The 121,896-nt window shown below is 40.0% G+C and overlaps 3 protein-coding genes and 1 pseudogene across 10 annotated transcripts; 3 read left to right on the top strand and 1 right to left on the bottom strand.

Moving 5' to 3' along the window:
- Positions 1 to 1,111: 1,111 nt before the first annotated feature.
- On the top strand, positions 1,112 to 13,665 carry LOC148163743 (patched domain-containing protein 3-like). Its single transcript, XM_088025716.1, is given in 6 exon segments — positions 1,112 to 1,283; positions 11,297 to 11,475; positions 11,547 to 11,756; positions 11,982 to 12,326; positions 12,328 to 12,594; positions 13,540 to 13,665. Coding segments are annotated over 6 exon segments (1,299 nt in total).
- On the top strand, positions 13,572 to 74,984 carry LOC114224128 (acyl-CoA-binding domain-containing protein 5-like). Of its 7 annotated transcripts, none has more exons than XM_088026029.1 (14): positions 13,572 to 13,661; positions 37,410 to 37,581; positions 39,448 to 39,568; positions 41,183 to 41,255; positions 44,397 to 44,504; positions 45,509 to 45,635; positions 46,236 to 46,350; positions 50,402 to 50,574; positions 52,414 to 52,617; positions 54,577 to 54,838; positions 58,272 to 58,471; positions 66,201 to 66,245; positions 66,569 to 66,678; positions 72,996 to 74,984. In XM_088026029.1, exons 9-14 carry the CDS (start codon positions 52,570 to 52,572, stop codon positions 73,006 to 73,008), a joined length of 678 nt encoding a protein of 225 aa, XP_087882155.1. In that variant the 5' UTR covers positions 13,572 to 13,661; positions 37,410 to 37,581; positions 39,448 to 39,568; positions 41,183 to 41,255; positions 44,397 to 44,504; positions 45,509 to 45,635; positions 46,236 to 46,350; positions 50,402 to 50,574; positions 52,414 to 52,569; the 3' UTR covers positions 73,009 to 74,984. The 7 variants fall into 7 exon arrangements, with proteins under 7 accessions (XP_087882155.1, XP_087882156.1, XP_087882153.1 ...); XM_088026030.1 differs by lacking the exon at positions 13,572 to 13,661 and adding an exon at positions 32,743 to 32,902 and having other exon boundaries at positions 50,402 to 50,536; XM_088026027.1 differs by lacking the exon at positions 13,572 to 13,661 and adding an exon at positions 32,743 to 32,902.
- Positions 21,345 to 21,998, top strand: LOC148163742 (chromobox protein homolog 3). 2 transcript variants are annotated; one of them, XM_088025585.1, is made up of 2 exons: positions 21,345 to 21,604; positions 21,678 to 21,889. In XM_088025585.1, exons 1-2 carry the CDS (start codon positions 21,439 to 21,441, stop codon positions 21,815 to 21,817), a joined length of 306 nt encoding a protein of 101 aa, XP_087881711.1. In that variant the 5' UTR covers positions 21,345 to 21,438; the 3' UTR covers positions 21,818 to 21,889. The 2 variants fall into 2 exon arrangements, with proteins under 2 accessions (XP_087881711.1, XP_087881710.1); XM_088025584.1 differs by having other exon boundaries at positions 21,351 to 21,998.
- Positions 74,985 to 89,657: 14,673 nt separating the features above from the next.
- LOC114224083 (glutamate dehydrogenase 1, mitochondrial-like) lies at positions 89,658 to 91,076 on the bottom strand (annotated as a pseudogene).
- Positions 91,077 to 121,896: the final 30,820 nt, after the last annotated feature.

Raw genomic sequence — 121,896 nt, 5'->3', positions numbered from 1 at the left:
GTTGAGCATTCATCTGTCCTTTGTTTTGCTGCTACTTTCTTCCTTTTTGATTCTTGAGTGGTAGCAGTAGTGTTTAGCTGAAATCCTTTTGATAATTCATCTTTAAAGGAGGTGAGGTGTTTTTGGACAAGCTCTCTGTAAGAGATTCATGCAGAAGGCTATCGTGGTTCCAGTTCTTGACCAGCTAAACTTTGTCTTGATTCAAGGTTTTATATGAGAATCATTTAGGTTTTTTGTTTGTTTGTTTACTTTTCAACAGCCAATGGAGATAGGCAGGCTTGAGGTTTTCACAATGCAAAGACATCTCTTCCCCTACTGCTAGGAGACAAATGTAAAAATGCCTTGTTTGTATGATTCTTTGTTTGACACCTGATATTCTTTCCTTTGTAACTTTCAGCAAATTTAATGCACGATGTGTGAACTTGGTTGACAGGAAGGGAATAGGGTATTTTTTTTTTAAAAGAGTTTATTTATTTATCTGTCAGAGAGAGAGAGAGAGAGAGAGAGAGCACAAACAGGGGGAGGGGTGGAGGGAGAGGGAGAGGGAGAAGCAGGCTCCCTGCTGAACAAGGAGCCCAACACGGGGCTCGATCCCAGGACCCTGGTATCATGACCTGAGTCAAAGCAGACACTTAACTAACTGAGCCACCCAGGCGTCCCAGGGGAATGTGGTATTGTAAAATTTATATTTTTGGTTTCTTTTTTAATTTCTAGATTATTAATCAAATCATTTATTTTAATTCTAAAATTAGTATTACTATTATTATTTAAGACAAAGGTAGGTTTTTTTTTTCAAAGTTATTGGCAAATTAACTTAAACCCTCCCAAATATTTCATGGCAATATGGTGCAGAGATAAAAGAAATAAAATCGCTTTATTTTATCTCTGCGCCGGAAGAGACAAACACTCTTCCACCTTCCCTCTTACCCCAAATCCCTACAAATGACAGGGAAAGAAAAATTAAAATCTGTAACAGTGCCGGAAAGCAAGAGAAAAGAAAAACTCCTGAGCCATTTCTAACAGACAGAAAGGAGATAGGACTGGCTGAGGAAAGAACTGCTGCGAACTGGATGCTCTGCAAGTGTCCAGACTCAGAGGCGATGCATGCGAGATGGATGCTAGATGCATGGACCACCTTCCTCCTACTGCAAAGACCCTCTTCCCCGTGGTCAAGGAGCAAGTCGCTGAGGCATCTGCTCCAGGCTGGAGAAGTGACTATGGAGAGTTAAGCTGCCCCTTGCAAATGGTGTCACGCCAGCCAAGCAAAGTGGTCCTCGCTGAGGGTATGGATGCCTAGCGTTCTACATCCACTAACCCATCCTGTACCGTCTCCCCATCGTGGGAGACAGACCGTGACAAATACTGTACCCACACCCAAAACTGCCAAATATATGAGGAAAATCAGTGCCCATAAAAGAGAGGTACCAAACTTCATTCACAGAACTAATACTGGAGGGGAAAAATGCTTAATAGAGCAAACAAAAGGAGGCTTTAATAGAAGTGAAATTAATACCTTCAGAAGAACATCATAACTATGAAAAAAGAACAGGTATTATAAAAATGCAACTTTAGATCTTAAAAATAAAAAATGTTTTTATTATTGCAATAAAATTCAATATATCGGCTGAATGATAGAATGGACACAAGGGAAGAGCAAGCTAATAAGCTGAATACCCAGCCCTAAATGCAGCACAACAGAATGACTGGGTGGGAAGTGTGACATAAAGGTTGAGTGTTGAGAGGGGCGCCTGGCTGGCTAGGTCGGTTAAGCGTCTGACTCTTGGTTTCCTCTCAGGTCATGGTCGTGAGATCGAGCCCTTCATCAGGCTCCATGTTCAACACAGAGTCTGCTTAAGATTCCTTTTCTCCCTCTCCCTCTGCCCCTCCCACTGCTCCCTCTCTCTCTCTCTCTCTCAAATAAATAAATCTTTAAAAAACAAAAAAAGAAGTTGAGGCTTGAGAGAAAGTCCCAGAAAAGCTTGAATCCACCAAATAGGAGTTCCAAGGAAAAAGAGAGAGAAAGAGGACTCAAAAAATAATAATAAAAGCAATGACAGGAGAACACCAAAAGAAGTGAGTCTCCAGATTTAAAGGGACTAATAAAAATGAAGCAGGAAGAGAAACAACCATAGATATTAAAGGGGTTCAAAACAAATCTCCCCAAAATGTGTCACTTTGGCATGTGGACTATTTTAAAATGAAAACAGTCAAGACCCAGCAAACTCAGGAAAAACTTTTACTACTCCCTTAACGACCTGAAAGAATTTAGATAGGGGCCTGGCCCAGAAAGAACTATTACCAGAGATAATTTGTTTTATCTGAATGACAGGTCTGTATGGCAGGGCAAACACCTAATTCCCAAACATCCAAATAAGCTTGAAAAGTAGAAGGAAATATTTTTCCACCCCAATAATCTGTTCTTATGAAATATTAAAGGAGAAGAATAATCTTAAAAGCCTTCAAAGAAGAAAAATAATTATCTGCAAAGAAGCAAGAATCCAACTGGTGTTAAATTTTATTATAGCAATGCTGGATACAAGAAGTCAATAAAGCAAATTTCCAAAGCAGCAAATGAAAATAATTTGAATCTAATTTAACTTTGAATCTAAACAACTAAAATATCTACCAGTAACAGGATGATTAGATAAGATAGAGTATATTCATATGACGTGCTATGATTCAGCAGTTAAATATAATGCCATCTCTAAGACATATTGTTAGTGAAAAAGCAAGTTACAGAAATATAAATGTCAGTCATGGTTCAACCAGGGGAAACAGAATCAGTAAGAAATATATAATAGGAGATTTATTGCAAAGACTTGGCTTATGCAATTATCAGGGCTGGCTAGGCAAGTTGGAAAATCACAAGGCGGGCCTTCAGGAAGGGAGTTATCTACAACTGTCAGGCACAAACTGAAACTGCTGCCCCCAGACAGAATTTCCTCTTCAGGGAAGACTAAGCACTGCTCTTAAGAGCTTTCAAATAACTCAATCAGTTCCACCCAGATTATCTAGGACAATCTCCCTTCCTAATAAGTCAACTGGTTATGGACTTTAATCACATCTACAAAACACCTTCAAAGCAACACCTAGATTAGCGTTTGATGTGATAACTGGGAACTATATAGTCTAGCCAAGTTGACACATAAAACTGACCATCACAACCACATGTATATGAAAGTATATACACATTTGTATTATGATACAGATGCACTATGGGACTGTGTGTGTCTATGTTTGTATGGAGACAGAGAGTTGAGGAAGGATGCACACCAAATGGTAACAATGAAACAGTAAAAACTGAAAAGGGGGAGTGGTGTAGGGCAAAGAGGAGATTCATTTCTTATTCTTTATAGTTCTGGTGGGGGATGTTGATAAGGAGGGAGACACACACGTCCAGGGACAGGAGGAAGATGAGAAAGCATTGTACCTTCAGTTTAATTTTTCCGTGAACCTAAAATGACTCTAAAAAGTAAATTCTATTCTTTTTTTTAAGATTTTATTTTATTTTTTATTTTTATTTTCATTTTTACTCATTTGACTTTTTTTAGAAAAAGACAGCATGCATGAGCAGGGATGGGGAGAGGCAAAGGGAGAGGGAGAGAGAGAATTTTTTTTTAAGATTTTATTTATTTGTGAGAGAGAGAGAGCACAAGCAGGGGGAGGGGCAGGCAGGGGGAGAGGGAGAAGCAGGCTCCCCGCGGAGCAGAGAGCCCGATGCGAGACTCGATCCCAGGACCCTGGGATCATGACCTGAGCCAAAGGCAATGCTTAACTGACTGAGCCACCCAAGCGTCCGAGAGAGAGAGAATCTTAAACAGGCTGCACGTCCAGCATGGAGCCCAACATGGGGCTTGATCTCACAACCCCAAGATCATGACCTAAGCCAGAATAAGGAGTCAGATGCTTAACTGACTGAGCCACCCAGGCACCCCTAAGATTTTATTTTTAAGTAATCTCTACACCCAACGTGGGGCTTAAATTCACAACCCCGAGATCAGGAGTCCCATGCTCCCCCGACTGAGCCAACTAGGCGCCCTGCTGTTCTTTTTTTTTAATGACAGACTACTTACCAAAAAACCCCCCAAACAACAATCAGGTTGGTAGCAGAGCTCTAATCAGCAAAAATAAATGCCAAAAGGTAGCAGGAAAATATCTTTTACATACTAAAGAACTCAGAACCTAGAATTCTATATATAATAAATTATTCAAGAAGGAAGATAATTCAATATATATTCAAGTATGAAAAAATAAGAGTTTACTCCTCACTGACATTTGTGAAGAAACTGCTGAAGAATATGTATGCATCAGCCATAAAACTGATTCAAAGAATGAAGGAGGAAATTCAATGGTGAGCAAATTCATTTGAAAAACACAGCTAAACTAAATGAAGTATTGAGTGCGAAAAAAATAACCACAGTATGGGGTGCCTGGGTGGCTCAGTTGGTTAAGCGTCCAACACTTGATTTTGGCTCAGGTCATGATCTCAGGGGTCCTGGGATCGGGCTCCACGTTCAGCAGGGAGCCTGCTTAAGGATTTTCTCTCTTCCTCTCCCTCTGCCTCTCCCCATCCCATTCTCTCTCTCTCTCTAAAATAAAAATGAATAAATCTTTTTTTTTAAAGATTTCATCCATTTGACAGAGAGAGACACGGTGAGAGAGGGAACACAAGCAGGGGGAGTGGGAGAGGGAGAAGCAGGCTTCCCACAGAGCAGGGAGCCCAATGTGGGGCTCGATCCCAGGACCCCGGGATCACGACCCAAGCCGAAGGCACATGCCCTACAACTGAGCTACCCTGTCACCCCAAAAATAAATAAATCTTAAAAGGAAAAAAAATAACGACAGTAATTTTCATGGACGTGTGTAAAAATCGGATAATTCTAGATAACAACACTAGGAAAGCTGATAGCAGGGTGTTTCAACTTGAAATAAAAAATTATAAATATTTCCACTGCTTTTGGAAGAAAACAGCTAATAACTAACCTTAGAACTTGTTGGAGAGGGGCACCTGGGTGGCTTAGTTGCTTAGGTGCTCAACTCTTGATTTTGGCTCAGGTCATGATCTCAGGGTCATGAAACTGAGCCCTGGAGTCAGGCTCCCCACCCAGTGAGGAGTCTGCTTCTCTCCCTCTCCCTCCTCTCCTTCTGCCCCTCCCACTGTATATGTGCTCTCTCCCCCTAAAATAAATAAATCAATCTTAAAAAAAGGAAAGAACTTGCTGGAGGAATGTAAAACTAAGATACATGTTAAAAATATAAGAGTAACTTTTAAAGCAAACCATGAGAATTGAGGAAAAAGTGCTACTCCAACAAAAGGAGCAAGAATAAAAGTAGAAAAAGCAAGTAGGGATAAGAGCTTGGTAAAAAGATGACATAAGATAGGATAAATTCTAAGGAAATTAATAAATTTTTGAAAATTTATCTTCAGAACACTACCCATCAAAACCTATAGGGTCATTAATCCAGTACGTAAGTGAAAAGTCATAGTTTTACATGCATTTATTATAAAAATCATGACCTAAGCCAGAATAAAGAGTCAGATGCTTAACTGACTGAGCCACCCAGGCACCCCTAAGATTTTATTTTTAAGTAATCTCTACACCCAACGTGACTTCAGCTGTCAACTTAAGTCAGAAAAAAATTTAAAAAGTTGGAAGGAGGAATTCAAGGCAAAGGTAGAAATTAAAGAAACAATGATCAAACCATTTTAAAATAGAGTTCAACTGCAAAATCAAAACCTGCTTCTCTTAAGAGAGTAGTAAATAAAAAATAGCTTTAAAAGACTTCCTAAGGAAAAAAGAGAATAGACACAGATTAATATTAAGAATGGAAAACGGGTCAGAAGTACAGATAAAGAATAGATTTTTTTTTACTTTAAAAAAAATGTTTGAAATGTTACCGCAATTTAAAAATTAACGTCAAACACATTTTTAGAAAAATTATCAAGTTGGCCGAAGGAGAAATTTAACACCTGATTCACCCGATAATATCAAAGAAATTGAATTGGTTGATAAAAATGTCCATCTCTTAAAGGCACTAGACCCAGAGAAGTCACAGGACAGATTTAGCAATCTTTGAAGAAATAGGTTGTTTCTGGTCCGCTGGGAAGAAGGCAGAGTAGGAGGGCCCTAAGCTTGCCTCCTCCCATGGATACAACTCGATAACACTCACAGCAATGTAAATCACCCAGAAACCGACGCAAGACTTACACAAGAAAGAGAAGAAGTCACATTGAAGAAGGTAGGAAGGGCAAAGACACGGAAGACGCGGTCTAGGAGCTAAACGGACCATGGACGTCCTTGGTGGAGAGGGAGCTGGTGGTGCAGAGAAGGGTACAAAACAGACTTGCACACTGGAGAGCCCACAAACAGGGAGGACAAATCCCCAAAACATCTGCCTTTGAAAGAGAGAGAGGCCGAACTTCATGAGTTCTTATAACTAGTGGGACTTAAAGCCTGGAATCTTAAAAATTGGCAGGCTCACCTCTGGGGAGCCTGGAGGGTGTTAGAAAGCAGAGTCCCCACCCTTAAAGAGACAGCCAACAAACAGCCCATGCAGATGCAGCACCAGAACCAACAGTTTGAAAAACAGATGGGGCACACAGGAGGGAGAGTGATTTCCTCATATCAGAATGTGGCCCACAGAGAGAAGGATCATGGGAAGACCCCTCCAGGGACAAAGGAATCGGCAGGTGCCATTTCCCTCCCCCTACCCCCCAGAAAAAACAATGGCCATCTGTGGGAACAAGCGCTGTGTCAATACTTGCTACCTAACTTGTTTGCACCAAGCCCCCAACCCCTTGCTTGGGTAGATCTGCCCTTCCCAGTGCTGCAGGGTCCCTCCCCGAGAAGACCAGGCCACCTGTCCACCACATCTCCAGACCAGCACATTTTGCGCGACCTCAGTTCCCGCAGCAGCAGGGGCAGGTCTCATTTTCAAGGAGACCACTGTACACCTTGTTAAAATGCACCCCCACCACTGTTGGGGACCAAACACTGCCCACAATAGGCAAGGAGACCCTCTGGAGACAACTGGACGGAAGGAAAAAGAGGCCAAGCCTCAACAGCAGAGCACACACAACACAGAGGAGACACTCCCTGAAGCCCCAGGGAACAGGGGACACTGCACTGCAAGGCACTACAGGACCTCTTCTTCATAAGGCTACTATTGTTAAGAGCAAGAGAAGCAGCTGATTCTCCTAACACACAGAGACAGACACGGTTAGACAAAATGAGGAGACAGAGAAATATCTCCCAAATGAAAGGACAGCGCAAAACCACAGTAAGAGACTTAAGTGAACTGGATATAATTCTGATAGAGGATTTAACGACCATAAAGATATTCACCGGACTTGAGAAAAGAGTGGAGGACATCAGTGAAACCCCTTAACACATAGATAAAAAAGAACCAACCAGAGATCAACAAGACAATAAATGAAATTAAAAATATACTTGGTGGAATAAATAGCAGGCTAGATGAAGCAGAGGAATGAATTAATGACCTGGAAGACAGAGGAGTGGAAAGTAACCAAGGTGAGCAAAAGAGAGAAAGAAAATTATGCAAACCGAGAATAGTCCTAAGGAACTCAGTGACTCCATCAAGCATAGTAACATTTGTATTTTAGGGGTCTCAGAAGAATACAGGAAAGGTGGCAGAAATTCTATTTGAAGAAATAATAGCTGAAAACGTCCCTAATTTGGGGAGGGAAACAGATATCCAGATCCAGGAGGCATAGAGAGTGCCCCAAAAACTCAACCCAAGAGCTTGAGATAAAGAAAATATTTTAAAAGCAGCAAGAGAAAAGAAGACAGTCACTTACTAGGGAAAACTCATAAGGCCATCAGCAGACTTTTCAACAGAAACTTTGCAGGCCAGAGGTAGTGACATGATATATTCAAAGAGCCCAGAGGGAAAAATATGCAGTTAAGAATACTCTGGGGCGCCTGGGTGGCTCAGTTGGTTAAGCGACTGCCTTCGGCTCAGGTCATGATCCTGGAGTCCCGGGATCGAGTCCCACATCGGGCTCCCTGCTCAGCGGGGAGTCTGCTTCTCCCTCTGACCCTCTTCCTTCTCGTGCTTTCTATCTCTCATTCTCTCTCTCAAATAAATAAATAAAATCTTTAAAAAAAAAAAAAGAATACTCTGTCCAGCAAGACTATCATTCAGATAAAGAGTTTCCCAGACAGGTGTGCCTGGCTGCCTTGGTCAGTTAAGCCTCCCACTCTTGATCTCAGCTCAGGTCTTGATCTCAGGGGTGTGAGATGGAGTCCCAAGTCAGGCTCTGCACTGGGCATGGAGCGTACTTGGGAATCTCTCTCCCTCTTCTGCTCCTTCTCTCTCTCATTCTGTCTCTCAAAAAAAAAAAAAAGTTTCTTCCCCATCACTACATTCATGATCAATTCTTTCTGCTGTCCTTTCTTCAGTTTCTTTCTTAATTATTCATATTTCAATTTTAGAACCTCTTCTCAATGGCCAATCGTTTTATTAAATCTTTAGATTTCAATCTAGAAAAGGAAAACCGAGTGACTTCATAACGCTCTGTGACAGATTATTATGCGAGTTAGGAGGAATGGCTATACTGTTTTAATTCCAGAAAGGAAAAGGAAAAAAGCTTAAGATAGGGAAGGTGAAAAGATGCAAAAAAATACCTGCTGTCTCAGTTACAACACAGGCATCTGAGCAGTCCCTTCGGGATCAACAGGATATATTTCAGCCCTTATGTCTGCCGTATTTGAATTATATCATTTCTAGAGCTGTGGAAAGACAAGCAGGACCACCTAAGTTATGACTAACATTAGAGTGTCCTCTGAGTATCAAACACAGGGATGAACAAGATGCAGTCCTTGTGTCTGAGGAGCTCATACTCAAGTGTGGGAAACAGATTATCAAGTAACTAAAATACAGACTTAAAAGAGAAGCATCCTATAAATAAAAATGGCAAAAAAAAATTTAAATAAGAAATAAAAAAATAACGGGCAACTGCCCTTTATTTATGCCAAAGTCAGTTTGGCTAACCTGAGAGAATCGGACTTAGAAAAAGAGAAATAGGGGGAAGAGAAAAAAAATTGGACAGGCTTGAGAAGGGACTGGGGAACAGAAGAAAATGGAATCAACGTGTAAGAGAAAAGAAAAGGTAATGCTTTGCCTGCTTCATTTTATCTAGACTGAAGATGGGTAAGAAGTATACTAGATAAAATTTTAAGTTCTAAACTGTATTCTTGAATTCCCAATACCCACCCCCTTCTCATCCAGAAGGTATTTTATAAAGTATGGAGAATCCTATCCTGACAAAGTAGACACCATTCTCAGATTAAGGCCAGAGGGTTGTCTGAATTGAAAGGAAGAAACTTCAGAGACTTGTCTCTTAGGACATGTGACTTCTAGGCCATGTTATAGCTGCACTTGGATTAGTCTAGGGCTCTGAAACCAATAGAAAGGGTTTCACGACTCAAATAGGGCAGATGAGCTCATTTTAAAAGTGCCAAATTCCTTTTATGGAATAATACAGTAAAACCGGTGGGGAACAACTATTAGTGGTATTTTTATTGACATTTAGAATGTCAATAAACCCACACAAACATTAGTAATCTAGATAACTAGATTAACAAAATTACATAATCTAGAATCAGTGAACTAGAATGAAAAAACTCCATAAAATCAAACCTTGAGGTATATATTTTTCTATAGAATTTAGTACTTTACAGTGGCTGATTTATGAGCAACTGTAGAAATTTTGTTTTCAATGTTGTGTTTTGAGAATAAAAAAAAAAAACCACGCTGATGCTGTGCTAAAGAAATACCATAAAGATGGGCAGTAAGAGGCCCTTTGTTTGGTTTTGCACATTACAGAATACTTGTGAACACCCTCCCTCTAACATTACATCCTAAATGTTTAGGAAACCAGCTGAGCCATTTCTCTCCATGATGTTAATATGGTTTAACAAATGGAATTCCCAGATCAGTTCCTCCATTTAAATGTGGTACAGGTGCCTCTAGATTTATAGCACACCAAGGATAAACTCCAGATGTAGCTATAACTAGGACTTGCAACATGCAGATAAAGGAGAAAAGGAATCCTCGGTCCCATTTACCCTAACTTTTTAAAAAATACAAAACGGGGTGGGTGGCTCAGTCCTTAAGCGTCTGCCTTCGGCTCAGGTCATGATCCCAGGCTCTTGGGATCGAGCCCCATGTCAAGCTCCCTGCTCAGCGGGAAGCCTGCTTCTCCTTCTCCCTCTGCAGCTCCCCCTGCTTGTGTTCCCCCTCTCGCTCTCTCTCTCTGGCAAAAAATAAATAGAAGCTTTAAAGAATAAAAAAATTAAAAAATTTAAAAAATTCAATAGAAACTGTGTGCCATCTTGTGGTTATTAATGTCACTCTTAAGCAATGACTTTCTGTAAGGCCAACTTAACAGTATCTCTTATTACTTTCTCCTTTAAAATACTGTTAAAGGTATCTTCCTTAAACTCTTGGCCTTGGTATTCTTACAATCTGGAGATTTCGGTAAAATGCCGTAACTCCCCACAGAAAAACACAATCACAATTAATGCTAGGTGACTGCCAACTATGGAAAACATGGCAAGCAATTCTCCTAACTCTAGGAACCGCTCACCACCTGCCTTTCAGTTCCTGCATGTTAAAAGGTAGGTGAGGACTTTCATAAAAAAGGTGACATGAACACAGGGGTCCCTCCATCCTGGGAACTGTGGAACAGACCAAAGATAAACACTCACTTCTCATTCTACATATTGACTTCTAACCTTTTACAAGGCGCATGTCTATTTTAGCTTTGTAGTTAATAAAAATAATAAAGTAAGTGTACCAGGTTCACTTTAGCCAATAACTGTGTTACTGGATGATCCCAGAAAGGTTAGGACACTTGTGTGTGTGTGTGTGTGTGTGTGTGGACAAACCAAATTCCCCCAATAAAATGTAAGTCTTGTGGAACAGGCACGCATCTTACTCACCTTTAGGAAGTGTTTCTGTGTTAACTAGACTCCCGAGGGCACAGGCATGCCCCAGACAAATTTGGGGCTAGTGAGGCTATGGGTCAAAACACGTGATCCCTGGGTCGCCTAGGTGGCTCAGTCGTTAAGCATCTGCCTTCGGCTCAGGTCATGATCCCAGTGTCCTGCGATCGAGTCCCACATCGGGCTCCTTGCTCAGTGAGGAGCCTGCTTCTCCCTCTCCCTCTACTGCTCCCCCTGCTTGTGCTCTCTCTCTCTCTCTCTCTCACAAATAAATAAATAAAAATCTTAAAAAAAAAAAAACATGTGATCCCCACCCACGCCTCCAGGCTCCTGGCGTGAACCGCCGGAAGTCAAACAGACTCCGGTAGAATTTCTCCAGGAAGCCGTTACTCCCCCCAGTAGCTGCGGTCCCATCAGCTGTCCAGTTCTAGAGCGTTGCTTTTCCTTGCTGAAAATGAGCCTTAGTCCCTCCACGGTGGTGCCAAAGGCCTGGCCCGAGGCGGAGGCGAGGCGGGAACCGGAGCTGAACTGGGCTTCATGGCAGAGCATGCAGTCCCTTGAGCGTCCCATTCCCAGTCGGTGTCAGTGCGGGGACGCTCAAGTCGGCCGGCTCCCCGGTCAGAAAAACAGTTGTCGGAGAGACCCCGCTGCCACACCAACTGCCTGGAGGCGCCCCTCTCCCACGCCTTCGGAAGGCTGGGGTGGGAGGTGGGCTCGCACCCCTGGATCTTCCTGCTGGCACCCATGCTGCTGACGGCCGCTCTGGGCACTACCTCGATTTACTGCCCCAAGGATTTATTTATTTATTTATTTATTTTTAGATTTTTTTTTTTTAATTTATTTGAGAGAGAGAATGAGAGAGAGAGCACATGAGAGGGGGGAGGGTCAGAGGGAGAAGCAGACTCCCTGCTGAGCAGGGAGCCTGATGTGAGACTCGATCCCGGGACTCCAGGATCATGACCTGAGCCGAAGGCAGTCGCTTAACCAACTGAGCCACCCAGGCGCCCCTGGCCCAAGGATTTAGAAGAAAACCTCGAGGAGAATTACACCCCCATAGGGAGCCCGGCCAAAGCTGAGCGGCACTTTGTGCAGGGACATGTTACCGGCAACGACTCTTACCGCTTCTCCATCTCCAGGAAGAGCACCGAAGTCAATTTCGCTTGTATTCTGGCAGTCTCCAACACGGCCTCACTGCTAGAACAAGAAATCCTAGAGGAAATTGGTAAACTGAAGGACGTGGTACAGGATCTGTATGTGACAGAGGAAAACGGAACCCAGATCCGCTACAGTCAGGTGTGTGCTAAGAACCAGGGCCTCTGCGTGCCCTCCAACCCACTCCTGGCTGCCTGGCAGATGAAACAAGAACCTCGACCTGAGACACATCACCTTCCCAATCTTCAACCAAACAGGTCAGCCCATCTACCTGGCCGGCACCATTGGAGGAACACTTTTAGGCAAGAGGACAGGAAGGAACCAGTTATTCGTGAAGGCCAAAGCCATGCGGCTTCTGTACTACCTGAAGACTGAGGATGGAGAGATCAACGAGCTTAGCAAGATGTGGTTGATCCATTTCCTGAACCAATTTAGCAACATCGAAACGAGTCTGGCCCTGAAGAAGATCCAGGTACCTGGTGGCTGGGCTTGATAGGGAGGCCAGGAGAAGGTGGGAGGAATAAGGACACTTCTTCCAAGGATCATAGCAGTAGCACTCCCTGATTATTTGAGGGAGTCCTTGGCTTGAAACTGGGAGTGCTCTACTCTATTTGGTACTTAATCCAGAGTCCTTAATCTCACACATCAAAGGATGCCACAAATCTTAAATCCTTAGTAATGTTCTGGTGGAAAACACAAATCCTACATCCTCAAGGTAGGTCTGTTCTGTACAGACATTGACCATCAGGTTTCCTAGTCAAATGACTTTGAAATTCCTACTTTTAGTTAAAGTCTCTGCTGTTTGGGGGAGCCCCTTAAAACTTGTTTGGACTTCACTGAAATAAAAAATAAAATTAAAAAAAAAAACCTTTAAGCAGAAGTTCCATGCTGTTTTTGAAAAGAGAACTAGCTTAGCATTTTCTGAGTAAGTGATCGCATAGTGCCAGGCACATGCTAACTATTCAGTAACGTTGGGCCAGCAAGCCTACTAGTACTTGTGAATAAGCCTGGTCAAAGTGAGACAACTACTGGAAAATCCTTTGAATGCTAGATCTTTCTGAAATATCAATGCAATTAAAATAGTAAAAGACAACAACCTAACACAATTTAGAAAAAGTGACACTTTTCTGTGGCTGTTAATGACTTCACGGTCTTATACAGAACTCAGATTTTGTATAGTCAGGAGTTTCAAACTTCGGGTTTTTGCAAGAAACTTTGGAAAGCATGGCAGGGATTTGCGGGAAGAAGCATATCTATGTTGCCTTCTTTATTCTAAAGTCATAGTTCACATATTTTGATTTTTTACTAAATTTTAACCTGTTGTTTCAATGAATAAGCTATAGTGTTTCAGTAGTGTTTGTAACACACACAGATATTGGAGTGGAAAGTTATTTACTTGGGTATATTTTTGTGGCAGGTGGTCTATTTCACGTCACTTTCCAGACAACTAGAATTTGAAGCAACTTCTATGAACGTGATCCCTTTGTTGCACTTGGCATACGTGCTAATCATATTATTTGCAGTCGCATCATGCTACAGGTAAAACAGCTTTACTGGTTGTTTAACTCTTTTTAAAAATTATTTCTGTGCGATGAAATACATATAAAAGATATAAAATATGTCATTTCAATCATTTTTCAGTGGCATTAATCAGATTCACACTGTCAGCCGTTGAATTAGATTCAACGTGCAACCGTCACAACTATCTGTTTCTAAACATTTTCCATCACCCCAAACAGAATTTGTATAAGCATTAGGCAGTAACCCTCCACGGCCCCAGTCCCGGTTAACCTTCATCTACTTTCTATCCCTATGAATTTGCCTGTTCTAGAGATTTCATATAAGTGGAATCATACAATATATGTTCTTTTGTAACTGGCTCATTTCACTTAGCACAATGTTTTCAAGGTTCAGCTATGACGTGGCTTGCATCAAAACTTCATTCCTTTTTATGACTGACTAATATTTCATCGTGTATAAACAGCACTGTTTATCCACTTATCTGTTGATGGGCACTTGGAATGTTTCCACCTTTTGGCTATTGTAAATAATGCTGGTGGACAAATATTTGTTTGAGCTCCTGTTTTCAATTCCTTTCAGTATATACCTAAGAGTTGAATTGGTGAGTTGTATGATAATTCTTTGAAGAACAGCCAAACTGCTTGCCACAGAGGCTACCCCATTTTATATCCTACCAGCAATGTATAAGGGTTCCAATTTCTGCACATCCTCACCAACACTTGTTACTTTTTGTTTTATTGATTATAGCCATCTTAGTAGTGGCAAAGTGTGGCTTGATTTACAATTCCCTAATTACTGATGACGTTCAGTATCTTTTCATGCGTTTATTGGCCATTTGCCTATCTTCCTTGGAGAGATGTTTATGCAAGTCCTTTGCCCATTTTTTAATTGGGTTATTTGTCTTTCGGTTGTTGGTCCTGTTGTTGATGAGTACTTTGTGTATTTTGGATATTAAACCCTTATCAGAGATATGATTTCTAGGGGTGCCTGGGTGGCTCAGTTGGTTGAGCGTCCCAACTCTTGGTTTCAGCTCAGCTCATGATCTCAGGGTTGTGAGATCGAGCCCCTCGTCAGGCTCAGGGCTGGGTGTGGAGCCTCCTTAAGATTTTCTCTCCCCCCACCCGCCCCTCTCCCCTGCTCATGCTCTTGCTATCTCTCTCTTTCTTTCTCAAAAAAAAAAAAAAATACATGACTTGTAAATATTTCCTCCCACTTCCGTGTACTGTCTCTTCACTTTTTTGATAATGTCTTTAATGCACAGGATTTTTTAATTTTGATGAAATCCAATATATCTTTTATCATTTTCTTTTTGCTACTTATGCTTTTGGTGTTACATCTATGAATCCATTGACAAGTCCAAGGTCATGCACATTTTCCCTGTGTTTCCTTCTAAGAGTTTCATGGTTTTAGCTCTTATATTTAAGTTGTGGATCAGCTTTTATTTTTTTTATTTTTTTAAAGATTTATTTATTTATTTGAAAGAGAGAGAGAATGAGAGAGAGAGAGAGCACATGAGAGGGGGAAGGGTCAGAGGGAGAAGCAGACTCCCTGTTGAGCAGGGAGCCGGACGCGGGACTCGATCCTGGGACTGCAGGATCATGACCTGAGCCGAAGGCAGTCGCTTAACCAACTGAGCCACCCAGGCGCCCTTGATCAGCTTTTAGTTCATTTTTGTATATGGTGTGAGTAGAGGTCATTCTACTCACATATGGAATTCATTTTTGCACATATGGAAATCCAGTTGTCCAAGTACTATGTGTTGAAGAGACTGTTCTTTCCAAGTTGGTTGGATTTGGCATCCTTGTCAAAAATCAATTGGCTGTAGACGTATGGGTTTATTTCTGGACTCTCAATTCTATTCCATTAGCCTACAAGTCTGTTGATTTGCTAGTACCACACTGTTTTGATTGCTGTAGCTTTGTTGTGGAAATCAGAGTCCTCCAGTTCTTTTCTTCTTTTTCATGATTAGTTTGGATTATCCAGGGATCCTTGCAATTCTGTAGGAAGTTAAGGGTTGGGTTTTCCATTTCTTAAGAAAAAAGGCCCATTGGAATTTTGTAAGAAAGTTTGTGTTGAATCTATAGGTTGTTTTACGTGTGATTGACATTTTAACAATACTGTCCTCCTCCCCATGAACTAAGGATTTCTTTCCATTAATTTAGGTCTTCTTTAGTTTCTTTACCAAATTTTTGTAATTTTTAGTCTTTCACTTCCTTGTTTAAATTTATTTCTAAATATTTTATTATTTTAGACACTATTTAAATAGAATTGGTTTCTTCATTTCATTTATGGATTGTTGATTGCACACAAATAGAAACAACTGATTTTTGTGTGTTGATCTTGTATCTTGCAGCTTTGCTCAATTTGTTTATTAACTCTATTAGTTTGATTGTGGATTCTTTGGAATTTTCAGATATAGAATCATGTAATCATGTAAAAAGGAATAGTTACCTTCTTCATTTCCAGTTTGAATTCCTTTTATTTCTATTTCTTATCTCATTGCTCTGGCTAGCACTTCTACTTCAGTGTTGAATGCCATTGGTGAAAATGGGCACCTTTATCTTGTTCCCGACTTTAGAGGGAGCTCTTTCAATCTTTCACTATTGACTATAACGTTAGCTCTGCAGTTTTCATAAATGCCCCTATCATTTTGAGGAAGTTCATTTCTATTCCTTGCTTCTTGAGGTTTTTTTTTTTTTTATCATAAATGGGTATCAGATCTTGTCAAATGCCTTTTCTGCATCTATTGAGATGATCATGTGCTTTTTATCCTTTGCTCTATTAGTGTGGTGTATTACATTGATTGATTTTCCCATGTTGAACCACTCTTGCATCGCTGCGATAAATCCCACTTGGTCATGATGTATAATCCTCTTAATGTTCTATTGAATTGGGTTTGCTAGAATTTTATTAAGGATATCTGCATCCATATTCATAAGAGATGTTGATCTGTAGTCTTCTTGTAGTCTTTGTCTTGCATTGTTATTAGTGTAATGTGGCCTCATAGAATGAGTTAGGAAGTGTTCCTTCCTTTTCAATTTTTTGGAAGGATTTGAGAAGGATTGGTGTTAATTCTTCTTTACGTGTTTAGTAAAATTCACCAGTGAAATGATTTGGTCTTGGACTTTTCTTTGTCGGGAGGTTTTTGATTACCGATTCAATCATTTTGCTTGTTACATGTCTGTTGAGATTTTCTATTTCATCTTGAGTCAGTTTAGGTCTTTTGTGAGTTTCTAGAAATTTGTGCATTTCATCTAGGTTATCTAATTTGTTGGTGTAAGTCGTTTATAGTATTTTTTATAATCCTTTCTATTTCTCTAAAATCAGTAGTAATGCCTTCACTTTCATATCTGATTTAGTTATTTGGATCTTCTTTTTTTTTCGTCACTCTAGATAAAAGTTTGTCAATTTGTTGATTTTTTTAAATAACCAACTTTTACTTTTGTTCATTCTCCTTTGTTTTTCTATTCCAGTTTTATTTTTCTCTATTCTAATCTTTTCATTTCCTTCCTTCTGTTAGCTTTGGGTTTTGTTTTGTTTCTATTTCTACAGAATGTCTAGAAATTACCATAAGGTGATTTAAGAACTTTTTTCTTTTTTTAATGTAGTATAAATTTATCTGTGAGCACTGGTGTTGCTACATCCAGTAAATTATGATATGGTATACTGTGTATTTCTTTTCATTTGTTCCTAAGTATTTTCTAATTTCCTGTGTGATTTATTCTTTGGCCCATTAGTTGTTTAATTTCCATATATCTTGAATTATCCAGTTTTCCCTCTATTATTGATTTGGAGCTTCATTCCATTGCTGGTTGAAAAGATACTTTGTGTAATTTCAATATTTTTATATTTTCAGACGTATTTTGTAACCTAACATATGATCTATTCCAGAGGATGTTTCACATGCACTTGAGAATTCTGCTATCATTGGGTTGAGTGTTCTATATATCTCTGTAAGGTCTAACTGATTTATAGTGTCGTCCATTTCTTATGTTTCCTTATAGATTATCTGCCTAGGTGTTTTATTTATTATTGAAAATGGTATACTGGGGCACCCGGGTGGCTCAGTTGGTTGGGTGGCTGCCTTCGGCTCAGGTCGTGATCCTGGAGTTCCGGGATCGAGTCCCGCGTCAGGCTTCCTGCTCGGCGGGGAGTCTGCTTCTCTCTCTGACCCTCCCCTTCTCATGTTCTCTCTCATTCTCTCTCTCAATAAATAAATAAAATCTTTAAAAAAAAAAAGAAAATGGTATACCGAATTCTCCAACTATTACTGTAGAGCAAGCTATTTCTCTCTACAAGTCTGTCAATATTTGCTTCATGTATTCTGGGTCTCTATTGGTGGCACATGTATGTTTGTAGTTTTTCTATCTTCTTGATGAATTGGCCTTTTTATCAATATATAATGTCCTTCTTTGTCTCTTTTAACCATTTTTAAAATAAAATCTCTTTTGTCTCATATTAGTATATCCACCCCTGCTGTCCTTTGGTTACTATTCATATGAAACATCGTTCTCCATCCTTTAACTTTCCATTTGTTTATGTCTTTGGATCTAAAGTGAGTCTCTTGTAGACAGCAGATAGTTGAATCATGTTATTTTATCCATTTTGTCAATCTCTACGTTTTGACTGGAGAGTTTAATACATTTATATTTAAAGTAATTGCTGACAATAAAAGACTTCTGCTATTTGGCTCTTTGCATTCTGTGTATCTTATAGCTTTTTGTCCCTCATTTCATCCATTATGCCTCTTGAATATTTAGTTTCCAGTTTTCTAGTGAGCTGTTTGATTCTTTTGTCATTTCCTTTGGCAATGATTTTGTGAGATTTTCTTACCATGGAGATTCATATAATTCTAAATTTTAAACAATCTACATTAAATTGATACCAGCTTAACTTCAAAAACACACAAATAGGGTGGTGCCTGGGTGGCTCAGTTGGTTAAGTGTCTGACTCTTGTTTTCAGCTCAGGTCATGATCTCATGGGTGGTGAAATTGAGCCCCACAGCGGGCTCTGTGCTCAATGTGGAGTCTGCTTGAAGATTCTCTCCCTCTGCCCTTCCCCCCACTCACTCTCTTGCTCTCTCTCAAATAAATAAATCTTAAATGTAACATTATTTTAATTTATTATTATAAATTCCAACTTTTTTTTTAATTTCCTTATCAGTGCTCTCCTTTAGCTCTGTCAGCATATTTAGAACGGTGTTTATAGTGTTTGTTTAGTTAAGTCCTATCTCTGTCTTTACTCAAGGATTATTTCTGTTGATTTATTTTGTTTCAAACATATTTTGAGCCACTTTCCTCTTTCTTTGTATACCTTGTGATTTTTGCTGTTGTTGTTGTTGTTGAAAACTGGGCATTTGGCTGTCATAACGTAGTAACTGGAAATCAAATTCCCCCTTCCCTAGAGTTTTCTGTTGTTTTTTAATGTGTTTATTTAAGTCTGCAGTAGTCCATTTTCTTAGTGATTTTCTCAAACTATTATTGTAAAGACTGTAATTCTTGTTTCTGTAGTCACTGAAGTTTCTGTACCTTAGCTTGTGTTTAGCTAGTGTCTTTTTTTTAAAATTTATTTATTCATGAGAGACAGAGGGAGAGAGAGAGAGAGAGAGGGAGAGAGAGAGAGAGAGAAGCAGAGGGAGAAGCAGACTCCCAAGGAGCAGGGAGCCCGATGTGGGGCTCGATCCCAGGACCCCGGGATCATGACCTGAGCCGAAGGCAGACGCTTAACCATCTGAGCCACCCGGGCGCCTTAGCTAGTGTCTTGACATAGATTTCCTTGGATGCCAGGAGCTCTCCCACTTTTTGCAAAGTGGTTCTATGCCTGGACCCTCCTTCAGCACTCAGCAAGGCTTACACTGTGCCTAGGGATCAGCCCTAGGTGAAAGCTTAGGGTCTTCTCAGGTTTTTTCTGAGCATACATCTTGCCCTGAGTAACTTTCGAAATTCCCCAGTATACCTGAGTGATTTTTACTGTCCTAAATTCCCAGAGAAATGCTACTCATCTTTAGCCACAGGCGGTCTTTTGTATTTTTGAGCTGTAATCTTTTGCTCTATGCATTTGAGGTTTGTTAACTCAACTTGTGGCATTTCCAATTTTCTCAACCTGAGTTGAGTTAGACAAAACAGAGGAGTGCTTCGCATCAGTCCTTCAGGTAGCCCCCAAACATGTTAGAACAGACATAAAATGTTTTAGGAATACGATCTGCTCTGCTTCCTCCAGAAACAGGGAATTGGTTCCATACTGGTGACATGAGCTGTTACGGCTTTAAGACTGCCACTGCCTTAACGCTGTGGCCACGTTGAGCCTGTGGCCACTTTAACACATCTGCCACTTTATGACTTCTACCACACTGGAGAGGGAGAGGGACAGGGCATGTAAATTCACTATAAAACCTTCCTACTAGTTTGAAGTGCTCCCCCACCTTTTCTTTTAGTCAACACTTGCTTGGTTGTTGTAAGCTTTTGACTATTTTTCAGAGTTCACAGAATTCTGAAAATATATGCTTCTTTTTCTATATTTCTGGGGCTTGGGAGGGGTGATGAGACTTGGGAAATTCCTACTCCAGGTTTTGCTGACGTCCAGCACTAAACTCTTATTATTTAAACTTTTTTCCCGATTAGCCATAGGGTGCAATCAGAGAGAATAGTAAAAAGACATAAAGAAATTGTGGCCAGGGACGCCTAGGTGGCTCAGTCGGTTAAGCGGCTACCTTCAGGTCAGGTCAGGATCTCAGGGTCTTGGGATCGAGCCCCACATCTGGCTCCTTGCTCAGCAGGGAGCCTGCTTCTCCCTCTCCCTCTGCCTGCCACTCCCCCTGCTTGTGCGCTCTCTCTCTGTCAAATAAATACATAAAATCTTCAAAAAAAAAAAAAAGAAAAGAAACGAAAAAAAGAAATTGTGGCCAGTTTTGTTTGATTTGGCGTATGTTTTTTATCTTACATATTGTGCCAATTATGACTAATTATTCCATTTGGAGGCAGATATGCTGATAGAACTAAACAAGTCCTTATTTCTGGTATAAGCTTGAACTAGCACTTCTAAGTATATAAAAAAATTAATCTCTAATTTAACTGACTTAGGTATCTTCATTGTTCTGATGTGGGGTTTACCTTGTTAAGCGCTTAGAAATTGTTATCTAGGCATTAGGGTTGACTTGGGCTCTTGTGATCAGACAGCCAAAATATGAAAAATATCAGCAAAACAAAAGAATTGAGGTGTAGTGTAGAAAGAACCCCACAGATTATATCATTCCAGTGATTCTCAGCAGTCACAGAGAGATCTCTAAACCCACATATTCTGAGGCCCTGCCCTATTGAACGAAGTCTCTGTGGGTTCAGTTAGGAAATCTATATTTCAAAAGCTTCTCTAGTTGATTCCCATGCGTAGGTTGGTTTGCGAACAAATGATATCATTTAACTCTCTAGATTTTAAGGTAGAGAAAAATGAGGCCCCAGGAGGTAAAGGGAGTTAACCACAGTGGGTACTTCTTTGGAGTCAATAAACTATCTCACAACTTTGTTATTCTGGAAAGAAAGACCACATCCCCTAGAAAGCAAACAAACCAAAATACTAAAGAGGAAGGGTAGGAGGGAGGGAGAGAGGGAGGAAGAATGGGGAGGGGAAAAGACAAAATTCAGTCGAGAATAAAATCCTTTCCCTGAGAAGGCTGTGAAAATTGGCGGAATTTGGGATGTGGCTGGAGCTTGAGGTGCGCAGGGCCGGAGACGCCGCAGACCCAGGACCCGGAGCAGCTCGGAGGCGGTGAATAATAGCTCTTCAAGTCTGCAATAAAAAATGGCCTCCAATAAAACTACATTGCAAAAAATGGGAAAGAAACAAAATGGAAAGAGTAAAAAAGTAGAAGAGGCAGAGCCTGAAGAATTTGTGGTGGAAAAAGTACTGGACCGACGTGTAGTGAATGGGAAGGTGGAGTATTTCCTGAAGTGGAAGGGATTTACAGATGCTGACAATACTTGGGAACCTGAAGAAAATTTAGATTGTCCAGAGTTAATTGAAGCATTTCTTAATTCTCAAAAAGCTGGTAAAGAAAAAGATGGTACAAAAAGAAAATCTTTATCTGACAGTGAATCTGATGATAGCAAATCAAAGAAGAAAAGAGATGCTGCTGATAAACCAAGAGGCTTTGCCAGAGGTCTTGATCCTGAACGAATAATTGGTGCCACGGACAGCAGTGGAGAATTAATGTTTCTCATGAAGTGGAAAGATTCAGATGAGGCAGACTTGGTGCTGGCAAAAGAGGCAAATATGAAGTGTCCTCAGATTGTAATTGCTTTTTATGAAGAGAGACTAACTTGGCATTCTTGTCCAGAAGATGAAGCTCAATAATTGTTTGCATTGTTTTATATATATATATATATATATATATATATATATATATATATATATAAAATCCGGGTCTTTGTTTTTTGATTTATTAGTGTGAAGAAATAACATTCTAATGAAAATCAAGTTCGATATGTTTGTTTTGAAGTAGTATTGGGGGAGTTGTTGGGGTTTTTTTTGCATCTATAGCACTGGTTACTTTGAACAAATAAAAGCTTTCTGTAGTTGCTTCCTTTATCAGAAAAAAAGTATTTGAGACCATGGTATATTATCCCCCTGCATTAGAGAACACCTTTTCTAAATGTTGGGGGAAATCTTCATAGTCGTTACTCAGTCAGAATTTGTGTTTAACTCCTATATGCCTAAGGACCATTCTGGATTTTTTGTTTATTTAGGGGGTTTTTGTGTGTATACTTAAAATACATACATAAATGCTTTTTGTTTTTTAACATTCACCAAAACAAAAACAGCATTTATAACCATGGATAAGCCCGTGTTTCCGGAATGCTATCATTTTCAGCAACTTAAGAAATTAATCACTTAAAGTTAAACTGAAGTTTTTCCTGAAGCCTTAACCTTTCAGATTTTTAAATTGGACAATTTAAAAGCAGCCATATCAGAATCCGTATTCATATCTACAGTCATAAATGCAAGTTCACTTGCAAGATCCCTGAAAGGAAAATTTTATCACCACCGACAACCTCCCCACCCAAATGACAAAACTAGACAAGTCCTGGTGTGTTTTAATTAGGTAAGCAAAACTTAGTTAAATGGACATTTAAAGGTTCCTTCTAGTGAACCATTCCTTTTCAAGAAGTTGAAATCTCTGTGCTGTATTGACTAAAAGGTCATGATTCATGGAATGTCTAAGACTTTGTTCATGGAAACCTAATCATAATCAGATGGTTAGAGATGTTGGCAATTTAGCACCTGTTGGAATAAATGGGTGAACAGACTTTTATAACCCAAATTCTTAACCTGCATGTATTTTCTTTACCCCAACTCGTTCCTGACATGGAGGCTCAGTCTTCTCAGTATTTGAGTTACTGGTTCAGCAGAAACCAGGAAAAACAGTAACTTTGTAGTCAGAATGTTATCCAACTGTATATTGTTTACTTTATTGTAAATAAACATATGGTAAACAGTGGTCAATAAATAGTTTTATATTCCTTTAAAAAAAAAGAAAATTGGCAGAATTTGCTTGATTAGGAAATGTCAGTGAATTAGAGATACCAATTCTGATACGGGATTAAAAAGGGCTAGAATATGAAGAAATCCAAATCTTTACTTCCTCTTCTCAGACATAATGCGACTCAGGCTTTACTTTCTAAACTTCCTCCACCCTCAATTTTTTCATTTAAAGTTTAGCACACAGGGCGCCTGGGTGGCTCAGTTGGTTGGGCGACTGCCTTTGGCTCAGGTCATGATCCTGGAGTCCCGGGATCGAGTCCCGCATCGGGCTCCCCGCTCAGCAGGGAGTCTGCTTCTCCCTCTGACCCTCTTCCCTCTCGTGCTGTCTATCTCATTCTCTCTCTCTCAAATAAATCAATAAAATCTTTAAAAAAATAAAATTTAGCAAACATTTATCATTGCCAGCTCTGTACCAAGCAATGTACTACACACTGGGGGTATGAGTTGAAGAATGATACTCCGTACCTGTAAAGATTCACAATTTAAAAATAAATACACATAATTTCAGTGTTATCCCATCCTAATCGCTTTTTCTTTGTCTCTTCTTTGCAAATAACTCCCTACAGTTTTGAAGTTAGGTACGCATTATCTAGGTTGCAAAAAATCATTTGGTTGTCTTTTTTTATCAACCGCTTTATAATAGTGTAAAAGGCCCTATATCTCAAGATTTTCGTTTCAACAAGAACATTAAATGCTTTTGATATAATGAGTTATGAATAGTGGTGTCCAATGGCCAAAAAGCAAACTAACTTAAAAATCATTTAAAAATCCGTATTTCATCTCTCCACTATTTCAAATCACAATAACTATAGGGATAATAACATGACCCAATCACATTTTTAAAAATTGACCCATCAATAGGTATTTATTGAATATTATCTTTACTAGAGGCCATAAAATTTTCAACCTGTAAAAGGAAAACTGTGAGCCTCCCACATGAGAAAACTACCCCTAGCCACCAGATTCCCAGATCCATAAATCAATAAACAGCTTACTCTCCATAATTGTCTGGAATAGACATAATAGTCTTTCTTTAATATTTTCTTTAATCCAAGCATTATTTCATCCAAGTTCTTGAAATGTGATATATTTGGTGCCCAAATGGGGTGTCTTCTCTCGATCAGATGGGGGCCCCCAAATGTGGGGCCACAATTGGGTGGAAGCCACTAGCACCAGCAGTTAAAGAATTCACGTGAAGCAGAATAAAGGAAATAGAAGGTTACTGAATCCACCGCAAGGGGCCAGGGGCAGGACAGCAGAGAGGCTGTCTGCAAGGCGGCAGTGGGTGGGGGCTGTGTTTAAAGGGGGAAGATGAGGAGGTATGGCAACATATGGAATGTTCCCTTTTTTGGGGAACTGTGCCCAGTTGTAAGAAGCCCATTGGTTAGTTAGGGCTATGGATATTTTGAGGTGGGTCCCCTGATGGGCTTGTCTGTATTTCGCCAGGTGGTCGATGTGCCCTTTCTACATTCCATTGCTCAAGCCTGTTTGCCTAAAAACAGCCTTTACATTAAATACTTTTTTTTGAATGTGATATATTCTTAAATTTGGTCTCCACAGGAGCCAGAATTAACTACAGACATCACTAAGCTTGCTTACATCCATATTTGACACCTTTCTTTCTTTTTTAGTTTTGTTTTTGTTTTGTTTTGTTTTTTGTTTTAGTGATCTCTATACCCAATGTGGGGCTCCAGGTCAGGACCCTGAGATCGAGGGTCACATGCTCTTCTGACTGTGCCAGCTGGGTGCCCGCATATATTGATACCTTTCAACAACACTGGGGGGGGGTAAATAAACAGTTGCCCCTGCTTTTCAAAGTATTACAAGATTTCTTTCATGCCCACAACTCTGAGAGATAAATGACCTAAAGATTTGTTTCTATCTTTACCAAATAAGACAGCAAGGAATTTAACTAAGAACATTGAAAATAATAAAGTTCTCTGACTTCTAGATCAGTGCTCTTTCCTACAATTCAGTTAAATCTGTCTGTTCAAATACTTGTGATTCATATAAAATCCATTCAAAGCAGTTATCCCTCATACCTCCAAGTTAACTGAGTTGAATATGCTATCCTTTGTATTTTTACTTAAAAAATAGTTTGATAATTATAATCTGTAAGCAGACAAGGTTTCTTTTTTTTTTAAGATTTTATTTCTTTATTCGAGAGAGAGAGAGTGAGCAAGAGAGAGAGAGAGAGAAAGCACCAGCCAGGGGAGGGGCAGAGAAGGAGACTCCCCGCTGAGCAGGGAGTCTGGGATCATGACCAGTCTGGGATCACGACCTGAGCCGAAGGCAGACACCTAACCGACTGAGCCACCAGGTGCCCCCAGGCAATATTTCTTAGTTTAAAACCAAACGGTGTCAACTACACTTCAACTTAAAAAAGGGGATTTGTGGGGATAAAACTGTAAAACCCAGCACCATACGGTAGCCATGGGCTTTCAACACAACTCAAAATAAGAAATATTCTATACAACATGACCCAGAACATAGATATATATACTTGCTGGTATAAAGGTTTTACAAAACTAAATATGATATACTCTGATATTTCCTGTTCTATTTCATTTCACATAATGCTGATAAGGACCACTGAATTGATTTCATAACCCATGGTTTGAACACCATTTTTCCCCTCTCACTGAATTAAGCAAATATGACTCTATACCATAAGCATATGTTACTATGATAAATTTATGTTGTTATAAACTTAAAAAGTCAGTTATTAACAGACAAACCAGAAAAATATCCATATTCAAAGATTTAATAGAGTAAAATTTAGCTGAAGGATCTAAATTTCTGTACCAAACCAGCTTCCCTTGTACAACCCTATTCAAAATCCTCATAGGTTTGTAAAAATTGACAAGGTGGTTCTAAAACTTGTTTGGAAATGCAAAGACCCTAGTAGAGCCAAAACAATAATAAAGTAGAAGAATGAAGCTAGAGGATACATGCTACCAAATTTCAAGATTTACGATAAAGCTACAGAAATTAAGACAATGTGAACCTGATGTAAGAACAGACACAAATAGGGCACCTGGGTGGCTGAGTCATTAAGTGTCTGTCTTCGGCTCAGGTCACGAGCCCAGGGTCCTGGGATCGAGCCCCGCATCAGGCTCCCTGCTCGGCGGGAAGCCTGCTTCTCCCTCTCCCACTCCCCCCTGCTTGTTGTGTTCCTGCTCTCACTGTGTCTCTCTCCATCAAATAAATAAATAAAATCTTTAAAAAAAGAAAAGAACAGACACAAATATATGCATAAATTGGATTGATGACAAAAGTGCCAGTGCAATTCAAGGAGGGAAAGGATTCTTTTTTCTCAGTAAATGTGCTGGAGCCATTGGACATTTGTTTTTTGTTCTTGTTATTGTTTTTTGTTGTTTTTTTTTTAATGAACATTGAACCTACCTCACAACATACTCCAAAATTTATTCATATTCAGAATATATCACAGGTCCAAATGTAAAAGGTAAAGCAATAAAGCTTCTTTTTTTAATTAAAGATTATTTTTTAAAGATTTTATTTATTTATTTATTTGACAGAGAGACACACAATGAGAGAGGGAACACAAGCAGGGGGAGTGGGAGAGGGAGAGGGAGAAGAGGCTTCCCACTGAGCAGGGAGCCCGATGCGAGGCTTGATCCCAGGACCCTGGGATCATGACCTGAGCCGAAGGCAGACGCTTAACAACTGAGCCACCCAGGTGACCCTTAATTAAAGATTTTATTTATTTATTCATCAGAGAGAGAGAGAGCACAAGCAGGGGGAGCAGCAGGCTCCCCACTGAGCAAGGAGCCCAACTCGGGACTAGATCCCAGGACCCCGGGATCATAACCCAAGCGGAAGGCAGACGCTCAAACCAACTGAGCCACCCAGGCATCCCAGCAATAAAGCTTCTGCAAGGAAATATCAAATAACTTCACAAGTGTGGGGTAGCCAAAGATTTCTTAAACAGGATACAGTAAGCACTGAAAAATAAAGAAAAAATGGAAAAACTGCTTTTTAGTGAAGTGTGAAGGTGAGACATTACATTCATTTCCAAAGCTGCTGTTACAAATTACAACAAATTTAGTGACATAAAGCAACACTAATTTATTATCTTCGCAGCTCTGGAGGTCAGAACAGTCAGCTAAAATTAAGGTGTCGATAGGGCTTTGTTCCTTCTGGAGACTCCAGAGAATATGTTTCCTTGCTTTTCCAGGTTCTAGAAGCTACCTGCATTGTTTGGCTCATGGCTCCTTCTTCCACCTTCAAATCAGCAGCAGAGTGTCTTCAAATCTCTGACTTTCCTTCTATAAACACATTCTTCCTCTCTGACTCTGACCATCATTCTTCCTTATAAGGACCCTGTGACTACATACATCCCAGATGGATAATCCAGGATAATCTCCCCAGCTCAAGATCCTTAACTTGATTATGAGCCAAAGTCCTTTTTACCATATAAGGTAATATACTCATAGTTTCCAGGGATTTCCAGGGATACGGGGCGCCTGGGTGGCTCAGTCCGTTAAGCATCTGCCTTCGGCTCAGGTCATGATCCCAGGGTCCTGCGATCAAGTTCTATATCGGCTCCCTGCTCTGCAGGGAGTCTGCTTCTCCTTCTCCCTCTGCCCTTCCCCCCCACTTGTACTCTCTCTCTCAATCTCAAATAAATAAATAACATCTTAAAAAAATACCAGTAAGAAAGTGAAAAGATAAACCACAACATATACATTGACAGAGGACTCATACCCAGGATATAAACTTTTTTTATTATTATGTTATGTTAATCACCATACATTACATCATTAGTTTTTGATGTAGTGTTCCATGATTCATTGTTTGTGTATAACACCCAGTGCTCCATGCAGAACGTGCCCTCCTTAATACTCATCACCAGGCTAACCCATCCCCCCACCCCCCCAGGATATAATTCTTAAAAATTCCTCCAAGTCAATTAAAAAAAAAAACAATTCAATAAAAAAATGGACAAAAGAAGACAACTACATTTCACAAAAGGCCAATACATATAGGAAAAGGTACTCAACTCATTATTCATCAAGGAAAGGCAAATTAAAGCCACACTGGGGGCGCCTGGGTGGCTCAGTCCATTCGTGTCTGCCTTCTGCTCAGGTCACGGTCTCAGGATCCTGGGATCCAGCCGGTGTGGGGCTCCCTGCTCAGTCGGAAGTCTCCTTCTCCCTCTCCCTCTCCCTCTGCAGTGCCCCCTCCAAACTCATGTGCACACACTCCCTCTCTCTCAAACAAGTAAATAAAATCTTTGAAATAAATAAATAAGGCCATTCTAAGATAACACTGCACTCCACCAAGATGTAGTGTAAATTTTTTTTAATTTTATTTATTTACTTACTTAGAACGCGCTTGCGAGCATGTGCACACGTGTGCCCAAGCTGGAGCTGGGGGAGGGGCAGAGGGAAAGGGAGAAAGAATCCTAAGCAGCTCTGCCCTGAGCCAGGACCCTCACACGGAGCCGGATCTCATGACCCTAAGATCATGACCTGAGCGTAAATCAAAAGCCCCATACTTGGGGCGCCTGGGTGGCTCAGTCGTTAAGGTTCTGCCTTCGGCTCAGGTCATGATCCCAGCGTCCTGGGATCAAGCCCCGCGTCGGGCTCCCTGATCAGCGGAAAGCCTGCTTCTCCCTCTCCTGCTCCCCCTGCTTGTGTTCCCTCTCTCGCTGTGTCTCTCTCTGTCAAGTACATAAACAAAATTAAAAAAAAAAAAAGCCCCATACTTAATGGACGGAGCGGCCCAGGAGCCCTGTAGTGTAAATTTTGTTTTTGTTTTTCTTAAGATTTTATTTATTTGAGAGAGAGAAATAGCCACAGAGATAGCAAGAGAGAGCACGAGCAGGGAGGAGAGGGAGAAGCGGACTACCCGCTGAGCAGGGAGCCCGATGCAGTGCTCAAGGCGGGGCTTCATCCCAGGACCCTGGGATCGTGACCTGGGCGGAAGGCAGACGCTTAACCCACTAAGCCACCCAGGCGCCCTGCAGTGTAAATTTTAAAAGACTGCACTACACACCCATTAGAATAGCTAAAACAAAATATCCTGACAATAGCAGACAATAGAATGAAGAATGATTGGACTCTCATACCTTACTAGCGGCAAACTGCTACAGCCCCTTTGGAAAGCAGTCTTCACAGTTTCTTATAAAGCCAAATATATACCTAATATATAACCTAGCAATCCTGCTTGTAGGTATTTACCCCAGAGAAATGAAAATGTATGTTCACACAAAAGCCACTGTTTGAATGTTTACAGTAGCTATATACACAATCATTAAAAGCTGGGAACAACACAAATGTCCTTCAACCAGCTATGGATAAACAAACAATAGAATACTATTCCGCAATAAAATGTAATAAACTATATATGCATACAAAGTCATGGGTGAATCTCAAATGCAATTTGCTAAGTGAAAGAAGACATACACACACACACCTACGTATTGTATTATTTCATTTATATGAAATTTTAGAAAAGGCAAAACTCCCGTGATAAAAATTAGATCAGACTTTGCCAGAGGCCAAATTCCAAACAGACACAAATAAACTTTTAGAGGTGATGGAAATGTTCTAGATCATGATTGTAGTGAGGGTTACATGACTAAATACACTTCTCAACCTTTATTGAATTGCACACTTACAATCAGTGAGTTTTATTGTAACTAAAGTATATCTAACTGAAGCTGACCCCAAAGAAAATACAAGCAGAAGAAAAATCCCTTGCTTCAAATATTAAAGAACAGGGAAAACATTACATATTTTTGTTAGCTTTGATACAGGATAAAAAATCATCCAACCCAGAAAGATAGGAGACAACTTGTTTTTCCAAGTTATAAAGGTGACTAAATGGTGGAGAGTTAACATTAAAAATTGCAAGCAGACATGATGACACTAAGTTATGAACATCATGAAAACTTTTGGGTCCAGTTTCCCTCCCACAATGTACACTTTTATACTATTTACTGATTTAGCGTATTTCTTATTTTTTAAGAGTTTTGGGGTTCGTTTTGTTTTGTTTTGTTTTGTTTTAAAGATTCTATTCATTGGGACGCCTGGGTGGCTCAGGTGGTTGAGCCTTCGGCTCAGGTCATGACCCTGGAGTCCCGGGATGGAGCCCCACATCAGGGAGTCTGCTTCTGCTTCTCCCTCTGACCCTCCTCCCTCTCAGGCTCTCTGTCTCTCTCTCAAATAAATAAATAAAATCTTTAAAAAAAAGATTCTATTCATTTATTTGTCAGAGAGAGAGTGAGCACAATCGGGGGAGCGGCAGGCAGAGGGAGAAGTAGGCTCCCCGCTGAGCAAGAAGCCCAACTCAGGACTCCATCCCAGGGCCCTGGGATCATGACCTGAGCCAAAGGCAGATGCTTAAACAACTGAGCCACCCAGGCGTCCCTGATTTAGTATTTTTCTGTGGGTTTTGTTTGAATACATTAAAATGAAATGTCTTTCAAAGAAATCCCAACAGAATAAAGAGTTAAGAGTGTTTGTATTAAACCACATGGTGTATACTGAAGGCTCAAGCTGAAAATCAGACCTTATATATTTCATTTCGTGGATGTCTAGTCAAGATAATCAATTTGGTCATGAAAAACAATTTGTAATTGCAAATTCTGCACATATGCATGGGGATAAATGGAAATTTCATACATTCAACTTTGAAATAGCAGATTGCTGATAATCATAAAGACCTTACTTCAGAGGGGTTAAGAGATGTGCCAGGAAAGAATAATTTGGACTCTCTTGGTACAAGATTGCTTCTCGTGTTTTCTGGAATACAAGTGATACTGCCTACTTAGTGAACGTCAGACATCTGCACAGTTAATTCACAATATTGCATCCCAGGATCCTAAATTAGAATTGTGTGGTCAACAAACCAGAATATAGCCTAGAAATGTGGTATAATGGAAGGAAACCAGGAGTCAGGCAACCAGGCTTCTTCCCCCACCATCCCTCCTGTCTCCATCCACGACCACTATGTGACATGATCACATTCTCTACCAAAAAAAGTGTGTGTGTGTGTGTGTGTGTGTGTGCACGCGCACGTGTGTGCGCTAGTCTGCTCAGGCTGCCAAAACAAAATGCCACACATTGAGTGGCTTAAACAACAAATTTTATTTTCTTACACTTCTGCAGGCTAGAAGTCCAAGATCAAAGTGTCAGCAGATTTTGTGTCTCCCAAAGCCCCTCTCCTTGGCTTGCAGATGGTCATCTTCTCATTATGTCCTCATGTGGGACCTTTTCCCTGGTGTCGATGTCCTAATCTTGTCCTTTTTTTTTTTAATATTTATTTGAGAGAGAGAGGGAAAGGGAGCAGGGGGAGAGGAGAGAGAGAATCCCAAGCAGACTCCAGGTTGAGTGTGGAGCCCAGAGCGGGGCTCTATCCCATGACCCATAAGATCACCACGTGAGCCAAGACCGAGTCAGGACACTTAACCAACTGAGCCACCCTGGAACCCCCTAATCTTGTCTCTTGATAAGGACACCAGTCATACTAGATTAGGGTCATAGCCTATGACCTCATTTCATCTTAATTACCTAGTTAAAGGCCCTATCTAGGGGTGCCTGGGTGGCTCAGTCGGGGTTAAGCATCTGCTTTTGGCTCAGGTCATGATCCCAGGGTCCTGGGATCGAGCCCCAAGTCAGGATCCCTGCTCAGTAAGCCTGCTTCTCCCTCTCCCTCTGCCTGCAGCTCCCCCTGCTTGGGCTCGCTCTCTCTCTCTGTCTGTCAAATAAATAAATAAAACCGTAAGAAAAAATAAATAAAGGCCCTATCTCCAAATACATTCACATTTAAGGTACTTGAGGTTAGGATTTCAATATATGGACTTTGCAGGGGACATAATTCAGTTCATTACAGGTCATTCTAGGATTAACTGACATCCCAGGATTCTACAACCCTCCATTATCACCTCTCTTTGCTTCTTTTCAAACTAACAATACCATCCCGGAATCCTCAGAGAAGGAGGGTGAATAGAATGCTCTGTTTAAACAGTTTAGCAAGGCCCACACAAGATAGGAGGATTTTAGGAGATAGAATGAATTGTAAACCCTCCTTCAAATTTTATTATAATTGGTTGTAGAAATTCTTTTATACAGAGTCATCGTATTTGTAGCACGCCAGACCCACAGGCTAGTTTTCGGGCAGGTCTGATTATTCCTTTAACGTGGGGGAAAGTCCTCCCTCAGACACGTTAAGTCAAGCCACTTCACAGTGGCAGTGTCATTTTATTTTATTTTTTTAAAGATTTTATTTATTTATTTGAGAGACAGAGACAGAGAAAGAGAGAGAAAAGCAGACTCCCTACTGAGCGGAGAGCCCGACATGGGGCTCGATCCCAGGACGCTGAGATTATGACCTGAGCCAAAGGCAGACGCTTAACCAACTGAGCCACCCAGGCGCCCCGCCAGTCTTATTATAGAGTGGAACAAGCTGTTATCATGAAATAATTAAAAATTAGCAGTGGCTAAAAACGCAAAGTACCTGGAGTCCTGTGGGGAAAAATATACCCTTTAAGTACAATCTCATGTTGCTTTTTCTTCTTTCCCAGAAGCTGTAATATTTCCAGCATGGCTTAAATGTATTAATCACTTGTTAATTTTGGAAGCCGCTGAATCAACACAACCTCCTCCACCTCTCATTTTCAACTTCAATAAGACGCTGCGGGCCTTGGTGACAACAGAACTGTCCCCAGAACCGTTGACCCTGCCAACAATAACAAGTACCTCACTCTTTCTTTTTTTTTTTTAAAGGTTTATTTATTCATTTGACAGAGAGAGACACAGCGAGAGAGGGAACACAAGCAGGGGGAGTGGGAGAGGGAGAAGCAGGCTTTCTGCTGAGCAGGGAGCCCGATGCGGGGCTCGATCCCAGGACGCTGGGATCATGACCTGAGCCGAAGGCAGATGCCCAACGACCGAGCCACGCAGATGCCCCGAGTATCTCAATCTTTGAACCTAGCTGAGAACTGGATAATCGTGGCCCTTCCCTGAACTTTGTCCTCCAACCCTTCCAGTGGTTTTATAAATCCCTTAGTGCTGGAAATATCTAGAATGATTTCTCTTTTCCCTACAAATGAACAAAATAATATTTAAAAAGCTCTAAAGACAAATGGCAGCCCATGTAAAGTTAGTATATCTTTAGTTGGAAGTTACAGAAAACAAAACCCGAGGTAGCATAAGAAAGAAAAAGACAAAAGGGGAAAAGAGAAAAAGAAAAAATAAGTTCTCACTACGAGAATTGAGGCTCACTCATAGCACTCAAAACTTCCAGTGCAGTCAGTCCTAAGAAAATACTTGTGCAAGTCATTGGGAAGGGCATCAGGAACCCAGGCAAGTATTCTCATTTAGTGCCCTGTATCTTTGCAAAGGTTTTGTTTTGTTTTTGCTACCCTTTGTAAATGGCGGAGATCAAGGCAAATTTGTGTCCCCAGTTTTTCATCTCCACCATTCAAGAAGCCAATCCTCCTCTCAAATCCCTCCGTTCCACATCCACATTCCTCAAAAGAAAATCTGGTAAGAGCATTAGCACTGACAGCAATGCCCTGAGATTGGTGTGGGAAGTTTCCAGAGAGAGTAGATAATCAAAGGAAATAGAGTTTCAGGTGTTCACTGCAAGTGGGGAAACTTTTACAATACATATCTATGTGGCCTGGGTGCTACCTGTGTCATTGTGCAAGTTACTCATACACAAGAACATCTGGTTTCTTCCCAGGAGTTTATGCTGTTCCTGTTTGTTGTTGTCGTTTGTTTGTTTAATGACTTCTCCAAGCTAGTTCTGTAATGTCTGTATTCTTTGTCATTTGTAGCCACTGAGCTCACGGTCTCCTGGGCACGGGCACAACTCTGCATGGATTTGTGGTATTCTGGCTTTCCAAAAATATACGTTGCGGTTTTTCAAAACCCTCTGTGGACATCTCATTCTCCAGATTTTCCTTAAAAATTTTTTTTCAAACTCTGTTTTCCCTATTATGGCCGCCACAGCCACTGCAATGGTAAACAGTTAAAAGTGGTTTTCAACAAATACATAGGATTGTTGGTGCTAAGTGAGTTCTGAGTCAAGTGAAAGCTAAGTCCTGAGAATGGGGCTTTTCCAGGGAGCTGCCAGCAAGGTCAAATAGCAGTAATTCTCTGGGCATCGGACTTTTGGGGGCTTTCCCAACCTGTTCTTCCCCATCCAGAGGCTGCTAGGATGATGCTTTCCAAAGCACTATGATTGTAAGACAGTTTGTTTTCCAGGCGACTGCAGAGCTAGGGAGAGAGGGATGGAAATAAGGCAAGTTCAAACAACACAAAGCTTACTGTTTTTACTGAGATTTAGCTGTTTTTCTTTTTCTTTTAAGATTTATTATTTGGGGCGCCGGGGTAGCTCAGATGGTTGAGCATCTGCCTTCGGATTAGTTCATGATCTCAGAGTCCTGGGATCGAGCCCCAAGTCAGGCTCCCTGCTCAGTGGGGAGTCTGCTTCTCCCTCTCCTTCTGCCACTGCCCCTGCTTGTGCTCTCTCTCTCTCAAATAAATAATAGATTGTATTTATTTATTTGAGAGAGAACACACACAAGAGGGGGGAGGGGCAGGGAGAGAGAGAGAGAGAGAGAGAGAGAGAGAGAGAGAGAGAATCTCAAGCCAACTCCCACTGAGCCCAAGCCAGAAGCCTGACTTGGGGTTCAAGATCATGACCTGAGCCAAAATCAAGAACCTGAGGCTTTACCGACTGAGCCATCCAGGCGCCCCTCAGCTTTTTCCTTGAACCAATGCTCCTTTATTTCCACAGTTAATTTTTTTTAAGATTTTATTTATTTATTTAATTGACAGAGAGAGAGAGAGAGAGAGAGAGACAGCGAGAGAAGGAACACAAACAGGGGGAAGGGGAGAAGCAGGCTTCTGGCCGAGCAGGGAGCCCGATGCAGGGCTCGATCCCAGGACCCTGGGATCATGACTTGAGCCTAAGGCAGTCGCTTAACCAACTGAGCCACCCAGGTGCCCCTCCACAGTTAATTCTTTTTTAAAGATTTTATTTATTTTGGGGTGCCTGGGTGGCTCAATTTGTTAAGCATCTGTCTTTGGCTCAGGTCATGATGCCAGGGTCCTGGGATCGAACCCCCGCATCTAGCTCCCTGCTCAGTGGGGAAGGCTGCTTTTCCCCTCTCCCTCTGCTGCTCCCCCTGCTCCGGCTTTCTCTTGAGCTCTCTCCCACTATCTGTTGAATGGAGAAATAAAATCTTAAGAAAAAAAAAAAAGCAACTGCAAACGCAAGAAAACTAGAAGTGACCACACATGCCCAGGGAAAGGCTCTGAAAGGACTTGAGAAGAATTTTAGTTTTACCTCAGGCTGATCCTCCCACAGACAGCCTACAACAATCAACAAACCATAACAATAAACAAAAGCAATAACAAAAAACAGGAAACCCTGGGGACAGGGGAGAATCTGATATCCAGAGTTACCACATTATTAGATTCAAATGCCCAGTATTCCACAACAACAACCAAAAAATCACATGGCATACAAAAAACAGTAAATATGGACCAATGAAAAAAACAAAACAATAGCAAATATCACTCATAAAGATCTAATTAATGGCACATATACTAGAAAAAGATGTTAAAACAACTGTTTTTAAAGATGCTCAAAGAACTAAAGAAGGATGTGGAGAAAGTTAAGAAAGCATTGTGTGAACAAAATGAAAATATCAGTAAAGAAACAGAAAATCTAAAAAGAAACCAAAAACAACTCATTTGCATTTGCCTACTAGTTAGTGATGTTAAGGATCATTTAATGTACTTATTGTCCATTTTCATATCTTTTTTAGAGAACTCTCTATTCAAGCTCTTTGCCCATATTAAAATCTGATTGTTTTTTTGTTGTTGGGTTGTGGGAACTAGTATTTCAAATCAGGGGGAAAAGATGGATTGTTTAATAATGGAGGGCAACTGGGTAAAATTCTATAAAAAGTTTAAAAATTGTCGGGCGCCTGGGTGGCTCAGATGGTTAAGCGTCTGCCGTCGGCTCAGGTCATGGTCCCGGGGTCCTGGGATCGAGTCCTGCATCGGGCTCCCTGCTCCTTGGGAGTCTGCTTCTCCCTCTGCTTCTCTCTCTCTCTCTCTCTCTCTCCCTCTGTCTCTCATGAATAAAAAAATAAAATCTTAAAAAAAATTTAAAAATTGTCACAACTTTCCATGTTTGTTTCTTAAAGGGAAATAAAATATTTGGATGAAAATGCAGACCTTTTATGCACCGTAACCAGTCCCTCCACCCATCAAGGCAATCACTAGCATAGATTTATTGTTTCTCTTTTTATTGAAAAACAACTTTATATACTAAGTTGGTATAAACAATTTGTAATTCTGTTTTGTGTATTTTATATATTCTAAAAATTTATTTTTTCACGTAACATTATCTTCTCAAGATTCATAGAGTCTAGTGTAGTTTACTCCTTTTCGTTGCTATATAGTATTTCATCGTTCCTGCGTTCCATATTTCATTATGTACTCTCCATTTGAAGGTATTTTGGTTGTTTCAAACCGCTTAATACTACAAACGGCTCTCTGATGAGTATCCTTATATCTGTCCCCATGCACACACGGGTGAAAGTTTCCTAGAATTTATGCTAACAACAGAAATTGCTTCATTAATAGGTATGTGTATTTTCATTTTTGGTAGAAAATACCAAATTGGTCTCCATTAGGTTGTATCAGTTTACACTCTCATCAGGAGTGTATGAGATCTGGGTGTGTGGGTGGCTGAGTCGGTCAAGCGGCTGCGTTCAGCTCAGGTCTTGATCCCTGGGTCCTGGGATCCAACCTGGCGTCGGGCTCCTTGCTCAGCAGGGAGCCTGCTTCTCCCTCTGCCTGCCGCTCCCCCTGCTTGTGCTCTCTCTCTCTCTCTCTCTGTCAAATGAATAAATAAAATCTTACAAAAGAAGTTAAAAAAAGGGAATGTATGAGTGTTCTGTATGTTCATATTCTCATCAGCATTTTATATTGTCAGACATAAGATCATTAGCAGGACTGAGGAATAAAAAGTGGTATATCATTGTTGTTTTAATCTGCATTTCCCTGATTATTATAGAGCTTATCTTCCCATTTGTGTTTTTGGCCATTTGTTATTCCTCTTCTGCTGTGTGCTAGTCTTTTCCCTGACCCATTTTTCTATGGAGTTTTTTGTCCTTTGGTTTTAATTAACTGTAAGAATTCTTCATTCTGTACAAAAGGTTTTTTTGTCTATTACAGATTGCTTCAGTTAGAAATTCCGTTTTGCTTCAAGCAATAAAACCCTACGGAAAGACAAATGTCTATATTTTTCTTGGATCAGATTTTGCACAGACCGTACCAGGCCGGTGCCGTTGTTCATGAAGCTACCAAGGACCGCGGCTCCTCTTCCCTTTCAGTTTTCACCAACTTGGTACATGGCTTTCATCACTGTGGGACAAGGCAGCTGCTATACTTCCATCTATTTCAGCATTTCAAGGATAAGAAGGATGCAAGTAAAAGGCAAAGGCTAAAAAGGGCAAAGGGGTGCTCCAGCTAAATCTTTACGCATTAAACACCTTCACGGAATCTTGCCATTTGCAATGATGTGGATGGAACTAAAGGGTATTATGCTGAGCGAAATAAGTCAATCAGAGAAAGACGTGTATCATATGATCTCACTGATAGGAGGAATTCTTAATCTCAGGAAACAAACAGGGTTGCTGGAGTGGTGGGGGGTGGGAGGGATGGGGAGGCTGGCCGATGGACACTGGGGAGGGTGTGTGCTGTGGTGAGCGCTGTGAATTGTGTAAGACTGATGAATCACAGACCTGTACCCCTGAAACAAATAATACATTATATGTTAAAAGAAAAGTAGATAGTAGGAGGGGAAAAGGGAAGGGGTGGAAATCGGAGGGGGAGACGAACCGTAAGAGACTACGGACTCTGAGAAACAAACTGAGGGTTCTAGAGAGGAGGGGGTGGGTGTTATTAAGTATTGCAACTTATACCACTCATGCATACAATTTGAATTTTTTTTAAAGATTTTATTTATTTATTTGAGAGAGACAGAGAGCACGAGCAGGGGCAAGGGGCAGAGGGAGAGGGAGAAGCAGACTTCCTGCTGAGCAGGAAGCCCGACATGGGACTCGATCCCAGGACCCCGGGACCATGACCCAAGCCGAAGGTTGATGCTTAGCTGGATGAGCCACCCAAGCACCCCACAATTTGAAATTTTTAACATAAAAAAAGTTATATATACACTAGGGACATATATGAAGACTAATTTTCAATGGAATTGATGTGTCCAAAATTACAGAGGTAGGAAGTGAGAAATGTCTTTTTTGTTTTTTAAGATTTTATTTATTTATTTGTCGGAGAGCACAATCGGGGAGCAGCAGGCAGAGGGAGAAGCAGACTCCCTGCTGAGCAGGGAGCCCCACACAGGACTCGGTCCCAAGACCCCGGGATCATGACCTGAGCTGAAGGCAGATGCCTAACCTACTGAGCCACCCAGGTGTCCCGAGAAATCGCTTTTATCTTGGATTAATTCTTTTTCTACCACAGCACACACTGGTTGATTTTAGCCAAACTTCCTTATTCATCAAGAAATTGAAATTTGGCCAAGAAAATTGAGTTTCTTTCTTCTTTTTAAAAATGTTTTATTTATTTATTTATTTGAGAGAAACAGAGATAATGAGAGAGAGCAGGAATGGGAAGAAGGGGGAGAAGCCGACTCCCTGCTGAGCAGGGAGCCCGACTGGGGGCTTGATCCCAGGACTCTGGGATCACGACCTAAGCCGAAGGCAGACGCTCAACCAACTGAGCACCCAGGTGCCCCGAGGAGTTGAATTTCTTAATATGGAAGTTCCGTTAAGCAGAGTGTACATTTAACTTTTTCATTTATGCTAGTCAGTTTGGTTTGTCACAATCTTTGAATAAAAAATACATTATTATAGTTGCATAATGCAGTTATTCTATATTTTCACGTATTGCTTTTTTTAAATGACATTTGCCAGTTATTTTAATAACACCTATGGCCTGTTTGTTCATTTATTCTTTTATTTACTGGACTATGTTAGGCATTGTTATTTAAGTGTAAAAATTTGAGTTCATTTAAATCAAAAGAGTATAGCAACTACCAGAGCCATAACGTTTGTTTCTGTAAGACAAAAATAAAAGGTTATCTGAACTATTGATGAAATATTTAAAAATCACTATTGGTATAGCTCAGCTGATTTCTAGCCTTAGATTATCGATTGTATTCTCCAGTGATCTGTATTTAATATGTTTCCAATAGGTTCATTTCAGCCAACAAATGAAATGATGCTCAAATTCTATGGCTTCTATAAGCAGGCAACTGAAGGACCCTGTAAACTTTCAAGGCCTGGATTCTGGGATCCTATTGGAAGATACAAATGGTAATTTCACATAGAGAGCTATGAAAGGGATTTTATTTTAGTGACATAATTATCATATGACTTATTTATGTGGTTATGTATTAGTCTGAGCAGAAGTGTTCTAACGTACTAGATCCAATTTTTATCTTCCATGTGCTTTTAACACAATTTCATACAAATAGAAAAGTCTTGGGGAAGAGAAGAAGATAAAACCAAAAGGTGCATCAAAGATTAAAAAATATCATTTTCAGTTAGTCTTTCCTTTGATAGAATTTTTTTCATTTATCGTAAGAAGAGCAACTCCCAAAATCAGTTAAACAAACAAACTCTTCTGCCTCTTGTACCTACCAAGAAAAATAATGACTTTACTTGCCAAGTGACACTGTTTGCCTTGAGCCTTTAGATGATAACTAGGCGTATGACTAAGGGACTGCTGTGCTAACTTTTTATCTAGGCTGTGTTCCTCCTGTCCCACTGTACTTGAATAGAAATTTGATTTTTAATATCCTTAAGAAAATCATAAAATAGCCGGAGATACCTCTGTAACATAGACTGTACGTTATGAACAGAGTATGCTAATTGGTGAAGCATGTCTTAAGAGCCACACATTTTGATGGCTTAATATCTTTCTTTTTTTTTAATTCCATTTATGTATTTGAGAGAGAGAGAGAGAGAGCACATGCAGGGTGAGGGGCAGAGACAGAAGCAAGACTCCCTGCTGAGCAGGGAGCCCGATGCAGGGCTTGATCCTAGGTCTCCGGGATCATGACCTGAGCTGAAGGCAGATGCCCAACTGACTGAGCCACACAGGTGCCCAATGGCTAAATTTCTTTACACTGCATTGGAAGTCCTTAAACTCTTTTGAGGATTTCTTAGTACTGTACTTTCCTCTAAGTTCTTTATGAATAGTCATAGATAATAGGTCAAATGTAATAGCAGTATGTTACCTAATCTGTTTTAGGAAAGTTGATTTACTTTATGATTTTTCCTCAGAAATGACCATTGGTTGATTTAAACTGCTTCTGGAAAAAATATGTAAAAAGAAAGGTTTTCATTTTAGGCAAAAATTTCAAAGGACTCTTCTCATCATCTAGGGGTTTAAAAATGTCCTCTGCCTCACATTTTTGGTTTTTTAGAAGTAGGAAACCACTTGTATTTTTTGAGTGTATAAGTTAGACTCCTGTTTAAATTAATGGAAACTTTTAAGCAAAACTTCTGTTCATTTAAAACATGGCTGTGATAGTTCATTTCATGTAGAGTTCTAAAATGTTCATTTATGTCACTGTTCTTTATAATATAAAATTTTTGAAGAGTTCCTAGCAAATATTTTTCAACAGTCTATAGTGTCTGCTCTATACTATATATAATATAGTCTCTGTAATCTATAGTCTATAATCTATAGATGGGCTGTGTATTTACTAGTTTTAAATACTATTCAATTTGACAGTTTATTTACTCTGATCCTTTTCTTTAAGATGGTCCATTTAAAGTGATCCTTTGAGAGCATAATATCTTTGTGTAGGCTTTAAGTAGAGAGCCCAATTTAAATTAATGACCCTATAGCATTGACTACAAATTGTATTCTGAGCCATTGGAAAATGTGTCTTTTTGTTATTTGGATATTCTCATTTCTAGGGATGCTTGGAGTTCATTGGGTGATATAACCAAAGAGGAAGCCATGATTGCATATGTTGAAGAAATAAAAAAGGTAGGGGAAATAATTCACAGCAGAAAATGAAAATATTCACGGGGCACCTGGGTGGCTCAGTTGGTTAAGCATCTGATTCTTGATCTCAGCTCAGATCTTGATCTCAGGATCATGAGTTAAAGAAAAAAGGAAGAAAATGAAAATATTCAGAGCAGCTCTAATTTAATTTGTTATCAAGCAAATTAGCTGCTTTGTTTTAAGGAACAAAGAGATTATAATATATTAGGATTTAACATCTAAGTTATTGAATTTATTAGTGCTTTATCTGTCTCCTCAATGTTCATCTTAAGGTCAATGTTTTTTCCTTAAGATCACATTGTAGTGATGTGATTTTTCTTTTTTTTCCATCTTCTCTCTCTTTCTCCGTTGTCAACTTCTTCAGAAAGTTTGGAAATAGGAATCTTTTGAAGTACTGAAATCCCTTTCTCAGGAATCTGGGAAGTACCTGGGCTGTCTTGAAACCATTTCTGCTTTGGAACTTTTTACTTAGGAGAAATAGTTAACAACCCTGCCCCTCAGTGTTCTCATCAAGTTTGACCCACAAATTGAGATATTCCTATCACAGGACTTCTTAGTAACAAGCCTTTATCTGTGAATGCAGAGATCCTTCAGAAGCAGAATAAGATAAGGATTCTTTTAATGTCTCATAATTAAGAGGGAGAGCATTCCTTACTGTTGTCTGTTCAAGGGATTGTTTTGAGGAGCAAATTTATGAAGAAATCTTGGATTTTAAAGATACTCTTAGTGTCTGTTTATAAAGCACCGTTTCTATTTTGGAACTGGATCAGAAATTGTGAAATTTAGGTCTGTTTGATAATCTTAAATAAATTATCTGTGAACATAAAGAAAATCCGTAAAAAGGAATACTTCTTTTGCCAGATTGTTTGGCAGTGTTAATTTCTAGAAGTCATTTCTATTTGGTTGATTGAGCTTCATTTGTTTTGTTTTATTTTGTTTTCTTCTACACTGCTCAAAGTTGTGCCCTTTGTTAAATTTTCGCAGTTTATTTACTTAGTGGACCTGGTTTATCTATAACAGAAGGCAGAGTTTAGTCCTTTTGGCTGTTAACTATATCAGTAGCAAAATAACAAAGGCGCCTTTCAAAAGCAGAGAGAGCAACTCTGGCTCCCTTTTTGATTTGGTAACTATTCCTTTTCTTTCTTTAAATATCATTCTAATTTTTAGGACACACTTCTATCATGTAAAGTTGAATTGACACATTGGGTCAAATTTACCCATTTTCCCTATACGATTTGTTTAATTAATGATGTACCACAGTTTAAAGTGGGAGGGAGATGGATTTAAACTGTAACTGCTGCCGTTTAGTTGTCTTAAGATACTTCAACTGTGCCTGTAGATTTCCGTAACTGCTTCTCTAATTGAAAGGATACGCCAGCTATTTCCATTCAGACTTTTAAAATTTCATTTTTCACATGGTGAATATAATAAAATTTATAGTAAACTTTTAGAGATAAATCTAGGAATGTTAGGATACCCATCAATTGAAAATTTGATTAGTTTTTGAAAGTATTTTCAGAGAATTGCTTTTGTGGACATCAGCAGATAAAATTGTATGCTTTTAAATAAGGATGTTTCAGGGGGTCAGAGGCACCTGGCTGGCTCAGTTGGTAGGGTATGCAACTCCTGATCTCAGGGTTGTGAGTTCGAGCCCCATGCTGGGTATAGAGATTATTTAAAAATATACATATGTATTAAATAATGGTGTGGGGTAGTACATTGTCCCAAAGATTTGATCACTGAATTTGGGGCTTTTTTAATTTTTTTAAAGATTTTATCTATCTATTTATTTATTTATTTATTTGAGAGAGAGAGGGAGAGGCAGAGGGAGAGGGAGAAGCAGGCTGAGCAGGGAGCCCGATGCTGCGCTAGATCCCAGGAGCCAAAGGCAGACACTTAACCGGTTGAGCCACCTGGGTGCCCCGGGACTTTTCCTAATTGCAATAATTTACTAATTGAACCCGTTTTTATTTTTTTATTTTTATTTTTTATTTATTATTATTATTTTTTAAGGATTTTATTTATTTATTTGACAGAGATAGAGAGAGGGAGAGCACAAGCAGGTGGAGTGGCAGGCAGAGGGAGAGGCAGAAGCAGGCTCCCCGCCGAGGAAGGAGCCTTGACGTGGGGCTCGATTCCAGGACCCTGGGATCGTGACCTGAGCCGAAGGCAGCCGCTCAACCGACTGAGCCACCCAGGCGCCCCTTGAACCAGTTTTTAAATTATATTTGTAAATATGGTCCACTGTGCTATTGCTCTTTAGAATTAATTTTTTAGTATACATTTCATTCTGTGCTTTTGCCTTCAAATGTTTAAGGAACTTATCAATTTAATTTATATCTTTTAATAGGTAATATTTTGTGGAAAATTGCTTTTTGTATTTTATAAACTGTCCAGTGAAATATCACTGAAAAAGTTGCTGGAATCAAAAATTCTTTTAAAATAATTTAATAGGATTTTAGCTTTGAGAGAACAGAATAATGTGGTTTGTGGGAAATAATCCATACTTCTTTAAATAAAGTTAATTTTGATTCATAATCAAAAGGAAATATAAAATTTTATTTTCTGTACGAACTTTACAGGCTATCTTTTTTTGTTTTTGTTTTAAAGATTTTTATTTTTAAGGACCTCTACACCCAGTGTGGGGCTCGAAATTACAACCCCAAAATCAAGAGTCGCATGTTCTACCGACTGAGCCAGCCAGCCGCCCCCCAACTTTATAGGCTTTCTTAATGAGGATTTCTGGAGAATTCAGCCAGACCTTGAAAAATATGCAGTATGTCTGTTGGATTTAAAGAGAGATCGGTATACTCAACTCTGGCTGCCCATTGAAATCACTAGGCTGATTTTGTTTAAAAAAAAAAAAAAATGCCCCCGCATAACCCCAGACTAATTATTTCAGGATTTCTAAGAGGATGGGATAATCGCTATACTAAAGGGAGGATTAGAACAGACTCTCACAAAAGATGGAACCTGAAAGCTACCATGGGTGAGGGTCTGGTCGGTAGGTCTACAAGTCCAGAACATTGGCTTTCTCTTTTTAAGGCTTGACTGATAATAACCATCTTTTGGAGATTTAGAGAAAAACCAGAATGCTAATTTCTTTTTTTTTTTCTTCCCCAGAACGCTAATTCCTTAAGTTACAGTGGGTGTTATACTCTTCTACTGCACAACAGGCTCAGGATTGAGATATAAGACACTCCTCGAAATGCCAGAGGCACTTGAGAAACTGTAAGATTGTCTACTGAACAGAGCATAGAACACTGGAGATTTGGATGACATTAAAAGATGTGTTCATCTGACCAAAAAAACAAAAAACAAAAAACAAAAAAACTGAGGAATTTCATCTTTGCTTGCTTTACAATACAGCACATCTGTACCTTTGATAGGATATTTTCATCATACAGAATTGATGTTTCGTACCAAGGAAATGTGCTAGAGAAACCTAGAAAAATTATTGTGCTTTGGATGCTGTTTTTCGAGTCCCTGCGGTTCACCAAATAGTCTTCATTTGGATAGGTTACAATCCAATTGACTTGATTTAGTTCACCTATACTGTAAATAAAATCTTCTCTGGGGTTAAGGAGTAGTTACCTAGACTGAGATTTGGCTGGCATAGTTCATTCTGTATAATCTCTCAACACACCCCCGCCTTGTGTATTAAATTCCATGTATGTGCTAGATGCTGGGAATACAGGAGTGATGAAAAACAGATGAAGGCCTTGTTCCACTGAGCTTACATTGTATTGCGAAAGATAGGCAGTAAGCAAACAATAAAGCAGGGAGAGTGACGGAGGAGTCTGAGGTTGTTCTTAATTTTAAAGATACAAGTGGCCACTTTAAAACTGTGTGTAAGCTGAAAAATATGCAAAAGTGATAGAGGATTTTGGTTCCTTTAAGTAATAAATGTGTTCATCTTAGTAATAAAAGTAATATATGTAAATGAAAAAATCCAAACATCAAAAAAAAGTATAAAATGAAAAGTGAGTCTTCCCTATTCCTCCGTTTTAATTGTTTAAGTGATAATTACTTTTAAATCTGTTTTGTAGATTGATTCAGAAAACACATATATGTATCTATATCTTCTTATTTAAAAGAGAAAAAAACTAATGATGGTATCATACTACTACTGTTCACTAACTACCTTTGGCCTGTAAAAAAAAAATCCAGATGTTTTCCCAGCAGCGTGCACGAAGCTAACCTTAGTCTTTTTTTTAATTCTTATTTTTTTAAAGGTTTTATTTATTTATTCATGAGAGACAGAATGAGAGAGAGGCAGAGGGAGAAGCAGGCTCCCCACGGAGCAGGGAGCCCGATGTGGGATTCGATCCCAGGACCCTGGGATCACGAGCTGAGCTGAAGGTAGACGCTTAACCAACTGAGCCACCCAGGCGCCCTAACCTTATTCTTTTTAAATATCTACAAAATATGTCCTATATGGAAATATTTTCTTTTATCAGTTACCAGTTGATGGCTATTTATTTGAATGCCTTTTCAGTTAGTTTACCTTGCTCTTTAAATTTGATGATTCTAAGTTGGCCCATAGGTGTGAAGGTGACTGAAAGTGTTGACCATTTCCTACTTCCCTTTTGTGCCCTTTTAGAAACACTACCTTAAAGAACAGACAAATAATTTTACTTTAACCCCAGAATTTTCTGTTGTATTTAACATTAGTGCCCTTAGTTTTTAATGCACAATTTAGAGGTTATTGTGTAAAATTTTAAAAGAAGCCTATGTAAAACACAGTCTTCAAAATGAAGACACTTTTAAATCCTTAATATACTTGAAACTTTTCTAGAAGAGTGTAGATTGTAATTGATATAGATACTTTGGGGAATCTATAAATGAACATCAGATCTCAAAAATATTACTAAATAAATTGTAAATATTATATTATTTGGTACTAGTGTATATGAGATTAGTAGTTTGTGATTTCACAAGATTTGTTTCTTTTGATTACAGATTCTTGAAACTATGCCTATGACTGAGAAAGTTGAAGAGTTGTTACATGTCATAGGTCCTTTTTATGAAATTGTAGAAAACAAAAAGAGTGGCAGAACTTCTGATTTAACCTCAGGTTGGACTGTCCTACCTTGTTTTTAATCCAGCAACTGATATATTATGCATGCATTAATATTTATATGTCTAATTTTTTTTTACTTTCACATGCCAGCCTGACTGGAGAAAATCTCTAAATACTTAGAAGGTAGGAATAATGACATCCATGTAAACATTTTGTTTAAAATTTACATGCCAAAAGATTTTTCACAAATTTATATACCTCATAAGCTTGTCACTCAAGAGTTTTCATTCCACACAAAAATATATTGCATAAAGTTAAAAAATATTATAAATGCTTAAGTTTTAACCCTTCAATTATTAAAACATGACAGGTGGCTCACTAAATATATACAGAATTGTAACAGAATTCATGATTTTATTTTGATAGATCATACTTTGATTCACTTTCTGGATTAGATTAACAGTGCCATGGCTAAAATGGTTTTCTAGCTAATTTTAACATGGAAATGTTTATAGTATGGTTTAACTACATAGTGTAGTAACCTAAAACAAGACATCAGTGAATTCACTTAGCTTGGACTTACTTTGTTTTTAGATTCTAATTTCGTGTTCTCAGGAAAGAATTGAACGACTTATCTTTTACATACTAGCAGGAGTTGAATAATAGGCAAATTTGCTGGCATTAACTGTAAACATTTGCTCTTTAAATTTTTTTTTTTTTTAGAAAGCAGAGTGAAATGAGCCTGTAAGAATTACTTCAAATGAAAATTATATATGTTTTATTTTTCTGGCATCCCTATTTACAAGGTATCTTTTACTAATTGGCAGAAATTAGGGGTTTGCAAACAGTTACCTCCCTGTCTGTCATAAGATCTACAGTTTGTGTCTGCAATGGTAACTGACATGCTCACTGAGCATAACGCTCATATAACCACATCCTCCATAGCTGACTTGCCTAAAGGAATCAAATTTTAACAAATAATCTTCCATATAATTCATGCTAGTCAATGCAGAAAAAATATTAAATATTTCCTCTGTGTGAAGCATGTTTCTAGGATTCAGAGGAGAATAAATCTGGATCTGTTTTTAGTTGTATTTAAGCTGGCCCAGAGGCAAATGTTTAAACAACTAATTGTAAAGACAAGGAAAAATGAATAATGATAATAAAGGCTCAGGTCCATAATCCCTAAGCTATAATCTAAAAAATTCAAAAAGCTCGATAAATCAGATTTTTTTTTTGTAACTCATTTGAGAGCAAAACATTTACTTTAGGCAACCAAAATCCTCTATCAGTTTTGCACATTTTTCGGCTTATACACAGTTTTAATGTGGCCACTTGTATCTTTAAAATTAAGAGCTGAACGTGAACTAATTGAGCAGCAGACCCTGACCTGAAATGACATGAGGCTATTTTAAATCTTTATTCAGTGTGACTATTCATATTTGTTGCTGTCAAAACTTTATTTATTATTGTTTTTTAGTGGGAGCTGCCTTAGACTCTGTTGAAGGTGTTACATAATATATAGTACCTATAGTATATGACCTTTGCAAAATTAGAAAACTGGATTTTAAATCATATCTGGATCCAACGGTTATAAGGGATGTGGACCTATACCATAATTTATTTAACCTGTAACATTCTAAGGGAAGGTTGAGTTTTTTATTTTAATTTCAGTAGAGTTAACATACAGTTTTATATTTGTTTCCTCTTCTAATCTTCAAAAAATGCTGCTGAAAGTAACCCTGTACAAATGTCATTTAATATATGGGTAGGTATATCTGTAAGAAATAATATTAGAAATCTAATAGCCAAGGTCAAAGTATATGGGTGTTTCATAGTTTGCAATCTTGACCTTTTTTTTTTTTTAACAGAGAGTGGTATTAAAAGTAGCCACTTAGGCCCAGTAGAACAGATGTATCTGTGTCATACAGGCTTTTTCACAGTATACGTACACGGTTTTGAAATCAGGAAGTATGAACTGTCCAACTTTGTCCTTTTTCAGGATTGTTTTGACCATCCTGGATCCTTTGCATTTCCATTTGAATTACAGAATCAGCTTGTCATTTTTTTGCAGAAAGGGTCACCTGGGATGCTGATAGGGATTGCAACGAATTGTAGGTCATTTTGAGGAGTATTGTCATCACAACACTATTGTCTTCCAATCCATTTGTTTAGTTTTTTAATTTCTTTCGGCAATGTTTTGTCATTTGCAGTATAAAATTCTTACACCTTCTTTTGTCAAGTGTACTGCTGAGCATTTTATTCTTTCTGCTGCTATTATAGATTATTTTCTAATTTCATTTTTGGACTGTTCACTGTTAGATTGTAGAAATACAATCTGTTCTTTTTGTTTGTTTGTTTCTTTTTTGTTTTGTTTATTGATCTTGTATCCTGCAGTCTCACTGAACCCTTTGTTAGTCCTAATAGGGTTTTTTTGTAGATTCCTTAGGATTTCATGTATACAAGAGCATGTCATTTGCAAACAGAGGCCATTTTACTTTTTCCTTTTCAATCTGGATGCCTTTTACTTATTTTTCTTATCTAATTGCCATGGCAAGAACTTCCAGTACCATACTAAATAGAGATGGCAAAAGCAGACCTCTTTGTTTTCTTCCTTATTTTAGGAGCGAAAAACATTCAGTCATTTAACATTAATTATGAGGCTCGTTGTGAACTTTTGTAGATGCCCTTTATCAGATTGAGGAAATTCTCTTGTATGTTTAATTTCTTCAGCATTATTATCATGAAAGTATTTGATTTTTGTCAATGCTTTATCTGCATCTATTGTGATAATCATGTGGCTTTTGTCCTTTATTCTGTTAGTGTGGTGTATTACATTAACTGATTTTTGGATGTTGAGTAGGGCCTGCTAGTAATTCTCTGGGCTTTCTACACCTCTCATCACAGAACTGCTGTGATGCTGCTTTTGCTGCTCTCAAGTAGTTTTGCTACAACCATCCGTTTGATGGGGGCTTAAGGGGTTCCCTGTTGCTTAGTTTTGTTGAAGATGTCCATGACTGGTGGGCGTTTTCGTTTCTTTGGTTTTTTTGTGTGGTTTTGTTTTTTTGGTTAGTTTTTTTTCTTGTTTTCAGGTTTTTTGTTCTTTTGCTTGTTTGTTTCTTTTTTTTTTTCTTAGTCTTGCTTTTTCTGGTTGTCAGGGAGAGAACAAGGAGATTCATAAACTATGATGCTGCATGGTTCTCTAAAAGAGAGTAGAACACAATGGCAATGGTAGAGTTGAGTTCTTACTCTTTTGTTCCTGTTTAAGATGTATGGAGATTTTGAAATTTAATATGTTGTTTGGGATGTAGGGAAGCATCCCAAATGCATTTGAGTAAGTGAAAATGAGCCCAAAAGTTTATGGAGGGAGACCACTCTTTTTGGCCAGTAGCCATGTAGGAGGCCTTTATTATCTTAAAGAGTGATGGAAATGTAATTCCCTTATATCTCAAAATGAGGTCCAGTCACCAACAGCATTGGCATCACAGGGGAGCTTTACGGAAATGCAGAATCTTACATCACTCCAGACTTACAGATTCAGAATCTGCATTTTAACTGGATCTCAGGGGATTCCTGTGCATGTTAATGTTTGAGAAGTTCTGACGTATTTACCCTCAAAATTTGACTGGCCAGTAGGACAATGTATGTGCCTTTTTAAGTGATTGATCACATTAACTGATGCTTTAAAAAAACGGTAAATATAAAATCTTAAAGGTAATAAAAGGATGAAAGAATTTTAAAATGTAGTTCCATTATAATATTGATGAGATTGTTATATTTGTTTTCAGTATGTTAGCATATAGCAACTGTCTCTTCATTTACTGTGTATAAAGAAGATCATTCATCTCTAACTTTACTATTTTGATTGATAATTAACTTAAAAATAACATTCTCTGTCTTGTTTAGAAAGGATTTAAGATAGCTTTGTCATTTTTGTTGTAAACTGATACTTGAAGAAGTTTATTTATGTAATATATGTATACTTATAGTCAAAGAAAAGAATAAGAAAAATTTTAAGTTTTAGCCAAATGATTTTATTATTTGTAAATTACAGCCTTATTGTATATTATAGCACTAGTGATTAAGTGATCATTTCATATTTTAGATCTTGGTAATGTTCTAACTTCTGCTCCGAATACCAAAACTGTTAATGGTAAAGCTGAAAGCAGTGATAGTGGAGCTGAGTCTGAGGAAGTAGAGGCCCAAGAAGAAGTGAAAGGAGCAGAACAAAGTGATAATGGTAATCCTTGGATGATGAGCTAATAATTTAACATTAAAGTGAGTAAAGTATGGGGGCACCTGGGTGGCTCAGTCGGTGGAGCATCTGCCTTCAGCTCAGGTCATGATCCCGAGGTCCTGGGACTGAGCCCCGCATCGGACTCCCTGCTCTGCAGGGAGCCTGCTTCTCCCTCTCCCTCTGCCATCCCCCCGCCCCCCCCCCTCGCCGCTTGTGCTCTCTGGCTCTCTCTATCTCTCTGTTGAATAAATAAATAAAATCTTTAAAAGGAATAAAATAAAGTAAATAAAATATGGAGCGGTTTGGGCTGATTTGGTGTTGTATGAGAATATTGTGTATGGTGGGATGTGGGCTAATGACCTTATAACCAAGTTTTTTGCGGGCCAAAAGTATGGGAACAGTCAACTTTGTGCATAGATAGAATAGATGGAATTGAACACTAACAAGAATAGACCACTTCTCCAAATGTAATGCCTGAAACGCTGCATTAGAAATGTATTCATTTTGGGCGCCTGGGTGGCTCAGTTGGTTAAGCGACTGCCTTCAGCTCAGGTCATGATCCTGGAGTCCCGGGATCGAGTCCCGCATCGGGCTCCCTGCTCAGTGAGGAGTCTGCTTCTCCCTCTGACTCTCTTCCCTCTCGTGCTCTCTATCTCTCATTCTCTCCCTCTCAAATAAATAAATGAAATCTTAAAAAAAAAGAAAGAAATGTATTCATTTTATGGAGCGCCTGGCTGACTCAGTCAGTAGAGCATGCAACTGTTGATCTCAGAGTCGTGAGTTCAAGCCCCATGTTGAGCACAGAATTTACTTAAACAAAAGAAGAAATGTATTCATTTTAGGTATTGTTCCACATATGACTATGCATATGTTACCAAGGAGAGGAGACAGGTTAAACTCTCAGACCTTATTAAGAATAGAATGGAATCTAGAGAATTGGATTGATGAAGAGGGGACATTGGAGTCATGGGGTACTGCACAGGGGGGTGGGGTGGGCGGCTTGTTAGTAAGAGTACCAGTGATTCTTGGGAAGACTATTTGAGAAAGGGGAGGCAGGAAGACACTAAAACAAATGGCACAACTTAGTTTTGCTTTTACTCTCTAGAAAGATATGACAAATAATACCTTCTTTGAAGGATATTTTTATTGACTGTGTGGACCCCTTTGTACTGCTGGGTCTTGTAAGGCAGTTTGCCTATGCTTGAGAGAGTGTAAAGACCTTAAGAGGTTATCTTTTATTTATTTATTTATTTATTTATTTATTTATTTATTTATTTATTTATATATATATTTTTAATGATTTTATCTATTTATTTGACAGAGAGAGAGAGACCGCGAGAGAGGGAACCACAAGCAGGGGGAGTGGGAGAGGGAGAGGGAGAAGCAGGCTTCCCGCCGAGCCGGGAGCCCGATGCAAGGCTCAATCCCAGGACCCTGGGATCATGACCTGAGCTGAAGGCAGCCGCTTAACCAACTGAGCCACCCAGGTGCCCCCGCGAGGTTATCTTTTAAAAGGGGTTCTAGGGAAGCCTGGCTGGCTCAGTTGGTAGAGCATGTGACTCTTGATCTTGGGGTTGTGAGTTCGAGCCCCATGTTGGGTGTGGAGCCTACTTAATAAAATATAAAATAAAATAAATAAAATAAAATAAAATAAAATAAAATAGCTTCTAGAAGATTTACAGGGAACTGAAGCAGTTTTGAGTGCGCTCTCAGCATATAATAAACCCCTTTTCAAGGAGTACTCCATCTCTCTGTTCCAAGTAGGAAACTGATCAAAGGGATTATGGTAGGTTGGAGAAATGATTACTTGATATTAGAACATATATACAGAAATTGACCTGCTGTGAACTTTTATGAATCTCCCTACTTTCTTATAAAAGATAGGAAAATGATGAAGAAATCTGCAGACCATAAGAATTTGGAAATCATTGTTACTAATGGCTGTGATAAAGACAACTCTGCTCAGGATACACAGAATGACATTCATGCCGGTTTTTCCTTGAATGGCAGAAGTGCTGAAGAAATAAAGGCTGTAGATGAAAACTTGGAGCAAACTGGAAAAGATGCCGTGTGCATTCATCAAGGTATTGTCCCATCATGATTATCTGTCCAGCCTCTTTCCTATGAATGGAATATTGTTTTCATTATTTTAGGATGTTTAGGAGCAGTTTAGAATTTAAAAACCTCTTATTCAGGGGGCACCTGGGTGGTTCAGGAAGTTGGGTGTTTGACTCTTGATCTCGTCTTGGGTCTTGATCTCAGGGTCGTGAGCACACATTGGGCTTTGTACTGGGCAGGAAGCTTACTGAAAAAAAGAAAGAAGAAAGTAAGGGAGGGAGGGAAGGAGGGAGGGAAGAGAGAGAGAGAAAGGAAGGAAGGAATGAAGGAGTTCCCATAAAAATCTCTTATTCAGGAATATCTTAGGGTTTATTAATATTATAAGGGTGTATAGCCTTGAAAGATAGTGGAATTAGGGGCAACTTTTATATTTTTATTGAGACTTTTTTATTGTGTTGCATGGTATTTTACAATAAAATTTTGAAAAAAAATTTTTTTCAAGATTTTATTTGTTTATTTGACACAGAGAGACACAGTGAAAGAGGGAGCACAAGCAGAGGGAGTGGAAGAGGGAGAAGCAGGCTTCCCGCGGAGCAGGGAGCCCGACGCGGGGCTCGATGCCAGGATCCTGGGATCCTGACCTGAGCCGAAGGCAGACGCTTAATGACTGAGCCACCCAGGCGCCCCCTTGTGTAACTTCTTTTAATAGCAGATGTACATGTTCATCACTTTGAAAATATACCTATAAAATGTTTAAACATTTGTATTTAAAATTATTTTTGTGATTTTAAAAATATATAATATTCCTGAATATCAAAAAATATTTAAATATTGTCATTTATCATATATTTATATTTGTAAATATTCTGAGGGAGATGGGATGGGGAGACAGAGGGTAAACTCTTAAAGCTAGTCCCTATGTTTGAAACATTGATTGACAGTCAAGAAAAGTGAATAATTTTCAAATAAATCTGTTCTTCACACTGACTTATTTTTTAAAGTATAATTAACATACAATATTATATTAGTTTTAGGTGTACGACATGTTGATTCAATGATTCTGTACATTACTTAACTCGGTGCTCACCACGATAAGTGTAGTTACCATACAACTCTATTACAATATTGTTGACTGTATTTCTTATGCTATACTTTCCACCTCTGAGACTTATTTATTTTCCAGCTGGAAGTTTGTAGCTGTTAATCCCCTTTATCTATTTCACCCATCTCTGCCACATCCACCTCCCCTCTAGCAACCACCAGTTAGTTTTCTGTATTTAAGAGTTGTTGGCTTTTGTTTGCTTTTCAGACTCCACACATAAGTGAAATCATACAGTATTTGTCTTTCTCCGTCTGACTTATTTCACTTAGCCTAATACCCTCTAGGTCTATCCGTGTTGTTGAGAATGGCCAAATTTCATTCCTTTTTTATGGCCAAGTTACTTAGTTCATATCATTTCGTCTAGGAAGCCTCCACTCAGCCCCAGTACGGCGCCCCTCGCGTGAGTTCCTGCAGCGAGCGCCCATTGTCTGTCTTTTTCGTAACACTTATCAAACTATGTTGTAGTGATCTTAACTTCTTTCACTCCCTTACCAAGACTAAGAAGCCTCTTGCAGACAGAGATTTTTAACTCTTTCTTCATCTTATCCTGAGAGTTTAGCATAGTAACTAGAATAAGAGTAGACATTTTTAACCGTCTGAGCCACTCAGGTGTTCCCAAGATTAGACATTTTTTAAAAAATCTCTTGGATGAATGACTGACCCATGAGAACAATTCATTGTCAAAACTACTCAAGTCTTTGCTCACGGCTAAATCATTTCCATCCCGTTTCTTCCCGACACATAGGAAGCAGTAGATGAATACCGTTTTAGAAAAATATTTCCTATCATAACATGAAAAAAGTATTATAGGAACAGTAATTCTTCTATTATCGTAAAAACTTATGTTTATAGCTTTTACCTAAGTATTGTTTTAAATTTGTAGTCTTTAGACAGCTTTACATCAAACAACGGACCATTTCGATATTACCTGGATGGTGATCCCAATCAGCCAGTGGAAAATTCTGCTTTTCCTGAAGAAGGATCTCCTGGAAATGGCAACATTGGGGAACTGCAGGTGGTAGCCGTTGAAGGAAAAGGTGAAGTAAAGCATGGAGGAGAAGATGGCCGGAGTAACAGCGGAGCACCACACCGTGAGAGACAGGGTGGAGAAAATGGGGACTGCCCTAACGTCAGAAGAGGGAGAGGTGTGTATTCTTTTTTGTTCTCACTGACTCTTTATAAACGAATTAGTAAAACGGGAAAGTTTCAGATGGGAGAGACGTTAGAACTATCCACCTACAAAGGAGATGTTAAAAATTATCCTTACATAACATATGACCATTTTTCTTTATGCCTGGTTCTCTCCTTTGATTCTACAAGGCATAGTAGTTTGGTCTCTGAAGGTACCGGTTGGGGGGTGGGGAACATCGCTATTTCTCCATCTTTCATGCAGTTTTCCGAGGTAGCCAAATTTATGTTCTGTCACCCCCCTTCCCCCGAGCAATTGCTTACAGGTTCCTCTAGCTGCGTTTCTGCTTTTATTTGCTACTGTAGGTAAAAATTTGAATTCTGTCTTTTCCACATTTCCTTACTTAAATGAAAAGATAGCTGACAAATCAAGAAGTAGAGATAAAGAACATTTAACAATACAAAGGTAAACATTAAGAATAGTACTGTGGTCAGGTAACAGAATAGAGTTGAATGGGGAAGAAAAGTAAGTATGTATTAATTTATAATTGTTCATAGTTAGGAATGAATAGGTACTGTCCAAAAAGAGAATTAACGGAAAGATAAATACCATATGATCTCATATGTAGAGTCTAAGAAAAAAGACTAAGCTTATAGATAGAGAATAGATAGATTGATCATTGCCAGAGGCAGAGGTGCAGGGGATGTGAAATGGGACAAGGGTCAAAGGTAAAAACTTCCACTTCTAAAATAAGGAAGTCATGGGGATATGATGTACAGCATGGTGACGATCATGAATCATACTGTATTGGGTATTTGAAAGTTGCTAAGATAGTAAATCTTAAAAGATACCACAAGGAAAAACAATCTGTAACTGTATGGTGACAGATATTAACTGGACTAACTGTGGTGATTATTTTGCAATATATACAAATATTAAATCATGATGTTATTCGCTGAAAAAAAGGAAAATCCCTATATAATTTCATGAGATCATAAAAAGTGAAAGGATTATCTGTGTGTCCGGTTGAAAAAAATCTGCATAAAACAAATGAAGACATAGGGGGGAAAAAAGAGAGAAGTGATGGTATTAAGAAAATTATTGTTTAGGGCTCCTGGGTGGCTCAGTTGGTTAAGTGTCTGCGTTCAGCTCAGGTCATGATCCCAGGGTCCTGGGATCGAGTCCCGCATCGGGCTCCCTGCTCAGCGGGGAGTCTGCTCCCTCTCTCTCTGCCCCTCCCCTCTGCTCGTGCTCTCTCTCAAATATATAAATAAAATATTTAAGAAAAAGAAAGAAAATTATTGTTCACACACTAGCCATTTGAACACGTACCAAATGGTAAATATTAAACGAAGAAGAGAAAGATCACAACCTATTACTAGAGCCTTGGATTCAGGTCCCTTTCTTTAAGCAGTTTACCAAAATTGTATGTATGAAAGGCTTCCAATTTATTTTTTTTAAGATTTTATTTATTTATTTGAGAGAGAGAGAATGAGAGATAGAGAGCATGAGAGGGAAGAGAGTCAGAGGGAGAAGCAGACTCCCCGCTGAGCGGGGAGCCCGCTATGGGACTCGATCCCGGGACTCCAGGGTCATGACCTGAGCCGAAGGCAGTCGCGTAACCAACTGAGCCACCCAGGCGCCCGAAAGGCTTCCGATTTATAACCTGACTTCACCCCACCTATAAAACACCACAACTCCCGGCAATCACAGGGGTTCATAAAAGTGCCAGACCCTGAAGTTAAGCTTCACGAGCTTCACAGTAAATCTGCCTCAGCATTGAACAAGTATTATTGAGCTGTTCTTTGTCAGGCTCTGTTCTGGGTTCCTGGGGATGCTGTAGAGAACGAGATAGTCCCTCCTTCCACAGAGCTCATGTTCTAGTAAAGGGGAGCTGACAGTGAATAAGCAAATAATTCAGATTGGTTGCAAATGGTGATAAGTGCTCTGAAAGGAAAAAAAATGAATCGTTGGATTGCGTGACTGGAGGTGGGGATTACCATCACATGGGAATGGTCTGATTAATCCTGTCTTTGTGAAGGCTGGTTTGAAAGCTGACTGTGACATAGGATATGGTAAAGTGAGCAGAGATGGGACTAATTCTCTAGGGCCTTCTGTACCCTCCCACAGGCCCTCACAGAATATCTCAGTCTCTTAGGGATGCAGGAAAAAACCAAGCCTCCAACCAGATTTCCCACTTTTTTCCCCCTTGCAAATTCCATACCAATAGCTGAAGTGGTCCTTTCCTGAAAGCTGAAGAACCACTTCAAAACTTACTTCCCTTCAATACAAGAGTGAAGTCTTGAAATGGCATAAGCACCTCGGTGTTCTCTTTGGGGTTTCACCTGGTAAACAGCCCCAGTTCCGTTTCTCTAGCAAGACCACTTTTACAAAAACACTGCTTGATGCAAGCTCACCTTTGGGAATCCTGCTGCCGCTCTAGGGCTCCAGGGTGCCACAGGGCAACGAGGTAAACAGTTTCCTATTTATTATTTAAAACAAACAAACAAAACTTACCCGCTGTATTAGCAAACAGATAAGAACTTGTAATATTCCATTTCTGCACAGTAGTACTTTTTATATGCTGCAATGTAAAACTGTTACAGCCTTTCTGAAAAATAACTTGGCAACACTCATTGAGAACCTCTACAAAGGGGTGCCTGCATGGCTCAGTGGGTTGGGCATCTGCCTTCAGCTCAGGTAATGATCCCAGTGTTCTGGGATCGAGCCCTGCATCAGGCACCCTCAGTGAGGAGTCTGCTTCTCCCTCTCCCTCTGCTCCTCCCCCTGCTCATGCTCTCTCTGGCTCTCAAAAAAAAAAAAAAAAAAGAAGAACCTCTACAGAGTTGTCATCCTTTGACCCAGTAATTCTTCTTTTTTGATTCTGTTTTTCCTAAAGAAATCAGAAATTTGGGCAAGAATTTATTTTTTTAATTTTTAATTTTTTTAAAAAGATTTTATTTATTTATGTGACAGAGAGAGAGACAGCAAGAGCAGGAACACAAGCAGGGGGAGTGGGAGAGGGAGAAGCAGGCTTCCCGCCGAGCAGAGAGCCCGATGTGGGGCTCGATCCCAGGACCCTGAGACCATGACCTGAGCTGAAGCCAGACACCTAACGACTGGGCCACCCAGGTGCCCCATTAGTAAGGAATTTTTGAGAATGCACCCCAAGTATGTAAATTATGTGTGAATTACATGCATTTCGTCATGTGCTAGTGTAATAAGTACATTATAAAACCTTAGCAAGAAAAACATTGAGTATATTAACACAAATAGAAGCTTATATATCTACTTCTTTTCTCTCTGTCTTTTGTGTACTTCCTGATTGCTTCCACTCCACTTTGGAGATTTAGAACTCAAAGAAATAATAGAGGAAAATGAGTAAAACGCACTGTTGCTACTTCTATAACAATTATTTAAAACTCCCTTATTTTGCTGTCTTAAAATAGGGCATAGACTGCCATACATGAGCGAAGGACCCAAGGGTCGGCAAGTAGGAAGTGGAGGTGATGGGGAACGCTGGGGCTCCGACAGAGGGTCAAGAGGCAACCTCAATGAACAGATTGCTCTCGTCCTCCTGCGCCTGCAGGAGGACATGCAGAAGATCCTTCAGAGACTTCATAAACTGGAAACACTAACGGCTTCGCAGGTGAGCTTTCGAATTTGTGTTCCTCCACTGCCGATCCTGTAAAACAGCAGATAAGTGTAATCTGTGTTGATCAGATTTACACAAATCAACGTAATGTAATGATTTTTAAAACAATAAAAAAGACAGGAGTGCTTGCCTGGCACAGTCGATAGAACATGCAACGCTTGATCTCTGTGTTGTGAGTTCAAGCCCCATGTAGGGCAGAGAGATTACTTTAAAAAAATAAAGTAATTTTAAAAAATTAAATAAAAAGGATCTACGTTTGAAAATATTGTTTACTTAAGAAAAGACTTACCCAGGGGTGCCTGGCTGGCTCAGTCGGTAGAGCATGCGTCTCTTGATCTCAGTGTTGTAAGTTCGGTCCCCATGTTGGGTGTAGAGATTACTTTAAAACAAAACAAAACAAAATCTTGAAAAAAAAGGCTGACCCAAAAGCGAACTGCCACTTAATAAAAAAAGTTTTCTAGTGTAAAATTACCAGTACCATGTTGGAGGTAGAAGTAGGGTAGCTTAGTATTAGAAGGATAAGTGCTGTTAAGGGGCGCCTGGCTGGCTCAGTCAGAGAGTGTTGGTCTCTTGATGTTGGGGTTGAGGGTTCAGGCCCCATGTTGGGTGTAGAGATTACTTGAAAGTAAAATCTTTTTTTTAAGAGTTTTTATTTGAGAGCAAGAGAGAGAAGCGGGGAGGGGCAGAGGCAGAGGGAGAAGCAGACTCCCTGCTGAGTAAGGAGTCCAACGTGGGACTCAATCCCAGGACCCCGGGATCATGCCCTGAGCCAAAGGCAGGCACTTAACCAACTGAGCCACCCAGGTGCTCCTATTCTGTGACTTTTTTAAAGAGTATATTGTTTACACTTAATGTTTTTAATGGTATGGAAATTCTGCTAAAAATTCTTTTAATTTTTTTCTTTACAAGTGTTTTATTCTTGGCTTACATAAAGCAAATAAAAAAAAGATTCTGACATGTTAAAGACTTTTTCCTTAAAATTTGCATAATTCATTTGGATGACAAAAAGAAAGAAATTGATGATAGAATAGTAGCAGATTGTAGAACTAAAGGAAACTTAGTTCAATACCTCTAGTTCAGCAGAGGAAGAAGGTGAGATTGGGGCAGAGCCCGCTCTATACCTAAACTTTCCAGATTTCTCATGCAGTGCACTTTCCATCACGGTAAGCTGCCTGAGACTCATGCACTCGATAAATATTTGTTGAATGGCCACACACCGGATACTTTTCTGGGCGGTGGACGCATAAAGGAAATGGGAGATAGCGCTGTGTAGCAGAGCTTGGAACAAACTACCTGGATTCAAATCATAGCTCTGCCACTTACTGTGTGGTCTTCAGTTGGGTTACTTTACTTCCCTATGCCTCAGTTTCCTTATCTATAAAATGGAAATACTGGTAATGCCTATCGCATAGGATTGTTCAGAGAATATTTTTTTAAAGATTTTATGTATTTATTTGACAGAGAGACACAGGGAGAGAGGGAGCACAAGCAGGGGGAGTGGGAGAGGGAGAAGCAGGCTTCCCACTGAGCAGGGAGCCCGATGTGGGGCTCGATCCCAAGACCCTGAGATCATGACCTGAGCCAAAGGCAGACGCTTAACGGCTGAGCCACCCAGGAGCCCCAGGATTGTTCAGAGAATTAAGTAAAATACATAGTACAGTGCCTGGAACACTCATGTGACATTTACATATTGTCACATGACATGATGATGGTGACGATAATAGCGATGATAGTAAGCCAGCTTGGTTTCCTCCCTCAGGAAGTTCACAGCCTTAGAGAGGACCTCACTTAAATAATTCTCTGTCTTCATATTTTCTTCGCAATGGTTGCAACTGTATGGGATTTTTCCTCTCAAACATCTTTTCCAAAAAATTCAGTAGGGGCGTCCGGGTGGCTCAGTCGTTAAGTGTCTGCCTTCGACTCAGGTCATGATCCCAGGGTCCTGGGATCGAGCCCCGCATGGGGATCCCTGCTTGGCGGGAAGCCTGCTTCTCCCTCTCCCACTCCCCCTGCTCCTGTTCCCTCTCTTGCTGTGTCTCTCTCTGTCAAATAAATAAATAAATAAAATCTTTAAAAAAAAAGTCAGTAATCCTTATTTTAATCTCGCCATAGAATGGTAAATAGAACTTCTAAATATGTAAAAGCCACTGATACCAACAAAAATTCATTGGTCGACTAAACTTTTGTCAGACTCCTGCACTTTCTCTCAGGCCCATCTCTCCACTTCTGCCTTGTAAAATCCAGTTTTATCAAGAACCCTGCTCCGTCAGTTGAACCGGGCGGGCTCCTCATCCTCCACCAAGCCCAGGTGATGTCTGAGATCGCCCTGGCTCGTCTTCAGCACGAATCCTGTTAGGTCGGTTTAGCCAGAATCTTCCTTATCCCTGATGTTTCCTGTTAGGATTTTCCATCCACTGATCCCAGCCCTACTCCTTGATACGAAATTCCCCCTTGCCCATGCTGCGTTGGGAGTTGGACCCCCTCCGTCTCCCCCTACTGTAGAAGTCCCTATGCCCATAGTGATAGCCCCTCCTCCATTGAAGAAAGTTTTCCTAACTGTGCTTTCACACGTGTCCCTGATTTTTTTTTTAACAACGTGTATGGATAAATATCATTAAACCAAAAAATTATAATGCTACTTATACAGCTAGTGCCAGTGCTGCGTAGATGGAAGAAAGGGTCCTTGGGAATCTTCATTTATCTTTCCAGACCTTCATTACATAGAAAAAAAAATCTGCTAATAGTTACCATTTAATAGTTCTGACTCTACCTTAGTATTTGTTAGTAGTTGCTGCTTTAATGAGAATAGTGTCATCACATTGGGATTTGGTCACCTTGAATTCCATTCAAATTCACGTGGACTAACGTGACCTTAGTTAAGTCAGCATATACCAGGGATCCCAATTTTGTAAATCTATCCTTTATTCTGAAGAAAGTGCCATAAGGTAAATCTCCCGGTTAAATATTATTATGCCTTGGGGCATCTAAGTGGTTCAATCGGTTAAGCATCTGACTCTTCGTTTTGGCTCAGGTCACGATCTCAGGGTCGTGAGATCGAACCCCACATCGGGCTCCGCATCGGGCTCTGTGCTCAGCAGCAGTCTGCTCAAGATTCTCTCTCTCTCTCTCTCTCTCTGCCTCTGCCCCTCCCTGCTGCATGCTTGCGCGTGCGCACTCTCTCTTTCAAATAAATAAGTAAATCTTTAAAATATATCGTTATGCCTGCAAGGTACAATTACAGATAATATCATAAGATCATTCCCTTGTCTAGATTCTTTCAGCACTTGCAATTTGATTATACTCTTCTTTAACACCTTAATGGTCTGTGAGGACTAATGCAACATCTGGAGGCAACTAATTTAGTTGTACCTGTAAGGTATAGTCATCCTGGGTACTGGGGTCCTTGAGATCATATGACTTCTAAGAAGGAAATTTAAAGTCTGTCTCTTCCTTACCACTTCCTGCTGTTGGTTCAGTATACAAGCCTCTGTGCTGTACCTCGAACTTGCCCGCAGGTGCCCTCCCACCCTTGGTCTTTGCACTTGCTCTTCCTCTCTACTGAAGATTGTTCTCCTCAACCCCCCGACCCTGCCCCCCTTAGCCACAGAACATAGTTTTCTTTGTTTAGGTCTTTGCTCCAGTGTCAGCAAAGCCTTCTCTGACCACCCTATTTTTTTCTCTAAATTTTTTATTGTTATGTTAATCACCATACATTACATCATTAGTTTGTGATGTAGTGTTCCATGATTCATTGTTTGTGCATAACACCCAGTGCTCCACGCAGAACGTGCCCTCTTGAATACCCATCACCAGGCTAACCCATCCCCCCACCCTCATCCCCTCCATAACCCTCAGTTTGTTTTTCAGAGTCCATCGTCTCTCATGGTTCATCTCCCCCTCCGATTTACCCCTTCATTCTTCGCCTCCTGCTATCTTCTTTTTTTTTCCTTAACATATATTGCATTATTTGTTTCAGAGGTACAGATCTGTGATTCATCAGTCTTGCACAATTCTCAGCGCTCACCATAGCACATACCCTCCCCAATGTCTATCACCCAGCCACCCCATCCCTCCCACCCCCACTCCAGCAACCCTCAGTTTGTTTCCTGAGATTAAGAATTCCTCATATCAGTGAGGTCATATGATACATGTCTTTCTCTGATTGACTTATTTCACTCAGCATAACACCCTCCAGTACCTTCCACGTCGTTCCAAATGGCAAGATCTCATTCCTTTTGATGGCTGCATAATACTCCATTGTATATATATACACCACATCTTCTTTATCCATTCATCTGTCGATGGACATCTTGGCTCTTTCCACAGTTTGGCTATTGGGGACATTGCTGCTATGAACATTGGGGTGCATGTACACCTTCAGATCCCTACATTTGTATCTTTGGGGTAAATGCCCAGTAGTGCAATTGCTGGATCCTATGGTAGCTCTATTTTCAACTTTTTGAGGAACCTCCATACTGTTTTCCAGGGGGGTTGCACCAGCTTGCATTCCCACCAACAGTGTGGGAGGGTCCCCCTTTCTCCGCATCCCCGCCAACATCTTTCGTTTCCTGACTTGTTCATTTTAGCCATTCTGACTAGTGTGAGGTGGTATCTCACTGAAGTTTTGATGTGGATTTCCCTGATGCCGAGTGATGTTGAGCACTTTTTCATGTGTCTGTTGGCCAGCCATTTGGATGTCTTCTTTGGAAAAATGTCTGTTCATGTCTTCTGCCCATTTCTTGATTGGATTATTTGTTCTTTGGGTGTTGAGTTTGATAAGTTCTTTATAGATTTTGGATACTAGCCCTTTATCTGATATGTCATTTGCAAATATTTTCTCCCATTCTGTCGGTTGTCTTTTGGTTTTGTGGACTGTTTCTTTTGCTGTGCAAAAGCTTTTTATCTTGATGAAATCCCAATAGTTCATTTTTGCCCTCGCTTCCCTTGCCTTTGGCGATGTTTCTAGGAAGAAGTTGCTGCGGCTGAGGTCGAAGAGGTTGCTACCTGTGTTCTCCTTTAGATTTTGATGGACTCCTGTCTCACATTGAGGTCTTTCAATCATTTTGAGTCTATTTTTGTGTGTGGTGTAAGGAAATGGTCCAGTTTCATTCTTCTGCATGTGGCTGTCCAATTTTCCCCACACCATTTGTTGAAGAGACTGTCTTTTTTCCATTGGACATTCTTTCCTGCTTTGTCAAAGATGAGTTGACCATAGAGTTGAGGGTCCATTTCTGGGCTCTCTATTCTGTTCCATTGGTCTATGTGTCTCTTTTTGTGCCAGTACCATACTGTCTTGATGATGACAGCTTTGTAATAGAGCTGGAAGTCCGGAATTGTGATGCCGCCAGCTTTGCTTTTCTTTTTCAACATTCCTCTGGCTATTCAGGGTCTTTTCTGGTTCCATACAAATTTTAGGATATTTGTTCCATTTCTTTGAAAAAAGTGGATTGTATTTTGATAGGGATTGCATTGAATGTGTAGATTGCTCTAGGTAGCATTGACATCTTCACAAAGTTTGTTCTTCCAATCCATGAGCATGGAACGTTTTTCCATTTCTTTGTGTCTTCTTCAATTTCTTTCATGAGTATTTTATAGTTTTCTGAGTACAGATCCTTTGCCTCTTTGGTTAGATTTATTCCTAGGTATCTTATGGTTTTGAATGCAATTGTAAATGGGATCGACTCCTTAATTTCTCTCTCTTCTGTCTTGTTGTTGGTGTATAGGAATGCCACTGATTTCTGTGGATTGATTTTATATCCTGCCACTTTACTGAATTCCTGTATGAGTTCTAGCAGTTTTGGGGTGGAGTCTTTTGAGTTTTCCACATAAAGTATCATATCATCTGCAAACAGTGAGAGTTTGACTTCTTCTTTGCCGATTTGGATGCCTTTGATTTCTTTTTGTTGTCTGATTTCTGTGGCTAGGACTTCTAATACTGTGTTGAATAGCAATTCTGACCACCCTATTTAAAATTGCAAGACTTGGGCACCTGGGTGGCTCAGATGGTTAAGCGTCTGCCTTCGGGTCAGGGCATGATCCCGGGGTCCTGGGATCAAGTCCCGCATTGGGCTCCCTGCTCCTTGGGACCCTGCTTCTCCCTCTGCCTCCCTCTCTCTCTGTCTCTCATGAATAACTAAATAAAATCTTAAAAAAATTAAAAAATAGATAAATTAAAAATAAATAAATAAATAAATAAAATTGCAAGACTCTCCTCTCCAACATGTCTCATTTCCTCTCCCTGTTTTCCTTCATCTTTTTTTCCTCCCTCCTGTTTTATTTTTCTTTATGGTGTTTATCACTACCTGATATACTGTATATTTTACTAATTTGTTCATTATTATTTGTATCTCTCCATTACAGTATAAGCTCCATTAGGGCAGCACTTTTTGTCATTTTGTTCCCTGTTGCATTTCTAATACCCAGAGTAGTAACTGGTACATAACAGACGCTGAGTAAACATTTACTGAATGAATGAATCAATCAATGAATGATCTTATTAATTTTCATACCATTTCTATGAAGTTACAATAAATGGAGAAACTAGAGTAATAAGTTTCCAACAATTAGTATAAGGAAACTTGTTTTCTGGATGAGCCAAGTTGGAATATAAATTTCCTCAATTAAGTTGAAATTTTTCTGCTTAGTTTATACATCTCATTGAAAAACCGACAGTATTCCTCCGCGCAGGAAAGGTAACTATGTGAGGTCAGGAATGTGTTAATTAACTTGATTATGGTAATCATTTCACAATATGTGTATGTATCAAATTATCACACATATATATTAATTATATTTCAAATTATATCTTTTTTTAAAGATTTTATTTATTTGACAGTGAGAGACACAGCGAGAGAGGGAACACAAGCAGAGGGAGTGGGAGAGGGAGAAGCAGGCTTCCGCGGAGCCAGGAGCCCCATGCGGGGCTCTTTCCCAGGACCCTGGGATCATGACCTGAGCCGAAGGCAGATGCCGAACGACTGAGCCACCCAGGCGCCCCTCAAATTATATCTTAATAAAGCTGGAAAAAAATTTAAAAAATAAACCTACAACACTAACAGTTCATTTCTCATATTTATCATACCTCTTGTGCTATAGTTTTTCATAAATTTTCAAAACAGATCTTTGGATATGATTTATAATTTTTTTAAAGATTTTATTTATTTATTTGACAGAGGGAGAGAGATAGTGAGAGCAGGAACACAAGCAGGAGGAATGGGGGAGGGAGAAGCAGGCTTCCCACCGAGCAGGGAGCCCGATGCAGGGCTCGATCTCAGGACCCTGGGATCGTGACCTGAGCCGAAGGCAGACACTTAAGGACTGAGCCACGCGGGTGCCCCATATGATTTATAATTTTAATAATAATCAAGGCTGCAGTTCTCAGATGTGTTTGTAAATTGGTAATTTTTTTGGAAATTAAAGAATAAGAAAAGTTGATTAGGTAGTGTAATAACAGTATAAAAGAAGTAATGGTTTAGATTAGTTTGAGGTTTTATTTTGATAATTTTATATAATTTGAACTATAAAATATAAAATGTCAAAGGTATTTATTTGGCCAGCAATTTTGGGGACCTTGTTATTTGGCCAGTATGGGTTTTAGGACAATTGAAGCATGGTTAGCAGAATAAACTAATATTTTAGCCTTTAAAAAAAAAGATAGGAAATAGAAAAATTACTATTTTTTCTCATTTTGTCCAAGCTAAATCACTTTCATTTGTATTTATAGGCAAAATCGTCCACATTACAGACCAGTAATCAGCCTCCGTCACAAGTAAGAAGTTCTTAAGTCTAAGTCCCAGGGTTTCAAATAACTTAAAATAAATTTAGGTATACAAGGTTCTTAAAGTATTCCAAATGAAACCTACCCTCTAGAGCTTTGAAGTTACAATATACTTGTTATATGTTTAAGTCTGAAGTACTCCTGGGAGTCTACTTACTGAATTATGCTCTTAGGTACAGCATACCTCCCTTCTGTTTAGCAGGACTGAGATTTGTTATTAAGTTTTATATTTTCAAAATTATGAAATAGTATGTTTTTATGTTTATACATGCAGTGTGTAATAGACTGGTGACCAACTTATTTTATTTTCTCAGAGACCATCTTGGTGGCCCTTCGAGATGTCTCCTGGTGCATTAATTTTTGCTATCATATGGCCTTTTATTGCCCAGTGGTTGGTGCATTTATATTATCAAAGAAGGAGAAGGTAATGTAGTTTTATGATTGACAATAGTTTGCAGAGTCTTATAATCTATAGTAGAAAGAGCTTTCAATAGCAGTGAAGAGGATAGGTCTGTTTTATAGATGTATTGTCAGACTGGCCATTCTGTACCGATCCCGAGACTGAACTATCTTGGAAATGATACCTAGTGGATTTCTAGTACCTGTTAGACTTAAAAAAATTAAAGTCTGATGGTTATTTTGGGCTCTTTGCTAACATTAAAGGACCACAGACAATAGGTAGGGAAACAAATAATGCCTGCATGCTCTTTGAACTGGACATTGACATTTCAGAAGACTTTTAGCCTGGTGTTGACTATCTCTAGAAATAGAGATTTTTCTAATTTGAGGGCCAATATTCCAGTTTGGGATGCCAGGAGATACCTCAAATAGGCCTGAGAATAATAGATTGGGATCCTTGAAAGGGCTCTGAGATTGTCTAGGTTAGGAATAACCTGAGGCTCAATCTCTTGGGTTCATTAAAGCATTTTTTTTTTAGACACTACGTAAACTGAATTACTTCACATGGCTGGGCAAATAGACCATCGTTTACCCCACTCATGGCCTCACTTACTATGTTTTTGGTGTTTTCATCACCATGTCCCATTAAATAACAACAGATGGGGAGAAGAAATAGGATATTTGATAATTTTAAGTGCCATCTCAAATATGTGCAATAGAGACACATTTTTAAAAATCTACAAGTTTAAATAATTATGGGTATGCTGTTCTTCTACCAAAGAACCCAAGTCCCTAATTAACTGTATTTGCTATCAAAAGCGGAAATGAGGCATTCGCCCTTCTCTTCTCTGAAAGGGATAAACAGCACACTAGTTAACGTAAGTGCTCCAGTCATAATACCTGATGGCAGAGAAACCGAAATGCATCGGGATTTGGGTGAATCCTTTTAGTCTTCCCGTTTTCTGCTTATGTTAAGACAGTTTGACTTATGTTCGTAAGAGAACTAAATAAGTTCCGTGGTACATTCATGTTCTTGGAATACACCCGCCCACTTGAAAAAACTTGAGTAGGAGTTCAGAAACAAACACTGCTCTCACACTGTTATTTACCTCTTTTCTAAGTCATTTTTATAGATGTCATTTCAGCTGTGTGGAAGGTGGGTGGCAGGGTTCGATAAACCTTAGTTTAAGTCCTTTCTTTTCTTCTTTTTACACATTTTACATTTCTCCCATGATGGTCGGGTTTAGTGCTATGCGGTAGTTTTTTTTTTTTCAGATTTTATTTATTTGAGAGAAAGAGAGTGAGCGAGGGAGAGCATGGAGGGGAGCGGGCAGAGGGAGAGGGCGAAGCAGGCTCTCCACTGAGCAGGGAGCCTGACGGGGCTCGATCCCAGGACCCTGGGATCATGACCCGAGCCGAAGGCAGACGCCTAACGACTGAGCCACCCAGGTGCCCCTCACACAGTGTTTTAAATTTTAATTTCCCTAATAAATGGAGAGAAAAAGGACCCAACCTTTTCTCACTATTTCGTAAGAATGCTAGATTGAAGCAGCAGGACACAATGGCACTAAAGTTAGGTGTTGACATAATTGGCAATGTATTTAAAGTTCCTTTTCATGTTTCCTCTGTTGAAAGTTGAGGATTGGAGAGTAGAGAAATTTGGCACAAGACAAAAACCCTAACACTTACTTGGGTTAATAATTTATGTTATGCTTAAGTTTGCAGCAGCTTATCACTTTATTAACGATGGAAAAAACAATGATTTTGCTTCAGCAGTCACCAAAAATTGCAGTTTTTCCAAAAAGTTTTTTTTTTTAAAGATTTATTTATTTATTTATTTGACAGAGAAAGACACAGAGAGACAGGGATCACAAGCAGGGGGAGTCGGAGAGGGAGAAGCAGGCTTCCCGCTGAGCAGGAAGCCCGATGTGGGGCTCGATCCCAGGACCCCAGGATCATGACCTGAGCTGAAGGCAGACGCTTAATGACTGAGCCACCCAGGCGCCTCCTAAAAGTATTTTTTTAAGATATTCCTTCCTGGTAGACATCTACACCATTTCTCCTAAGTATCCCTTTCGATTACTTACAGATGCCTCTGAATGGAGAAACTCTTACCTATTTTTTTTAAGATTTTATTTATTTATTTGATAGAGATAGGGAGAGGAAGAGCACAAGCAGGTGGAGTGGCAGGCAGAGGGAGAGGGAGAAGCAGGCTCCCCACTGAGGAAGGAGCCTGACGTGGGGCTCGATCCCAGGACCCTGGGATCATGACCTGAGCCGAAGGCAGCCATTTAACTGACTGAGCCACCCAAAGGCCCCACTCTTAACCTATTTTTTTTTTGATGTAGTGTTCCATAATTCATTATTTGCATATAACACCCAGTGCTCCATGCAGAATGTGCCCTCTTTAATACCCATCACCAGGCTAACCCATCCTCCCACCCCCTTCCCCTCTAGAACCCTCAGCTTCTTTTTCAGAGTCCATCGTCTCTCATGGTTCATCTCCCCCTCCGATTCCTCCCCTTCATTCTTCCCCTCCTGCTATCTTAACCAATTTTCAATACTCTACTTTGTTATTGTTGAATCTTCATCAAGTTTTCAGTATGTTAAGTGTTTAGTCCTTCCAAATTACCAACTATTTAGACTGTGCAACTGCATTTTGTTTTAAAGATTATTTATTTATTAATTTATTTGACAGAGAGAGAGAGAGAGAGAGACAGTGAGAGGGAACACAAGCAGGGGCACTGGGAGAGGGAGAAGCAGGCTTCCCGCGGAGCAGGGAGCCACACATGGGGCTCAATCTCAGGACCCTGGGACCATGACCTGAGCTGAAGGCAGACACTTAACGACTGAGCCACCCAGGTGCCCCCGCAACTGCATTTTGATGAGATAGTGAGTTTTTTTTTTTTTAAGATTTATTTACTTATTTGTGAGAGAGAGCACACGGAGAGGAGGGGCAGAGGCAGAGGGAGAGAGAGAGAATCCCAAGCAGACTCCCCGCTGAGCGTGGAGTCTGACATGAGGCTAGATCCTAGGCCCTGACCTGAGATCATGAAACTGAGCTAAAATCGAGTTGGATGCTCAACCGACTGAGCCACCCAGGTGTCCTGGATCAGATAGTGTTTTATGTATTATTTGTTCATATATGTAACAAATTAACTGGGGTTGGAGATAGAGCCATATTTGATATGGAAATACATTTTGGCCTTGAGGGGACTTAGACATCTTTTCATCTGGAAATGTGCAGCAATTTTTTTTTTAAGATTTTATTTATGTATTTGACAGAGAACGACACAGCGATAGAGGGAGCACAAGCATGGGGAGTGGGAGAGGGAGAAGCAGGCTTCCAGACGAACAGGGATCCCGATGTGGGGCTCGATCCCAGGACCCCGGGATCATGACCTGAGCTGAAGGCAGATGCTTAACAACTGAGCCATCCAGGCGCCCAGTGTGTAGCAATTATTAATCTGACAGTTATATAGGAATGAAAACTAGAGAGCAGTGTGTATGATTTGCAGGAGATGGGTTCTGTGTTAGAGATGAGGAGAAAGATCCAGAAATCCAGTTAGACTGGGAAAGGTGTGGAAAGGAGTGGGTATGCCCTATTCTTAATAGGAATAATCCTATGCCTCGACCCCTCATACAGTGTCTGTGGGCTTTCAATAAATGTGTGCTGAGGGCATGACTGAAGGCCCACTATTTGTAGGAGTTCACACGGAAGTACCATATGATATAGAAAGCTTTCTTTCTATTTATTTATTTATTTTAAATGTTTTTTTCCCCCATTTTATTTAATAAATATGCATCTGGGTACAAACACACTGAGAGAGTTCCATATATATGTAAAATAAGTAGCTGTCTATTTGCGGTAAGCTTTTTGAAAAGACGTTTGTTTTGTTTCCTTAAACATTCAAAGTAATGTGTGAGGTCCACTGCTTGATTCCCCCCCATCCCCCACCCCCCATCCCCCCCCCCCCCCCCCCCCCGTGCAGAAGAATCTAAATTCAAAAGTAAATTACTCGTGGGGCGCCTGGGTGGCTCAGTGGGTGAAGCGTCTGCCTTCGGCTCAGGTCATGATCTCAGGGTCCTGGGATCGAGCCCCACATCGGGCTCCCTGCTCAGTGGGGAGTCTGCTTCTCCCTCCCCCTTTGCCTGCCACTCCCCCTGCTTGTGCTCTCTCTCTCTGTCAAGTAAATAAATAACATCTAAAAACAAAATTGTATTATCACTCTGCAGCAGATCAGAAAAAAACCAAAAAACAAAAACATTTTTTCTGAATGTGGTATGAAGAGCAACACCTGCAGACTTCTTGTTCAAAAATTGGCCCTGCGCAGCCTCTGTGGTTCTTCCTCTACCCAGTTACCCAACCTGACCTTTCTAAATAAAATTATCCAGGAGTACAATACTAAAAGCAGCCCTATTAAGTCCAAAAGACTACCCTTAAGCTATTACTTTGAAGGGAAGCATGTTTCTAACCGCTTTTCTTTATCATTCTGCCCAGGTTCATAAATATGCGTGTAGTTGTCTTGGGGCTCTGAGCTTTCAGTAGCGAGGTTCTAGGAACTAGGTAGGTGTGGGGAGGATTTCTGCAGGAATACTCTTCAGGTGGAGCCTGGGGCAGATGGTCCTGCCTCGAAAAGTCCAGGTTTCTGAGGAGGGGAAAGAATCCATCAGTCCAGCCGAGCAGATCCTTGAGCAGGCAAGGCGAAAGGCATGTTTCCCTCTACCCTTAATCTGTTGTTTTCTGTAACTGTTCTTATCACACCATACCCTACATTTTGCAAGTTAATTTAAAAAGAAAAAAGGACAAAAAGATCTCAGGAAGAGTCTTGAAAAACATTCTAAAGTTCTGAAAATAGTGATGGGGATTTATGTCTATTTACCTATTACAGGAGAAGATTGAGGATTAGAGAGTTGTGTGCTTTTTTGTAAATCTGCAAAGGATTTTGTGTAGGAATCTACATCACGTGGGTTGTTAGTAAGTGTCGTCGCTAACTGTTCATGCACCTTCCAGCTAACATTTCTGCTAAAACCTCACTCGGGCTGTTAGTCTTCAGAACCAACCCGCAATTGTGGGACGCCTTGGTGGCTCAGTCAGTTACGCATCTGCCTTCAGCTCGGGTCATGATCTTGGGGTCCTGGGATCCAGCCCCAGCCCCACTTTGGGCTCCCTGCTCAGTGGGGAGTCTGCTTCTCCCTCTCCCTCTGCTCCTCCCCCCGGCTGGTGCTCTCTCTCTCTCTCTCTCTCTAAATAAATAAATAAATAAAACCTTTAAAAAAAGAAGTACCACCCACAATTCTGTTCGGGCTCCAGGCGCCTTTTTTTTTTTTCTTCATGACTTGAGGGCTGTCCTTATGTTACATAATATGAAAAATGATCTGCTCATTTAAAATGTCAGTCCTGCCAAGGAAGTGTACATAAGAGGTTTTCTACAGAAGATAATGGCTGATGGTATTATCTAAAATATCACTCCTGCCAAGGAGGTTGCATAAGAGCATTTCTGCAGAGGTGAGGAATGAATCTGTGATGAGAACGTTCCAGGCATTTTGGCATCTTGAGTTGTGGGGAGGGAATAGAGATTTCACCGCTGTGGGACCTTTCCCAGACCTCAGATCATACGTGAATTGTTTTGTGCTAACAAGCCCACCCTTCTCTGATCACTCGTTCATTCTGCTATCACTAAAACTGTCACATTATACCTTTCCAAACTTAGTTTATATATCTCCCTCTCACACCCAAGCTAACCTGAGAGCTCTTCTGAGAACTGAGAGCCTGCCTCATTTATGTTTGAATCCCCAGTGCTTGGCACAGTGCCCGGAAAGTAACAGACACAAAATATATGTTGACTTTTTTTTTTTTAAGATTTTATTTATTTGGTTGACAGAGAGAAAAGAGCGCATAAGCAGGAGGAGCAGCAGGCAGAGGGAGAGGGAGAAGCAGTCTGCCGTCTGAGCAGAGAGCCTGACCCCAGGACCCTGGGATCATAACCTGAGCCAGAATCAGACACTTAACCAACTGAGCCACCCAGGTGCCCCAATATATGTTGATTAAATGAGTAGTCTAGGTTGTATATCTGTCAACCTTTTGTAATCTTACTCAGCTTTTTTTGTTTCAGAACTTTTCCAAGTTATAAATTAATTCCCAAAACTCTGAATTGCATTAAGCCAACTAGAAACGGATGAGAAGTAATTTCTTAAGAACTGTTGGTAATTTTATGGTTTGATTCTGAATGTGAATATCATTGTTATGTTATCGTTCAAAGAATTCTCTGGTATGGATGTGTTTTGTATTCAGGTTGCATTTATATTCATAGGAAATTGGTTTTTACTTTGTTTTTAAAGAAAACTGAACTGAAGAAAATGATATTTTCCCCAAGAAGACTACTGGGCCTGAATGACCTCAGAATGAAATGGAACATGGAACTCACAAGAAATCTTAGTTTGTGATGATTACACTTCTTTTTGTCGTCCAATAGTTTGGTTTATGTACCTATATACATATATAGATATTTTGCACTACACAAATGATAACATTTTAAGGACTAATATTGCTGATACTTGAATCATTAATCTCAACTAGGTTATAAGTAGCATACATAGATTTGCCCTACCCTTGAACTTGAAGGACATTAAATTATTAATTATTGTTTGGTAACATGTTTACCTGATTATCTCCCATAGGGAACTATAAGCTGCTTTTCCAAGGTATAGTTGTGATAATGAGATGAGATTTGTAACTGGATATTTTTAATTTTCTAAATTAACTATGAGAAAGAATGCAAACCAGGAGTGAATTTCAAATGAGATTAAATCAACTTTCTGTCTTAGTCACTGAATTGCCATGCCAAGGACTAGAAAACTGCTGGAGAATCTTCTCCACATCCACTCCGTGGGCTGCCCCGAATCCCTCCTGGGCATTCACAGCGCTGACTTTAGTGTTTAGGCGCCCTTATTACAAAGTAGAGCCCTACATCCGAGGCGTACTTTTTCCAAACGAACGCAGACTAGACATAACCTGCTGACAGGAATGATGAAGAACCGGCTGCAAGTAGGCCTGGAAGTACACTCTGAGCCTGTAGCTCATTGGTAAGATTTTCTCCAGCCGTATACATTTATTCCTTTGTAATCGCTTTTCTGTAACTGAGGATATCTTGTTTCTGCTTCATAGGGTGCTTTGAAATATAAAATGAAAACTTATTTATACTGTTTTTACAAAGGTCAAAAAGGAAACACATGAAAATCACTTTTCTGCAACTGGTAAACTACGCAGACTGGACTCCTAACCTCTTAGTGCCTCCGTTTTTCTCTCATTCAAAGGCATATAATTCAGTTACTTCATTTTTTTCCCCAAATAACTAGAGATCCGTTTTCCCTTCGGGGTATAATATTTGAGATATACCTATTTCACAGGGTAACGGAAGGATTCGCAGGCTAGCAGGCCATATGCTTCCATATGAGTAAGGCACACCCAACTAACGTAAACTTAAATGTCCCCCGTTTAGACTAAAAAGAAGACTGTAATTTAGATCCTTGAAGGCTTTGTTTGGAATTATTCTTCATGTATACCTTCCAAAACTCCATTTATTTAGATGTACCTTGTACTCTAAAGATTTCTCTCATTCAAAGGCATGGTAGCAAATAATTTTTAAGCATTCTTGGTATGTATGATGTTGGGTTAAGCATCATGTGTTCAGAGTGTTTTTAGTAAGAAAGTAATCCATCCGTAGGATAGAGGGTGGTTCTTTGTTTGCTTGAAGAAAAAAGTATAAGAACATAATTTGCTTTTCCCAGACTCTTTTTTCCTTTTTTTCATGTAACTTGGTGTTTTTTATTTTTTAATCACATCTTGACTAAAATGTGTCTATCTAAAGGGATTACTAATATTTGCTTTTTAAAAACTGTTCTCTAGTTATTTGGGGAAAAAAAATGAAGCAAGTAACTGAATTGTATGTAAAAATAACATTTAAACCTGTGGATCAGGGATTATTTTCAAAAATTAGATATCAATTTGGTATCAGAAAATGGTGACTTTTCTCTTTAGTAAATCAGTTAACTAAATGCCAATTAAGAATGGAAGCAGAGGTGATTCATTACAGGCACTGGGAGGTGACTGACTCCTAGGGATAACCATTTGTATCCTATTCCAAAGTCTTATTTTATAGTTTGAAAAGCACTTTGCACACAGTTCTTGTATATACAAGTAAAGATGTAATTATGGGATATAGTGTGACTGTTTTGTTTAATAAGAGCCTCGTTTAAAATTTTAAATTGACAGCTGGTATTTTTTTAATGATCTACTTCTTTTCTGTTTCTTTATTGTAAAACTACGTTAAAAATAAAAGGTTAATGAGAAGTGCTATGGTTTTTATTACTTGTTACTGCTAGAAGTACATTGATTATAAAGGATTAAACGAGCAGAAATAGTGGGAATTCATAGAACGTAATCATGCCTCTTTCGGAATAAAGCCATGCTATTACATACAATTTCATAAAAGTCCCAACGTGGGATAAAGTAGAACTCCTTTAGTCATTTGGTTAAGAATGTTATTGATCCAGTCAAAGTCTCAGTTTCCATTCTTTCACCAAATAGCTAGCTTCCCCCAGCCACTCATTGCACCCTTAATCAGCGAAGACATCTTAAATACACACAGTTGGTCTTAGGTGGAATATGGTGAGAGAAGTTTGTGTTTTTTGGTTTGTTTTGTTTTGTTTTTTCCTAAAGATTTTATTTATTCATTTGAGAGAGAGAGAGAGAGAGCGCACAAGCGGGGAGGGGAGGGAGAGGGAGAAGCAGGCTCCCAGCCGAGCAGGGCGCCCGACGCGGGACTGGATCCCAGGACCCTGGGATCATGACCTGAGCCGAAGGCAGACGCTTAATGAATGACTGAGCAACCCAGGCGCCCCAGCTTATTTCTTTTTAGCACTGACTCATATTTGATCGTATGGATGCACCACAGTTTATTTATCCTTCCACCTATTGAAGAACATCTTGGTTGCTTCCAAATTTTAGCACTTATGAATAAAACAGCTGTAAACGACTGTGTGCAGGTTTTGTGTGGTCATACTCATTTGGGCAAATACCAAGGAGCATGATTGCTGGATCACATGGTAAAGGTATGTTAGGTTTTTTTGGGGGGGGTAGTGGAGAGAGAGCATGAGCGGGGTGGGGAGGGCCAGAGAGAGAAGGAGAGAGAAAATCTCAAGCAGGCTCCACGGCCAACACATTGCCCAATGTGGGGCTTGATCCCACAACACTGAGACCATGACCTGAGCAAAAATCAAGAGTTAGATGCTCACCGACTGAGCCACCCAGGTGTCCCAGTATGTTTAGTTTTATAAGAAAGTGCCAAAATGTCTTCCAGAGTGGCTGTACTATTTTGTATTCCCACTAGTAACGAACAAGAGTTCTCGTTTCGTGTCTTTGCCAGCATTCGGTGATGTCAGTGTTTTGGATTTGAGCTGTTCTGAAGGGTGTGCAGTGGCATCTCGAGGTTTCATTCTCTTTCTCTTTGAATTACAACCTGTAAGGTTGATATTGTAGAGATCTGGGCCATCTATCCTGCAACTTGGAGGAGGCTGAGATAATAAGGCCAACATCTGGACCTAAGAACTTAGACCCCAGTCAGATACAGTGAATTCAAGTGAACTCTGAAAACACTACCCCTCTCTTTATACAATTTGTTTACATGGATTAATAAATTTCCCTTGTTACTTAAGGTAGTTTCAATTAGGTTTCTGACACTTGCAGCTGGAGACCTGACTACTGTAGGCATCTCTTGATTCTCCAGACAGATGTGGTGTGCAGGCTTTGGAGCCGGACTGTCTAGGTTAGAATTGTGTGCAGTTATGGGAAAATCACTTAAAACTTGTGTTTCAGTTTCCTTGTATATAAAATTTGGATAATGATGTCATAGGGTTAATACATGTAGTATACAGACAACAGTGCTCAGGACCCGGTAAGTACTTAGTAACTGATAGCTATTCTGCTGGCACTATCCTTTTGATTATTTCACTATCAGTCCTTTTACAGAGGTAGGACGAGAAGACATAAAATCCAATTCCCTTTCACAGGTTTTGAAAGTGCTATAAAAAGATAGATACTGGAAATGTCAGTGCAAGGGTACAGACTTTTATTTATTTATTTATTTTTTAAACAAGAGCCAGTCTCCTCCACTTATCCTCTGGATATGATCCCTTTCCTCAAGGATTTTTACCATATTTTTCTTCCCCGGAAGCAACTCCTTTCATCACTTTTGGTTGATTTGGGGGGGGTACTTACCTCCAAGGTCCTAAATAATATGTTTGAACTGCTATTCTTTGATCCTTGTGTTAGGAATTGTTTACTTCCCACTACCGAAATTGAAGATCTCATTATTTTTCCTTCCTTTACATTCATTGCTCACGTGTATCCTTTTCATTTCCCCACCTTTGAAATACCGCTCGTCAAAACTGAAGGGTCTAAGATTTTATGCTACCAGGAAGCTAGCAAGTTTGCCTGGCACAGTTTTATGGATGCTAGTAGAACGAAGGAGGGTTTATTATACATAGCAATATTAGCAGCGAGAGTATCGGCATTTTGGTACTGGTGCTCCCAGCCCCAAGCCCCACAGGGTGACACAGGAGGTCAGATGGCACCTGCACATGCAGTGGGGGTGCCTTACAGGAGAGGAGCCCTGACTTTAGGGAATGCGAATCTTTTATTTTTTTAAAAGATTTTATTTATTTGACAGAGAGAGGCACAGCAAGAGAGGGAACACAAGCAGGGGGAATGGGAGAGGGAGATGCAGGCTTCCCGCGGAGCAGGGAGCCCGATGCGGGGCTCGATCCCAGGACCCCAGGATCATGACCTGAGCCGAAGGCCGACGCTTAACGACTGAGCCACCCAGGCGCCCCAGGAGTATTCTTTTCTTTATACTATACTATATGCAATATCCTTTAAAATCTCTCTGGGGATACTAATGATAATACTTTTGAAGTTTTCTCTCTGTGTGTAGACTCTGTTGCCCTCATTACTTTTTCTCCAAATTGTTTTGGTCTATATAGTTAAAAAGACTTTCCTCAGGTATCCAGTAATCTTGGTTGTTTGCTCATATTTGTGAGTAAGAGACTACAAAGCTGATTGGAGGCTCTCAGTGGGGCTTAGATACACTAGGCTTCACTGAAGGGCTTTCTGTATAAGCCATTTAAAGTTGGGGAACTTCCATGTCACATCTTTGGATTTCTTTTTTTTTTTTTTTTCTTTTAAGTAAACTCTGTATCTTAAGTGGGGTTCGAACTCATGACCTGGAGATCAAGAATCACATGCTCTGCTGACTGAGCCAGCCAGGTGCCCCATCTTTGGATATTTTTAAAGATCTCTTGAGCTGGTTAAATTCCTGATAACACTCTACTAATCTCTTGCCTAGAGGGTTAGATCATTTCTATCTACATTCTGGGAGCTGACTGAGGGTCGGGGTTAGAGGGCTGGGGGTCTTTTTTTTTTTTTGTTAAGATTTTATTTATTTATTTGTCAGCGAGAGAGAGAGAGAGACCATGAGCAGGGGGAGTGGCAGAGGCAGAAGCAGGCTTCCCGCCGAGCAGGGAGCCGGATGCGGGGCTCGATCCCAGGACCCTGACATCATGACCTGAGCTGAAGGCAGACGCTTAACCGACTGAGCCACCCAGGCGTCCCATGGGCTGGGGGGTCTTGGCATTTGGTGTACATGTTCGCTTAAAGCCCATTTTAATGCCATTATTGTATTAGAGACCCAACAGAAACGGCAGATTCATTTGGATATGTTGAGGAGAGTGTAACAAAGAGCCTATTTATACAGGAATGGGTAGGGCATAAGGAAACCACAAGGAATAGTTTAGTGCTATGTCAGTTTGCTAGGGCTGCCACAACAAAGTACCATAGACGAGGTGGCAAAAACAACCTAGTAGTAAAGCCCATTTATTTTCTCACAGTCTGGAGTTTACAAGTCCAAGGTCAGCATATTGACAGGGTTGATTTCTTTTGCGGTCTCTCTCCTTGGCTTATAGGTGGCCATCTTTCCCCTGCAACTTCACACAGTCTAAGCTTTGTATTTGTGTCCTACTCTAGTTTTCTTTTTCTAAAGATTTTATTTATTTATTCGACAGAGACAGCGATAGAGTACAAGCAGCGGGAGCAGGAGAGGGAGAAACAGGCTTCCCGCGGAGCCGGGAGCCTGACGCGGGGCTCGATCCCAGGACCCCGAGATCACGACCCGAGCCAAAGGCAGACGCCCAACCATCTGAGCCACCCAGGTGCCCCCTACTCTCCTTTTCTTATAAGGACGCAGTAATTATTATATGAGTTATATGAGGCCACCCTAATGGCCTCATTTAACTTAACTCCCTCTTTAAAGACTCAATCTCCAAAAACACTTACAGTCTGAGGTCCTGAAGGTTAGGACTTCAACATACGAATTTGGGGATGACACAGTTCAGATCATAACAAGTACCTTCGGAGGTAATAACAGTAGGTCTCCAGTGATAAGGGGAAGGAGCATTATCAGATGCCACAGACAGATTGGTACTGTGGAGACAGTTACTTTACAAGAGCTGAAAACTGGTCGAGAGGCGACCAGCCTACCTGGACCTACAGGGAAGAAAGTGTGGGAATCAATCTTCCAACCTCCGTCTTTTCCTTCCCTGGGATCTCCTGGTCATACTCCCCGGTAGCCAAATCTAACCGGAAGCCAGAGTATAGGGCCGTCTGTTGATGTAGCCAACACTAGCCAGCTTCCCAGGACACACAGCAGGCTGGAGAAGGGTGGAAGGGGATCTGGAGGGGCAAATGAAAGATCTACAGCACAGTCAGTACTCCTGCTTTCGTGTGTGCTTGGGATCCTCTCTGTTTGCCTATAAAGAGGAAAATCCCACACTATTTGGCAAGAGGAAGGGAGGGCATATTTAGAAGGGTGTGTGCAGTTGGGGAGGAGATCTACGATTTGGCTTCTAATATGGAATTCAAGGAATTATTTTAACCACTCCTTTTGACCCTTACTTTGGGATGTTTCTGGTGCCTACACCTGACTGAACCTATTTGAGGACTTTTGTAGTGTAAATTGGATTTACTTTTGGCTGTCTCCAAGACGCACTGAGGATGTCATTTCCTAAGTTTTTACTACTCACCCATTTATTTTTAAAAATTTTGTATTTAAATTCTTGTTAGCTAACATACAGTGTAATATTAGTTTCTGGTGCACAATGTAGTGATTCAACTTTTTGGTACATCACCCGGTGCTCATCACAGCAAGTGCCCTCCTTCATCTCCACCACCTATTCCACGCATGCCCCGCCCACCTCCTCTCTGCTAACCATCTGGGTGTTCTCTGTAGTTAAGAGTCTGTTTCTCGGTCTCTTCATCTCCCTTTCCCATTTGCTTGTTTGTTTTGTTTCTTTTTTTTATTAAAAGATTTTATTTATTTATTCATGAGAGACAGAGAGAGAGAGAGAAGCAGAGGGAGAAGGAGGCTCCCCACTGAGCAGGGAGCCCAATGCGGGACTCGATCCCAGGACCCTGGGATCATGACCTGAGCCGAAGGCAGACGCTTAACCATCTGAGCCACCCAGGCGCCCTGTTTTGTTTCTTAAATTCCACGTATGAGTGAAATCATATGGTATTTGTCTTGACTGAGTTATTTCACTTGGCATAATACTCTCTAGTTCTATCCACATCGTTGCAAATGCCAAGATCTCATTCTTTTTTATAGCTGAGTAATGTTCCTCCCTTCCTCCCTCCCTCCCTCTCTCTCTCTGATGTGGAAATGGAGAAAGATGTGGAATATCACCACATCTTTCTCCATTCATCAATCAGTGGACTCGGGCTGTTTCCATAATTTGGTTATTGTAAATAATGCTGCCATAAACATAGGGGTGCAATAGCCCTTTGAATTAGTATTTTTGTATTCTTTGGGTAAATTCCTAATAGTGCAGTTGCTGGATCATAGGATAGTTCTATTTTTAACTTTTTGAGGAACCTCTATACTGTTCTTCAGAGTGGTTGTACCAGATTGCATTCCCACCAACAGCGTAAGAGCGTTCCCCTTTCTCCACATCCTCACCAACACCTGTTGTTTTTTGTGTTGTTGATTTTAGCCATTCTGGCAGGTGTGAGGTGGTATCTTATTGTAGTTTTGATTTGTATTTCCCTGATGATGAGTGATGTTGAGCATCTTTTTATGTCTGTTGGCCATCTGGATGTCTTCTTTGGAAAAATGTCTATTCATGTCTTCTGCCCATTTTTAATTTGGATTATTTGTTTTTTGGGTATTCAGTTGTATCAGTTCTTTATATATTTTGAATACTAACCGTTTATCAGATATGTCATTTGCAAATATCTTTTCCCATTCAGTAGGTTGCCTTTTAGTTTTGTTAATTGGTTTCTTTGCTGTGCAGGTTTTATTTCACTGTAGTCCCATTAGTTCATTCTTTGGTTTCCCTTGCCTTTGGAGACATATCTAGAAAGAAGTTGATATAGCAGATGTCAAAGGGGATAGTGCCTGTGTTCTTTTCTAGGATTTGTATAGTTTTGGTCTCACAGTTAGGTCTTTATTCCATTTTGAATTCATTTTTTAAAAATTTTTTATTGTTATGTTAATCACCATACATTACATCATTAGTTTGTGATGTAGTGTTCCATGATTCATTGTTTGTGCATAACACCCAGTGCTCCACGCAGAATGTGCCCTCTTTAATACCCATCACCAGGCTAAACCATCCCCCCACCCCCTCCCCTCTAGAACCCTCAGTTTGTTTTTCGGAGTCCATCGTCTCTCATACTTACTTACTCCGACTTACTCCCCTTCATTCTTCCCCGCCTGCTATCTTCTTCTTCTTTTTTTTCTTAACATATATTGCATTATTTGTTTCAAAAGTACAGATCTGTGATTCAACAGTCTTGCACAATTCACAGTGCTCACCATAGCACATACCCTCCCCAATGTCTATCACCCAGACACCCCATCCCTCCCACCCCCCCACCACTCCAGCAACCCTCAGTTTGTTTCCTGAGATTAAGAATTCCCCATATCAGTGAGGTCATATGATACATGTCTTTCTCTGATTGACTTATTTCACTCAGCATAACACCCTCCAGTTCCACCCACGTTGTTGCAAATGGCAAGATTTCATACCTTTTGATGGCTGCATAATATTCCATTGTGTATATATACACCACATCGTCTTTATCCATTCATCTGTTGATGGACATCTTGGCTCTTTCCACAGTTTGGCTATTGGGGACATTGCTGCTATAAACATTGGGGTGCACGTACCACTTCGGATCCCTACATTTGTATCTTCGGGGTAAATACCCAGTAGTGCAATTGCTGGATCGTATGGTACCTCTATTTTCAACTGTTTGAGGAACCTCCATACTGTTTTCCAGAGTGGTTGCACCAGCTTGCATTCCCACCAAAAGTGTAGGAGGGTTCCCCTTTCTCCGCATCCCCGCCAACATCTGTCGTTTGCTGACTTGTTAATTTTAGCCATTCTGACGGGTGTGAGGTGGTATCTCATTGAGGTTTTGATTTGGATTTCCCTGAAGCCGAGCGATGTTGAGCACTTTTTCATGTGTCTGTTGGCCATTTGGATGTCTTCTTTGGAAAAATGTCTGTTCATGTCTTCTGCCCATTTCTTGATTGGATTATTTGTTCTTTGGGTGTTGAGTTTGATAAGTTCTTTAGATTTTGGATACTAGCCCTTTATCTGATATGTCATTTGCAAATATTTTCTCCCATTCTGTCGGTTGTCTTTTGGTTTTGTGGACTGTTTCTTTTGCTGTGCAAAAGCTTTTTATCTTGATGAAATCCCAATAGTTCATTTTTGCCCTGGCTTCCCTTGCCTTTGGCGATGTTTCTAGGAAGAAGTTGCTGCGGCTGAGGTCAAAGAGGTTGCTACCTGTGTTCTCCTTTAGGATTTTGATGGACTCCTATCTCACGTTTAGGTCTTTCAACCATTTGGAGTCTATTTTTGTGTGTGGTGGAAGGAAGTGGTCCAGTTTCATTCTTCTGCATGTGGCTGTCCAGTTTTCCCAACACCATTTGTTGAAGAGACTGTTTTTTTGCCATTGGACATTCTTTCCTGCTTTGTCAAAGATGAGTTGACCATAGAGTTGAGGGTCCATTTCTGGGCTCTCTATTCTGTTCCATTGATCTATGTGTCTGTTTTTGTGCCAGTACCATACTGTCTTGATGATGACAGCTTTGTAATAGAACTGGAAGTCCGGAATTGTGATGCCGCCAGCTTTGCTTTTCTTTTTCAATATTCCTCTGGCTATTCGGGGTCTCTTCTGGTTCCATACAAATTTTAGGATTCTTTGTTCCCTTTCTTTGAAAAAAGTGGATGGTATTTTGATGGGGATTGCATTGAATGTGTAGATTGCTCTAGGTAGCATTGACATCTTCACAATGTTTGTTCTTCCAATCCATGAGCATGGAACGTTTTTCCATTTCTTTGTGTCTTCTTCAATTTCTTTCATGAGTATTTTATAGTTTTCTGAGTACAGATCCTTTGCCTCCTTGGTTAAATTTATTCCTAGGTATCTTATGGTTTTGTGTGCAATTGTAAATGGGATCGACTCCTTGATATTTCTCTCTTCTGTCTTGTTGTTGGTGTATAGGAATGCCACTGATTTCTGTGCATTGATTTTATATCCTGCTACTTTACTGAATTCCTGTATGAGTTCTAGCAGTTTTGGGGTGGAGTCTTTTGGGTTTTCCACATACAGTATCATATCATCTGCAAAGAGTGAGAGTTTGATTTCCTCTTTGCCGATTTGGATGCCTTTGATTTCTTTTTGTTGTCTGATTGCTGTGGCTAGGACTTCTAATACTATGTTGAATAGCAGTGGTGAGAGTGGACATCCCTGCCACGTTCCTGACCTTAGGGGAAAAGCTCTCAGCTCTTCCCCATTGAGAATGATATTCGCTGTACGTTTTTCATAGATGGCTTTTATGATATTGAGGTATGTACCCTCTATCCCTATACTCTGACAGAGTTTTGATCAAGAAAGGATGCTGTACTTTGTCAAATGCTTTTTCTGCATCTATTGAGAGGATCATATGATTCTTGTTCTTTCTTTTGTTAATGTATTGTATCACGTTGATTGATTTGCGGATGTTGAACCAACCTTGCAGCCCAGGGATAAATCCCACTTGGTCATGGTGAATAATCCTTTTAATGTACTGTTGGATCCTATTGGCTAGTATTTTGGTGAGAATTTTTGCATCCATGTTCATCAAGGATATTGGTCTGTAATTCTCCTTTTTGATGGGGTCTTTGTCTGGTTTTGGGATCAAGGTAATGGTGGCCTCATAAAATGAGTTTGGAAGTTTTCCTTCCATTTCTATTTTTGGGAACAGTTTCAGGAGAATAGGTATTAATTCTTCTTGAAATGTCTGATAGAATTCCCCTGGGAATCCATCTGGCCCCGGGCTTTTGTTTGTTGGGAGGTTTTTGATGACTGCTTCAATTTCCTTAGTGGTTATAGGTCTGTTCAGATTTTCTATTTCTTCCTGGTTCAATTTTGGTAGTTGATACATCTCTAGGAATGCATCCATTTCTTCCAGGTTATCTAATTGGCTGGCATAGAGTTGCTCATAATATGTTCTTATAATTGTTTGTATTTCTTTGGTGTTTGTTGTGATCTCTCCTCTTTCATTCATGATTTTGTTGATTTGGGTCATTTCTCTTTTCTTTTTGATCAGTCTGGCCAGGGGTTTATCAATCTTGTTAATTCTTTCAAAGAACCAGCTCCTAGTTTCGTTGATCTGCTCTACTGTTCTTTTGGTTTCTATTTCATTGATTTCTGCTCTGATATTTATGATTTCTCTTCTCCTGCTGGGTTTAGGCTTTATTTGCTGTTCTTTCTCCAGCTCCTTTAGGTGTAGGGTTAGGTTGTGTATTTGAGACCTTTCTTGTTTCTTCAGAAAGGCTTGTATTGCTATATACTTTCCTCTTACGACTGCCTTTGCTGTATCCCAAAGATTTTGAACAGTTGTGTTTTCATTTTCATTGGTTTCCATGAATTTTTTTAATTCTTCTTTAATTTCCTGGTTGACCCATTCATTCTTTAGTAGGATGCTCTTTAGCCTCCATGTATTTGAGTTCTTTCCGACTTTCCTCTTGTGTTTGAGTTCTAGTTTCAAAGCATTGTGGTCTGAAAATAGGCAGGGAAAAATCCCAATCTTTTGGTACCGGTTGAGACCTGATTTGTGACCTAGGATGTGATCAATTCTGGAGAATGTTCCATAGGCACTAGAGAAGAACGTGTATTCTGTTGCTTTGGGATGGAATGTTCTGAATATGTCTGTGAAGTCCATTTGGTCCAGTGTTTCATTTAAAGTCTTTATTTCCTTGTTGATCTTTTGCTTAGATGATCTGTCCATTTCAGTCAGTGGGGTGTTAAAGTCCCTCACTATTATTGTATTGTCAATGTGTTTCTTTGATTTTGTTATTAATTTCCTTATAAAATTGGCTGCTCCTATGTTAGGGGCATAGATATTTACAATTATTAGATCTTCTTGTTAGATAGACCCTTTAAGTAGGATATAGTGTCCTTCTTCATCTCTTATTACAGTCTTTGTTTTAAAATCTAATTGGTCTGATATAAGGATTGCCACCCCAGGTTTCTTTTGGTGTCCATTAGCATGGTAAATGGTTTTCCACCCCCTCACTTTCAATGTGGGGGTGTCTTTGGGTCTAAAATGAGTCTCTTGCAGACAGCATATTGATGGGTCTTGTTTTTTAATCCAATCTGATAGCCTGTGTCTTTTGATCGGGGCATTTAGCCCATTTACATTCAGAGTAACTATTGAAAGATATGAATTTAGTGCCATTGTATTGCCTGTAAGGTGACTGTTACTGTATATTGTCTGTGTTCCTTTCTGATCTATGCTGCTTTTAGGCTCTCTCTTTGCTTAGAGAACCCCTTTCAATATTTCTTAGAGGGCTGGTTTCGTGTTTGCAAATTCCTTTAGTTTTTGTTTGTACTGGAAGCTTTTGATCTCTCCTTCAATTTTCAATGACAGCCTAGCTGGATATAGTATTCTTGGCTGCATATTTTTCTTGTTTAGTGCTCTGAAGATATCATGCCAGTCCTTTCTGGCCTGCCAGGTCTCTGTGGATAGGTCTGTTGCCAGTCTAATGTTTCTACCATTGTAGGTTTCATATCTCTTCTCCCGAGCTGCTTTCAGGATTTTCTCTTTGTCTCTGAGACTCGTAAGTTTTACTATTAGATGTCGGGGTGTTGACCTATTTTATTGATTTTGAGAGGGGTTCTCTGTGCCTCCTGGATTTTGATGCCTGTTTCCTTCCCCACTTTAGGGAAGTTCTCTGCTATAATTTGCTCCAATATACCTTCTGCCCCCCTCTCTCTTTCTTCTTCTTCTGGGATCCCAATTATTCTAACTTTGTTTCATCTTATCATATCGCTTATCTCTCGAATTCTGCCCTCGTGATCCTGTAGTTGTTTCTCTCTCTTTTTCTTAGCCTCTTTATTTCCCATCATTTGGTCTTCTATATCGCTGATTCTCTCTTCTGCCTCATTTATCCTAGCAGTTAGTGCCCCCATTTTTGATTGCACCTCATTAATAGCCTTTTTGATTTCAAGTTGGTTAGATTTAGTTCTTTTATTTCTCCAGAAAGGGTTTCTCTAATAACTTCCATGCTTTTTTCAAGCCCAGCTAGTATCTTTAAAGTCATGATTCTGAACTCTAGGTCCGACATCGTACTAATATCCATATTGAGTAGTTCCCTGGCATACGGTACTACCTCTTGTTCTTTTTGCTGAGGTGATTTTTTTCTTCTTGTCATTTTGTCCAGAGGAGAATAGATGAATGAGAGAACAAAATGCTAACAGGTTAACAACATCCCCAGCAAATATTCTCTATACAAATCAGAAAAGACCTGAAACCAGGGGAAAAGAAAGGGAAAGAAAGAAAAAAGAAAGAGGAGAAAAAAAAGAAAAGAAAAGGATAAAAACAAACAAAAACAGAACAAAACAAAAAAAACAGAATATGATCAAATATGATCAGGCTAATGCATAGATCAGTGCCACACACTGGATTTTGGGTGTATTTTGGTCTGCTAGAAGAAAGTCCCTCCTAAAATTTTAAAGGAAGAAAGACTTATATGTGTACAAAATAAGGGTTGATACAATGAAGGGATGGAAGATGACTGTAAAGATGAAAAGTATAAAAGATTTTATAAAAGGAATTGATAAGAAGTTGAAAAAAGAAAGAAGATTTTTTTAAAAAAAGGGAGAGAATGTGATCAGGCAGGAGACTAGAACAAAGCCATAAACCAGTGATTTAGGGTATATTTTGATCTGTTAGAAGAAACTGTATCTCAAAATTTTAAAGAGAAAACAACTTATATATATATGCCAAAAATAAGGGTAACTACTATGAAGGAATAAAATATGACTCTAAAAAAGAAAAATAAAAAAAATTTTTTTTTTTAAAAAGGGATTGATAAGATGTTGGTTGAAAAAGGGAAAAAAATTAAAAAAAACAGTTAAAAAATTAACTTTGAAAAACTAATGAATCATGGTAAAAAAGCCATGAATTCTATGTGCAGTATTCCCCTAGCGCTGGAGTTCTCCCGTTCTCCTTGATTGGTAAACTTGGTCTTGGCTTGCTGGCTGTTCCTGCTGATCTTCTGGGGGATGGGCCTGGTGCCGTGGTTCCCAAATGTCTTTGCCGGAGGCGGAATTGCTCCGCCCTTGTCGGTCCGGGCTAAGCAATCTGCTGGGTTTGCTCTCAGGAGATTTGTTCCCTGCAAGCTCTCTGTACAGCTTTGGAGGACCAGAGTGAGAATGGTGGCCTCCCAATCTCCGATCGGAGGAGTCGAGAACTCGGGGCCCCGCTCCTCAGTGCGCCCCCAGAAAAAAGCAGTCACTCCCATGTCCCCGGTCTCCGGCCACACTCTGTGCTCACCCAGCCTGTGACCGAGTGTTTCTACCTCTGTCTCCCACCCCGTGTGGAGTCTCCAAACCCAGCAGATCCCTGTGGTGCGCTCCCGCACCGCTCCTCCCGGGGGAGGAAGGGGAGTCTCCCCAGATCTGCTGCTTGTTGGGTCCCTGCTGGAGGAGCAGTGGCCCGACTGGGCCGCGGATCACAGTTTATGGCAACCCCAAGCTGAGAGCCCGCGCCTCGCCTCCGTCTCTGCAGCCGGTTTCCCCACTCCGATACCTGGGAGCTCTGCCGCACTCAGGCACCCCCAGTCTTTCTTGACCCCGAGGGTCCTGAGACCACACTGTCCCGCGAGGGTTCCACCCCCCAGCTTAGCCACTGGGGCGACATCCCTCAGCGGAGCCGACTTCTAAAAGTTCCGATTTTGTGCTCCGTGGCTCTCTCACTTGCCAGAAGCGGCCGACGGAGGCCCCTCCCCCGCCGTCTATCCTCCCGAATATCGCCTCGGATTCACTTCTCTGCACGTCCTACCTTCCAGTAAGTGGTTGCTTCTCTGTTCAGAGAGTTGTTGCTACTCTCTTCTTCGATCTCCTGTTGAGTTCGTAGGTGTTGAGAATGGTTTGATCCCCATTCAGCTGAATTCCTGAGACCAGACGAAATCCAGGTCTCCTACTCCTCCGCCATCTTGCTCCAGAGTATTATTGTTTTTTAAAAAAGACTCATTCATTACATACCTAATGTCTAGTATTTCATTGGTATACCACTGTTCAAAAGGTCCTGGCCAAAAGAAAAAACTCTCAAACAAAACACTCAATCCAATGCTTTAAGCCCCACTTTGTTAATTAAGCTTGTGTGAATTTGAGGCCTCCAAAAGAAAAGGGACATGGAATTAGGCAGGGCTGGAGACATTGGCAATGCTTAAGCTGTCAGCCAGACTCTGCACAGGAAGACCAATAGTTTTTTTCTGGGCTACTCTACTTGAATTATTGTTCAATTACTCAGCAGAATACATCTTTAAAGAAAGAAAAATTAACATGATAAGGACGTTACTGCATTATTTGGACTACATTTCATAATTATATTTAGCAAATTCAGATAGCCACAATAAAAATAGCTTCCATCATCTGTAGTTGTGAAGATAATGATTATCCATCTGGCTTTTTATCTTTGCTGAACAATAAAATAGAACTGATAAGCTATAAATGATACTATTTTATGTCATAAAATACGAGATTTTTTTATTTTATGTTTATAAGCACTAACTGCTTGAGTCAAGGTTAGGCTTGTTAAATGATTAAAGGCAATTTTATTATAGCAACATGTACTTCTATCATTCTAAAAAAATAAAATGCATATAAGAAACGGCTTTTATTTTTGCTTGCAGCCTGGGAAATTGAGTTATTTTGCTGATGTGAAATAATAATAACTAATTTTAGGACAATACTACCTTATGAAAATGCCTCACACCCACTTCTTTTTTTTTTCTTTCTTTTTTTTAACACTTTATTTATTTGACAGAGAGAGAGAGCACAAACAGGCGGAGCGGCAGGCAGAGGAAGAAGGAGAAGCAGGCTCCCCGCTGAGCAGGGAGCCTGACGTGGGGCTCGATCCCAGGACCCCGGGATCATGACCTGAGCCGAAGGCAGACGCTTAACTGACTGAGCCACCCAGGCGCCCCTCACACCCACTTCTTAAATTCATCAAATTTATAGCATGTCCCATCTCAGACTTGGCCAGAGCAAAATTATGCAAATGACTGAATGCTAAGCTGAAACAAAAAGTAATTAACATGTTGGGAACATGCAAGGGAGCAAGCAAGCATATAGCTAGATAAAAAGACTTTTTATTTAAAGGCAAAAAATCCTAAGTGGCCCTCTGGCACAGGCAATTTCTACTTTCACACTCACCAACATGTATGTGATCTCCCACCTTTAATTTCTTTCATCTTAAAGGGCTGATTTGGACAGACTTATTGAGAACGATGTCCATAAAAGAAAAATCTTTCTGTGGTTAAATTTAACTTGTGATAAGTTTGCAGAAGTTACAGGTAAGGAGGATAGTGAAGAAGTCAGCTATGATCCATTTATTTGAAGGTCAAACCAGCTTCATTTTACACTCCGAAGACTTTCTCAGTGGTGCTTACATAGGCAGCTGTTCTCAGGTCCAATCCTAGGTTGTACTTTCTGGCTGTGTACATGATTTGCCTGGTAGAAAAGTCCATAGGGTAAGCTAAACCAGAAAGCACACTGTCTTTCTTGGATATTCTGTTTTGGAACCCTGCTGTAGATATAATGGGAGAAGTTCGATGGTGTTTTCTAAAATTTTTTTTCCAAACTATCTTGAACAGACATGAGAAAACGGTGGTTAGAATCTCATACTTGAAGGTCAAACAGCCATAGCTGACATGATTTATACTCTTTAGCCACTCAGAGTAAGATACTATCACTCCCTCAGCATTCAAATATAGATCAGGAATAACCATAATGTTCCTCTTCAGAAAAATCTTATCAACTTCATTGGCAGTTTCAGCAATGATCTTGGCTTTGACTCTGGGTGCACTGGATTTGGTCACCTGCTTCTCGTTGGCAATAGGGATGAATATGCCAGTTTGCTTGCAGGATGCTTCTTTCCTAGGGCTTTGTCTTGGAGAAATTCAGGATTGATCCCTGTTGCAATCTGAATTCCATATGCTCCCATTAGATTCAGCAACACCAACACATTTAGCAAAATTACAATGTAAATATAGACTGCAAAATTGCCAAATCCCTAAAAAACATATTTTATCTCCAAACCCTGGTGTCATTCCTAAAATGCTCATGAAAGAGACTCCACTAAGGAAGTTTTCAATCCCATGCAAAACACTATAGCCAGGAGCAGGGAGATGTGGGTGGATGCGACCCAGACTGATGGATTTACCAGGATGGCAGGCATGTGCATTAATTTACATGCCCTATGGTGCTGGCATAGGTGTCAGCAATCTAGGACATCTCTTGCTCGCATGTGCCCATGCCTGGGGAAGGCACATCAACGCCAGGACCAATCAAAAACCCTTTTTTGTGAGTTCCATGGTGAATCCCCTTGTGATCTTTTCCAATTTATTACTGGTGTAGTTCTTGGTATTAATACCAGCATTAGCACCCCAAATGGCACATCAACCACAGCACATTTAGATGTCACAAGGGAAGCCAAAACTTTTACTTACTTTACATTCACATCTTTGCTGTAACGGGAGCATGCAGTGCCGGCTGTGCCGGGCCCCATAGCCCCGGATGACCTCCCTGGCGCTGTTGTCCTGCGGGATGCGGAAGCTCAAGCTCAGCAAGTGGTAGCAGGGCTTGAGGTTTCGCAGGATGCCTCGCAACCCGTTCCGCTTCTGCTCCTCACTCTCGCCGTTCTGGACGTGTGCCACCAACTTGCCCTCCAGGATGCTGGCCGCGTGATTGAAGCAGCTTTCCGCCACCTTGAAGAAGTAGGGGCTGTCCTCCCAGCCCGCCGCCGCCATGCTGTCCCGTGGCCACGTTCCAGCGGCAGTGGCATTTCGTCCAGGCGGCGCCCGCTCTTGGAGGCCCTGAGGAGGGCTGCTTTTTAAACTTCGCGCCTTCCCCGCAGTCTTCTCCCCTCACGGCACCCGCCACCTGACCGGGAACAGTAGGCTGCGCGGCCCAACGCCGTCTGGGACCGCCAGGCAGGACCGGCATCCCTTGCGCGCCTGCGAACGGACGTTCCCTCTGCCCATCCCGCGGGGCGTGAGGTGCGGGGCGGCGGTGGAGCTCTTTCTCTGTATTTGAGGTACACTCTCATTCATTCTAAAGTATATTTTGAGGTATAGAACTCTTGTCTGCATTTATTTTTCTTTCATCATTTCCAGAATATCAGCCCGTTGCCTTAAGGCTTCCGTCACTTCTGTTGGGAAGTTTTCGATCAACTGGTTGTTCTTTCGCAGGCAGCCTCGCCCCTACTTCTTTCCCAAGCCAAAAAATGGAGGCCCTTGACCCAAGGTCCTTTCTTTCCCCACCCTTGGGTCGTTCCTGAATGGAGAGGGTGTCTGCATGCTTAAGGAACTTGGCCGGCACCAGCACGCTCCGGGCACACTCAGGCCTGCGGCGCGCACTCGGGCGGAAAGAGGGCTGTGCGGGCGGGAGGTGGACCCGAGGCTCCGTGGGCAGGGAATTCGAGGCCCCAGATGTTTGGAGCCCAAGTTACAGAGTGTGCTGGCTGCGGGTGGGTGTATCAGCCAGACTGCAGGACCCTCACCCTGTGGAGAGAGACAGGAGGGAAGGAAGCCAAACACGAACCCCCAAAGCACTAGCCCAGGCCAGGACCACAGTTGCCTGTGCCTAAAGGTGGCGTTGTTTAAAGGTATTTGTCTTTTGTCTCTGTTTTTAAATTTTTCTCTTTGTCTTTGGTTTTCAGTAGTTTATTATGAAGTGGTGAGCTGTGGTTTCTTTTGTATTTATCCTGCTGGAGTTTCATAGTTATTAAGCAACTCTTCATCTTCAAACCCACCATTATGCTTTGTGATGCGCAGATTCTGGGAAGTATATTTGGCAGCAGACTTCCCTTATGTTCTGGCACTAAAGGGATACTACTTGCTGATTCTGTTAGCACCCCAGCAATAGGGTGCTATTTTTAGGGTACTATTTTAGGGTTCTTACCAGCTTTCTCTCAGCACTCCCAGAACTAGTCCCCTTATGCCCTCTTAGATATGGCAGCATCAAGAAGCTTCCCCTTCCCAGTTCCACAGGATCCCTCTTCTGAACTCCTGCGATAGCAACACAGATGGGCACCGTGCCTCTTCAGGGATCTGAGTCCCAGCTCACAGAGAATCTCCTGCAGGCTTCTAGTGGCTGGCCATCCAAATTCATCTTTTTGTTCCCCTAGCCCTAAGGATGGCAGCTACTTCCTGTAATTACTACCTCTACATCACCATAATGCTCTCTTTCTGCTTTTTGAATTTTTCTTTTTTTAAAAAAATTCTTATTTAAATTCAGTTTAGTTAACATAGTGTATTATTAGTTTCAGAGGTACAATTTAGTGATTCATCAGTTGCATTCAGCACCCTGTGCTCATATTATCAAGTGCCCTCTTTAATGCCCATCACCCAGTTACCTAATCCCCCACCCACCTCCCCTCCAGAAACCCTCAGTTTGTTCCCTATAATTATGAGTTTCTTATGGTTTGCCTCCCTCTCTGTTTTCATCTTATTTTATTTTTCCTTCCCTTCCCTGTTTCTTAAATTCCACATATGAGTGAAATCATATGGTATTTGTCTTTCTCTGACTGACTTTATTCTCTTAGCATAATACTGTCTAGTTCCATCCATGTGGTTGCAAATGACAAGATTTCATTCTTTTTGGTGGCTGAGTAATATTCCATTGAATATATGTATACCATTTCATCTGTTGATGGACATCTGGGCTCTTTCCATTTTTGGCTATTGTGGACATTGGGGTGCATGTGCCCCTTTGAATCACTATGTTTGCAACCTTTGGAGAAATACCTAGTACTGCAGTTGCTGGGTCGTAGGGTAGTTCTATTTTTAACTTTTTGAGGACCCTCCATACTGTACTCCAGAGTGGCTGCACCAGCTTGCATTCCCACCAACAGTGTAAGAGGTTTCCCCTTTCTTCACATCCTCACCAACATCTGTTGTTTTCTGAGTGGTTAATTTTAGCCATTCTGACTGGTGTGAGGTGGTATCTTATTGTGGTTTTGATTTGTATTTCCTTGATGCTGAGTGATGTGGAGCATTTTTTCATGTAAATCTTCATTGGAGAAATGTCTGTTCATGTCTTCTGCCCATTTCTTGACTAAATTTTTTATTTTGGGGGTGTTGAGTTTGAGAAGTTCTTTATAGATCTTGGTTACTAGACCTTTATCTGATAAGACATTTGCAAATATCTTCTCCCATTCTTCTGGTTGTCTTTTGGTTTTGTTGACTGTTTCCTGTGCTATGCAAAAGCCTTTTATCTTGATGAAGTCCCAACAGTTCATTTTTGCTTTTGTTTCCCTTGCCTTTGGAACTATGTCTTGCAAGAAGTTGCTGTGGCCGAGGTCAAAGAAATTGCTGCCTATGTTCTCCTCTAGGATTTTGATGGATTCCTGTCTCACAGTTAGGTCTTTGATCCTTTTTGAGTTTATTTTTGTGTATGGTGTAAGAAAGTGGTCCAGTTTCATTCTTCTGCGTGTGGCTGTCCAATTTTCGCAGCACCATTTGTTGAAGAGACTGTCTTTTTTCCATTAGATATTCTTTCCTGCTTTGTTGAAGATTAATTGACCGTACAGTTGTGGGTTCATTTCTGGGTTTTCTGTTCTGTTCCATTGAAAATATGTCTATTTTTGTGCCAGTACCATGCTATCTTGATGATTACAACTTTGTAATACAGCTTGATGTCTGGAATTGTGATACCTCCAGCTTTGGTTTTCTTTTTCAACATTACATTGGCTATTCAGGGCCTTTTCTGACCTGAATACAAATTTTAGGATTGCTTTTCGAATTTTTCAACTTCTGTTTAACTATGTTTTCATATTAAATTATACTGCTCTGTCCCATTCTCTTCTTTCTATGACTCTAAACATATTAGATCTTACCATTTCCCATGAGATTTTAATGATTTTATGCTGTATTTCCCATTTTTTGTCTGTATTTCAGTGAGGATATTTTCTGTTGACCTCATACTAGTTTATTGTTCTGTTCCTAATGTGTTTAATCTTGGTTATTATATTTTTCAGTTTTATCATTTATGTTTGATTCTGTTTTATAGATTCCAGTTCTCTAGAGAAATTCTCCATTTTCCCATCTATTTACTTGAACACATTAATCAAAGTCATTTTAAAATGTATGTCTAAAGAGATCACAAGTGTTGCCAAGGATGTGTAGAAAAGGGAATCCTTGTGCACTGTTGGTGGGAATGTAAATAAGTACAGCCATTATAGAAAACAGTATGGGGAGTCATTAAAAAATTAAAAATAGAACTGACATATCCAGCAGTCCCATTTCTTGGTGTGTATTCAAAGGAATGAAATCACTACCTTGAAGAGATATGTGCACCCTCATGTTCATTGCAGCATTATTCACAATAGCTAAGACAGGGAAGTGACCTAAGTGTGTATCAACAAATGCATGGAGATACACACACACACACACACACACACACACAATGGAATAGTGTTCAGCCATAAAAAAGAAGGAAATCCTGCCATTTGTGACAATATGGATGACCCCTGAGGGTATTATGCTAAGTGGACAGACAGAAAAAGACAAATACTGTATGATCTCACTTATGTGTAGAATCTAGAAAAGCCAAACTCATAGAAATAGAGACTAGATTGGTGGTTGCCAGGGGCTAGGGGTTGGGGAAAATGAAGAGATCTTGGTCAAAGGGTACAAACTTCCAATTATATATGAATAGTTCTGGGGATCTAATGTACAGCATGCTAACTATATTTAGCAATACTGTATTATATACTTTAAATTTGCTAAGACAGTAGACCATTAATGTTTTTACCACACACACAAAATGGTAACTATGTGAGGTGATGGATGTGTTAACTAGCCTTCTTGTGATAATTATTTCACAAGATATACATATATCAAATCATCTTGTACACTTAAACTCACGCAATTATCACGGTTATCACACAGTTCAATTATATCTTAAAGCTAGAGAAAGGCAAATGTTTGTTGAATAAATGCATGAATGAATGGATATGAGAAAAAGTTAAAATGCATATTTAATAACTTCAATACGTAGATCACCCATGAATATGTTTCTATAGTCTTTTTTCTTCTTTTTTTGGTCATTTGACATTTTTAGAAATAAAATTGAGACTCTGGCTGGTGTTATCTTACTCTATAAAAGAATGACTTTTGCTTTGTGTAGGCAGAGGCAAATCATCTTAATCCAATCTAGGATTGAGCTGTTTCAAAATTGTGTTGTGAGAACTGGTCTATTTCTTGTTCAGTATTACTTCTAGAGTATAGTGCTTCCGTGACCTTCCATAGCTCTAACTGGAAAAGTCATTACCACTCACCTTTTCTTGGCAGACCCTGAGCTCCAATTTTGGACTACAGATCTGCTTGGCTTCTCAGCCTCATAGGCACTACTTTTTGCTCATCTTATATTCTTGTCATGTGCTACTTAGGAAATGGCAAATATCTCATGGGAAGAATTGGTGCAGAATGTTAGTCTCACCTTAAAGCATTTTGCTTCTTCTGGTCATCTTGGCCCAACAAGTCCTGGCTGCCTTGGTAGCCCTGAATTTCAAGTTTTGTGTCTATATACCTGTGAACTGCCAAAAGTTCAGCTAAGGTTCTCAGCCTCTTAGCTATCAGTTTCTGCTTGGCCATCCACCACTTACAAACAGACAAAGACCGTGAGGATAACATAGAATAATACAGAATATCAAGCTCATTTCAGTACACTTCTCTTCCCTCTGAGGTTTTGGTCTCTGACTCTTGACACCCTTGTTAGACATTCCAGTACTTTGAAACAGATGCTTTCTGCATTTTATTTATCCTCTTCTAGTTCTCAAGAGAAATGTTGATCAGATATAAGCCAATCCTACATGATCAGAAGTGAGATGTTTATATTCTTTATGACTAAGAAAAAGTGAGATTTCTAGAATGATGTCCTAACTTTGAGGGTAAAGCTTTTACTTTCCAAAATGTCTTAGTGTGGGCTGTCTCAAATACTTCTCTATCATTTGGCTCTTTCTCTGGATGCTCTACCTTCATCTCAATTATATTTAGGTATTGTTATTTTTTTAAAGATTTATTTATTTATTTGGGAGAGAGAAAGAGTGTGTATGTGTGAGTGGGGTGGGGGAAGGGCAGAGGGAGAGAGGAGAGAATCTTCAAGCGGACTCCCTGCTGAGCATGGAATCCGATGTGGGGTTCCATCCCAGGACCCTGAGATCATGACATGAGCCAAAATCAAGAGTCAGACACTTAACCAAATGAGCCACCCAGGCGCCCCTAGGCATTGTTATTTTAATTTGCAGTTCCCAAATGAAATTGATGTTGAGCATCTTTTCATATGCTTATTTGTTATCGGTATATCATCTTTAGTGAGGAATCTGTTATTTTGCTCATTTTTACTTTGGTGGTTCATTTTCTTATTGTTGATTTTTAAAGAGTTCTTTGTACATTTTGGTTTATCTGGTGAATCTTTGTAAATATTTTCTTCCAATCCATGACTTGTCTTATTTTCTTGACTTTGGGCAGTAAAACTTTGAAGGTAACTCAATCAATACCTTTTTTATTTTTTGGAAGTTTTGCCAATTCTAGATGTATTTTGCTATCTGTCAACCTCTATACATTTCTTACTGGAATTTTATATTTAACTGTTTTGGGAACTGGCAAAACCACTGAAAGTGGTTTTTTTTTTTAAAGATTTATTTATTTATTTGAAAGAGAGCAAGAGTGAGGGGGTTTGCTGAGGGAAAGGGAGAGAAATCCTCAAGCAGACTCCCCGCTGAACACAGAGCCTGTCATGGGGCTCAATCCCAGGACCCTGAGATCATAACTTTAGCTGAAATCAAGAGTCGACGTTTAACTGACTGAGTCACCCAGGTGCCCCCACTGAAAGTGTTTTTAATACTGTTGAGTTAACATGAAAATAGAAAGCATCCTTGTGTAGTTTTGTTTTCAGTACAACTCAAAAATCATGTGAAAAAAACTCCATTACTTTTGTAAAGTCTTAATTAAAAAATCAAAATTTGTGGGGCACCTGGCTAGCTTAGTTGCTAGAGCATGCAACTCATGATCTTGGGGTTCTGAGTTCAAGCCCCATGTTGGGTGTAGAGCTTACTTAAAAAAAAAGTCAAAATTTGTATTTTAACACGTACCAAATCAACATCTAATGAGGTGGTGGGTTTTTTTTTTAAACATATTTTGTTGCTATAATTCATACTGCTTATTTTATTGGTGTTATGATTAGTTTTCAGTGCTGGGGTTAAATTCTGTTGTATAGTTTTTAGTATGTTATGTTCAGTTGTTTAGATTTTGTCTAGAAAGGAAAGAATTAAAAACTCTACTTTCCCTGTCATGTAATATGTGCATTTTTATGTTGAAAGGTCACCATCTTTGATAAAATGCTAAATATTCCTTCCTTGTAGGAAATATTTTTGGATGAAATGGCTTTTTCACAGACTGGAGAATAGCTATATGCTGGAATTGTAGACTATAAGAACATTTAGATCACAGGATAATAAAAATGAAAGAAGCCTTCAGTATTTTCCAGTTATGCCTCATTATTTACAGGGGAGAAAACTGAGGCCCACAAAACAGAGTAACTTAGACAAAGTCAAAATGGGTTTGTGACCTTATAATCCATATCTTTTCCTAATCTACCGTGCTGTTTTATGAACCAAACTTGGACATCCTTTTTTTTTTTAATTTGAAGACTTTACTTATTTATTTGACAGAGAGACAGCGAGGGAGGGAACACAAACAGGGGGAGTGGGAGAGGGAGAAGCAGTCTTCCCGCGGAGTAGGGAGCCCGATGCGGGGCTCGATTCCAGCCACCCCGGCGTGCCCAAACTTGGACATCCAATCACTATATTCCACTACCCAGTAAGAATCAATAAAGTAAATGTCTTTTATATCACATTTATTTTTATCAGTTGTTTGTTTGCTGGTTTCTTTGCTTGGCAGTTGTGATGTACTTGGGGCTCATTCGATTTCCTGGTTCCCAGGTGCAGCCATAGATCCTGGTATCTCTGTCCATGAGTATCACTTTCTCTTCTGGGCAGTGGTGATGTCTGCCTAGTAACTTCTCTTTTTCAGGCAACGAAAGCTGTGCCCTAGATGTCATAGTCACATGAATGGAAATAAAAGAAATTTGGTTCACTAGGCAGGTGGCACTGCCTTCATGACCCTATCCCAAGATATCCAACATCAAGTAAGAGAGGAGATATGCTGGTTGTATACCATCTTTCTATGTAATGTTCGCTCTTTGCTATCCTACACTGCTGCCTATGTTGTATGAAGAGAAAAGAAGCTCCCTGCCTTGAATTCTGAACCAAATTGAATTTTGAATGATGACAGGTTTTGTAAGTATATCTGTTCTTTCAGAAAGCTGTAATCTTTTTGCCAAAATATTGGAACATTTTGTGAATTTTGCTACTATATGGAGAATAAATATGGGATAAAGTATTTGAAAGGGGACTGTTCAAGAAAATACACAGTTACTGTACTTAGACACATGCAGATGAGCCCACTTTTCTTCAACACCCATCACTCAGATTCTGTCTTGAAAGGAATTCCCAGTAAGTCCTAGGTCAGGCCATATGGAGAGTATGGCTAGCTTAGTATATGCCACAGGTGAGCATCTGAGACAGTCTTTTTTATATGATATTAGGTGTCAGATGGAACTAGAGAGTAGGAAACTTTGTCATATACAAATGTCACTCAAGTAGTGCCTTTGAGGGCAGCACACTCAAGTACTTTATTAATGAAAATCTTGACAATGGAGTCTGTTATGGACCTACTGTGTTTAACTCTTGAGTCTGAATTAAGCCCCAACGGTAATTTTCAAATTTCCAGAGCACTTTCCAGAAGGGAATAATGGGCCTCACATTTCTTAGTGTGTTTTTAAGCTTTCCTACCGTTCCATCTCTTTATCCCATACTTGTCTCTCCATGATTTTCCCTATATGGAACCATCCACACCTGACATACTCTGGCTCTTTGTATTGATCAAAGAGACCAAGAAATCATGGCTTGGCCCTGCCCTCAGCTTTCCACTCTCTTACTCCTTGACCCTTGTATTGGAGCACACCTGCTTGGTTTAGTGCTGCTGTTCCATGTTAGAGTGGGGACTCATGAGGCTTGGTTTCCTGACTATGGGCAGGGTGGAGCTCATGGGAAAGGCCATGTGGGTAAAGCACCTGGCAGTTGCAGAACAGGCCTTCCTCTCTTGATTGTAGGGTTAGGGTCCAGGGTAGCAAGCTGATCGATCAGAGAACTATCTTCTTAGGTTGTGGGGGTGGACCCTTGATGGCTGCTCTCCAGTGCTCAAATTTAGAGCCATCCCAGAATCTGGAGGCCCGACGCTTCTGTACCAAATAAGAGAAGGTTGTGAATATATGAAGGAGAGAGATCCATCCTCTCCCACCCTCCCTGCCCTGGCCTCCACTGTCCTTAAGGATTTTATTATCACATTCCACCAGGAATGGGCATCACTAGCTCTGGAAGTTGCAAATCTCTGATGATCATGTGGCCCGCAGGAAATAGCCCTTGCTAAGTCTTAGGAAATGTAGTATCGTAGCTTATCAGAGCTTGTGTCTTCATCAGGAAAGTCAGGACAATTCCTCATGCTTGCCTCAGAGGAATATTAAAATTAGTAAAATCTTGGGTTGAATATGTTTTTTTAAAGATTTATTTATTTGAGGGGCACCTGGGTGGCTCAGTCATTAAGCATCTGCCTTCGGCTCAGGTAATGATCCCAGCGTCCTGGGATCGAGCCCAGCATCGCACTCCCTGCTTGGCGGGAGGCCTGCTTCTCCCTCTTCCACCCCCTCTGTTTGTGTTCCCTCTCTCGCTGTGTCTCTCTCTGTCAAATAAATAAATAAATAAATCTTAAAAAAAAAAGATTTATTTATTTGAGAGAGAGAGAGCGAGAAAGAGAGAGACAGTGTATGGGGAGGGGCAGAGGAAGAGGGAGAGAAACAGACTCCACTAAGCTGGGAGCTCAGCATCGGGCTTAATCCCATGACCCTGAGATCATGACCTAAGCCTAAATCAAAAGTTCAATGCCCAACCAACTGAGCCACCCCAAATATGGTTTTGACAAACCTAGAGTGTGAGGTGGTATCTCATTGTAGTTTTTTTATTAAATTTTTTATTTAAATTCAATTTAATTAATATATACTGTATTATTAGTTTCAGAGGTAGAATTTAGTGATTCCTCAGTTGCATAAAACACCCAGTGCTCATTACTTCAAGTGACTTCCTTAATGTCCATCACCCAGTTACCCCAATCCCCTGTTCACCTTCCCTCTAGTAACCCTGTTTGTTTCCTATAGTTAAGTCTCTTATGGTTTGCCTCCCTATTTTCATCTTATTTTATTTTTCCTTCTGTTCCCCTATGTTCATGTTTTGTTTCTTAAATTTCACGTATGAGTGAAATCATATGGTATTTGTCTTTCTCTGACTGACTTTTTTCTCTTAACATAATACCCCTTAGTTCCATCAATGTGGTTGCAAATGGCAAGATTTCATTCTTTTTGATGGCTGAGTAATATTCCATTATATATATGTATACCATATCTTCTTTATCCATTCATCTATTGTTGGACATCTGGGCTCTTTCCATATTTTGGCTGTTGTGGACATTGCTGCTATAAACATTGGGGTTCATGTGCCCCTTTGAATCACTGTTTGTATCCTTTGGATAAATACCTACTACTGCGATTGCTGGGTTGGGAAGCCTACATACTGTTTTTCAGAGTAGCTAAACTGGTTTGCATTCCCACTAACAGTGTAAGAGGATTCCCCTTTCTCCACATCCTTGCCAATATCTGTTGTTTCTTGAGTTGTTAATTTTAGAGCTTTTCCCCTAAGGTCAGGAACACATCAGGGATGTCCACTCTCACCACTGTTGTTCAACATAGTACTGGAAGTCCTAGCCTCAGTGATCAGACAACAAAAAGAAATAAAAGGCATCCAGATCGACAGGGAAGACTCCTCCCAAAAATTGCTAGAACTGATACAAGAAGGCTATAAAATCAATATACAAAAGTCAGTTGCATTTCTATACACTAACAATGAGGCAGAACTAAGAGAAATCAAGGAATTGATCCCACTTACAATTGCACCCAAAACCCTAAGATACCTAGCAATAAATTTAACTGAAGAGGTAAAGGATCTGTACTCATCATAGTTTTGATTTGTATTTCCCTGATGATGAGTGATGTTGAGCATCTTTTCATGTGTCTGTTAGGCATCTGTATGTCTTCTTTGGAGAAATGTCTGTTCATGTCTTCTGTCGATTTTTAAATTGGATTATTTTGTTTTTGGGTATTGAGTTGTATAAGTTCTTTACATATTTTAGATAGTAACCCTTTATTGGATCTGTCATTTGCAAATATCTTCTCTCATTCCATACGTTGCCTTTTAGTTTTATTGTTTCCTTCTTTGTGCAGAAACTTTGTATTTTGATTTAGTCATGATAGTTTATTTTTGCTTTTATTTTCCTTGCCTCAGGAGACATATCTAGAAAAATGTTGCTATGACCAATGTCAGAGAAGTTAGTGCCTTTGCTCTTTTCAAGGATTTTTGTGGTTTTGTGTCTCACATTTAGGTCTCTAATCCATTTTAGTGGGGGCAGAAGGAGAGGGAGAGAGAGAATCTTAGGCAGGCTCCATGCTGGGTGTGGGGCTCAATCTCACAACCCTGAGATCATTATCTGAGCTAAAATCAAGAGTTGGATGCTTAACTGACTGAGCCATCCAGGTGCCCCATAGGTCTTTAATTCATTTTGAGTTTATTTTTGTGTATGGTGAAAGAAAGTGGTCCAGTTTCATTCTTTTGGATATAGCTGTCCAGTTTTCCCAACACCGTTTGTTAAAGAGACTGTCTTTTTCCTATTGTATATTCATTCCTCCTTTGTTGAAGATTAACTGCCCATATAATTGTAGGTTTATTTCTGGATTTTCTGTTCTATTAATCTATGTGTCTATTTTTGTTCCAGTACCATACTGTTTTGATTACTACAGCTTTGTAATTTAACTTGAAGTCTGAAATTATGATGTTCCCAGCATTGCTTTTCTTTTTCAAGATTGTTTTGGCTAAATTTGGGGTCTTTTGTGGTTCCATACCAATTTTAGGATTGTTTGTTCTAGTTCTGTGAAAAATGCTTTTGGCATTTTGATAGGCATTGCATTAAATGTGTAGATTAAATGTGTAGAATTTTAAGAATATTCTTTCTTCTAACCTGTGAGCATGAAATGTCTTTCCATTTTTTTGTGTCATCTTGAATTTCTTCCATCAGTGTTTTATAGTTTTCAGAGTGCAGGTTTTTCACCTCTTTGGTTAAGTTTATTCCTAGATATTTTATTGGTTTTGGTGCGGTTGTAAAGGGGATTTTTTTTCTTAATTTCTCTTTCTGCTGCTTCATTTTTAGTGTATAGGAATGCAACAGATTTTTGTATATTGATTTTATATCCTGATCCTAACCCTACAAATAATGAAAATTTTACTTCTTCCTTAGAAATCTGGATACCTTTTATTTCTTTATATTGTCTAATTGCTGTGGCTAGGACTTCCAGTACTATGTTGAATAGAAGTGGTAAGAATGGATATTTTTGTCTTGTTCCTGACCTTAGGGGAAAAGCTCCCAGTTTTGTCACCATTGAGTATGATGTTGCTGTGGGTTTTCTATATAAGGACTTTATTATGATGAGGTATGTTCCCTCTAGAACTGCTTTGCAGAGGATTTTTGTCATGAATGGATGTTATACTTCATCAAATGCTTTTTCTGCATCTGTTGAGATGATATGATTTTTATCCTTTCTTACTGATGTGACATATCACGTTGATTGTTTTGTGAATATTGAAACTTGCATCCTGGGAGTAAATCCCACTGGATCATGGTGTATGATTATTTTTTTTTTAGTGTATTGTTGGATCAGTTTGCTGATATTTTATTGAGGATTTTTGCATCTATATTCATGAGAGATATTTGCCTGTATTTTTCTTTTTTTGTGGTGTTTTTATCTGGTTTCGGTATCAGGGTGATACTGGCCTCTTGGAATGAATTTGGAAGTTTTCCTTACTCTTCTATTTTTTGGAATAGTTGAAGAATAGTTATCAACTCTTCTTTGAGTATTTGGTAGAATTCTCCTGTGAAGCCATCTGTTCCTAGAATTTTGTTTTTGGGGAGTTTTTTGATTACTGATTCGGTTTCGTTGCTGGTAATTGGTCTGTTTAAATTTTCTATTTCTTTCTGCTTTAGTTTTGGTAGGTTATGTGTTTCTAGGAATTTATCCATTTCTTCTTAGTTGTCCATTTTATTGGCGTATAGGTTTTCATAATATTCTCTTACAATTGTTTGTTTTTCTGAGGGTTGGTTGTTATTTCTTCTCTTTCATTAGTGATTTTGTTTATTTGGGTCCTCTCTTTTTGAGGAGCCTGGCTAGAGGTCTATCAATTTTGTCGATCTTTTCAAAGAATCAGCTCCTGGTTTCCTTGATCTGTTCTGTTTTTTTTTTTTTTAAAGATTTTATTTATTTATTTGAGAGAGAGAGAATGAGAGACAGCATGAGAGGGAGGAGAGTCAGTGGGAGAAGCAGACTCCCTGCTGAGCAGGGAGCCCGATGCGGGACTCGATCCCAGGACCCTGGGATCATGACCTGAGCCGAAGGCAGTCGCTTAACCAACTGAGCCACCCAGGCGCCTTGTTCTGTTTTTTTTTTTTTTTTTTTCAGTTTCTATATCATTTGTTTCTCCTCTAATCTTTATTATTTCTTTCTTTATGCTGGTTTTAGGGTTTTTTTTTGTTCTTGTTCTAGCTCCTTTAGGTGTAAGGTTAGGTTATTTGAGATTTTTCTTGCTTCTTGAAGTAGGCCTGTATTGCTATAAACTTTCCTTCTAGAACTGCTTTTGTTGCATCCCAGAGGTTTTGGACTGTTGTGTTTTCATCTTTATTTGTTTTCATGTATTTCTGGATTTCTCCTTTGATTTCTTGGTTAACCCATTCATTGGTAGTATGTTGTTTAACATCCATGTTTTTGTGGTCTTTCACTTGCGGTTGATTTTTAGTTTGATAGCATTGTGGTCAGAAAAGATGCGTGGTATGACTTTGATCTTTTTGAATTTGTTGAGACTTGTTTTGTGGCCTAATGTGTGATGTATGTTCTGGAAAATGTTCCATGTGCACTTGAAAAGAATGCATATTCTGCTGTTTTTGAATGGAATGTTCCACATATGTCTGTTAAATCCATCTGGTTTAGTGTGTCATTCAAAACCACTCTTCTTGCTGATGTTCTGTTTGGATGATCTGTCCATCAGTGTAAGTGGGGTGTTAAAGTCCCCTGCTATCACTGTATTACTATTATTTCCTTTATTTTTGTTATTAACTGTTTTATGTATTTGGGTGTGCTCATGTTGGGTGCCTAAATATTTACAAAGGTTGTATCTTCCTGTTGGATTGTCCTCTTTATTATTATATAGTGTCCTTCTTTGTCTTTTATTAGTCTTTGTTTTATTTATTTTTTATTTTTTCTTATTTTTTCATTAAGTTGCCCCATTTTATTTTATTTATTTTTTTCCTGGTGTAAGACTTTATTTATTTATTTATTTAGTTCGTTCAGTTAGCCAGCTCATAGTACATCATTAAATTTTGATGTAGTGTTCAACGATCCCCCATTAGGTGCATATAACACCCAGTGCTCATCACAACATGTGCCCTCCTTAATAACCATCACTGCCCTCCCTTCTATAACCCTCAGTTTGTTTCCCAGAGTCTAGAGTCTCTCATGGTTTTTCTCCCTCTCTGATTTCTTCCCATTCAGTTTTCCGTCCCTTGCCCTGTGGTCCTCTGCACTATTCCTTATGTTCCACATATGAGTGAAACCGTATGATAATTGTCTTTCTCTGCTTGACTTACTTCACTTAGCATAATCCCCTCCAGTTCCACCCATGTCAATGCAAATGGTAGGTATTCTTCCTTTCTGATGGCTGAGTAATATTCCACTGTATATATGTACCACATCTTCTTTATCCATTCATCTGTTGAAGGACATCTCAGCTCCTTCCACAGTTTGGCTATTGTGGACATTGCTGCTATGAGCATTGGGGTGCATGTGCCCCTTATTTTCACTACATCTGTACCTTGGGGTAAATGCCTAGTTGTGCAATTGCTGGGTTGTAGGGTAGCTCTATATTTTTTCAAATTTTATTTTATTATGTTATGTTATGCTACACCAAAGGCATAGATGCTGATCCATATAATCCTGTGTTGCCGACAAACAGAGCATCAGCATACTTTAGGTTGAAAAAGTAAGGGATTCCCATAATGTGTGTGACTATTTTATGTGTATGGAGGCTGATTTTTTTTATTATGTTAATGTTACAATACATCATTAGTTTTGATGTAATGATCCACAATTCATTGTTTTCGTATAACACCAAGTGCTCCATGCAGTATGTGCCCTCCTTAATACCCATCACCGGGCTAATGCATGCCCCACTGCCTCCCCTCTAAAACCCTCAGTTTGTTTCTCAGAGTCCATAGTCTCTCATGGCTTATCTTTCCCTCCAATTTCCCCCCTTCATTTTTCCCCTTCCTTCTCCTAATGTCCTCCTTGCTATTCCTTATGTTCCACAAATAAGTGAAACCATGTGATAATTGACTTTCTCTGCTTGGCTTATTTCACTTAGCATAATTTCCTCCAGTCCCATCCATGTTGATGTAAAAGTTGGGTATGCATCCTTTCTGATGGCTGAGTAATATTCCATTGTATGTATGGACCACATTATCTTTATCCATTTATCTGTTGAAGGGCATCTCAGCTCTTTCAACAGTTTGGCTAGTGCGGACATTGCTGCTATGAACATTGGGGTGCATATGGCCCTTCTAAAAAACAAGAATCCAGGGCCTGATGGATTCTCTGGGCAATTCTACCAAACATTCAAAGAATAAATAATACCTATGCTACTGAAGCTGTTTCAAAAATAGAAACAGAAGGAAAGCTTCCAGGCTCATTCTATGAGGCCAGTATTACCTTAATCCCCAAACCAGGCAAAGAACCCATCAGAAAGGAGAATTTCAGACCGATATCCCTGATGAATATGGATTCCAAAATTCTCAACAAAATCCTAGCTAATAGGATCCAACAATACATTTAAAGGATCATCCACTGCGACCAATTGGGATTTATCCCCAGGATGCGAGTGTGGTTCAACATTCGCAAATCAATCAATGTGATAGAACAGATTAATAAGAGGAGAGAGAAGAACCATATGGTGTCTCAATTGATGCAGAAAAAGCATTTGACAAAATAGAACATCCTTTCCTGATTAAAACTCTTCAGAGTATAGGGATAGAGGGAACATTCCTCAAGTTCATAAAATCCATCTATGAAAAACCCACAGCAAGTATCATTCTCAATGGGGAAAAGCTGAGAGACTTTCCCCTAAGATCAGGAACACGACAAGGATGCCCACTCTCACCACTATTGTTCAACATAGTACTAGAAGTCTTAGCAACAGCAATCAGACAACAAAAAGAAATAAAAGGTATTCAAATTGGCAAAGAAGAAGTCAAACTCTCTGTCTTTGCAGATGACATGATACTTTATGTGGAAAATCCAAAAGACTCAATCCCCAAATAACTAGAACTCATATAGTAATTCAGTAATGTGGCAGGATACAAAATCAGTGCACAGAAATCAGTTGCTTTCTTGTACACTAACAATATGACTGTAGAAAGAGAAATTAGAGAAACTATTCCATTTACAGTAGCACCAAAAACCATAAGATACCTCGGAATAAACCTAACAAAACAAAGAGGCAACCCACAGAATGGGAGAAGATATTTGCAAATGACACTACAAACAAAGCACTGGTTTTTGAGATCTATAAAGAACTTCTCAAACTCAACACCCAAAAAACAAATAATCAAGTCAAAAATGGGCAGAAGACATGAACAGACACTTCTCCAAAGAAGACTTACAAATGGCTAATAGACACATCAAAAAATGTTCATCATCATTAGCTATCAGAGAAATTCAAATCAAAACCACATTGAGATACCACCTTATACCAGTTAGAATGGCAAAAATGGACAAGGCAAGAAACAACAAATTTGGAGAGGTTGTGGAGAAAGGGGAACCCTCTTACACTGTTGGTGGGAATGCAAGTTGGTACAGCCACTTTGGAAAACAGTGTGGAGGTTCCTCAAAAAATTAAAAATAGAGCTATCCTATTATCCAGCAATTGCACTACTGTGTATTTATCCCCAAGACACAGATGGGTAGCTCTGTTTTCAATGTCTTGAGGAAACTCCATACCATTTTCCAGAGTGGCTATACTCCTCAGTAATCAGATGACAAAAAGAGATAAAAGGCATTCACATTGGCAAAGAAGATCTTTTTGCAGATGACATGATACTTTATGTGAAAAACCCAAAAGACTCCACCCCCAAGTTAATAGAACTCATGCAGCAGTTCAGCAACATGGCAGGATACAAAATCAATGCACAGAAATCAGTTGCATTTCTATGCACTAACAATGTGACTGAAGAAAGAGAAATTAAGGAATCAATTCCATTTACAACAGCTCCCAAAACCACAAGATACCAAGGAATAAGCCTAACCAGAAAGGTAAAGAATCTATACTCTAGAAACTACAGAACAGTTATGAAAGAAATTGAGGAAGACACAAAAAGATGGAAAACATTCCATGCTCATGGATTGGAAGAATAAGCATTGTTAAAATGTCTATGATGCCCAGAGCCATTTACACTTTCTCTGCATTCCCTATCAAAATACCATTGACATTTTTCACAGAGCTTGAGCAAACAATTCTAAAATTTGTATGGAACCAAGGCGCCTGGGTGGCTCAGTCATTAAGCATCTGCCTTCAGCTCAGGTCATGATCCCAAGGTCCTGGGATTGAGCCCCGCATTGGGCTCCCTGCTCAGCAGGAAGCCTGCTTCTCCCTCTCCCACTCCCCCTGCTTGTGTTCCTGCTCTCGCTATCTCTCTGTCAAATAAATAAATATTTAAAAAAAAATTTGTATGGAACTAGAAAAGACCCCAAATTGCCAGGGGAATGTGGGAAAAGGAAACCAAAGCTGGGGGCATCACAATGCCTGACTTCAAACTATATTACAAATGTGTAGTCTTCAAGACAGTATGGTACTGGCACAAAAACAGACACATAGATCAATGGAACACGATAGAGAACCCAGAAATGGACCTTCAACTCAATGGTCAACTAATCTTCGACAGTGCAGGAAAGAATATCCAGTGGAAAAAAGACAGTCTCTTCAATAAATGGTGCTGGGAAAACTGGACAGCCACATGCAGAAGAATGAAACTATATCATTCTCTTATACCATACACAAAGATAAACTCAAAATGGAGGAAAGACCTCAATGTGAGACAGGAATCCATCAAAATCCTAGAAGAGGACATAGGCAGTAACCTCTCCAACGTTGGCCACAGCAACTTCTTTCAAGACATGTCTCTAAAGGCAAGGGAAACAAAAGTGAAAATGAACTTTTGGGACTTCAAGATAAAAAGCTTTTGCACAATAAAGAAACAGTCAATAAAACTAAGAGGCAACCCACAGAATGGGGGAAGATATTTGCAAATGACACTACAAAGCACTGATTTCCGAGATTTATAAAGAACTTCTGAAACTCAACACTCAAAAAACAAATAATCAAATCAAAAAATGGGCAGAAGACATGAACAGACACTTCTCAAAAGAAGATATACAAATGGCTAACAGACACATGAAAAAATGTTCATCATCATTAGCCATCAGGGAAATTCATATCAAAACCACAATGAGATACCACCTTATACTAGTTAGAATGGCAAAAATCAACAAGACAGGAAACAAATGTTGGGGACAATGTGGAGAAAGGGGAACCCTCTTACACTGTTGGTGGGAATACAGTATTTGTTTTAAAGTCTAGTTTGTCCAGTATAAGTATCGCTACTTAGGCTTTCTTTTCACTTCCATTTGCATGATAAATGTTTCTCCATCCCCTTAATTTCAATCTGCAGGTGTCTTTTGGTTGGAAATGAGTCTCTTGTAAGGAGCATATAGATGGGTCTTGTTTTTTTTTTATCTACTCTGTCACCCTATGTCTTTTGATGGGAACATTTAGTCCATTTACATTCAAAGTAATTATTGATACGTATTTGTTGCTATTTTGTTACTTGTTTTGTGGTTGTTTCTACAGATTTACTCTGATCCTTTCTTCTCTTGTTTTCTTTCATGGTTTGTTCACTTTCTGTAGTGATATACTTCGATTTCTTTCTCTTTATTCTTTGCATATCTATTACTGGCTTTTGATTTATGGTTACCATTAGGTTTGTATATAACATCTTTTGCATATAGCAGTCTATATTAAGTTGATGGTGGTTTAAGTTTGAACCCATTCTCCCAGGGTCCTGGGATTGAGCACCACGTGGGGTTACCTGCTCAGTGGACAGCCTGCTCTCCCTCTCCATCTGCCCCTCCCCCTACTTGTGCTTTCTCGCTCTCTCTCAAAAAATAAATAGATAAAATATTTTATTTTATTTTTTTCCACAATTTATTTTATTTTATTATGTTATGTTAATCACCATACATTACATCATGTTTTTGATGTAGTGTTCCATGATTCATTGTTTGCATATGACACCCAGTGCTCCATTCAGTACATGCCTTCTTTAATACCCATCACCAGGCTAGCCCATCCCCTCCACTCCCTCCTCTCTAGAACCCTCAATTTGTTTCTCAGAGTCTGTAGTCTCTCATGGTTCGTCTCCCCCTCCAATTTCTCCCCCTTCATTTTTCCCTTCCTGCTTTCTTCTTCTTCTTCCTCTTCTTCCTCTTCTTCTTCTTCTTCTTCTTCTTCTTCTTCTTCTTCTTCTTCTTCTTCTTCTTCTCCTTCTTCTTCCTCTTCTTCCTCTTCCTCTTCTTCTTCTTCTTCTTCTTCTTCTTCTTCTTCTTCTTCTTCTTCTTCTCCTTCTCCTTCTCCTTCTCCTTCTCCTTCTTCTCCTTCTCCTCCTCCTCCTCCTCCTCCTCCTCCTTCTTCTTCTTCTTCTTCTTCTTCCTCTTCTTCTTCTTCTTCTTTTCTTCTCCTTCTTCTTTCTTCTTTCTTCTTTCTTCTTCTTCTTCTTCTTCTTCTTCTTCTTCTTCTTCTTCTTCTTCTTCTTCTTCTTCTTCTTCTTCTTCTTCTTCTTCACATGTAATGTATTTGTTTCAGAGGTACAGGTCTGTGATTCAACAGTCTCACACAATTCACAGTGCTCACCATAGCACATACCCTCCCCAATGTCCATCACCCAGCCACCTCATCCCTCCCACCCCCACCACTCCAGCAACCCTCAGTTTGTTTCCTGAGATTAAGAATTCCTCATATCAGTGAGATCATATGATACATGTCTTTCTCTGACTGACTTATTTCGCTCAGCATAACGCTCTCCAGTTCCATCCACGTCGTTGCAAATGGCAAGATTTCATTCCTTTTGATAGCTGCGTAATATTCCCATATATATATACATACACACCACCTCTTCTTTATCCATTCATCTGTTGATGGACATCTTGGCTCTTTCCACAGTTTGGCTATTGTTGACATTGCTGCTATAAACATCAGGGTGCATGTACCCCTTCGGGTCACTACATTTGTATCTTTGGGGTAAATACCCAGTAGTGCAATTGCTGGGTCGTAGGGTAGCTCTATTTTCAACTTTTTGAGGAACCTCCATCCTGTTTTCCAGAGTGGCCGCACCAGCTTGCATTCCCACCAAAAGTGTAGGAGGGTTCCCCTTTTTCCGCATCCCCACCAACATCTGTCATTTCCTGACTTGTTCATTTTAGCCATTATGACTGGTGTGAGGTGGTATCTCATTGAGGTTTTGATTTGGATTTCCCTGATGCCGAGCAATGTTGAGAACTTTTTCATGTGTCTGTTGGCCATTTGGATGTCTTCTTTGGAAAAATGTCTGTTCATGTCTTCTGCCCATTACTTGATTGGATCATTTGTTCTTTGGGTGTTGAGTTTGATAAGTTCTTTATAGATTTTGGATACTAGCCCTTTATCTGATATGTCATTTGCAAATATCTTCTCCCATTCTGTCGGTTGTCTTTTGGTTTTGTGGACTGTTTCCTTTGCTGTGCAAAAGCTTTTTATTTTTTGATGAAGTCCCAATAGTTCATTTTTGCCTTTGCTTCCCTTGCCTTTGGCGATGTTTCTAGGAAAGACTTGCTGCAGCTGAGGTCGAAGAGGTTGCTGCTTGTGTTCTCCTTTAGGATTTTGATGGACTCCTGTCTCACATTTAGCTCTTTCAACCATTTTGAGTCTGTTTTTGTGTGTGGTATAAGGAAATGGTCCAGTTTCATTCTTCTGCATGTGGCTGTCCAATTTTCCCCACACCATTTGTTGAAGAGACTCTCTTTTTTCCATTGGACATTCTTTCCTGCTTTGTCAAAGATGAGTTGACCATAGAGTTGAGGGTCCATTTCTGGGCTCTCTATTCTGTTCCATTGATCTGTCTGTTTTTGTGCCAGTAGCATACTCTCTTGATGATTACAGCTTTGTAATAGAGCTTGAAGTCTGGAATTGTGATGCCCCCAGCTTTGCTTTTCAATAAATAAAATATTTTAAAAGAAAGTTTAAACCCATTCTTCACCCCCCTCCCCCACCGTGTTTTAGGCATATGGTGTCATATTTTATATCCTTTTATGCATCCCTTGACTGATTTTTACAGAAATACTTATTTCACTGCTTTTGTGTTTTTTACTTTTCATTCTCTCACTTCTGGTCTTTCCACTCAGAGTCCCCTTTAATATTTCTTGTAGGGCTGGTTTAGAGGTCACGAACTCCTTTATTTTTTGTTTGTCTGAGAAACTCTTTATCTCTACTTCTATTCTGAATGATAGCCTTGCTGGAGAGAGTATTCTTGGCTGTAGATTTTTTCCTTCAGCACTTTGAATATATCATGTTACTCCCTTCTGGCTTGCAAGGTTTCTGCTGAAAAATCTGCTTATAGCTTTATGGGGTTTCCTTTTTATGTAACTATCTTCTTTTATCTTGCTCCTTTATTTTATTTTTTTTATTTTTTTAAAAATTTTATTATGTTATGTTAGTCACCATACAGTACATCATTAGTTTTTGATGTGGTCATACACGATCCATTGTTTTTGTATAACACCCAGTGCTCCATGTAGTGTGTGCCCTCCTTAATACCCATCACTGGGCTAACCAATCCCCCCTCCCCCCTCCCCTCTAAAACCCTGTTTGTTTCTCAGAGTCCATAGTCTCTTATGGTTCATCTCTCCCTCCGATTTCCACCCCCCTTCATTTTTCCCTTCCTTCTCTTAATGTTCTCCATGCTATTCCTTATGTTCCACAAATAAGTGAAACCATATGATAATTGACTTTCTCTGCTTTACTTATTTCACTTAACATAATCTCCTCCAGTCCCCTCCATGTTGATGTAAAAGTTGGGTATTCATCCTTTCTGATGGCTGAGTAATATTCCATTGTATATATGGACCACATCTTCTTTATCCATTCATCTGTTGAAGGGCATCTTGGCTCTTTCCACAGTTTGGCTATTGCGGACATTGCTGCTGTGAACATTGGGGTGCATATGGCCCTTCTTTTCACTACATCTGTGTCTTTGGGGTAAATACCTAGGAGTGCAATTGCTGGGTCATAGGGTAGCTCTATTTTAAAATTTTTTGAGGAACCTCCACACTGTTTTCCAAAGTGGCTGTACCAACTTGCATTCCCACCAACAGTGTAAGAGGGTTCCCCTTTCTCCACAACCTCTCCAACATTTGTTGTTTCTTGCCCTGTCCATTTTTGCCATTCTAACTGGTGTAAAGTGGTATCTCAGGGTGGTTTTGATTTGAATTTCCCTGATGGTTAAGGATGATGAACATTTTCTCATGTGTCTGTTAGCCATTTGTATGTCTTCTTTTGAGAAGTGTCTGTTCATGTCTTCGCCCATTTTTGACTTGATTATTTGTTTTTTGGGTGTTGAGTTTGAGAAGTTCTTTATAGATCTCAAAAACCAGTGCTTTGTTTGTAGTGTCATTTGCAAATATCTTCTCCCATTCTGTGGGTTGCCTCTGTTTTGTTGACTGTTTCTTTTGCTGTGCAGAAGCTTTTTATCTTAATGAAGTCCCAAAAGTTCATTTTTGCTTTTGTTTTGCTGGCTTTTGGAGATGTATCTTGAAAGAAGTTGCTGTGGGCAATGTCAAAGAGGTTACTGCCTATGTTCTTCTCTAGGGTTTTGATGGATTCCTGTCTCACATTGAGGTCTTTCATCCATTTTGAGTTTTTCTTTGTGTATGGTGTTTGAGAATGGTTGAGTTTCATTCTTCTGCATGTGGCTGTCCAATTTTCCCAGCACCATTTATTGCAGAGACTGTCTTTTTTCCATTGCATGTTTTTTTCCTGCTTTGTCAAAGATTATTTGACCATAGAGTCGAAGGTCCATATCTGGGCTCTCTATTCTGTTCCATTGGTCTATATGTCTGTTTTTGTGCCAGTATCATGCTGTCTTGGTGATCACAGCCTTGTAATATAGCTTGAAATCGGGCAACGTGATGCCCCCAGCTTTGTTTTTCTTTTTCAACATTTCCTTGGCGATTCGGGGTCTTTTCTGATTCCATACAAATTTTAGGATTGTTTGTTCCAGCACTTTGAAAAATGTCATTGGAATTTTGATCGGGATGGCATTGAAGGTGTAGATTGCTTTGGGTAGCATAGACATTTTAACAATGTTTGTTCTTCCGATCCATGAGCATGGAATATTTTTCCATCTTTTTGTGTCTTCTTCAATTTCTTTCATGAGTGTTCTATAGTTCCTAGAGTATAGATCCTTTGTCCTTTAAAATATTTTTTCTTTATAACTACGTTTTGCCATTTTAATTACTTTTTGTCTTGGTGTGGCTCTCTTTGGATTGATTGTTTTGGGGAATCTCTGTGCTTCCTGGATCTAGATATTTGTTTCCTCCCCCAGGTTAGGGAAGTTTTCAGCTGCTGTTTCTTCAAAAAGAAGAAACTTTTCTTTTTCCTTTCTTCTTCTGAGATCCCTATAATCGGACTGTTGTTACGCTTGATGGAGTCACTGAGTTCTCTAAGACTATTCTCAATTTGCATAATTTTCTTTCCTCTCCTTTGCTTAGTTAGGTTACTTTTCATTATTCTGTGTTCCAGGTCATGAATTTCTTCCTCTGCTCCATCTAGGCTGCTATGTATTCTGTCAAGTGGTATTTTAAATTTCATTTATTGTGTTCTTGATCTCTGATTTGTTCTTTTTTTTAAAAAATCTTTGTTAAGGGTCTCAATGATGTCCTGCACTCTTTTCTCAAATCCATTGAGTATCTTTATGATCATTACCCTATATTTTTTATCAGGCATATAACTTATATCTGTTTCCCTTAGGTCTCTTGCTGTGGTTTGGTCCTGTTCTTTCATTTGGGACTTATTTCTTAGTCTCTTTTTGTGTAACTCTTTGTGTCTGTGTCTATGTTAGGAAAGTCAGCTATTTCTCTTGCTCTTAATGATAATAGCTCTATGAAGAAGACCTGTAGTACCCTGCAATGTAGTGTCCCATTTCCCCAGGGCTTGGCATTTCAGGGAATGTCTCCTATGGCATATGCTCTGCTCTTGAGTCTTGGCCTCTTTTTCCTTCAGTCCAGTTGTCTGCTGAGGCTCTCTTTGCCTATTGTGGACAGTGTTTGGTTCCCAGCAGAGTCAGTGGTGGTGGGGGGCGTGTTTTAACATGTCTGGTGATCTGCTTGTGAAATGAGACCTACCCTGCCAATGGAACTGAGATCCCTCAAAATGCACAGGTTGGGAGATGTGTTCTACTGGTCTTCTGGGGAAGGGGTCTTGGAGCGATGGGACTAATGGTAGTGTGACTGGGAAGGGTGGATCTGCTGAAGTTTGGGGTTGAGGGGGCTTGATGCAAGCAAGTTAGGTAACCAGTATTGGCACCAATGCTGGTTCCCAGAGGTTGCTGTTGTTTGTGCGGGGGGGGGGGGGGGGGAGGGAAATGGAGCATGACAGCTTCTTTGTTTCTGAAGGGGTCTCCGTGTGATCTCTGTCTCTGTGGGCCATGCTCAGAGATGAACAAATTGCTCTCCTTCCCTTCTGCCCTGGCATTTTTCAAACTGATGGTTCTACACTATATCTATACAGCCTGTTTGTCATATTGTCTCTTTAAAAACTCAGCTTCCTAATATCCTCTGGGCTGTCCCAGAGCCTAGGTGGCTGATTTTTTAAATTCCAGGCTTTAAGTCCTGCTGGTTATGAGAACTCAAGAAATTCAGCCTCTCTTGCTTTCAAAGGCAACTGTTATGGGAATTTGTCCTCCCCATTCCCGCCTCCCTGGTGTTTTTTGTCCTTCTCCACAGCATCAGCTCCCTCCCCACCTTGACAGTTATGGTCTGTGTCACTCCCAAACTGTGTCTTAACCCTTCCTACCTTCTTTGATGTGGCCTCTTCTCTACCTTTAGCTGTGGAGTTTGTTCTACCAGTCTTCAGGTAATTTTATGCGTCATTTATGCTAATATGAGTGTTATCTAATTCACGGGATGAGGTGAGCTTAGGGTTCTCCTACTCTGCCATCTTCCCAGCCAACCAAGCCTAGTCTTTTTCTTTTGGAAAAGAAATTGACATCTCCCAGTGTTGGGGCATTGGCCTTTCAGATTTTTATTAATTTTCTTCTTCTAAGTCCTTCTTCTAACTAATTTTTTATTCCTTTTTCATGGCTTTCTTCTCTTATCTGACATTCTTTCTGTGTTCCCTTATTCCCTCAAATGAATGATGAGAATCTCCCCATATTTATTATGGTGTGGTCCAGGACTGGTCCTGAGATTACATTTCTGATGGGGCTGAGGATGGAGGAAGAAGCCCTGGTTCTGTAGTTCACCATTAATTGAGAGTGGTGGGGGACCACCTCTTGCCCCTATAGGAGAGTTATATATTGGGAGTACAGGCTTCTGAAAGCTCAAGGCTTAGAGCCAGCTACATTCCTAGCCACTATACCCATGTCTTGGTGGGTGCCATCTCCTTTGGGGATTATCATAAGAGAGCTACTTACCCAGTCCCAGATGTAGATGACCTGAGTGTTGTGGAGCAGTTGCTCATCCCTGAGGTGGACACATGGAGGAGTCATTCTGTTAAAGGAGTCTAGAAATGTTTCCCTGAGAGCCCTGAGCCCTGCTCACATCTTTACTTTGGACTGTAGCCAAAGAAGGAGAGGTTAGAACTTAAACTAAACTAAAAACCTACAGGCTTGTCAGAGAGGCAGTTGCAGAAGGTGGCACCAGACATCTGGTCACTTGCAAAGCATAGTGAATTATGGCCATCAGATCTCTGTTTAACCAGGGCTGGGCATTAGGAGTCAGCAAAATGTCTCAGTCCCAATGCAGTGCCACTGGAGCCCAGGTCCGTGATTTCTCACTTCTTGTCTCCTTTTTTGTTTGGAAAATGGACACAAAGAGGCTTGAATTCTCATCCTATTCTGAATCTATCCCCCCCCCCCACCTTTTAGGAAGCAGAAACCTGGTAAAAGCAATACTTGGGATCATAAGTCAACATTTTTACATTCTAGGTCATCAGGTGGTTATTCCCAGAGCCCTGCAGTGACCTCTTTGAGAGTCAACTGTCCTTGGATAAAGGAGAGTATCCTTCAAACTGAGGTAAGCTTGGCTTTTTTGGCCTGTTGACCTTTAGGGATCAGCAGCCAAGAAAAGTTTCCTCTGTATCTCATGATGGATGCTTCCTATTCATATTTCCTTACATTCTGGAATGGAGGTGATTAACCAGGCTTGGAGAAAGATCAGGGGAGTTCTCTCTGGACTGGTCCAAAACAAAGAAGTTTTGGATTCTTATGAGCTCTGTTTTGAGGAGGGGCTAGAAAAGCATAGGGTAGTTTTAATTCCCAGAGAGACCTCTAGACTAGTCAGATTCTCCTTTTGATTTCCTCCTCCCTCTGATTCCTCCACCCACTTGGCTCCAGTTATTTATATCCTCCATACTGGTGAATGAATCAGCAGTTTTGGAATCACAATGTAGCCTGTTAGAAATATAGAATCTCAGGTCCATGGTAGACCTACTGAATCAGGATCAACTTTTAACAAGGTATACAGGTGATTTGTATACTTGCACAAAATAATGAAGTTTGAAAAGCCCTGATTTATAAATTCTTTCTTGGATGGGTGAAGGAAGGAGCTCCAGATATGGCTTTTATGCTGTAATTCTAGGCGTCTGGGTGTTTTGAATATTTTCCTTAAACACTAGAATTTGCATCTGGGCATTTGAGAACTATAATTTGACCACTCTGAATAAGCATTCTGCTCTGACCTCCTCACTGTTTAATCCCAATGCCAGCCCTGCTAAGCCCATAAAGGAGAACTGGGAAGCTGCTCACCTCTATACTTGCTCTCTCTTCTCTACTGAAAAAAGCCACATCTTACTGAGGGCTGAGAGTATCCTCAGATCCTCTGCAGGCATCCCATGGGAAGAACATGTCCAGCTAATTGGGTTGGACAGAGGAGAGACTAGCAGTGCTCATGGGAGTTCAAGGAAAGGCAATGTTTCACTTGGCTGAAGGCCCGGGTTGGGGGTTAAGAAAAGAGCACCTCAACTCCAGCTCTTAGCCAAATAAATGAAAGATGAGACTTTGGGTTAAACTCCTTATTCCCTCCCACCACTCTTGGCTTATCCAAACCTTGGAATACTGTTCTTTTACCTCGAATCCGAGCATCTTCCTGCAGCTGAAAAATAATGAGAATTCAGAGAGAGTACTTAGAGGCCAGTCTCCTCTGAAAATTTGGGATAACAGCTGTACACTTGGTCAAATGTAGTGATGTCTATGTGGGAAATATGGGCTTTTAAGGAATGGATTTAAATTCTAAATTTCCTAAAAGCAGAATCTGTATTGTTTTTGTGTCCCTCATACCAAACCACTTAACATAATACCCTGCATATAGCATCGCTCAATAAATGTTTGTTGAATAATGAATAAATAAATAGGATGGGATGTGGCATCTTTAGGGGTGGGAGACACAATTCATTACTTATGGTCATAATTGCTCATTTAGTGGTCTCTCCTCTTTTATTTTTTCCGACCCTTTTGCTCTCCCTTTTCTGGCCCGTTTTACCCTCTCTGCATCTCCAGTGGTTCTCTGAGGAGAACCTTTAAATAATCTCACTGATATGAGGAATTCTTTTTTTAAATTGTTATGTTAATCACCATACATTACATCACCAGTTTTCCATGTAGTGTTCCACGATTCATTGCCCAAGCATAACACCCAGTGCTCCACATAAAACGTGCCCTCTTTAATACCCATCACCAGGCCAACCCATCCCACCACCCTCCTCCCCTCTAGAACCCTCAGTTTGTTTTTCAGAGTCCATCATCTCTCATGGTTCATCTCCCCCTGAGACTTACTCCCCTTCATTCTTCTCCTCCTACTATTTTCTTCTTTTTTCTTCTTTTTAAACATATGTTGCATTACTTGTTTCACAAGTACAGATCTGTGATTCAACAGTCTTGCACAATTCACAGCACTCACCATAGCACATACCCTCCCCAATGTCTATCACCCAGCCACCCCATCCCTCCCACCCCCCACCACTCCAGCAACCCTCAGTTTGTTTCCTGAGATTAAGAATTCCTCATATCAGTAAGGTCATATGATACATGTCTTTCTCTGGTTGACTTATTTCACTCAGCACAACACCCTCCAGTTCCATCCACGTTGTTGCAAATGGCAAGATCTCATTCCTTTTGATGGCTGCATAATATTCCATTGTGTATATATACCACCTCTTCTTTATCCATTCATCTGTTGATGGACATCTTGGCTCTTTCCACAGTTTGGCTATTGTGGACATTGCTGCTATAAACATCAGGGTGCACGTACCCCTTCGGATCCCTACATTTGCATCTTTGTGGTAAATACCCAGTAGTGCAATTGCTGGATCTTATGGTAGTTCTATTTTCAACTGTTTGAGGAACCTGGAGGTTCCTGTTTTCCAGAGTGGCTGCACCAGCTTGCATTCCCACCAACAGTGTAGGAGGGTTCCCCTTTCTCCCCATCCCCGCCAACATCTGTCGTTTCCTGACTTGTTAATTTTAGCCATTCTGACTGGTGTGAGGTGGTATCTCATTGAGGTTTTGATTTGGATTTCCCTGATGCCGAGCGATGTTGAGCACTTTTTCATGTGTCTGTTGGCCATTTGGATGTCTTCTTTGGAAAAATGTCTGTTCATGTCTTCTGCCCATTTCTTGATTGGATTATTTGTTCTTTGGGTGTTAGTTTGATAAGTTCTTTATAGATTTTGGATACTAGCCCTTTATCTGATATGTCATTTGCAAATATCTTCTCCCATTCTGTCGGTTGTCTTTTGGTTTTGTGGACTGTTTCTTTTGCTGTGCAAAAGCTTTTTATCTTGATGAAATCCCAGTAGTTCATTTTGCCCTTGCTTCCCTTGCCTTTGGCAATGTTTCTAGGAAGAAGTTGCTGCAGCTGAGGTCAAAGAGGTTGCTGCCTGTGTTCTCCTTTAGGATTTTGATGGACTCCTGTCTCACGTTTAGGTCTTTCAACCATTTGGAGTCTATTTTTGTGTGTGGTGTAAGGAAATGGTCCAGTTTCATTCTTCTGCATGTGGCTGTCCAATTATCCCAACACCATTTGTTGAAGAGACTGTCTTCTTTCCATTGGACATTCTTTCCTGCTTTGTCGAAGATGAGTTGACCATAGAATTGAGGGTCCATTTCTGGGCTCTTTATTCTGTTCCATTGATCTATGTGTCTGTTTTTGTGCCAGTACCATACTGTCTTGATGATGACAGCTTTGTAATAGAACTGGAAGTCCGGAATTTTGATGCCGCCAGCTTTGCTTTGCTTTTTCAATATTCCTCTGGCTATTTGGGGTCTCTTCTGGTTCCATACAAATTTTAGGATTCTTTGTTCCCTTTCTTTGAAAAAAGTGGATGGTATTTTGATGGGGATTGCATTGAATGTGTAGATTGCTCTAGGTAGCATTGACATCTTCACAATGTTTGTTCTCCCAATCCATGAGCATGGAACGTTTTTCCATTTCTTTGTGTCTTCTTCAATTTCTTTCATGGTATTTTATAGTTTTCTGAGTACAGATCCTTTGCCTCCTTGGTTAAATTTATTCCTAGGTATCTTATGGTTTTGGGTGCAATTGTAAATGGGATCAACTCCTTGATTTGTCTCTCTTCTGTCTTGTTGTTGGTGTATAGGAATGCCACTGATTTCTGTGCATTGATTTTATATCCTGCTACTTGACTGAATTCCTGTATGAGTTCTAGCAGTTTTGGGGTGGAGTCTTTTGGGTTTTCCACATACAGTATCATATCATCTGCAAAGAGTGAGAGTTTGATTTCCTCTTTGCCGATTTGGATGCCTTTGATTTCTTTTTGTTGTCTGATTGCTGTGGCTAGGACTTCTAATACTATGTTGAATAGCAGTGGTGAGAATGGACATCCCTGCTGCGTTCCTGACCTTAGGGGAAAAGCTCTCAGCTCTTCCCCATTGAGAATGATATTCGCTGTATGTTTTTCATAGATGGCTTTTATGATATTGAGGTATGTACCCTCTATCCCTATACTCTGAAGAGTTTTGATCAAGAAAGGATGCTGTACTTTGTCAAATGCTTTTTCTGCATCTATTGAGAGGATCATATGATTCTTGTTCTTTCTTTTGTTAATGTATTGTATCACGTTGATTGATTTGCAGATGTTGAACCAACCTTGCAGCCCAGGAATAAATCCCACTTGGTCATGGTGAATAATCCTTTTAATGTACTGTTGCATCCTATTGACTAGTATTTTGGTGAGAATTTTTGCATCCATGTTCATCAAGGATATTGGTCTGTAATTCTCCTTTTTGATGGGGTCTTTGTCTGGTTTTGGGATCAAGGTAATGGTGGCTTCATAAAATGAGTTTGGAAGTTTTCCTCCATTTCTATTTTTTGGAACAGTTTCAGGAGAATAGATATTAATTCTTCTTTAAATGTCTGATAGAATTCCCCTGGGAATCCATCTGGCCCCGGGCTTTTGTTTGTTGGGAGATTTTTGATGACTGCTTCAATTTCCTTAGCAGTTATAGGTCTGTTCAGGTTTTCTATTTCTTCCTGGTTCAGTTTTGGTAGTTGATACATCTCTAGGAATGCATCCATTTGCATTCCAGGTTATCTAATTTGCTGGCATAGAGTTGCTCATAATATGTTCTTATAATTGTTTGTATTTCTTTGGTGTTGGTTGTGATCTCTCCTCTTTCATTTATGATTTTGTTGATTTGGGTCATTTCTCTTTTCTTTTTGATCAGTCTGGCCAGGGGTTTATCAATCTTGTTAATTCTTTCAAAGAACCAGCTCCTAGTTTCGTTGATGTGTTCTACTGTTCTTTTGGTTTCTATTTCATTGATTTCTGCTCTGATCCTTATGATTTCTCTTCTCCTGCTGAGTTTAGGCTTTATTTGCTGTTCTTTCTCCAGCTCCTTTAGGTGTAGGGTTAGGTTGTGTATTTGAGACCTTTCTTCTTTCTTCAGAAAGGCCTGTATTGCTATATACTTTTCTCTCAGGACTGCC

Source organism: Eumetopias jubatus, unplaced genomic scaffold (genome assembly GCF_037043125.1).
Source record: "Eumetopias jubatus isolate StellerSeaLion01/CBP00866 unplaced genomic scaffold, mEumJub1_p1.0 scaffold_8, whole genome shotgun sequence".
NCBI classification, from domain to species: Eukaryota; Metazoa; Chordata; class Mammalia; order Carnivora; family Otariidae; genus Eumetopias; species Eumetopias jubatus.
Note: the sequence above shows the minus strand (reverse complement) of the source record. Positions and strands in the feature narration are given on the sequence as shown.

Coding starts and splice junctions, on each gene's coding strand:
- LOC148163742 (XM_088025584.1), top strand. CDS start 21,439: ATGGCCTCCAATAAAACTACATTGCAAAAAATGGGAAAGAAACAAAAT.
- LOC114224128 (XM_088026029.1), top strand. CDS start 52,570: ATGAAAACTTGGAGCAAACTGGAAAAGATGCCGTGTGCATTCATCAAG. Junction 54,839..58,271: donor TAACGTCAGAAGAGGGAGAG/GTGTGTATTCTT, acceptor GTCTTAAAATAG/GGCATAGACTGCCATACATG. Junction 58,472..66,200: donor AAACACTAACGGCTTCGCAG/GTGAGCTTTCGA, acceptor TTGTATTTATAG/GCAAAATCGTCCACATTACA.